The 144,179-nt window shown below is 39.7% G+C and overlaps 4 protein-coding genes across 8 annotated transcripts in view; 2 read left to right on the forward strand and 2 right to left on the reverse strand.

The window, feature by feature from the left end:
• Positions 1-9,418, reverse strand: part of znf644b (zinc finger protein 644b) — a 30,454-nt gene extending 21,036 nt beyond the window's left edge. For 2 of the 3 annotated variants that reach the window (XM_040129468.1, XM_040129466.1), the window contains exons 1-2: positions 9,326-9,418; positions 8,414-8,492 (exon numbers count right to left, since the gene is read on the reverse strand). The gene's annotated coding sequence lies outside the window, so the exon portion shown is untranslated. Of the gene's footprint in view, positions 1-8,413; positions 8,493-9,197; positions 9,232-9,325 lie in introns of those variants that run through there. The other variant, XM_040129467.1, reaches the window with a different exon arrangement.
• A 23,624-nt stretch (positions 9,419-33,042) lies between these two features.
• tgfbr3 (transforming growth factor, beta receptor III) lies at positions 33,043-104,848 on the reverse strand. Its single transcript, XM_040127969.1, has 17 exons — positions 104,642-104,848; positions 100,322-100,500; positions 83,692-83,876; positions 70,296-70,433; positions 62,597-62,780; positions 59,267-59,429; positions 58,668-58,812; positions 55,737-55,926; positions 55,171-55,457; positions 53,774-53,929; positions 52,185-52,325; positions 51,525-51,710; positions 47,715-47,987; positions 46,909-47,029; positions 42,486-42,536; positions 41,235-41,342; positions 33,043-37,696 (listed from the first exon to the last, which is right to left on the reverse strand). Exons 2-17 carry the CDS (start codon positions 100,380-100,382, stop codon positions 37,578-37,580), a joined length of 2,508 nt encoding a protein of 835 aa, XP_039983903.1. The 5' UTR covers positions 100,383-100,500; positions 104,642-104,848; the 3' UTR covers positions 33,043-37,577.
• A 9,375-nt stretch (positions 104,849-114,223) lies between these two features.
• Positions 114,224-129,356, forward strand: brdt (bromodomain, testis-specific). Of its 3 annotated transcripts, none has more exons than XM_040129116.1 (20): positions 114,224-114,680; positions 119,103-119,372; positions 119,584-119,721; positions 120,027-120,165; positions 120,412-120,533; positions 121,125-121,475; positions 121,572-121,700; positions 122,236-122,433; positions 122,525-122,706; positions 122,820-123,106; positions 123,256-123,369; positions 123,471-123,608; positions 125,151-125,206; positions 125,305-125,485; positions 126,252-126,322; positions 127,578-127,641; positions 127,739-127,845; positions 128,414-128,607; positions 128,860-129,085; positions 129,183-129,356. In XM_040129116.1, exons 2-20 carry the CDS (start codon positions 119,181-119,183, stop codon positions 129,246-129,248), a joined length of 2,955 nt encoding a protein of 984 aa, XP_039985050.1. In that variant the 5' UTR covers positions 114,224-114,680; positions 119,103-119,180; the 3' UTR covers positions 129,249-129,356. The 3 variants fall into 3 exon arrangements, with proteins under 3 accessions (XP_039985050.1, XP_039985051.1, XP_039985052.1); XM_040129117.1 differs by having other exon boundaries at positions 126,288-126,322; XM_040129118.1 differs by lacking the exons at positions 119,103-119,372; positions 119,584-119,721.
• Positions 129,357-132,624: 3,268 nt separating this feature from the next.
• Positions 132,625-143,425, forward strand: ephx4 (epoxide hydrolase 4). Its single transcript, XM_040127775.1, has 7 exons — positions 132,625-133,393; positions 135,567-135,652; positions 137,264-137,421; positions 139,381-139,509; positions 139,913-140,016; positions 141,230-141,378; positions 142,808-143,425. Exons 1-7 carry the CDS (start codon positions 133,151-133,153, stop codon positions 143,046-143,048), a joined length of 1,110 nt encoding a protein of 369 aa, XP_039983709.1. The 5' UTR covers positions 132,625-133,150; the 3' UTR covers positions 143,049-143,425.
• The last annotated feature ends 754 nt before the right edge of the window (positions 143,426-144,179 follow it).

The following is a 144,179-nucleotide window of genomic DNA, read 5'->3' on the forward strand; positions in this document are numbered from 1 at the left end:
CAATGTAATGTGATTACACAGGCCACATTAACTGAAGCTGCTTTTCAATGCATTATGCCTTAGAGTTAAGACTTTGAGTATCAGTGATCATATTCTGCCCCTTAGTGGAGGAAATGGTCCATAACCTGAGTGAAACAGGATAACGTAAAGCTTGATCTGCAGGGGGGGGAGAAGCAGGCTGGATTATGGACATCTGCAGCTTCATCCAATGCTTCTTCCAGCCTTTGATGGTCCAAAGATTTAAGTAAATCAAAGCCTGTTTCTGCTTTGAAACAATTTCCTTCCAGGAATTAATGGGGTTGCCATTTATTTCACATGTAATCTCTTAAACACGGGAAATTTATGTCTATGAACATGAATGATATTCAAAACTACACACTAAAAAGAGTGGAAGTCCAAGTTTTCATGTTGGCATGATGTATACTGTATTATAAAACTGCTAGTTTGAAGCTTTTTATATGATCAGGCTGCATCATGTGTCAGAAAATCCAAAAATGAACCTTGATCCCTAGAAATTCATCCAAAATATGTTTCTGTAAATCCAATAGAGCTTCCGTCACAAATTAAGAAAAAAAAAGCTTTCTCAGACTTCATACCATTTGCTAAAGGAGAAGCAGTGAATGTTCTTATATGAAGTGACATGTAACCAGGAAAAAAAAACAAAAAAATATGAGAGCTGAAATTACTGCATGAGGGTTGAAAATAAGGATGTACATACATACTAAATGTATTACATCTAAGGTCAAAAAAATGATGTCCGTAGAATCTGTTCCTATAAATTATACCGGTGGCTGCCATTAATCATATTACAATTTAAAAACCTGATCCTCCCTCATACAAAATATGGTTTAAAAAGTATGGAGCAAATAAGATAAGGCTCCAAAGGCCCCAATGTATAAAGCTCTGGAGTCCTGTAAATGCCCTGTTAATTCAAGAGTTTATGAGTTAATTAACCAATTCCATGCAGTCTTAAATTACGTACCATACATTTTATATTAAATATAATTTCATACATGGCATTGACATGTTAAAAACTGACACTGTATTGGAGTTTGGCACTGTATAAAAGGCTGAAATCAAAATGAAGCGGTCAGGCAATTAACAACTATTTTAATCATTAATTAACGTAGTGTCACAAAACAGTGAAGAGCCCAAGGTGATATCTTCAAATTGCTTGTTTCCAAACCAACAGTCCAAAACCTGAAGATACGGTCACATTAGACAAAAAAAAAAAAAAAAAAAAAAGCATCAAATCTTCACAACTGAGCAGATGGAACTGGGAAATGTTTGGCATTTTTGCTTGAAAAATGGCTCAAATAATTAACTGGTTATCAAAAATGGTGATGATTAATGTTCCGTCATAAAGGTAATGTTTGTAGGGCAGTGTTGAGCCTGTCCTCAATGACTGAGATGGAATCTTTAAAAAAGATCCTCATTTACAAGGGCAAACATCATAGAATACCACTTAAAAACAAGTATTTAAAAGGTGGAAATTAACTTCTAGAGAAACACAGCTTCTTGTGTATGCAAAGTCTGTGTTCTGGTAGGTTGTTCTGAGAGAAGGACCAGCATGGGACTGTCACTGAACTTGGAGACATAACGCAGAATAACTATTTAGTAGGTATTTCGCTATAAAAATACAGAAAAAATTCTTGAATCAAAAAATACTGAAGAAAGACCTCCGAGCAATTCCTGAACTACTCATTTAATAATCATACCATGGTGGTACAATTTTAATGTGGTGACAATTTAAACATTAAAATTCACAACAGTGGCTTAGATTTTAAGAAAATTAAACAAAGACAGCTGTACTATAAACACTAGTTGCGTGTCAGTGATTCTTTTTCACACTGGAAAATAATCAACAGCCAGCTTGTCACTCCCTACAACCTGCCAAGTGTAGGACTGGAGGAACTGACACATGTAACTGACATCTCAGATTTAATTTGACTGGTAATCACACCCAGCTATAGTTTCAGAGCATTTCACACATCTGAGCTACAGTTTCAGGTGTTAAGCCGGTAAGGAGACATACAACTGTGCCTCTGAATGATAACACCTCTTCAGCGACAGTCACATTTTAGGTTCATTCTGTTCCATTATGATTATAATAATGATCATACTAACAAGAATATTAGACTCCACATAACATACATTTTCTTACGTTTCAATTAAAAACACAAACAACACTCATTTTGAGCTCAACTTCATCTGTTCAGATAGTTTCATTACAGTTCACTGGCTATTTGAAACAAATTAGAAACATACGTCACTTCACCGCATGTCACCTTGTTGGGATCATAAATCATAAACTATGAGCCGATAGTATCACTTCTAATAAGAGATAATATTTTCTACTAATACCTCCTCCATTTTTCAAATTTTAGAAAGTGTTTTTGAATAATTATGCAGTATGTTTATCAAGATAGAACAAGAAAAAGAATTACCACCTCGCAGTTGTATGACTCTGCCAACCAGTCATGTTACAGTTTACATGCATGTCTGTCCGGACTCATATTATATATTTAGTGAAGACTTTAAAGGAATTTAATAAAAGATAATAAATTGATTTTTGAAATACAGATATATAAATGAAATTGAACAAGAACAACAAAGCTTAACAAACCTTTGTTGTTCTTGTTCTGCCATATGTCTATATTTAAGTTCATTGAGAGAAAAAAAAAAAACAGAGTCAAATTCCTGTGTTCACAACCTTGGCAACTAAAGTTGATTCTGATAGAACACAAAGTTGTAGCCAACACAGTAGACAATGTGTCAAATATAGATGTCGCTGCAAAGAAGCTACAAATTCTAAAACGTGGATGCTTCACACACATCTTCAACCCGACAGCACAGAAGATCCATACAATAGCACTGTCAAAATTGGCTAAAAATGACGTTCAATTATTCCTTCTAAAAAAAGAACATCTAATTTGCACATTACGTCCATTAGAGGGTAGACCAATACGAGACATAACTACTTGTAAAGGTATGTTTATTTCAACATAAACATGTCTTTTAAAAGAGATACATGCCTACATTTTACAAAATAGAAAAATAAAATAATTAGGTTGCAGTATAAATACAGCTAACTGTAGCTTACATAGCTTGCATACAACTTTATCTCGAGGTTCCAAAATTTTGCCATCTACTGACCAAAATCCAAAGTTATCTAAACAGGGGTTTTCAGATTGCTCGGAGTGAAAATCACTCTCTCTGCAGCCGAGCTGGGTTGTTGTCTGGTTGTTGTTGAAATATTCCTTAGTTTCAGCTTGACCCACATTTAATTTTCAAATCGATGAAAGTGACGTTGCACGACTCCTGTCATGAAGCGCAGTCAGTGCAGCGAGCCAAGCCCACGCGAGAACTCGCAAGGCAGACAGCCGCAGTAGAGCTGCTTTTTTTTTTTCCTCAATCAAATATAAATTTGCACAAACAACATCTTTTTTTTTTTTACAATTCAATTATTAAATCTAATTTAGAATATTAGTTGACAGCCCTACTATACAATCACATCACTTAAAAGGTGGGCACCCAAGATTAGTGTCACCATTTCAGTATCCGACAAAATGTGAAATATTCTCACAATCTCCCCTTCTGTTCTTGTGGAGTTTTGGAGTTGAATAATGGTCAGAGAAGTGTTTTTGCAGAACGTTATGATATCAAAGTGACGTTGACCTTTGACCTTTTGGATTTAAATGTCATTACTTCATCATTTCATCCTGTTAGACACTTGTGTGAAATTTGGCATAATTAGTGTACGAATTCCTGAGTTATGGCCAAAACTGTATTTTGTGATATTACAGTGACCTTTCCCTTTGACCACCAAAATCTAATCAGTTCATCCTTGAATCCATGAACATTTGTGTCAAATTTGAAGAAATTCCCTCACGGTGTTCCTGAGATATTGCGTTGACAAGAATGGGAATGACGGACACCCGAAAACATAATGTCTCCAGCCACGGCTATCGCCAGCACAGTGGCATAAGAAGAACCAGTCAGTGTGTACTTACCAGTCTGTGCTGAAGCACTGATTCCACTACATGGCTCTTAAAAACACGCCTTTAACAGAGACATATAGTAAGTAAATGTTGTTAATGAAGCTCAGAAGCAGCCCACATGGCCGCAGGGAATCTGTTCATCCAAATTCAGCTTTTGTTTTGCGATTATTTTGCAAACTCAAAGTGTTTGACATTATTTCCTGAACAATACATTCACACAGGTACACCTGGAAATACAGTTTTAGCAGGGTTGGATTGAGTGCTGGAATGATTGACAGGAACGAACCCCGTGTGTTTTGTTGGTATTGGCTTTACTACCTAATTGCTTCCAGTCCCACAGACACCCCTGCTGCATCTGTACAAATAATAATAATAATAATAATAATAATAATAATGATAACTTCAAAAACAACATTTTTTCTTGAAATCTTAGTTAAAACCCAGTAGAAAAAAGTATTATAGTGGTAACCCTTCCCTTTTCACCAAACTGGCCATACACATTTAATGAAAGTGACAAAATATAGAAATGACCATAAAGCACTGTCATTACAACAGATGCTTTATATCTTATATATGCTATGCGTTAACACATTGCAACTTTTTTCCAAAAAGTCCTTGACATCAAACAAAATTCACAGTTTGTTATCCTACATGGTGAAGTTACTTATGTTTGGGGTCAGTTCAGCTCTAGAGATATCAAACTCCGTTAGCCCTCTTATGAGCAAGCACCTTTGCAAAACACATTAGGGTCACAGCAATTTATTTTTACTGCCAATTTGTAAAGTTAAACTCCTTAAATGTTAAAAATGTAAGGAGCTGAAACAATTAGTCAATCAACAGAAAATGTATTTGATTATCGATTCATCGTTTAAGTCACATTTTAAGCAAGTTGTCTCTGGTTCAAGCTTCTCAAATGTGAGGATTTGCTGCTTTACTCCATCTTAGGTAAAAGTAACCTGGCTTTTGGACTGTTGGTTGGACAAAACAAGCATTTACTGACATCATCTTGGCCTCTGGGAGGCCAAGAATGAAAATAATCTCTGGTTGCAGCCCCACTGGCATACGTTTTCCTGTTATATGATGGAAAACAGAAAACTGAACAACTTCATATGTTAATCACCAAAAGAAATAACTGAGATAGTTTTTTATTGTATGCAGATGATTTAATTGCAATATCACAGTGATTCTATGAATCATGCCACCCTTATTTCCTCATCTCTGACATATCTCTGCAGACCTATATGTTCTTGGTAGATTCACCTGATTACGAAAATATCTCATCTCTGCAGCTGTTCCTCAGCTGAGGTACTAATTCAGGCCAGTGTACTTCCATTTAAGTAGTCCCAGGTGTCTTCATTTATAGCTTTGTAAGCAGCCAGCGAGGCCGACAGAGAACACATAACTGTTTGCTATGCTGAGCAATCGGGGACTTCAGGCATCTTGGTTAAAATATTTGACCTTGTCAAGTGACATATAATCAATTTGTGTATAACATGCCTCAAACATATGATTTATTTAGTTGAGCAGTTGACTCCTTTTACTCTCGGCGGTATACTAACGCAGTAAAACCTACACTAGGCTGTTAAGCTTTCACTTACTTCTTGCTATAGCAATGTAAGCTCGTCCTTACACACCTGCAGGGAGTGATGGACTCACTTTTGTAGGTCTACACTTCAATTTTACCAAACCTCAATTCCTGAGCTGATAACAGGTACATCATGCACACCCGCAGTAGACACAGTACAGCGTCCTAATTTTGCCACATATTCTTGTTATCTCTGCTGTCAATTCTTTTGTTGAATGACTGATAGTGGTCTCATGAAATCACATATTTCAAAAAATATAGAAGGGATGTGTCTTATTTTTCACTTACTGTTGATATAATTATTCTGAGGGGTCACATGGGATGAGTGGTCACCAGGGATGGATGGATAGATATATGTACGGATGAAGCACCATTTATCTGTTTGAAAACTGTTTACCACCAGTTTACTATTATTTATGACCAGTTATGATGTAAAATGCTCCTTCTTGACCAGTTCATGGAGAGTAGTGCTGGCGTGGCAAACCCACAGTTACCTTCAACTACGTTGGAGCCCTTACTTTCATTTTAATTTGGGCTAATTTTCTGACAGAATTTCTTGCTAAATAGATCTCCCTATACATAAAAAATATATTTCCAAACACAAAAAATAAATATAACCTAAAATGTTTACCACAATCAAACTACAATGTAAATAAACTCCCCTACTGTGGATTTAATGTCATGGAAGTTCTATAATCACAAAACTACTGAGCTGGCACTAAAATATTGTGTGCAATCTAGCAATCCCAAGGATTAATGCAAGTTCAATTGGTCCCTACACTATGTGCTTTCAGTTTTGTTCTATGCCCATAATATTTCCACAGAAAAATATTCAAATGTGAGGAATTCTATTGCAAATTTTACCGAGTACCACCCTTTGCTGCATATTACTCTGCAGTTCAGAACCACTACTATGAGTCCAGGTCAAATACAATCAACCAGCCTCCTAAATCTTATCTACTCTTCAACCAAGGGATTGGTCGCAGGGAAAAGTGTGCACGTTATCTCTAAAATTAACTACATTGTCCAGTGCACTCTACCCGGTAGCCTTATTAGCCTAAATGAAATATAATTAAACTTGTTTAATTATTCTTCTAGTACATGCTGAATATAAAATCACTTCAACCTAAATTATTTCATACCGGAATGATAACACACTCAGAGCTGACCAGCGTGCACCTGCCCATATTCATATCATTTCCAAAAATAGAACTACATCAACTGGAGATCCCAGCACAAGAACTACTGAGGAATATGTACTCAAAGCCTCAAGCGTTAAACAAGAAAGTTGACAGAGCATCCTAACGCGGACAAGTTAGCCTACCGTTTTTAGGTGATGTGCCGTGTTGCTTGGTGAGCTGTTGTGGCATTTGTTCCACGTAGTCTGTCCCTCCCACCACAATATATAATGGATTAATTCTGGAAGACTATTGATGTTGCACTTTTCTCCTTATGAAAGTACCACCAGAGATTGTCCGACCAATGAGAATTTAGTTGGACAAGAGCATATCGACCAACCAGACGACTGGGAGTCTAAAGCCCTAGACTTTCTGTCAATCACCAAATGCTTCGTCAGCAATGTTTATTCCGAAGATGGGTTTTGCCCCCATGAGCTCAGCCATTAAAATCTTAACATTTCTACGATTATACTAAGACTCAACTTTTCCTCAACATGCTCTTCTGCGCTTGTCGTAGTTATTATAAACACCAGCTGCACTAAGCCCTGAAGACAATTTGAATTTTAATTCCTACTGGAAGTAAAAATAGAATTATCAGCAAGTTATTAAAACAGGTCCACTGCTGTAGTGCATTTAAACTAAAAAATGCATGACATTCTTTTTTCAGTAAAGCTGCTGCACATTAAGTAATTTTATACTGTAATAATAGATATAAAAACCAACAAAAAAATTCAATTAAAGGCCCTGCACATCCTCACAAGTGTTTTTGATTATTCTGAGTCATTAGACCTCTAGGCCTCTAGAGTATTGCTGTATTCACACAATGTCGGTAGAATGGGAAGAACAGAAAAAACACCCCTTATTCTGACGAGGGAGTGTTCATGCATTATTTCAAGGTGGTTAGCCCTAGAGCTAACCTTGTAGTCACACCGAATAAACAGCCTAAATTAGCTACTTTCTTTGTGTTATGTAGTTGTAGCAGTTCATTGCTGACTGAAAGCCAGATACAAACAAACAGTGTATATCTCCCATAAGATTAGCTAAATTGACTGTATTAGTGTTAATAATGGATTTTATTTTGATGTAACTGCCAACAGTGGTGCATCGGCAGCCCTTCTGCCAACCGTATGTTGACATGTCTGTAGGATATATCATCAGTGTCAGGATAATAGACACTCAACAGTTTACTTTATAGTGAACTATAAAGTAAGAATTCAGACACTTGCTAATCAACGTGACTATGCGCCGTTACTGACCGCCGTAGTATCGCATATATTGCATTGTATGATTGTTAGTGCAAAATTAGAAAGGCAGAAAGTTGAAAGTTGTGTACGTATTATGGACACAGCTTTTGTAATTCCAATGTGAGAATTTTTGAGGGCATTAAATTCCTCACTCAGAATGCATAGCCTCAAATAAAATGGGGGAGGGTCAATATAGTGCACCACCTAACAACAGGGAGTGATTTCAGACACAGCCTTCGTCAGGTAGAAGTTGGGTGAAGCTACGGTGGGAGTTATGTGATGTCACCAAATTCTACGTGCTAATAAGAATGACAACAAGTTTTTCACCATTGCAGGAGCAAAAAAAAAAAAAAAAAACTGGCCAGGGTGTGAGCGGGATATCGATCAACAGCAGTTTATACTCACCCAAGCAGTTCTGGGAAGCAGATCTCTTCAGGCAACTTCGGCAAAAACACCTGTGTCGGTGGAGCACAGGTGTGCAGTGCTATAAAAAAAAAAAAAAACATATATCTTAGTCTTATCAGGGGTGCTATAGGCCACAGCTCATTCAAAATCCAAATTTTGATCTTATCAAAAATGTGTTTAGATGCTTGTCGTGTTTTGCTGTCCTTGCTCTGGGCTTAGCACTCTGTTCCTTCACTGCTGTCTAATTTTGACTCGCAGGTTGACCGGGGTTCAGTTTTGCTTTAGCCACTGGCAATGCACTTGGCTTTAAACAGCTTCCATACAATGTGGGTCTACTGCCATCCCCAAGAACCTCACATCGCGTTCACCTCGCTCCCACGATCGCTGCCTTTCTAATAGGACATTTAAAGTCCGAGGGGGGGAAGGGGAAGAAACCAAGTTTACTATGCAACCGCCCAGCTCTGCATCAGACGGTTACATTTCCCACAAAGATGACCGACGTGACAACAAATGCTATCGCGCCTTCCGACTTCAAACAGCTCTTTTCTGAGTTGCCACGAATGGACTGTCTCCCAGATTTGGAAAAAAAATTAAAAAAAAAAAAAATCTGAAACATTTTAGCTAGATAGCAGAGAGCTACCCCCGCCGGCTGTTACTTTATTTAGACAGGCTATGCAACAGTCAGCTAGTCGCAGGGAAGACTGTATCAGCAATGTCTTGGAAAAAAGACTCAATGATGCAGTACTGAACCAACTGAAGTTAAGGCAAGACCGCGTCGCTGCACCTTTCACCGTCATTGCAGTGTTTCCGTAGCTTCACGGCGACCTCCGAGCGCGACACGTCGCTGACTTAATGACCGCGCCTGGCCGCAGCGTATCCCTACGCCCCTCACACCTCACAGCGGGCACCTACCTCAGGACGACCTCGACTCGCGTCCGCAAGTCTGTCACCGCGCTTGACATCGTCACTCGCCCTCGCCCGCAGTTAGACTGTCGCCATTTTGCTTTGAAATCGCGCAGGTTAGCGCACTCCGCTCCAGGGGGAGAGGGATGTTCACGGCGGAGGTGGAGGAAAGAGCGTCATCCCAACTGCACCGACCCCTTCTGTCCGTTTCAGTCCCCCGCCGGTCCGAAGGAACAACGCATTTGGACCCCGGCACATCTAACTAACCAAATTACAATATTAAAGTGAGACGGATGTCCCCAAATTTGAAACTGGAGGACAACACAGCAGTGTTTGAAGTTTGTGATTGAGGCGCGTGACCTTGAACTGGTTGCTACGTTACATTACTTAGGTTTAAATGGAGGCACACAGACTTAGCCCAGTAAGTAGGCTGCCATTGTCATATAGTGGGCAAACCAAGAGGAATACTAATCCTGTAATATATCTCAAATGTATTTAGGTCTATGTTACTGTAAACAGGGAGGAGTAGCAACTGCTGGTGTACTGTCGGTTGCTCTGGCGCTCTCTTTTGGGTCTAGCAAACCACAACAGTGTCATTCACACCGTAGAAGGAACTTGGACGCCCTCTATCCAGAGGGGGTTCACTTCGTCTTACGCGACCATGAAGTGAATTTCAACACGGTTCCAGTGAAAGATTCACTGGCAAAAAAAATATGCTACTGTTGTATATTTAATGTTCAATTGCTCTTGTACAAGTAAAGCAGTGAGCTTTAACCCTCATTTAAATTTTAGAATAATGATGCAGAATGCATGTTGAAAATGCATTATTAATACTGTTGCATGGTTTTTCTTGCCCAAGTGTAATTTCCGTGTTTTCCACATGAAAACCTCACCAGTCGGAGGAAAAATCATGTCCCCAACAGTATCTTCTGGAAAAGGTGTTATTTGTGAGAATGATGATGATGTTTCTTTAAATGTTGTTGGTATTTTCTTTGCCTTACTTAACTACCCATGAACACGCGCTTTAAGCATGGTTAACTTTATTTCTGATTACTCAAAATGACAAATTAATACAATAGTTTAAAATACCTTCTGTTCCCTATTGAAGGACATGCAAAATGTCCGGATCGTGTCTAGATGAATTTCTATCTAAAGTTAAACTGACTGCAAACTGGAATCCTAGTTAACTGAATTACAGTGGCTTCACAAAGTATTCAGACCTCTTCACTTTAAGCGCACTTTATTATGTTGCATTATGTTACATTTCCTTTTAAGCGGAAAAAACTGCCATTTTTGCCCAACAGTCTACACTAAATAACCCATACTGACAAAGTGAAAACTCACCACCCCAATTCAGTACTTTGCAGTCGTCCTTCGTCCTTTTGGCAGGTGCTCCCATCTCTGCAGGGGACTCCAGAAGCTCTGTTAGACTGACTGTTGGGTTCTTGGTCACCTCCCTGACCAAGGCCCTTCTTGTTCAGTTACTTAGTTTGGCTGGATAGCCGACTTTAGGAAGAGTCCTGGCGGTTCCAAACCCCTTCCATTTCACAATTATTGAGGGCACTGTGAGGTTGACATAATTTCACTTTAAATCCACCTAAATTCTACTATAGACCGTGTTATTATTATTTTATACAAAAGTGAGGTAAAAGCAGATATTCCAAACCATAATATAGCTTTATTGTGTGTAATATTGGTACGTCTTTGACCAGTGCATTTAGGAAAACATAGTCTGTGTGTGGTGAATGCAGTGGGTGATTGGAATGGTAATTCTCATATTCCTAAACATGTGAAATATTGATTGGATTAGCCGCAACTAACAAATCTTTGAATGTACATTGCTATTATCCAAAAAAAGAAATAGTCTGCAGACAACAAAAATGTATCCAAATCTGTTTAATATTTATAGAGTGGGCAAAATATGACTTATTTATTTTTGCTAAATTATTAAATGTGTGGAATGCAAATCATTAATCATTAATATTGATATATTGAGAAACTGTAAGACATAAATATTTGTGCATAAATATTTATCTACTCCATGCCAGTGTGTATTAACTCTTGGTTTAGCTCCTTATTCAACAAAGATATGTTCCTTTAAAGCTATTTCCAAGTCACTTACTGTATTTGTGCTTGCCTCACTGCGATCTGAGCTTATCATTGTACACACCTAGATGGCAGAAAACATAGAGCAATTCCAAGGAGTGCATTGTCTTTTTGTGTGCGATATAGGGATTGACACAAGCCCTCTGTTTTCTGAGCATGAAATAATTCTTTTAATGGCCTGCCAACTGTGCACTCCAAAGTTTGATTTTGCTCTGCAAAATGAGAGCAAAAATCTCGAACAATTTATTATGCTGTTTGTGCCTCGCTTCACTAGTTATCGTCTGCAATTTATTTCCTACCTTGGGGTACTGCAAGCCATTTTTCTCCATTTTCAGTGGCTCACTTTTTTTTTTTTTTCTTGATCCTGCACGCTGCTGACTAAACTCCTGCCTCCAGCCATGGTGTTGGAACATCACAGAAAACTACATCATTATACTGAAGCTAGTTAACAAAGAGAGGCAGGGAACCAGTTTAAATCACAGGGCACAAGACAGTATGAGAATTACTGAGTTCACTTACTCAGATGCAGCATTTCATAGCCGGTCTCTCTCCAGTTGTACAGGTGAACTGCCTCACTAATAACGGTTGCTTCAAACCTCACTCGGCATTCAAGGTCGGCACCTGACCAACATTCACTATTTTAAATTCATCTTTTCTATTCTAAATTAGGCTTTAGTCCAACGTGAGTCCCATGTCTGCATCAGCTGAAAACCAGTGATGCCATTCAGACATTAATGCTTTATTTACACCTTTAAATTTCCTACTGTGACTTGTCATAATGTCTTTCCTGAAAATTGTCTGATACTTTCTGTAAAAACATGATTTATCTGTGATTTAAAAGATGACAGAAATTTTAATTTCAAAGCAGATAAATCCAAAGTATATGAAGTCCCCCGTGGTTATAGACTTTAGAGTCAGCAGGGGAGCTTTGCCCGATGCTGCACTATAGCACACAACATGCAGCTACTGCAGATGACAGACCTAGTTTAAACTAAATCTGAAAAACAAGCAGCAAACAACTAGTGCACTGTAGAAAACAACTAGTGCAAAAATATAAACAGTATCCATTATTCAATGTATTTAAGGAATTGCATCAGTGGAAGAATTATTTAGATCTGTTGCTGAAGTAAAAGCAGCTATTACTCAATGTAAAGTACAAGGGCTGCATTAAAATTGTAAAGTAAGTAAAAGTACACAGCAAAATATAAATAAACTATCAAAAGTTAAAGTATTCATTAGGCAGCAGAAAGGCCAATGTCAGTGTTGTGTTCATGTATCTTATATTATTTAATAATTACTTTTTATGCAGTAACGTAAGCAGTATTTTAATGCTGTAGCTGGTTAACAGGGAGCTAATTTTAGCATATGTATTTTCATTTGCCTAGTTGTATCTTAAAATGAGTCATATTTTATAAACTGCTTATAGGTTTTGTATGTAAATTCTTAATTTGCAAAGTAACCATACCTGTCAAATAAATATAGTGGAGTAAAAAGTACAATATTTCCCTTTCTGATGCAGCAAAGTTAAGTATAAAGTAGTATGATATGGAAGAGTCAAGTGCAAGCACCTCAGAATGGTAGATAAGTACAGTACTTAGTAACATTTAACCACTGATAAATTGGCAACACAATATTAGTAACATATTAGCATATGGCTCAATGCCATATGCTAATATGTTGCCAGTAATCCCATGATAATGACCACATGGTAATTCTCACTGATCAATTCAAAATAACTAACATTTACATTTGTAAATTCAAATGGTACAGATTCTTGAAGTGGTATTCCAGCTGAGGATTGTACAAAGAGTAAGAGAACTCAGAGGAGACAGATTTTTTTTTTAAAAAAACAAAAACAAAAAAACCTGTCAAAATTAAAGCAGCAGAGCTCTAAATATCCTGATATTTGGATCTTAGTATGTGTCTCTCTGCCTGGTAAATGCTCACAGTTTTCATACTCCACACCCAGTTTGTAGCTTTCTTTCAGAAGTCTGTGGTCTCCAAGCCCAAACTGAAATAACCATGACGAAATCATCATAGTGTTTTTTGGGGTTTTTTTGTTTTTTCAGACTTGACAAAGCTCCTCTGGAGACACAGAAAACGATATACAGGTGAAGCAGTATTTCTCACGATGCTCGTGTTGTGAAATCTGTGGCTTGCCCCTTTCGAAAAACAAACTGTAACATGCACCACGTCAAATATGTACTAAGATAGTAATAATGGCATAATGTTTTGAGCACCCCTTCTCCCCTTTACCCCTGCAGTAGGATCAAATGACCACAGGGTGGCAGAGGGAAGCCTGCTGTGCCCATTCCTAGTATGTCTTTTAAAATATGTCTTATTAACTACCATTAAATCACTGGTCACAAATTATATTTTGATATGCAAAACGGTTTTTAAATGCATATTATATGCTGTTTTAATCCTTAATATCAGTAAATATGGCATATTAGAGCTTTTAATATTCTTAAAAGATTATCAGGCACTCGTTGCCTGTGTGCTTACGCAGGCTTTCAGCATTATCAAATATTAATTCTTCTAAACTTGCTCTTTTAACAGGACTTCTTTGATGTTGATGTAATTTTTCATCGGCTAAGCAGATCTCTCACAGTGGTATCTTTTGGAAAGCAGTGGGCCATAATTCATTGATGAGCCATGCGGAGCCCAGATATTCATATCCTAATGCTTATGCATGATCTTAAACAGTTCTCAGTTGTGGAATGGATATAACAGAGGGATACGGTGCTGGTCTGCTGGCCTCAGTGGTGCCTCAGACTGATTTAGAGGGCTAAGTAGAGGGCCAAGAAAAGGAATCTGTGTGAACTTTGCACTCATTTAATATGCTTAAAAATCAGCCAACAAAGTCATTTAAAAACTATGTAGACATTAGGATAGATTAGATGATAACAGGGCTTCATTGACAGAGGCTTCGCAAGCCTCTTTTTCAAATCTGTGAACAACTGAAGGTCAAAGTCATTAAAAAAAAGAAAACATTTTTTGTCACCGCTATGAAATAAACAAGCATCGCTGCTTTGATTCTAGTCATGTCTATTTGGCACAGAAAAAAAATCAGGAAGAGTATTACAGAGGCAATTATGGAAAAACAGAGAGTTTAAGGTTATCATTATTAAATTATTCATTTTTGACAATGTTGGCCCTTGGAGTTTGGGAATTGATCTCTCTGTAAACACGCTAAAGCAAGTGAGATTGACATAAATTGCAAAGACGAAGCCATCTTTTGAGCGCTCTGCTTTCTCTTTCATGTTGTCTCACTTTGGGGGCTGAACGTTGCTAATAAAAAATGGGAAGACCTTGGGCAAGTAACACAGGCTGATTAGTTTTGTACACTGGAGATGAGAAGTGCTTTGGAGTCTGTGATGATATTTGTTTTCTTTTCACAACATATCTGAGGAAGAGAAATAAAGAGAAAGCTTAAAGTTTCACCGATGTGTTTGTTCTCTTCAAAGCAGAGAGAAATCTTGTGAGTCAGTGTCAGATGTTGTATGTGCATGCTCATTATTTCAATAAGCCCATTTTGCCTCCCTTGATTGCTCTATAAAGAGAATAGTGGATGACCCTGGCTCTGTTGTTAAGTTAATGCTTTTGCACAAAAGAATACCAGATGCTGGTTTGGGTATCAGTGAGGTTACGGTGGGACCCCCCGTCTGCCTTGTTATCAGGGCCATTGCCTCAAATGGACTAGATGAGCAAGCCTCAGAATGTGGCCCTTTGGAACACGCTAGCCTGCTGGAGTTAGTAATCACACAAGACAAACAAGGCCTGTTTGGGCTATTCTGTAAAGTTTTTCACTAATGGGATAATTGATTGACAGTCTCTGAGCTTTCATGCAGTTGTATTATTTACTGTTGCACTTGCATGCTGCAACACTTTCAATTTAATTGCGAAACAGTTGGGTATAAGGGCCACACTGCCATAGGGGAAATCAAGCGATGGGACTGTTTTAATGATTCCCCCGCCAGAAAAGTTAGATCCAGAGTGAACCGAGTCTCTCTGCACTCTGATCTCACAATGACAGAATGCTGAGTGATTTTATTGTTCATAGTCATCATCTGATCTGTGAAATCCCATCCCAGTTGGATATATAGGGTGGCAGCCAGCTGGCCGCTCTGTGTCAATTTCAATATCACAGATTAATTCTTTTGTTTTCCAGACAGTAGCGGTGCAGGAGTTTCACTTGTTTTTAGTGGGAGTGTGGCAGCATATGATGTACTTTTCTCACTCAGCAGCCGCAGCCAGTTCTTCCCAACACTTTGGCATGATGAACACTCTCAACCAGCCAAGCAGCTTCCTGTACATCCAGCTGCTGTTATAAATGTACTGTACTGCTGCGGAATGCAGACTTTGGCGCGGGATCGCAGTCTGCACTCCTCTACACACTCACCCCCCTCACCGCAGAAGTGTCTGTCGGTAATGGAGAGGTTCAATCCAGTTCAGATGCATCTCAAAGTAAACTGCACCACTTATTTTTTTTAGTTTTTATTTTTTATTTTTTAATTATTTATTATTTTTAGCATTTCAGTCAGGAAGAGCTTAGAGCTCTTTGTGCATGAATTCAAAGAATACAAACACTATGAAGAAAGATCAGCCTTATTCGCTGTTCTTCTGTCCAGACTTTTGACTATAAACTGTTGTTGTCCAGCCATCTGTGTTTAAGTTTTAGGTTTAAATTATTTTTGGTATAAACTGGTATAATGACAGTAAATTTCTCTGTAGCTTTGTCAGTGCAGTTCTGAGTGGATGATATTGCAGAAATGTCTGGCAAGATTAGAGAAAGTTTTATGGTCGCATGGTTAAATGGCACAAAACGAGTAGAAATGCTAAGATGAGCAACAGACTTATTAAAGCTTGGTCACTTTGGTCCACCACTGGCCCCTGAGGGTCACACATTTCCTGGAAATCCCCGAAGCCAAAGATGCTGCCTTCAGCCTGCAGTATTAGGATGTCACCATATGATATCAACTGGACAGGTCTACATGGAAACAAACAGGTCTACAAACTTTCAAATGTGAACCAGGTTTAGTGAGAGTTTCAATTGGGTTATTGTTTTTGATGAATTGAACTGGATGGTTCTGCACGCATTAATGCCTGCACATTTATGAAGTGTAGTTGTGGAATGAACAGCAATGGCGCAATGGCACTTTCTCATGATATCTAACTGCCTTTATTGAATGTGCGTTTTTGTATATGCATTTCTGTTGTTCTTTATAGTCTTTGTTTTGTACATTCCTTATTTTTTGTACTTAATCGTTCTTTTCCATTTTTTAATACATAGCTGTAGATGCACACAGGAAATGTGGGGAGAGGATGAAGATCATGTCGAGCAACATACACCCCCAGCCGGAATCAAACCGTGGACATTGTACTATGTGTTACGTTTTTTTACCTGTCGCTACAGCTTTAAGTGTAAGCCTGTACATGAACTTGAACTCTTGAGAAACTGACAAACTGCAGGAGACCAGATCAGTAAGGGACATGGACTTATTACTGCCATTACTGCCCTCAGACAAATTATTTTTCAAGCTGTTGCAACACAAATTTATAATGAACTATTATTGGCTATCAATACTGTCATTTCCTCCTGCTCATTTTGACCATCCATGGTATAGATGTATATGCAGACAGTACACTCACTCATACACCACTTGAAATATACACACACCCAACATTTCCTACTTCTCCTTTTATCAGTGAATGTAACCCTCAGTGTTATGGTGATATGGCTGACTGTCCTCTTGTCCTTTTAAATCTGATAGGTATGATGATTTTGATGATGCTCTTTCTCAATGTGCATTGTCTACCGCTGAATTGAGCAGCTGAGGAATTTTCCTTGCTTTATCCTGCACTGTCCTGCTCTAGGCGCTATTAGCATTTTATTTCCACTAGAGGGTGGTGCAGATGAGCAAATTCATCTAGTGACTTCACTCTACTGCCTCCCCTTTAATGGCTGGTTACCTGAGCAATGCCGCAGTTAAATACAGAAACAAATTGTACCAAATTGTTATTTCTGTCTTTACTGGTGCTGCATTAACTGTGTATAATACTAATAGCATATATTATATCAGCCAGGGAAGAATATGCAATGACGGCATCTCTGAATTATCTGCGTGTGTGTGTGTGCCTGTGCAAACTTGAATCGGGCGTATTGTGTGCAAGTGTGTTGGTTCAATGTATGTAATATATGCTTGCGCACTGTATCTGCATCTGGCAAGCATGTGTGTATGCAACTACAAAGAACTGGGTTCCTGCTAGTGTTTGTGCAAGCACCTAAATTTTGTGGTCATGAAGCAGTTTCAAAGTGTAACTGCACTGACCTCAACATGTCATCCTGATAGAGTAATATTGTGTATGTGTTATCTCATCTCACAGTTTGACCTGAAAGTGCTGAAGATGAGCTCATTGTTACAGTTTCACATCCTGACAATCGTTTTCTCTTGTACTCACTAACTCATGTACACACACACAAGAAGCCCTGGTTCCAGCTTTTTCTGACAACGTCGCTATGACAAAGTCTGACTTACACTCCACTCATCACCTTTTATTAGAGGAGGATTTGGACCATTTGCCCTCTGGGACAGCTTGACTCCCTTTTGCTTCCATTCCTCGCTGAGCTTCAGTCTGATGGTTTGTCTTTTGCCTCTGTCCCTCCCAGATATTACGCAGAGTGAGCTCAGCTTAATGTTGCGCAACCCTCTCTGCTGGTTCTTATCCAACACAAACATTTTCTGCTTCTACAGTGTGTTACCACGGGCCCTCTGCAGTGCCAATGAACACATCTCGGGCAGCACCAGAAACTACACTTTGTCCCTTCTGTAATCTCAGGTAGGTTTCTCTGAGCAAGCAAGAACAAGCAACGTCTTCACCGCCCCTTTAAAGTGAACAGATTTAAACGATCAATACACCGGACTTCCAATTGTTTCTTTTGGAACCTGAGCCAAGCTCCTTCTTGACTGTTCATTCTGCTGTTGAATAGTGATTGCCAGCTGTACTCTTACTAAGAATTATTAGATCATTTGAGGTGTTGAATCATGCCATTCCTCTTTTTGGAGGTGTGCCAAGCACAACTGACTGAGATTGAGACCTTGGTGTTGAGCCAGGATTTCAGGGGAAGGACTACATTGCCCAGCTGGCCTCAGGAAGAGCTGGAGGAAGCTGCAGGAGAGAGACTGTGGACGTCTGAGCTGCTCTTCTTGCCACTGCAACCCTGACCTGGATACACATGGGTGACAAATTAAAGTGTTGCTTAAGTGTTGCTTCATCGCAAGCCTCTGCAACAGTTTTACTGCTCCTGAATGATGTTGGAGAGTGCTTTTTAACATTGTGCTCCAAAATCTGTTCAATTGACAGGTTTGCTAAGCCCCCCGTCCCCTTAGTTTTGCTACACTATCAACTTCTGTTCTTGCACAGCACTATGCAGTTAATAGGAACGGTGGAAGATTTACCACTTTGACGATACTTAGTCATTTTTTAGACAAGTTGTCATCGATTTGACACAGTGGTAGACAAAAGCAGACTTCTTCTTTCTAGCCGGCGACCGTTGATTTTGCCTGGTGTAACGACTGGTAGATTTAAGGATGAATCAAGCGACTGTTAGCTCCATGAGTTAGTTGAAAAGGCTGTATTCAGCGGACTCTTTGTCGTTTTCAGCTGACTGGTTACAAACAACACATATCTTGTAAAAGAGGTCTTAAATATGCACTTGATTGCTACATATTTGATATTGTGCTAAAAGACATCACCAAATGGTAAATGCCTACAGCCCCATGTACCATGTAGCACTTTGACGTGGAGAAATGCAAAGGTCGACAGGCTTCGTTGTCGCCAGGTGTAACATAATTATTGTACATTTGCAATAATTTAGCCCTTTATACAAAGTACAATCAAAATTCTGACAACCCCCTAAATGCATGATGGTTTCATAGTGTTTTTCCATAAGAGTGAAATGGTATAAAGCTGATCTGCAACCAGCCTTATTATTGATTGTACGCTGACCATGTCGATAAAGCATTACACAAAACTGACTTTGCATCGGCCAGTAATGATCCAAGCACATCTCTGCTGACATCGCATGAGAAAGCCCCTGTCTCCATTCAGTCTCTTACAAACTCTTCGTCTGTGTATTTCACAAGTTATTTGTGTTTAAGGTCTCCTTAAGTTTTCTTTGGTATGATTTATGATACAAAAAACATTTGCCTGCGGCCTCCATAAGAAACACTGGTCCTTAGTCGGAGCCCATCACAGTCAACTTGTTAACCAATGCATGTACTATGAATCACAGCAAAGACCTTCAAGCACCCCTCACTGTGATTCACATATGTTGAAAACGTATTAAAGTTTTTTGGCACTCCACAGTCTGGATTTTGAATGTGCAGTAGTTTCCCTTGAAATACAATAAATCTGGAGTCTTTGTATGATTATTTGGTTTTTGGCACCCGGTAACGCTGCCAGGCTTGGTGTGCATAGTTGTAGTTGATAAGCTATGACTGGGCAGTAGTATTGGATTCACATCATATTCATACTCATCAGGCCATTCAGTGAACCCTTGTATGTTTCTGCTCTCGTATATTTAGGTTTATCCTTTAATTTGTCCCCCAACGTCTTTGATAAGGTGGCAGTGGATGGATGGAGGGGACAGTCATCTCAGGCTGATCACCAGACATCCACAGCGACCTTTTGGCCCAAACACAATGCAGGCACAGTCTGCATCATTCATGCGAGGATGAATTATTCCTCTCCATCCCATCTAGAGGAGACGTCACTCCTCTGCCAGGAGTATCCCCTTGGGAGTTGCTTCCTCCACACATCTGGATCATTGGGTATTTTTTTTCTCCCGTCCTTGCGTAGGTTATCAACATTAATCTGCAATGCAGCATCTGTGAGTGTCTCTTTATTTCACCATATTTTTTTTCCCTCCTCTCTATGATTTGGTGTCTGCTCACTGGGCTTACACCAGGCAGCCAAGTCTCTCCTGGTCACAGATGTTTTTGCTGCTCGGTGGGGAAGAATAGGTGGCTGAAGGACAGCAGGTAGGCTGCAGCCTCCAGAAAAGAAGCCGTCTGGGAAAATGCCATGTACTGCTTCAAAGCCATGAAAGATCTCAACAGGTAACAGACACCGCATCCACAAATATGTAATCTTATTCCCAGAAATGCTTTTACAGCGGTTTTCTTTGGAAAATGTATTTTTTCAAACAATTAATCTTTCCCAGTTAGCTGTGGATTAACAAAAGAACCTTTGTTTAGTTTTCTGCAGCTCATGGAGTTCATTTAAATGATTTGTTGCCCTCTGAAACTATTTCCTGTTTACTGGACTGAATGTGAGGATACATGTGACAGTAGTCTGTCCGACAGCTGATGTAATTTCCTTTACTTAACACCCTTTAAGACACATTTACTAAAACAGCCTCATGATGGAAACATCTGGCTGAGATGAGATGGACAACATGGTATGCACATTCAAATCAAAGCACACAAAGAAAACTTAACAACAACTGCACAATTTACTGTGTGAAAGGATTAATTCCCTACATAGAGTTACACTGAATCAACACTTTCAACAGCTAATAAAACTTAAAATGTTTGATAAGGAAGCTCCTTTCTCGCTCCATGCAAAGATTAATATTCTAAACCAGGCTCAGGAAAATATGTCTGGAGCCAGCCAAAAACTTAATTGTCTGCTGTGGCTAGTCTAATGGTCTAAATATGCTTTATAAGAGCAGGGGGAACATTTTGTGTGTACACCGCAGTTTTGATCACAACAGAGCCTGAATTTTAATGATTGCCCACGTGATTTCGTTCACCCCCTGGGAACGGAGATTAAGTGCGGCCTAGCTACCACATGAGCTATGCTGGCGTCATTAACCGCGCAGTTTTATAGCAGAGTAGGTCCCTATCTGCTTTGAGCCCACCATAAGCACGCAGCCTGCACTTTTCAACGACGTACTACATTTCCTTGGCACCACGGCGTATCAGATGCTGTAATCAGGCTCCAGTAATGTAATGCAGACCTGGACTAAATTGGCCTAATGTGAGGCCTTTACAGTAAATCCTGTTAATAGTCACAGATATTTGATTATTTGATGAATATCAAAGTTCCATTTAAATATATCAACTAAAAGGCTATTTATTTCAGAATGCGACTGCCCCATACAGATAGCATCTTTTCTTTTCTTAGCTCAGTACCCCGCAGGCATGCAAATAACATAGAGCTGTTACAAATAGGATTGTTGCCCCTCCCCATCCCCAAGAAAAAAAAAAAAATCACTGTTCTTTTCAGAAGATTTTTTTTTTTAAAGTCATAAGTCCTTGGGGTGAGTTATTACGGGCAGCCACTCTACAGTGCAGAAACGACTGTAATTATGCACAGTATTCACATCAAAAACTTTCCTTCTGTAATTGGATTGCATAAAGAAATTTAAAGGGCACACTTACTTTTAATGACTGACAGACAACCGTGTGAGACCATTCACAAAAAAAGTTCCTAGTTCATATGGTTTAGAGGGAATATGGGGAATAGTTGCTGATGTTTGATACTGTTCATAAAAGAGACTTTGTATCTGTGAGTAACTGACCACTGAAGTCTCTGAATCAACAGCAAGGCACAAGATGAAGAGCAGGAGTGGTACATGTAGCTCCTGCAGGGCACCGATGAAGCTCTGATGAAGGACCACAGACACCCCAATGGGAGACCAGTGAACCTGTCAAATCAAAGACGACCGTGCATGTCCCCGCTGACATGGACTACAGGGCCCACTGCTGCACTAGCTACAGTCCCCTTTATTGCAGTGTGCGTTGCCTCAAAGGGCTGCTTTGAATTCCCAGCTACACATCATACGTGCGTCAGTCTTGAGGCCCACACTGTCAGGAAAGGTCGCAATGTGGGCCAAATTGGCAATTTTAATTCATCTGCTGCGAAATGATCAACTTTTTTTTAACCTTTTATTTCATCCATTATACTGGTAGTTGTTTGATTATCAGATATTAGTTTTAGTCTCATCATTTTGGCCATGGAATCATCTCCACTTTTTCTATTTCCTACACCTTTTCTGTACTATACTGTATACTATTCTATATTTATTCTTGCTTTCATAAAAACAGTGTAAAACGGCAGTTATTCCAGTATACCAGCGCATTGGAGAGTTTACAAAATTCTCCCGATTCAACACATAGTAGCTTTAATGTCAGCCGTAACATCAGAGTTTTCCTGCTAAACAGCAGCATGTGGAGACAGATGTCAGAGCAGGATACAGAGTTTTTTTTTTCTCCAACAGTGGTAATAGAGGTAATCATTAAATAAATAACCACATTAAACATAATCTGCTCCAGTTGAATTTAGTACAAATAACACTAAAGGTTTTCATGTGCAGATTTGCGAGAGAGGTCAAGTCCAAGGTCACGCTACATGTATAAATTAAGAATCCAGGTGGCAGTAGCTATAGAAGACTGTGTCATCCTTGCTCTTGCATTTAAGCCCTGAGCAGCACCAACAGAGGAACATTTGAAAAACCATAATTGGTGCTGCTGCAGTTTGCTTTCAGTGTTATGTGTTGTAAAGGAGAAATAATGAATCATCTTGAAAGCAAAGAAAATAGGTATTGGCCAACAGGATGTAGGAGTTAGAATCATTCCTGTCAGTGTTAATGGTAACTATACAAAATAACAGCTGGAGACGATGCTGACAGAGTCAAGAGAGTTAAACTTGATGAGTACAGTGCCCACAATAGCAGCGAGGCAAAAATGGAATTAAAGAGACCCAGTCAGTCAGAGGCTTACAGCTAGAAATATGGCAGCCTTCATACAGCAAGGCTCCTCTGTCAAGGTTGTAGAGTAAATACATTGTTTGGAGGAAGGAGCAAGGTGTGTCAAGGCTGTGTCTTTGACAAGACAGGGCCACTGGATGAAAATGTAGAAGGAAAGAAAGAAAGCTGGCTTTCTGGGAGAAAGCTGGGAGTCGCAGGTTATGGAAGCAAACGGAATGTGATTCATACTGGACGCAACCAGTGATGGTCTGCTGTCATCCCAAAATCTCCAACCAGATAAACACTCTGCTGGTTTCAAGTGCTCCAGGCAGCAAGGACGGGTCGCACATTTTCTGCTACTAAAGGAGGGAGCTGCAGTACATTAGGTTTACGCCGTGAGGGAGAAAGAATTAGGGATTCAATATTTTGGTGAAGGTTTAAGCAGGCAATGTGGCTGATGTCAGGAGAAAAGATATCAGCCCCGGGCCCAAAATATGGAAATCTTTCTCATGACCAGAGTAGCCGGTTATAGTAAAGCTGTGGAAGCTCGGGTGCATGGGCAGACATCAGCTTTTAGCAGTTATTCCTTATGACTAACTTCTCAAACGGCTTAGCCGACAATTTGAAGCCTAAAGGGTTTAGGCTTCAAATGTTACCGTCAAAGGTAAGTGTCAGTCAGCAGCGCTACTGCTTGGACTTGATATCGAGGAAGTGGCTTGTGGAACATGAAAAAAAACATCACTGCCCAGTGAATGAAATTTGGATAATTAATGACATAACTAAGATTATTAGCTCAGTGCTGAAATATTAGATCACGTGGCTGACAAATAGTGACTTATCACACAAAGCCTGATTTTACATACAGTAGTTATTAGTGGGTAATTATGTTTATGTTTCTGTGTTCTGGCAGATATTATTCTGGGTATCGCAGGGGTTAATCCTCATTAATGAATACTTGTGAGAGAGATTCCCAGTCCATATATCAATCACTGCTCTCTTTGGGGTCCGCTCTGAGACAGCTGTATATAACTGTATATGTTACTGCTTATTGCCTTGTTGGGTCTATATCCACTTTGTCCTGAATTTATATCACTCAGTACTTGTTGGAAAATGATAATAAATGATAAGTGGTGGATATACATTTGTTCAGTTCATTCTCAAAACCACTATATGTACAATTTGAGATTTTCTCACCTCGGCCCCATCTGGTGATAGTATCAAGCATGACACTGTGGCAGAAAGCAACGCATGCCACTACACCAAAGAGTCTTCCAACACCAAGGATCCAACCGGGAACACAGAATGAATGGGCTGAAACCAAGAGGTCTAAAACATTCTATGCAGAGTAACTTTAATGTATTCAAAACACACGGATATGTAAAGGCACTCTTGGTTTGTCGCAAAGAATTGGCTATTTACTTCACGCTCCCGAATCTTATCAAAAACATCCATTATTAGTATATTACAACTCAGCTGAAAATAATGAAAGCATTCACAATTTTCAAGTAGATCAACGATCCAAGGGCGTTCGTCCAAGACCTCCATAATAAGAGAGAGGTGGAGAGCAAGATGGATAACGCATTAGCAGATTAACCCAAACACTGCCTGTGTGTGTAGTAGCTCTCCCCTCTGCCGGGCAAGGCGATAATGCTCTGCCCTGCATCGTAGCCACGTCTGATTTACACCAGCGCTGAGGTGTCAGCACACCAGCAAATTCCCATTATTATTGGAAAATGGTGACCAAAGGAAACACATGTGCATGCGGAGCAAACCAAACAGCTGATGCAAACTGATTGGGATTAAGATCTGCGGGCCTGAGGAGGCCTCGCGGGCGGCGCATAACACGTGGCATTTTCACGGACGTCAGCTTTAATCCTCCGTATGTGACACATTGAGCATAAGGGATTCACGGCATGGAGGTGTGCCGTTTAATCGGAGCCCTTAAATGCGCGCTTGCTGCAGAGGCCAGTGTATCACTTTCCTGTGTTTTGAGGGGGAAATTTTGTGCAGCTGGGCTCCAGCAGAAGACAGGATCCTCCACAAAAATGTGAAACGTCAAGATGGTGACACTTCCATAAACAGAGGTCCCTGTGAATAATTTGTTCTGGGTTCTAGCCCTGAGTGTTTTTACTATGCTGACCATATAGGGTGCAGACTCTGCAGGGCCGTGGAGCATGGCTGCATCTGCAGAGCGGGGAAAGCACTGTTTACAACAGAGCAATCAGGCCAGCAGGACTTTTATAAGAGTCGGGGGGCTTCTTTTAATGAATTAGCATGCCTGCTGCCCCCGTGCTCCTGACAGCCTCCAGAGTAAGAGAAGCAGTCATCTTGGTGTGAAAGGTGCTTCGTCTCCGGGGCCAACAGAGTCACGTTGCTGTGTATGGGGCCGTCATCATGAGAGCTGTTTATGTAATACTGCCATTCCTGTCTGCAGGACATTTCTGGGCTTCACGGGAACTCAAGAGCAAGTCAAGCCCAACTGTCAGACTGTATAAACTAGAAGATTCGTAATGAGGAGCTTCTCGAACCGTACGACTCCCTTCAAAACACCAGGATTCTCTGTACCAATGTGTGAGGACAAATTGCAACAGGCTGGATTAAAAAAAATGAATTGTACATGTGCAGATGGAGGAGGAGACAAGAAAAGGCAAACCATAGCCAGGTCTGACTTAACTATGGCTGGGCTGGATGGACCGGTCTGGTATTAATATTGAGAGCAAAGATAAAAACTCTTCAGGGAGCCTTTATGGTAACGCAGACCTTAGTTCAGTCCAGCCATCACAGAGGGCCCCTTTCAGGGATACCTTCGACGACTGTACTCTGATATTTTTATTTGCCAGAAACGTGACCAGTATTAGAAAAAACATTCCACATTTGTCCTTGAGATAACCCAAAAACAGACGTCAGCTTTCCCCTTTGAGGCTGATTGGTACCACTTGCTGCAAGTTTACCAGACTCCAGCTGCTTTATTGACAAATACAAATCAATATCAGAGAGTTTTTTCTTTTTGGTGAGTTAACTGAACAGAGCAAGCAATTCTCTCTCAGCAATCACCTCGCTCGTTTATCTCCGCGCTCCAGGGGTGGGACAAAATAATTGCCTAGCAAGTCACGAGTAAGTCTCAAGTCTCGGCCTTGAGGTCCCAAGTCAAGTCCAAAGTCAAGACCAACAAGACCCCGGTCAAGTTTAAGACCAAAGCTTTGTGTTTAATCAGTCACTACGCCCCGTTTACCCAATTCAATGCCTTTTTAAATTTTTAAATAGAGGAACAATAAACAACGATTACAATCATTTGTAATTTTTGAGCCAAATGTTTGCAATTAGTTTGCTGCGCCCTTTTTTGTAGCTGTTATTTTATAATTATGGTTTTTAATCTGTTATTATTTTTATTTGTTCAGGTTTTGAGTTATCCATCTCAAAGATTTCAGTCTCCATCCCTATAGCGTGGAGGTGAATAGAATTTTGTTTGTGGCGTGCTAGGAAATGTAATGGCATTGTGTCTTTCCACAGACAATGTCTGATAATCCACAGACGCCACTATCTTTCTGTCATGCATCAGGTTTATTCATATGTCGTACTCCACTCCCACTTTGTATAAAATGATTTGTTTTTTTTTTTAGAAAGTGCCCAGAAAACAATGGACTTCATGTGAGAACAGTTCACTCAGCCTCAGGGCTGCCTCAGGCTTTCTGGGTGGGAATTTTTGATTCGTAAAGCATTTTAAAATTGACAAGGAAAACTTACCTGATACAGAATGATATTACACTGGGTTATGCACGAGTTCAAGCAGCTGTCCAACTTAAAAACACTAAAACTTCTAGTGCTCTTCCCTCTGTGTCAACATCAGCTGCAGCGTTTCGCAGAGCAACTTGCTGCAGCTTTCCTCTCCACACTATACGTTACTATTTTCTTTAACTACACCTCTGCTCCATTCACCTTTCAGTGCTGCCTCGGGCTGCGATCATAATTCCTAGGCACGGTCTGCACATCTGTTTTCTGGATGACAGCTTTCACTGATCAGCTGGGGCTTCTACTGGACCAGTTGTAGGAAAGGTGTGTATTTTCACTGATTATTAGTGGAGGGCAGACATCTGGTTGTATTTAGGAGCGGGTACTTGGACCTGGCTTATTTGGTTTGGTTGCAGTGCAGATTTGAACTCTGGAGGCCTGGCGAGGCAGTTCTCTGCACAGGATCCTGGATGGAAAAACAAATCCTAATGAAGTCTGGCCTTCCCGCTTGCAGCTTGACTCGTGTGTCGCTCTCCGATCCTGGTAGCAAGGAGAGCTGTGTTTTCATCAGGAAGGTCAAAGGAAAATTTACCAGAAATCAGATTGTCGGTGGTGAGATTAAAAAGATACTCGGTTGTCCCCTGAGTCTATGGTTATTTTTGAGGTTTTGCATTTATATTCATCTCTAAGTTGAACTGAACTTTTTCCAGTTTTGATCTTGCAACCTAGTGCAGAGGAGTATGGATTCGGCTTCATTTTAGAGACAGTGAAATCAGATGGATTGCAATTGAACACCATGAGTTGAATGCCTTTCCACTGAACGTTGTACTATTCCTGGGTGACAAGGAGAAATGTTGTTCTATTACTAAGAACCCAATAATATTCTACACCCTCACTTTATGGCAAGATGCCTATTCACTCCTTGGACTACAGATTTAGAAGCACACCACATCCCAAGCCCTACTAGAGCCCAAACACCTAAAGACTAAAGACTGGACTGAAAAAGGTACTGTGATGATTTAAAATCTATAAATCAACCATATATTTGGCAGTTTTCAATAACTGTTGCCCAAAAATGCAATCTTACAATAAATTCAAATAAGCTGCAACCAGAGTGCAGTTTATTCATTTTCAAACAATGGAAAAAAGTCCAGAAATAGGGAGGCATTCAGAATTAAATAGTCTGTCTTGCTTTCCTTTTCCAGCCTTTCTGACACACAGTTTAAAAACTTCTCGGCAAAATTAAACAACCCTTCCAATCTTCAAAAAATCTAAACACCAGTATTATTTCAGGGTTTTGTCAAGTCTTTTCATGGAAAATTAGCTCTCTTAAATCATCTTAATTCGTGCAGTACAAACTAATATGGGACTCACTTTCCATTTCACTCAAATGTCACAGCTCAAAAAACCTGTTTTCCTACTGAGTATTTTTGAATGTGCCAGACTCGGTGGCCAGAGGAAGAGTTTTCAGCTTTGCAACTAAAGATCTATGGCCTCTAGATGAGCAACATATAACATAGGATTCCGGGCCAAATATTTGTTTGATATGCACATATGTCCTTAATTTTGGCTTTGACAAGATAGTTTCATCTTAATTTAATTTCCAGAAAGCACAGACTAAGTCGGTGCATTCAATTGCATAGAACATGCTATGCCCCTATGTACGAATCTATGCAAACCTAAGGCTACATAGGTTCAACAACATTTCGCCGGTGTCCCAAAAATGTGAAATAACCGGCACAGCTCTGTAATTTGGCAATGCCCAGTGAAAGCAAAAATCTGCAAGGATATTACTAATTTAACATCTGATTTATAGAGTAATAGATATAGAAACTAACAATTATAGTTCTTATAGATCTTATAGCTATTCCACTTAGTGAACTAGAATTTCAGATTCTGTCCATAGAAAACACAGTGCATCTATAAACTTACTTCCTACTGTTTTCCAGATACAAATCTTTATTTTGTAAGAAAAACACCTGCAGCTTTCAAGACGATTCGGGCGTCTTTTACTGATGCCCTGTCTATAATTAAATGTGATGACTGACATTTGACCTCAGTATTTTTTGTCTTTTTCTTTTTTGATTGTTTTTTGTAACCACTGCCCTTTATTTTTATTAATATTATGTTCCTTCCTACAGTAAGTATACAAGGATTCTGTGATTATTAGCTAGTGATTTTTCTAGTCATCCCCTAGTCATCATAGTCACATTGACTTGGAGCTTTGGACTGTATTGTGTGAGGAGCCTGAACACCACACAGCAGTGGGCAGGAGTTGGGAGGGATCAGAATTGGGTTTTTTTTCTTATTTTTCTGTTTGTTTCAGTTGTTTCATCTTTGTTATTTCACTTTAGCATTCATTACTTTTTTTTTTCTCTTTTATATTACTGTAAAATATAGGAATTACATGTGCAATTTCTTTTTTGGAACCTCATGCTGACTACATAGGATATGTAATTTCTCCTCGAAAATGTAAATATTTACATAAAGAAATGATTTTATCTGGTACACTCAATGCCGTAGGCTTAAAGTGCATTTCCCCCAGATCTATGCAAATCTAAGGCTGGCTTGGCTGAGATAACTACAACTTTGACAACTACTTAGGCAAAGAGGATATTTTCTTTTAAGATTAAATATGCATTTAAGCCCTATTCAACCATTTATACTCTGTATAATCCCAATGCTGACTGAAAAACCAAGAGGCATAAAAATGGGATTTTAAACATCGAACCAGCAAACACACAGGGAGGCACCGTGTGCTTCATGACTGTCATCTGCAGCACAGAGGATATGCTTGCGTTGGCACTAGTCCAAATGAGCACAGCAAAAGCTCCCTCTACTGAAAATAAATGGTGGTCGTTCCTCTCTCTATGAGTTTTAGAGTAATAACAGTCACTCACAACGGTATAAACCTTGCTGAAGTTAAAATTCTGCCGTTTACACAGTCACCTCTTGGATCTGTCAGAGAGATAAAAAGCCAAGAATGAATGCAACCAACACACATTATGGTTCAGGATTCTGAGCTGTTTATCTGCTATATGTATTAAAAAAAAAAAAAAAAAAAAAGCCTCCCAAAGGTGTTTGAGGCCACAAGTTGGTCAAGTGTAAATGAATGTAAATGAATGATGTGTCGGCACGAGCCACATGTGCCGCTATGCTCCTCCCAAAGAGTTACGACTTGAGCCACACCGGCGGAAACATAAACTCCCAACCACCTCATAAGAAAAAGAGCTATTTTCACAGGCAACTGCTTAGTCAATGCAATCAGATTTCTGCTATGTGATGGAAGAGGTCGCCAGGTGTACATATGATTTGGATACCGTGGATCTGGAAGAAATGAGAAGTAAATGAGGCTTGTGTGACAGCTCTAATAGCAGTCGTTGCAAGTTGTCAGCCTTCGTTTTTATTTTTGGTGCCTGAAGTCCTCCATTTGAAAAGGAGATATTTCCTCAGATAAGACTGTTTGTCCAAACAGTACAGACATATGAACTGGGAGAGTGGGCGCTGGTTCATTTTCTCCAGTTTGTTTGTGTTTTAAGTTTGGATTTGTGGCTTGGGCAGCAAATCACTAAGTATAATTATGCATAGAGGAAGGAGCCTGTTTGGTGTGTTTGTGTGTGTGTGTTTGGACATACGTATTGCACATGTGCATGCAAAGGTCCAAGTGCTAGGAAATGTAGAAAAAAGGGTGCAGAGAAAAAAAGCCGTTTACTGCAGTTGATCAGGAGATGTTTATGGTATAAAGCTCGTTATGATTGAGCTTTTTCATTATGAGCAGTGTAATTTTTGGCTACAGAGGATTTTTTTTTCTTTTCTTCCAACTGGAAACGTTAGTCTAGTTTTTTTCCAGTAATAAATCCGGTGGTTTGAAATCTCTTAAAAAAAACAAAAAAAACCAAAAAAGCAATACACACATGCAGTACCCATGTGCCACAATAAAAACTGAGTTTGCGATTCAGCAAAAAACAAAACAAAAAAACAGTTTCATGTATTCTGGCAACAATATGAAACGCAGGATAGTTATATTGTTGTTCGGCATAGGAACCAGCTGTGATGTGAGGCTGAAGTTAGCATACCTCAGTCAAGGGCTGGACTACTATACCCATGAGCCTCTGCTGCTGTTGCTATTTAAAAAAGCCAGCCAGAGATGCTAAAGAGAGCTGCGGCAATGTTGATTTGTTGATGCACTTGAGAGCAAAACCTCAAACTTGTTGAATTCCTCCAAAATGGACCTTGAGCCAGAAATGGAATTCAAGCAGCACATTGTGTTATCAGTTTTTTCAGCAGTGTAATCGTAGCTTACGCTCACAGTTAGCAGCACGTGCACCAGAAAGAAATTTTAACCTCGGCTATTGGATGCTTCTTCCCCAAATGCCTCTTGGGAATCACTGTTACATTCTCACCCCTCATTTGTTTACGGACGCAAGCTTGAGCCTTTGACGGTTTTTCTAAGAACCAGATTTTTTTTTTTTTGGTGTAGTTGTTCATATCATGTTCTGATGTTTCACCAAGATTTGAACGACCAAAATAGCCGTGGAAGTGCTTCGGCTGTGAGTCAGCGAACATTGCGCATTGAGAAAATGGATGGGCCTTGTACTTCAGGGGGGCCCCGAATAACTCACCTTACTTCGCAACTCAATAAAGTGATATGTCAGATGTTGTGCTTTTCAGCTGGTGTACGGATTCAATTTATGCAGTTTTTAAACGAAAGTACCGAATTTCATTACAGTACAAACTCTATTTTTGCACTTCTTCAAGCTAACGGAATATTATTGTGACCATTTGCTCTTCTACATATGAACAAACAATAAATGGGAAACTTGAGCCCCCCCCGCACAGGCTGAGAAGCTGCAGCACATTAGTATTGTTGTTCCTATTGCCTTTCATTTCTAATCCCAATGGAAGATACATAAAATACTGTATGATAGGTGTGACCATGCAGCAGAGCCGAAGCAGCTGCTACATTACAGTTGTAAGGTGTCCCTGCAACGTGATATGTAGGATTTGCTTTCTTATGATTCTGCGTGAGGTTTTTGAAATACATTTTTGTGCGTGCAAACGGCGGGACAGAACGTGAAGCAAAGTCGACGTCCAGTCACACTATATTTATTTGCCATGGGACAGGAAGAAGTGCTGTGAGGGCGGGCATACACACGGCCTGTTAATCTGGCGTTATCCCCCTCAAGCCAAAAACTTCCAGAGCATCTCGCTCAACTTAATTCAAGTAATCATGTTTAGGACCAAAGGTCTGGTCTAAATTACTCCAGCTCTCGTCAGCGTCATTGTTTGGAGTCCTCTCAGCTAAAAAAGAACAGAAAGCCTCTCTCAATTTGAGGCTGTATTTGACATGCAATATTGTCTAGGCCTCATATGATCCGTGACTAAATAGATTGGCTGCGGAACAACAAATTTGTGTTCCACATACCCGAAGGGGGAAGCTTTAAAAAAATCGAAACATTTACATCTATATCAATCTACAGTCTGATGAGGGGAAGGGCATTTGTTTAAGAATTCAATAAATTAATCATCAGCTGGACAAGAGCCTCGCTGTCAGAGGATGGGCAGTCTGGGAAAAAAAGATACAGATGTGACATCACAAAGGCCACAACGGGGTCAGAAGGATTTAGGACATGTGGGCCACCCAAACATGAGCTGGCATAATGAGAGGCTGCATTACCATTTGCCCCTGGGCTCCTTCTCTCGTACTATAATCACAGAGCTCTCCAATCTACTCTACACGCTGCTTGCAGCCGTCTCCAGGGAGCTCTAATCAAAAACAAAGATGCCGGGCGGGGGGAAGTTGTGCGTTACACTCATCTCAGTGGCCTCCCCCCAAAAAACCTCCAGCCAGAGGTCCACATGGTCTGGATCATTTATGAGCTCACTAGAGACAAGTCATGACTTCACCGCAACAGAGCCAAGCCTAACACATAATTATTCCAGCTCATTGTTCTGAAGCAAATCCATACAGGGGGTGTCCACACTCCACACTCACACACGCACACACACGCACACACACGCACACACACACACACACACACACACACACACGTGTGGCTCGCTTGGTGCAAAAATTCCCAAAATGGCAGAGAAGTCTTCAGACAACAATCTCGTGAATTTATATGAACATTTATTGAACATAATGGGTATACAAACTTCATGCATATTTACAGCCTATAAGAAATTTCAAAATTCAAAAGGAAACAATAACTGCTAACCAAAGTTTTACTCATTTACAACGCCCGAAAAAGATCCACTTGCATCATGGGAAAAAACTAGCTCTTCATTGTTTGCTTTGGGAGTGAAAAATTAAATGTGAACTGCAATAAAACCATGTAAAGGCCCCAAAATCATTAAACTGCAGCATAATCTATAGGCTTTTAAGCTTTTCTTGAGGTCAAACAGAGGCGCAGAACACACTCACACACATACGAACACACAAGTTACACATTCATAGAAAAACATGAGGTAGTCAAATGGTTAAAAAAAAAAAAAAAATACAATCAATAACTAGTTATGTGGATTTGTGCTCCAATTATAGTTGTTTTCAGATCAGCATTAATCATGAGTCATACAGCGGAACGCCGTCACTCCTTCAGCACTCCTATTGTAAAAATAATCCTCGGTGGGATACAGCATCATTATTTCATATTGATAGCATATACCTGCTTGTTCTTATTCACAGCCAATAGGGTGAAAGTGGCTGGAGGTTTTCCCAGCATGTGCTGGGGCAGTGGCGGAGGACGAATGTTGATCTTTGAGCATCAACTCTGAACTGTATCATCAGGTTGAGTGAAAGAATATCTCCAAATTATCTCAAATGAGAGGATTAGATCCACAACATAACTTGAGGCTCAGCCGCTTAGCAGCATGGAGGGGACGACTGCATACGGGGGGGGGGGTTGCCACAGTCGATAAGAGAAACCCTAAAACTACAGGAATGCTGGGAAGCCTTAATCCCACAATGACCACTCATTATCTCCACTCTGTAAAACACGGATCGTTCACCAAGTAAATTCTCTGTGCAGTGGGATACAGCGTTGTCGTTCACAACAATGCTGCTTGATAACAGCACCAGTGCGCAACATGTCATTGCTGTATATTTTCTGTATAAGTGAGTTAACAGACACTCCTGGCATGAGGCCCGACGAAACAAACAGAGATCTACTGTTGCTCCAGAACCAGGTGGTTCTACTATTGTTTCGTAAACATTATTTCTCAAGTGTTAGTGAAAACAGTTGAGTTTCCAGAAACAAAATAAGAGACTTTCCTCCATTCTAGCTGAATGTATGCACATGTATTATGTATTCTTATTTCAAATGTGGTTAAACTGCTGCCACCAATGGTTTAGCATGGATGTATTTTTTTTCCCATTATTTTAAGGTGTTAAATGTCATTGTTTATGATGATAGGAGGAATAAAACAGGTTGGGGATCAGGGTTTTCTTACGTGGTGACAACAGAACCCTACTAATATTATGATAAAAAATAAAGTTTAATAGTCATTGCCACAGCTTATCTTCAAAGATTTGAAATGGATATTTAAGATACTGATTCAAATATATAAATTTAATATCTGATTTATTTATTTCATATGAAAATATTTTAGGAAACACACGATTTATACAAAATAGTAATCAATATGAAACAGCTTCAGTAATGAGTTCTTATTGCCAAGTGGGAAAATAAAAATTCCATCCAAATATTAGATGACAAACTATAATATTTAAACAAACACAGGAGTTTTGGAAGTATTTCTTCCGTGTACAGAAGAAATAATCTGCTGGTAATGCTTTGTTTGAAAAGTGTTTATATGTCGTATTCATTAAAAACTCATAACATGTTTTATGACAATTCTTTTATAAATATTGACATATAAATATTTCAAAGCTAAAGCTTTTAAGATCAACTAGATATTTTTTGTTTAGTCTTGCATATTTTGAAAATTTATTAGTTTTAAAAAAAAAAACCTCAAAGTGTGATTATTTAAAAAAATCGAGCTCAACAAAAGCTCGATAAAATTAAATGGGCTCAATAATTTTGTATTACAAATTTTCAGTGGTCAAAGTGTCATAAAACATGCCACGAGGCTTTTTAGCATAATCTTAATAAATCCTCGACAAACGTGTTATGTCTGGGCACATCCACAATTCACAGTACTTACACACATAGAAGGCAATAAATTTCTCTTGGTAAATATATTCCAAAATATAATTTTATACACAAATATATATATTTATACTCTGTTCCCTCTTTAGAAAGCTTTATACATGTTTACATATGAAAAGAAAAAGAAAATCAAAAGCTTTCAGATAACATACATTCAGATTTTCTTGTTAATCTTTAGCAGAGACACAGTTAAATCATTACAGGGAAACCTCCTCTCTTGAATTCCCAAAGTTAGTCCCACACACAGTCTGATAAAAAACACATACGGGTTAGTAAGGGAAGGCACTACAGCAAACATTCATATTATTCTGAGACGGCGGGGTAGTCGTGGTGTTGCAGATCGAGGAACCCTTGAAAATGTATCTAACAAGGAACTTAAGCTACAGCTTATTCAACACACTGTAAGTGCCAAGATCTATACAAAAAGAACTGCGATAAGGAACTCCATACGCTGTACATCTGGCCTTCTAAAATAACAAAACTGGTCTTCCTTGGGCTCTGTCTGATAAGACTACAATCAGCTGAATAATCAATTTGTCAAATGATAGAAAATTGATCATCACTTCAGTTATTTATTAAGAGCAAATGCCAAATATTCATTTTTTTATAGCTTCTGAAATGTGAGGATTTGGGGCTTTTGGTCTGATGAGCGTTTTTCACTACTAACTGACATTATATAACTGACAGGATTATTTGATTAGTTATCAACAGATTGTCAATAATGAATGTACTATACAGTGGCAGCCCTAGTGTAAAGGGACAGACAGTAGGACCCAAACTATGTCAGCTACGCTAAGCCATGATTGTCCTCAAACTACACCCTACTGATTTTGTCATTCAACAGCGTGTTGCATATTTTATAACTTTTAAAATATGATATGGTAATAACTAGGACCTCACACTGTCTAATCGAAAGCTACAAAAACGTTATTTTCACAATCTGCCTCATGTTATTTTGGAGTATTTACAATATTTACAAAAATATACACATCTTAAAAGAATAATTTTGGGAAATATGCTTATTCGCTTTCTTTCCAAGAGCGAGATAACGAGATCGAAACCACTCATGTCTGTGTGTTTAGTGACTGGGAGGTGATTAGCCTAGCTTAAACATACCACACGTACATGTTCACTTTTCTGTTGGTGTACGGACGAGATATCACGTGTGAGTGAATGCGTCTCCGTGGTGCTGGCAGGTGTATTTTCAGGTTTTATAAGGCTCCCTTAGCATAAAAAAAAAAAAACCAGCATCGGGAACCTGGCTAGCCTGGCTGTGCAAAATAAAATACACTTACCAGTATCTCCAAAGCTCAGTAATTGACACGTTTCTTTCACCCTGCAAAGACAGTCATTTAAAATGACAATTTGGGGTTTTAGGGGGAGTTTTGTTTCTGTGACCTTTTCTTAAAAATGTTGAACTCTCTCTACGCTCACCGTTTCCCTTTGCTTACAATATTCATGCTAAACTAGGCTAATCCCCCTCCTGTATTGGGCTCCGTATTTAGCGTGCAGATGCGATCTTGACATCTAACTTTTGGATTAAAAAACATCGTATTTCCCAAAATATTCCATTAACTATTCCATTAACAATAACTAATAAAAGGGAACCCATAATGTCCCTGTGAAGTTGTGTCATCAACATCTATGAAATTGAGACTCAGACCCCCATCTACTGAATCCATTACTATAACTACTTTATAGAAAGCACTGGTAAAATATGTTTTACCAACCTGTGTGTATAAATCTATTATGAGGGAATAAATGAGTGAATAGAGTACATTATAAAATGTGGCATTTTGTCAGCATGACTTTCACATTTTTTCTTTCACATTTTTTGGCATTTACTCTTCTGTATACATTCAATACCTACACTGTCTTGCATCTTTTAAAAGCCATTATCTGTCTTTGGGTACAGATGATGACGTCTGTTCACACTGCACTGTTGTTAATAGTGGTTGCTTTGCTCCTTTGCCACCACGGGGGCTGTTTGTCATAAAGTAGCGTGTTACAGTCCAACCACCAGCATCTCACTTACTAATACTGACATCACTGCTATTCCTCGCTGTTGGAGTGCACCTTCTGGTTACAAACAGCCCAAATCAAACCATTTAAGGTCAAAACTAAAGGGTCCGTTGTGGTCAGAAAAAGAGCAGCTTTTGGAGTAGAAAGAATTGCCTGGTATAAACTCACATTTGTTTCTTGTGGGTTTTTGTACTAGATATGGGGTGAGGGTGCCAAGCTGGGTCTCAGAACTGTTACACAACAATAACACCAGGACAGTACATTTGTCTGCATACACTTGTTGCATAAAGGGACATACACAAGGATGGAGGGTGTTATTGTGAGTTATCTTCTTTTTCAAAATCATATTTTTTTTTCCTTCCTATCGATTCTCCAAAATAATTCCTTTCATGGAAGGAAATCAACAGACCGGTCCCTGTGAAGAGTCAGGCCCTTCCTGTGCCATGGCAGCGCTGTGCGTCCCGCTAGGGTGCGTCCTGGGCTACGCTGTGCTGCTACTGGAGCAAGGCGTGCTTTGTGTGCTGCCGATACTGTGGGCCACGCTGCTGTTCTCGGAGGCAGGTTGAGACTTCTGGACCTGCTGTGTGCCAGCTGTCTCTCCTAAACGTAGGTGAGACGGGAGAGGGAGTGGAGAGGAAGCGGGAGGGGATTGGACCAAAGGGAGACAGAAAAATGTATATGTATTAGAAAAAGCCAGAGGTAGGCAGAACAAGGACAAATCCATTTGGTTGAAGCTACAAATTTCACTCTAAGACTCTGGAGCCTCCATTGGTCATCTGTTGAAGAAAAAAATACTGTTAATCCTCTACTGTTTACTACGACTGTCACCACTCGACATAAACCTTGTACTGTAGTTAAAATAGAATTCTTTATTCTTTACCTCAGCCTTATCTATGCAAATTCATTCTTACTCAAGTAAAAGCACATGGAAAATGTGCGAAAGTATACAACAAGAACTCTGGACTGCATCTGCCCTATCGTTGAACATCTCAAAGCATCAACTGCTGCAGATGCACAGTGTTTTCAACTGTTAGGACCCTAAAGATGTTACTTCAGAAAGCCCCAAACCATCAGGGCTTAAATGAAGGGCCAAATATAAGTTCTTACATTTGTTTACAATACGTCTGTGATAGACAATGGACAGCTTTTGAAATAAGGCCCAGCCTGTGTTTCATTTGAGTTTTTGGCACAATTATTACTGCAGTCTGTCTCTTGGTTGCTTCATCGCTTCTTTCCTCCTAGAAAAGTGGAGAGCACACACTACTATTAAACTATCTTAGACAAAGCTATTTCTACCCATAGTTTAGTGTGTGCTGAAACTAGTGTGTGTATGTACAAGTGCTTGCATATACAGTATGATATGTGTCCACAGGCGATCCTGCATCCCGCTCCCTCTTTGGGGCCCCTCAGTTCTGATAATGTTTACCAGAGCAGAGCTGCCAGCAGCCTATCCCTCACAGGATCAAGCTCTCTACAAAACAAAGCGACTTGGATTCTCCTCATCTGTCAGAGGAAATATAAATTCCCAAGTCCAATATTATCTTTCTAGATAGTAGAGATAAAGGCTGCTTTTATGTCACAGGAACATATTGTACATACTCTGTGTCCAGTTCTGGTAACAGATGTTTGACTTGGAGACAATTTGCCTTGACTTTTGGAGAGGGAATCACAAATGCATAAGCACAATGTCAGTGTCTCTTGAACAACAACACAGTCAACCCTCCAAACTCACTAATATAGAAACAGAGACATCTATTGTCTCTCACTTGTCTCAGTCTCAGCCATTAGACTTGCCAATTGTACTTTTCAGTCTCAGCTGACTCCAGGAATTTTTAATCTAATATAAGAGAAGAGCAGAATTGCGGAGTTTTCTGTGGACCACTAAGCTCCTACAAAAATGATGGATTGCTGCAGGAACAGAGACACTTGGGGAAGCTCGGGTACTAATCTGTTTTACAAGAAAAATCATATGCTAACATGCTGATATTTAGCAGGTACTGTATCATGTTTGCCATGATCATTATCTTAGTTTAACCTTTTAGCATGATAGCATTTGCTAGTTAGCACTGATTACAAAGTACAGCTGAGGGGAATGAGAGTATCATTTTTGCAGGTATTGGTCATAAAACCAAAGAACTGGACACATTTGTTAAGCAAATTTCATGACAATCCAGAAACAAAACAAAACAGCTGTCAAAGAATTTCACTCAAAACTGCAAACGTCAACCTCATGTTGGCACTAGAGCAAAAGTCAAGGGATAACCAAAGTCATTAGGATTCATCATCTGAGTACCATGAATGTCTGTACAGAATTACAAGTCAAACCATCCAGCAGTTGCCGGTCTGAAGTGGTGGACCAACCAACCGACACTGCCATCCCCGGAGCCTTGCAGCTATCATGGGTAAAAAAGGAAGCTGGTGTTTTCTCTGTCAAGATAGCTTATCTTACTATTGTGTAGTGTGTGATCCCCATTATTTTCTAATTTTGGAGCATATGTTTGGATCTTATGTGTGAAATTTCTCCGTATGCAAGGGATTCAACCTGTTTTCACAATTGGTTTGAATTTTTCATTCGTATGTTATTTCACCAAAAGGAGCAGAGCAGATCTCTTGGCAGAGGTAACTACAGCTCTGGCAGAATGCAGACCTATTGTATGTGCCAAGATAATGAGCAAAATGTCAAATAATATGTTGCAAGATTCTTTTTAGAGCATTTATATTTCAAATTGCCTTATATGGAATTAATCTGTAATGGATACAATAACTCCAAATATAATTCCAATGAGTATGTGTAACTTAAAAAAGGGAAAACTGTTTCTTGAGAGGCCAGGAACATTGTCGTCAGACCCTGTGGGGATTGACCCACATTGTTTCATCACTCTGTATACTGATTTAAAATATACTCTGACCTGATATTTTTGGTGTTTTTTGGGGGGATCTACATTCTTGGGGTTTAGGTGGAACCGCCATATATATGTTGCCATATAAGGTAATTTCAGCCAAGATAAGCTAAACAGGCTCATCCAAAGTTACCCTACACTAAGGCTTATTTAAATAACATCAACAGGAGCATGCATCTGTATTCCAGAGTCTTGTCATTGTATTGTTTGTTTGTTTCTTTTTTTTATAACTCCTATCCTTACACCTGTTCCCTATACATGTTAACTTTTGCAATTTAATGTATTTAGAAAATTGACCAGCTTTTCATTGCTGGTAACTACAGGAGACCCATAAAGTTTAAATCAAGTCACTTTCTAAAGAGGAGCCAATACCAATATTGAAAAGATAAGGGGACAATAATCTGACAGGTGATCTTTCCTGCTAAGTGAAATCCTGTTCAGTAAACACTTGTCATTGTGACTGAGCATGAATGAAATTCTAAACAGTTTGTATTACTGTAACCGTTTTGACAAGTGTCTGTATCACCACTAAATTCACAGCTATTATGGGAATGATTTACCACTCCAACCATCCAACACTGTCAAACTGTGAACTCCTTCCAAACTGTAAACTTAGTGTAAACTTAAACACTCACATTGTTGTATTTTCTGAAAGACTCAACTTTTAAACTCAAACATCCTGACCGCGTTTATGAAAGACGTCCATGGAGAACACACCAGCCACGGGGCAACAGGTCAGTGGAATTGCGGATCACCAGTCAACACTAAGGCCAACGAGAACAGGGCAGCTCTATGCAACGGTGAACACACTGGGCTGCTGGGAGCGCGCTTCCTCTCAGGGGTCGGGTGGGGTCAGCAGGCTGGGGGTGATGGGGAAAGTCTTGGCATCTAATGGACAGATTGTATGTCTTTTCCTCTGAGCGACTGCTACACCCAACAAGGGGAATTTCCAACTCGTCTCCAGCCATTGTACTGAGAATATTTGCTGACCACCCCGCAGTCCCCAAAACATTCAAAGGCAGGAAAGAGAAGAGCTCTTGCTGCTGACCAACAGGATATATTTACAGTAGAGGAGGCAATATGTTATTGTGAACTGGCCTCTGTCCGCAGCAGGATGTTTGGCAATCCCAGCAGCACATTTTTGGAACTGAGACACTCCAACATTCCTTTGGATTTTATCTTTTCATTAATGTAGAAAGGTGAGCCGGGGCTGTGGAGCAGCAGGTAAAAGGACCTACCTGTGTGTGAGTAGATAAACCACAGGGCTCCGGTCAACAGAGCCCCAATCACGAAGGCTGCAAAGGCAATTCCCACTACTGTTGGAGTGTCCAGCACATACAGTGTGTCTGGGATAAAAAAACAAACAAAGAAAAAAAAACAGCACACACTTCATATATTCTGACATGACAACTTGGACATATTTAACATCTTTCAAACACAAATTCTGTGGAGACCAAAAGTTTTCATTATTAAATAAATAAATAAGACATACTTAAATAAATAATCACATGAATAAATTGTGTATAATATATAAATTAAAAATAATTTAGGAAATCATTAAAACTGAACTCATTATTATGAAATATCCTTTTATCACTCTTACAATACCAGTCACCAGTTACCGCATTTTCACCTCTCAGCAAATAACACGGCCTCTGCCTCTCTTAAGCTCGCCAGCCCAACAACTGCTCCCAAATTTACTCAGTTACCTCCTGTTAGCCAGGGCAACAACTGCTGCTATAAATAAGCACAGTTCATAGACATAGTAACTAACCTCTCCTTTCATTTAGCTTAACATAGCTGCACGTGCTACCTAGCTAGCTGGCTAACTAGCTGGCAGGTTTGTGAGCTTGGTTTTTCAATCAGCATCAAAGTAAAGAACCGGTGTTAACGATAACAGCTGGCTGGTTCATTTAGAGCTGTCTCCATAGTACAATGTAAAGTCAGAGAGACGAAAATGTTTGTCACAGGGAAGGAAACTGTGAAGACAGAAATTCTTTCGCTGCAGTTGTTCTACCCAACAGGAGCCAGCTGGCTGGCAGTTAGTTAGCCCGCTGGGTGGCCGAGTGCTTGTGAGTGCTTGAAAGGTGAGACGGCGAGGATTGGTGACAACTCCGCTATATTGTAAAATTAGACATTATTAAAACAAAAGGTGGCATTATAAAATAAAATAGGAAATAATAACAGACTTTGAAAAAGAGCATTTTGAAATGAAAATTTCTAATGAAATGAAATGAAAATAAGAATGAGGTTAAGTTTTAACGATATCCTAAATTGGTTCCCTATTTAATCGTTCATTTATATATTTTACACAATTTATTCACATGATTAATTATTTCATTATATCTTATTTATTTGTTGAATATTGAGCACTATACAGCTCCATAATTTTCACATACATAGACAGACGTGAAAATACAGTGTAAAGAAGAAGAGTAAAATACTAATAATGAGAACAAAATAGTATGAACTTCTGTAAGAGAACTTACTATATTTATGAGGATCCACTGTGCTTTGGGAACCTTCGATTATAGGAGTACCTGCAAAATAAAAATATTTTTAATGTATGTATCCACAGTTTACAGTCAAAATGAAACAAAAAACTAAAACAATACCTGCTCTGAGTTAGCCTGTCAACCACAGGCCAGAGGATCGATAGATTGCTGATACTGACCTGTGTTGGTAAGCAATTTTCTGTGGAATGTGATGCAGGAACCTGAGCCAGGAATACATTTAAAGAGCTGCTATTCTGTAAGCTGTCGGTGTCCTAAAGGATGGACTGACTGACACCGAAATAGTTTGCTTACCCATTTTTTTTTCAAGCCATCTGGAATACTTTCAAAAAGCAAAATTAGCTGTATTGATTCCTCAACAAACAATACAAAGGCGCTTGAGTACGGGCAAACTCAAGAGGCAAGCCTGGTACATGTCCAAGACTCTGGCACAATGGGGACTATTCTTGGAAAGAACACCTCTGAGTTTTCATCTTGCATAATGGATGATGACAGGTCATCAGAGAAGACTTTAATTTCAGAGGGGAAGATAGCCAGAGGACGTCCCCTCTGCCACCCTCCACCCTCATTCCTCCGCTCGAGTGATATCTGTCTAGTGTGACTTGTTATGCTAAGAATAGAGTGGCCAGTAAAGCCTTGAGCCCCATAAGCAGAAGAGAGAGGAACAGCACACTAAACTAATAAACTTAACTTGAAAAAATGTGTATGACTCTCATCTAAGAACGTACATGGTTATCAAGCTAAAAACTCAAAGTACCTTTTTAAACAATGCTTTGATGTGTTTGGGGAACAATGCTCTGCTGGGCGTCTGTCAGGTCTGGACTTATGGTCCTTACTTTAACAGAAACAGACAGTGCTCTAAAAGTTAAACTCATGACTTGTGTTTGCAACTCTAAGCTGTTGCTAGAGTGGGAACAGCACCGATATCTGTATGAATGTCATTTGTTTATGTAAGGTTGCTTACTATGGAATGAAAGAGCACTCCTAGCTAATGACTTGGTTTTGTTCAACTCTATCCTCTCATCATGGAGTACAGAAACCACAAATTCTTCATCCGCAAAACACTGGGGTTTCATACAAATAAAACTAACTACAGTTGAACTCAATAGTTCAACGCTTGTTACTGCAGTCAGCTCAGGTCCATAAGGCCAATAGCACCATATACTGTACAACACATAATATTCAGTACTTTTACAGGATTCCTATAAAAGATCGACTCACACATCTTTCTCTTCAGTATATACTTGATGAAAAGAAATTATGTGTGAAAGAATATGTATGTTTGTGTGTGTGTGTGTGTGTGTGTGTGTGTGTGTGTGTGTGTGAGTGTGTGTGTGTGTGTGTGTGTGTGTGTGTGTGTGTGTGACTGGGCAGACTGGAAGTGAAATTGTTGTCGTCAGTCTGACAATAACCGCAGAAAACAACCTACCGGTTGCATAATCAGATTGCAAGGTAAACCTGTGTGGAAAACATTATTCCCAAATCCATGAAGGTTTGGCAAAATGTCAGCAACCACCCTATGTCGAAGTTAGATTTATTCAAGATAACGTTAGCTCAACGTGAGGGTGAGGGTTGAAACTCTGTTTTTTTGGAGTATGAATTTCTTACACACTGCCCCCTTAAGGTGATGCATCATCACAGATATTTATCACACATTCAATTACAGGGCATATTTTATACGCTGCAGTTTCAGCCTGTCCTATATTTTTAATACAGTTACCCCGATATTAAAGATTTTCTTCTTCCTTTACTGTCTGCAGACTTAAACTAAAGTAATACCACTTATACTGGTGTAACCTCTCAAATAAATGATACTGTTCAAATTTTCCTGAACATTGCCAGATCCATAAAAAAGGGATAAAATGTATTGATGTTGTGAAGCAGTGAATCTATTTTTGAAGGCAGGGCTTTGAGGCTGTGTGTTTTTCCATGCACCAAGTTGGCCACAAGTGGCCCTGTTTGATTTGTAGATCGAGTTCAGCTCTTTGGGATGCTGGCCAGGGCAGAACTGTGGCACTTGAAAAGGCTGCTTGTTTTGTTTGCCATCCTACCAGCAGTGATGCCTTTGTGTTAGAAAGCACTTTGAAATTGATTTTTTTTCACTATGGTTATTTCATATCTGTGTTTACTTAATCTCCTCCATGTAAAAATAAACCCTGGCAGAAGCACTGGCATAGAGATATGGCAGTGCATCTTGCTGCCTACTTTGGACTAGCTTAGCTAACTCATTCACTCACTACTACAAATTTTAGGGTCTCTGTTCACAAATGTCTTTACCAATAACTTCTCCAACATCAACACTGGCACATCTGTCATAAAAAGGGACCACATCCATAAGGTATCTCTGCCCAACAGTGAAACTCAATGTCCAATTAAAGTGTAATACATACACCCACTTCTGTTTAACCCTTTCCTGTTCAACTCTGACTACTCACACCAGAGCTCAACTGATATTGGATTTTTTAGGCTGTTACCAATATCAATATTTGAGAGTTGAAAGAATCTGAAAATTCTCTGTTTCTGAGTTAAAACACAACACATATATACATTTTGATAGAAATCCTTCGAATTTGGCTAAAAAGATGTGAGCAACATAAGGTACTGAGCATAGGGCTGCAACTAACAATTATTTTGATTATTGATTAGTCTACCTATTATTTTTTCCTGATGATAGGTTGTCAAAAATGGTGAAAACGCTCACTATGATTCCCAAGTCCAAGTCAACACATTAGAATTGCTTGTTTTTTTTAGTTCAGCAATCTAAATCTCAAAGATATTCATCATTCATTATTCATAAACAGAACACTAATGGAACTTAAAGACATTCACATTTGAGAGGCTGGAACCAGTAAATTTGGGTGTTTTTGAAAATCATTTAAACAATTTATCAGTTATCAAGATTGTTTCCAGTTATGTTCTGGTGAACTGACTAATTGTTTCAGCTCTAACTGAGTGGGATATTTTACAGCCAAAAAATTAACTTGTCATCCCTAGAATTCAGTTGGCTACCTAGATGCCACCGCAAAATTTCTGCCACATCATTGGCTTCTGCCGCCTTGCAGGGTAAGCGTTAAGCCCCCAAGTTGTTCTTATATCATCTTTGTATGGATACAGTAAAGTTGGTAGAAAAATCAAGATACCTTTGGCCACCCCCTTTCTAAAATCCTGGAGCCCCCGCTGCTTTTCAGTGCTTTGAAATGACTGAAAACACTTTCTCATTTCTCTACAGCAGCTTCATATTACTTATCAGCTGCCATATACACCGATATAATAAATCTACAATAAGCCTGTATCGGCAATGCTGATATATCGGGCTCTAGCTCACACTGATTAAAATGACGTGAATTATATCAAACTCATGAGTCAAAAAGTGGGTAAACTGACCACAGGCCTCTTGTTGGTGTCAATGCTCAGAGGGGATGCTGATTTGAGTTCTGGCAGTCCACCAGAGATTGGACACTCATGATATCACCCCATCTTAGTTTAGGTCATAATTAGTAAAATGTGATGGTGGTGACCTCAGGCCCTCCCTGCAGGCTGCTCCATTCCCCCGATGACAATCACAGCCCCTGAGATACGGCAAGGGAATGAATGAGTAACTAACCAAGTGATGATTGAGGGGCCTTTATACTCTGGTCGGATTACCAAAGCCAATGAGAGGACCTCCACACACACACACACACACACACACACACACACACACACACACACACACACACACACACACACACACACACACACACACACACACACACACACACACACCCCTCCATTCTCCTTCTTTTTTAGTGGAAAGGGGAGGCCACAGTGAAGGTCCTAAGTGAAAACAACTGGAGCTTGATCCTGTATGACTCCTTTTTTTCCACCTTTTCCTCAGCATGGACTGGACCAGAGCAACCGCACTGGGCCTCAGCGTTAACACACTCCCTTTTACTGCCGTCAACCACATGCTAGTATGTACACACACCCTAAGACACTCATACTCACGCACGCATACATGCACGCATGCACGCATGCACGTGCACACACACACACACACACACACACGTGCACGCGCACACGCACACTTGTTTAACTTACAAAGACATATATATGCACGCACCAAATGTGTATACACACGCACCTGCGTACACAATCAGACAACACGCGCACACAGCACACTTAATGGTGACCAGATGTGGGGAAGTGATGTGCACTGTTTTGTGGTTTGGTGTAATCTCCAAGTACCAGACTGAGCTTTCTCTGGCTCCTTCGCCCTCAGACCCGCTTTTGTCTTTACTGCAGGTTTCTTATCACACTCTATGGTCACAGTCATGGAAATCAGATCTCAAAATATAACTAAGCTCATGGCATAAGGTCTAAGTGGATGTAAAATGCGTTTTCTTTTCCTCTCGCTAACCTGTTATATGAGTAGATCCATCCACCACAACCATCGTCTTGGTTAATGTCTTGCTGTTCATCATCATCTTGAGGACATTTTCCGCAGTAGGAGAATCACAGGTCTCACTAGGTTGTAAGCACTGTGTGTACAAAATTTGAGAAAATAAGAGAATTAAAAAATGTACAGTGAGGAAATCCAAAAGAGAACAAACAGTTTACTCTGTAAAAGGCATTTATTCTTTGCAGTCTTCTACAAAAACAGGTTTTGTAAAAGCAAAAGCAAGCATTTACATTTCTCAACCTAAAGTAAATGCCTTCTGTCATACCTGACCAAACGTATGAACTTGGAAATTAAACAAATGATTAACTCATTAGCCTTAACCTGACTCTGATCATTATCAGAGCATAACAATTAGCTTCACAATCACAATTCACCCCCAGGCCAAAACTCCATTACTGCATTTTCCGAGTGAAAATAGGTCAAAAAAGGAGAGGAAAGAGCTTGCAAGAGGTTGTATGAGTTGGACAGATAACCCAATAAGTGAAAAATGAAAATGATGGCTAAGATGGATGCTTATTTTGCTCTGCAGCTGGATACTTGGCAAACTTTACATTGAACCACGTTTCCTGCTTAGCCTTGGGTGCAGACCTGACACTGCTCAGCCAGAGTAAAAGGTGCTGCACTACAACACTGAATTCTTCTCATACAAACTCTGCTAATACTATATGGCTCTGGAGAGCATACAACAACTTCGATGGCTTGTATAGTAAAATCATTAAACATGCAAAAGAGTTAAAGTAATTTGGAGAAGATATACTGCATACCGGCGGTAGTCTTTGGTTGCTCTGAGATCTCTTTGAGCACAGAGACATCTCACAGTGCAGGAAAAGCAGGGACACGTTAAACTTTGAGTTCAAGGTGAAGCTGAAACTTTTCTTATCCATCTGTGTGTGAGGATAGATATTGACAGAGTCATCTGTTGGGCAGACTGTCATGATGAGAGTGTAGTCTGAGGGCACGCTGGGGTTGGAGTTGGGAGAAATGGAGCACGATATAATGATGAGCCCCAGATCCGGATCCGATGCGGTTGATGTGACCTGAAGCACATGAGAGAGAAGAAAAACATTTATTCTTCAAATACATTAATTATTTGTGTTTTGTTAAGACAAGCCCCTTCACATAAGTAAGACTGAAATCATGACTGAATCATTTTTTTTTCTTTTCACACCACAATCATTTACACTGCTCTTATACTTCAGTTTACACACATGCCATTTTTCAGCCTCTTTATGATCATCTATTCATCTATTGTTTTTTGCTAAGTCAAGATAGAAATGATCGTAGTAATGTATATAGTAATGATAAAGTCTTTAAAAAGAATAAACTAACATTTTGGAATAATTTGCTTTCTTACCAAAAGTTAGATGAGAAGATTGACACTGCTCACGGATCTGTCTGTAGAAATGAAACTACAGCCAGGAGATAGTAAGTTTAGCTCGTTATAATGATTTGAAGCAAGGGGGAACCAGCTAGTGAACAAGACTCCAGGAAGTCACTGCTCCTGGCCAAGAAGCAGCCTGGCAAAAATAAACCACGTAAAACTGCAACTTGTTGTTTTTACAGTTCAGTTTTTGTACAGATTAAAGTCCAACTGATATCATATTCAGTAATCCTTTTTGTAGTAAAAAAATATGTCAACGTGTTTTTTAATGTAATATTAATAGTTTTTTATTATCAAAAAGGAAGAAAAAATGTATTTGTGCTCCTTGATTGACAGTAGTGGGCAGGCTGCCAGAGTATCGTTATCATTATCACTGTAAGGAATGAGAGACTGGTGCTGTAGCTTATATGTCATGAACTGACAGTGTGCTGGTTAACGGAACGGTGTTCCGCCAAATTCATGCAAACTATGAGGCAGCATCATGAAACCAGAGAATATAAAATATAAATTTTATATTTCTTTCCTTTGGACAGAGCCAGGCTAGCTGTTTCTCCCTGCCTGCTTCAAGGCTTTATGCTAAGATAAGCTAACCATCTCCTGGGTGTAGTTTCACAACATGAGTGGTATCTATCCCCTCTTGTAACTCTCAGCATGAAAGAGAATAAGCAAATTTCCCAAAAAAGTTCTACGAGGTCTAGCCATATACTAGGTTTGGACATCAAATGACTAATGTAAAAGGGGTTGCTCATAGTGACAAACACAGTTCCCCTCAGCCCTACAAAGCTTTTAAGTATCATTCAGCTTATGGTTTTGGTTTTATGGCCCCAATTTTAATATTAAGGTCACTTTCATCGCTGTCAGTAACCCTGTTTACAAGAGCAGGAAACTGTTTTCAGCCAAAAACAAAACAAAAGAACAAAACAAAAAAAAACCCCAAAAAACCTGTATACTACCTGTCCAACAAACAACAGACAGACAAAGTTGTCGACACAGTGGGGCTTTTCCCAGCTAAAGAGCCCAATATTTAGAGGGAGAGTTAATATTGGACAGCACAGAACTCCATATGAACGCTAATGTTGCTCTATATCTGCTGAATGAGTAAATAGGCAGCTGTTTAACCATATCAACTGCACTTAAGTTGCCAAAAGAAATCATTTTGAATGGGCAGTTTTTTTTCTGTACTACAAATTTGGGTGGGGCTGGAAAAAATTAAGTCAGGAATAAAGCCAAAAAGTAAAATGATAACTACTTAATTTAGTCTTCAACTTAAGAAAATATATGCATCGTTTTCATCCCTGCCCACTGAACCATTTGTCAAAATCTAGCTGCCACTATGAGTGTTTGGAAACCACAGGAAGGACCACTGCCTTGATACTGACACAAGACAGAAACTCAAACAAATTCAAATAGTATTTCAGTCCCAGTTAGGATGGTAGTTATAACTTTCCATCCATAACCACAAGACAGTCCCTTGAGTTATTCATCCTCTTTCCTCCTTCGAATTGCCAGTAATGGTATCCTCATTAGAAAGGTCTGGCCAGAGCGAAAAACAGACAGACACAAAAATAATTTTTAAATAACACAGATTATGCTTATAATGTATAACAGAAACTTAAGTTTGATTATACATATATTTACAACAATAAAGCACATTCAGAAAGCATTCACACCCCTTCACTTTTATTTTGTTATGTTGCAGCCTTGCTAAAATTGTTTAAATTAATTTTTCTGCCCTAATCAATCTACACTAAATACACATAATGACAAAGTGAAAACATTTATCACATTGACATAACTATTCAGACCCTTTGCTATGATGCTTGAAATTTAGCTAAGGGTGCCTCCCATTGCTTTCGATCATCTTTGAGATGTTTGGGCTTTATGGCAGAGTCGTCAATACTATCCCAGCGGTGAAGCATGGAGGTGGCAGCATCATGCTTTGGGGGTGATTTTCAGTAGCAGGGACAGGGAGACTGGTCAGGGTTGAGAGGAAGCTGAATAGGGCAAAGAACAGAGATATCCTTCATGAAAACCTGGTCCAGAGTGCTCAGGACCTCAGACTGGGCCAAAGGTTGACCTTCCAACAGGACAAAAACCCTACGAACAAAGCCAAGACAACGCAGGAGTGGCTTAAGGGCCAACTCTGTGAATGTCCTTGAGTCGCCCATCCAGAGCCCTGACTTGAACTCGATCGAACATCTCTGGAGGGACTGGAAAATGGCTGTCCACCGACAGTCCCCATGCAACCTGACAGAGCTTGAGAGGATCTGCAGAGAAAAGTGGCAGAAAATCCCCAAATCCAGGTGTGCAAGGCTTGTTGCGTCATACCCAAGAAGACTCGAGGCTGTAATCGTTGCCAAAAGTGCTTCAACTAAGTACTGACTAAAGGGTCTGAATACTTATGTCAATGTGATATTTCAGTCTTTCCTTTTCAATAAATTTGCAAAAATTTCTAAAATTCTGTTTTTACTTTCGTCATTATGGGGTATTGAGTGTAGATTGAGGTGAAAAATGTATGTAAATGATTTTAGCATAAGGCTGCAACATAACAAAATGTGAAAGTCAAGGGGTCTGAATAACTTCTGGATGCACTGTATGTGCACAACTAGCGAGAGGTATGTTTTGAACGAACAAAAAGCCACTCTTTGAGCATCAAAGCACACTTGTGCACCTTTTGGCCATGGCCTCAGGTCAGGTCTCAGCACAGTGTGAGTTCTGAAGAGAGACTTACGCCATAACCTCACACACAGAAAACTCTTTGTAACCTGCTGGCTCTGCGTCCACACTGTCATCGAAGCATCTCCTGCTGATATCATCATAAATCTCTTCAAAGGACCTTGGAGTACGAGTCTTTGCCATCTCTTACATGACCTCCATAATTACTGTTGCGAAACAAGGATATTGAGCCAGACACAGAAGGGAGATACAATGAATGTGAGGGGTGAAAGTGAGTGTTAGCTTTTTAGCCCCAACCAGACAAAATACAAATTGACCTTCTGGATGCCACACTAAGAGATCAAAGCAGGAAGAGCTGAAATCCCAGACAGAGTACACACAGCATAGTTTTCTCTGTTCTCATGAAAGTTTCAATTTAGAGACAAAAACACAAGTTACATAAGGCAATACTGCATTAATCTGCAAACCACACATGACACTGAAATAAAAATGAATATATTAGAAATCCAGAGCATACCTCCACAAAGACTTGCTGATTTTGTGAAACAGTGAAGAAGGCTTGGCGTGAGGGGTTGTTGGACGACAATTTGTTGTACAACTCCATTCTGAACGTCATGTTGTTGACCGGTTGCCTGGCTGGTCCCGGTACAATCCTGGGAAGTGTTTCTGAGGTTTCTTGGTTATTTCTGTATGTGCAATTGAACTAGGAGGGGAATAAAACAAAGCCAACACAAATATCAGCAGGGATCTGACATCAGATTCCATTGCTAAGCACCCTCACCCTACATGACTGTGTCTTAATGTTTGACCACATCAAGATGTCTCAGAAAACAGGGAAAGAACCTAAGAGATACTATATTAACAAGATCAATAAGTGGGAGACTAGGAATAAATGAGACAAAGGAAAATAAAACAGAGAGAAGAAGATGGAGAAAGTCCAAAATGGAAAATGTCAGGTAAAGTTCATAAAACAGACATCATGGAAAGACAGAGATATCAGGAGCAAGATGAGTCTTTACTAGCACCAAGGGACTCTTGGAAACAGAGTTTCTTCTAACTGTACATGATTTACATAGAGATGTAGATGATCAGTGGTCAGTGGTCAGTGGTGAACTTTCACCCTGTGATAAAGTACAGCTCTCACAGAGAAGGAACGACAGTAAGTCCATTGTCTTACCACTATGACGGACTGGTGTTCTGTGGGCTCTGTAAATTTCCTCTCCAACTCCACTGGGGACAGTACGTCTCCAGATTCCAGATCCTCATAATCCAGCGGCCCACCACTCCCATCCTTCGTCTCAGCATGACTTATCAAGACCTGCGATCCACAGAAGAGTCTGTTACTCACAAAATCTGTGAAAGGAAATTTTTCCCAAAAATCATTTCCAGACTTTTTTTTTTAACAGATCCAGTTGCAAGTAGCGTTGCTAAATCGAGGCAAAAATTTGAATCTTTGAGAGGGGTCGCCAAAACATTCTCTAACCGATAGTTGGATGAAGAATGTGGGAATGTCCTGTGGCTGCAGTGAGACTTGCACTGGACAAAAACAGAAAACATACTTTTTAATTACTCTCTCTCAGAGCAGAGGCGTGTCAGATTCTGAGATGAGTATACGCAGCTTTAAGAAAATTTTGATATAATGAGGTAAGAGGAACAGTTCAATGACACCAACGGTCTTTGTTTTTTTTAAACGTCTGCACCAAATGTTTGCTGACCTGCTGTTGGTGCCACTGCTGAATTAAATTAACAGGACAAACAGAAGCCAAAACAGATCTTTGATGTGTGGGGACCTAGACAATGAAAATTAATCTCTTTTGACCAGAGATCAGAGGTTATCCCTGCATCCAAGTTCTAACACAAAGGATGACCTTGGATATGTGCCCTGGTTTTCAATCTGCAATGGAGAGAATATGTGTTGTTCCAAATTTCCCCAACAAAAGATTTCACAAAGTCAGTTAGGAAGTGATTCATTATGATTAGAACAGACACACTGAATGAATGCATTCCATAATAATGAAAATAACTGGGGATGTCAGATATGAATGTTGAATCCCATAAAAACCGGCATGTGTTGAGCGTTACATGAAAAAGTACCTTTAAGTCGAACAGAAAGTTGATTTCTCAATTTTCATTTTTCCCCCTCACTGCTTCTTTACACTTTTCGTGAAGGAACATAAAAAAGGTGACACGGCAGCAATAGAGCATATTTTTCTATTTTCCATTAATATAAAAAAGGATAAAACAGTTTTTGGACATGTCTGTGGAAACAGGGTCTTGATGTCAAGCCTCTGAGTCGGCATTTCCAGTTGCATCAGCTGACTGACAATTGAAGACTGCTGTTGCCAAGAAGACACACTGTGTAACTGCTATGGTGACATACTGACAGGAGAATGTCATAACCCTGTACAGCCTACAAACATCGATATAGGAAGTTTCTTTTCCCCCTTTTTCAACAAGGTCACATAGCGTTGGTCATGTGCCGCTCCACTCAGAAATTGGAAGCGAGGCTAACTAGCTACGATTTTCTGGGTGAAGGTGTTTCCAGTTGGAAAGTAGAAGCTAGTTAGCCTAGTTAGCCTAGCTTGCTATCATTAACAGTGTTTCCCACCAGCTGTTACTTTTCCTTCATTTTATTTTAATACCTACTGAGTCATTACTAGATCTGGCCAACTCAAGTGTTGTGTCGGGTGTCATCCATAAACAAGGAGGAATCTACTGGCATGACTTGTTTTAAAACTGCAATGTAATAACAGGTGTTATACTCACAGAGTTGATGTAGAGGGCCATAGGGCTACCCTGCATGGGATATATGGTGGTCAGACAGCCAGTCAGAGGAGTTTCCAGTGTGTAGTGGGTGGCATTGACTTTTGCTTTGCATTCTGGGTCTTGGAGTGTGAGGTTGGCATGGATAAATCCATTTGCCTGAGGAAACATCAAAAAAGCACTGGATAAAGTTTAAAAAAAAAAAAAAATCTTTTATAAACTCATTTTCAGGATAGGAAAAAAAAAAAAAAAAAAAAAGTCAAAGCAGTTGTGTGAGACTTCAAGTTCCCAGGAATAAACAAATCCCACAAGGTGGTTTAGCTCCAGCCCCAGCTTCTCTTAATTACAGTCTATGCCAGTTTCCATTCTGTGATGTGGGTTGACTGAGTGGTCCCCGTGTACAGGCCCCAAAACTTGGGACCAGGCCTACTTGCTTCAATGTCAGCCTCTGTATACTAGGAACACTGGCAAGAAAAGCACCATGGAAGCATTTCTTATTCTATTTGTTAAAATTAACCAACAAGTGACTATTGAATCTGTGGATTTAGAAAGTTTCTTCTCATTACACTGACCATCAAAGTAATATTGCAGAAGCCTGCCCACACTGGATACTTTTTGCAACAACAACATTGCAACATGGAGGTTTATATTGGCATTTTCTAATCACAGTGCGGATGACAATTATTCAGCCTCTTAATTGGTGTGGACACTAGTATTCTCTTTGGTTGTCCTCCATCTTTCTGGTTTTCTGTTTTTCTTGCCACAGTTTGTCACATCAAGTCTGTGTCACATGAGAGGACTTGAAAGAACAAAAAACCCCAAAACATGACTGATCAGACTGAGAAAAACTTTCTGCAGTGCGACTTCCATTGCATTTCAAATCATTGATGACACTGCATTAAGTCTGGTTTGGAAATAAATGATTGAATTTGTTTTCTCTGTTGCTATTAAAACTAAGTATTAGGAGTATTATCAAGCATCAAATCTGAGAAAAAACTGTGTTTGTATCATCTGTCTGTCTTTTTAACAGGAGGGTGCATTCCTGAACTGTCTGATTCTGTGCTGTAAGAAGTTGTTGCCTAATCAATTAACTAATCGCCAGAACATTAATTTAATTTTATTATGACTTATTTTTTTTATAAAACACCTATAAATTACTGTCTGGTTCTTTACATATGCACAGATCTGCTTGCACTTCTCAGTTTCACTTCATTAAAAAATGTATTCTTTGGGAATTGCCTGGCTTCTGGTAGTAAATAATTTTGAGTTATAATAAAACTGATATAATTAATCTGATGCAATTTGATGCAATATTGTGCAATGTATAATTGTGTCCAGCTTCCAGCCTGAAGTGCTTCTAGGCAGGATCTATGATAGATAACATCATACTGTCCACTCACTTGCAGGCTCTCTTTGTCAATGCTGACCACCATCCTCGTGTCCTCACACTGCACACTGAGGCCAGCGCTTAGAATGCCCGGATGCTCCTCGGGCTCTTCATTCTCCCAGGTAAGGTCATCGAACGAGGAGGGTAGCCGCGGGTAGGGCAGGCCGTCAGACACAGGTGGGGGGAAGTGGAAGGGCAGACCTGAATGTCGAGAAGCAGTTCCTGCTCCTGGATGAGGACTGGAGTCACGCAGGATGGAGAGCTCTGGAGGCAACATGCTCTCCAGAGGATCCACAACATCTGGAAGTCACACACGGTTAGTGCCTTGTGAGGCTGATTCTACATGCAGGGAAATTACACAGGTGTGCAGCTATAAAACCATCTCTCCATTTCACGCTAGTTTCTCTACAAGTACAGTGAAATATAAGTCACAAACGAAATAGAAGAAGCTGGTAACATGTATGTCTAACACACTGTATTCCGATTAGAATTTTAACCCTTATTAAACTAAACACAGTAATACAGTTTCTGTATAATCTAAAGTGAGCAGAGAATTCAAGGAATGTTTCTTCCATTTACCTGGCTCTCTGAGTTGGATATTGAAGTGGTTAGCCACAGGGGTGCAGGTGTAAGACGTGACTGGACTGTAGCTATTCTCTTCTGCCCACTTGATCAAGGCTTGTGATCCTGATGGCAAGTCTTGCTTGGGGGATTTTGACACTTGCATCAGGCTCTCTGTATGTAAGCTAAAACTCACGGTATCAGAGGCCTGCGGACAAGAAAGCAGAGGTATAATTTAATATTTATATATAAATATATGTTTTTTTCTTTTTTAATAAAAAATAAAGTGTAGCTTCTAGAAGACCATACATTTAAGTCAAGTCCTTTTAGATCTTCAGACACAAAAGACATGATTTACTGTTCAGGAATTATCACAGATATTCAACTGCAAGTCCAGTCCTGCACTTATTCAAGTGTCAAGTGTGAATCATGCGTATGAGTGTGAAGTAATGGGCCTGTCACAGCTCGATCAATGCTGAGAAACCAACATGTTAGTTTGCTGCAAAAATTTGTGCCGTGCACTGCTGCATACCCTCCCTGTGTGAGGGAGGACTGATGATTTCTCACAGCCATTTCCCACACTTTCAAGTCTCTTGAGCAAAGCTGAGCAAAACCCAGTTTCTGACAGAAGTGAGGCCTCACTTTTATGAGGCTGTCATATTACATACATAGTTGACAGTCTCCAAAACACTGTATGCACAAGCACAGCATCCTGTGTACCACTGTTGTCAAGTAAAATTTATCATGTCAGCTATTTTGGAACTACTACTAAATGGCCTTGTGTTTAGGCTGACCCTCCTTCAGTGGTTTAATATAGATGATAATGCCGAGCAGTATTTTCCAGTAGTTGTGGCTGTAGTAGGTTCTGGTTTGGTGTGACCACGAACAAACTGAAAGTGTAGTTATTAGGAAAAAATAGTGTTAAAACTCAAAGGTGACCATTTAAACACACATTCACCTTTTATTTCAGTATCTTGCGAACATTAACATGTTTAATATGTTGGAAAATTTTGGAACTAAAAATATAGTACATATTACAGAACAACACGAATGCAGTTGTAGATGGGTGGTTAAGTTTGTAGCATTAAAACTACTTGCTCTATTACTATATATCTAGTAAGTAGTTAGTAGTAAGTAGACAATATTAAAATGCTGATGTTTAGCAGGTGTAATCTTTATGTGTTCATCAATTAAGTTTAGCGTGTTATCATGCTAACATTTGCTAATTAGCACTAAACACAAAGTACAGCTGAGGCTGATGGGAATGTGATGAGTTTTGCAGGGAGTTGATCATAGACTAAAGTATTGGGCAAATAGAAATGTTGTCCTGCTGGGTCAGAGGATCAAAGATTTATTACAGTTCATCCTGGGAAGGTCATGAATGCCTGTACAAAATTCCACAGCGATCCATTCAATAGTTGTTGAGACATTTGACTATGGACCAACAGACTGACTTCTAGCAGGCTAAAAATGCCAAACATTTGATGGTTCCAGTTTCTCAAATGTTAGAATTAGCTGCTTTCCCCTGTTTAATATCACTGTAAATCCAATATATTTGGATTTTGGACTGTTGCTCTGACAAAAAAAATTACACTTTCATTGTCGATTACTAGTTGCAGGCTTAATGTGCAAATTAGTGACAGTTTTGAATCTGTTGTGCTGTATGCAACCCAATAAAATAAACAATTTATGTAGGAAAAATTATCTAAATTCTTAACCAAACTGCTATATTGTTGTACGAGGTCCAAGTGTTTAGTGGGGATAAGAAAATATGTAGTTGCGGTTGTGCAGCTCCATCAGAATCTTTGCCAGCCATTTGTGCTGCTCTATAAGTTTCACAGGCTTCGAGCCTACGTTACACTCAAACAACCTGACTGACTTACTGTACCACAGTGACCGGGCAGCTGTAAAAACCCGCTGCGCCTGGCAAAAGTGCTGTATCATGGCTACAGCTGCCCTGCAGGAGTATCAGCATTACACAGTGAGGAAACACAGAACCTTCTGCACAACTCCACTGAAATCAGTACAAGGCTAACAGAGCAGAGGGGTACACACAAGACAACGGAAAATGGATAGGAAGCATGGGTCAGCCACAGAGTAAATACCAAATGTCACAGGACTCAGCACAAATGAAATGTTTTGGAAATGCAGAATATTGGTTTTTTTCATTTTACTGCACTGAATTTTTTGTTTCAGAAACAGGGTTTCTGGAACCCAAAACCCAAAATTCCATCCCTGGAGCAATTCTGGTGGACTTCCAATTCAGGTATCAACACGATCTACAGTTAAACTATTCTTTCAAAGTGTACATAGGTGTCATATTCTTATAGTTCCTAAGGGTCCTGAGAGACGTGAGTGCAGCTAATGAAGATTTAATATCAAAACTGTATGCTCATGCTCAGCGTTGATATGTATGAAACCATTTTTCTAAGTAAAGGACTCTCTGATATATTGTAGTAATTAGCCTGGGTCTTTTGTGTGTGGCGAGGAGGTCCTAACAGCTTGCAGCTTAACAGAGTGCCTGAGGCAAGCTCTGCTCATAATTCATATTATGGCTGATGGGAAGCAACTTAGATATAATGTGCAGCCAAAGTACTGCAGTAGGCTTGGCTCTGAAAATATGAGATGCCCCTAACGCTCCTGCTCCTGTCCCTATGAATGCGACGACAATCCCCGGAGCTGCTGCGCTGAAATTTCACAGTTCCCCCTAACCTGTTATCCCCACCCTCTCATGCAGCAGGGACCATGCGCCAATTCAACACACATTCTGGTGTAACAAATGCTTCGGGTCAGTGGTGGAAAATGATGACGTTTCTTTCTATGACGTGACTTGTAAGCCACTGTGATGTATGATAAGACTATATCGAATCTCAGTGGTGAAGTCTGTAAAGGCAAAAAACGACATCTCTGGATGGAAAGCTTTTATGTGATGTGATGCCACTAGCTTACCACTACAGCCAGCTTGCCTATCACACGGTGGGCCTTGATGACCCAGTTGACAGACTTAGCGCACTTGAGCAGCAAGACAACGTCACGTTGCAGGGGGGCATCCTCCAGAGGCCTTATATCCACTATGACATCCACCTGGAAAGCACTGCAGAAAAGGAGGGAGAGAGAAAGAATCTTGGATGGTGTCGTTGACATAGTGTTATCGTGTCTTCTGTTTCTTGCCAACTAATTAAAAAAACTGGATGCATTCCCAGAAAAAAAAAGGCAGACATATGCACAACAGACCAGATAGCACTAGAGTGAGATACAGCACATCTATCAACACATTCCCAGATATGTGGTCTTTTGGGTGTACAGAATAATCACTCCGCTGGGGGAGTGAGGAGATTATCTGGCAACCTGGACTTTGAGACCCAGTTAGTTAGTTTTGAAATATCTTTCTCAAAAGAACATGACTAAGTGAAAAATACCCCCCCCCCCCCGCATTCATGTTAGTTCCCATCCAAAACAAACTCTGCTGAGATTAGTTAGAGCAGTTTGACCTCAAAAATAAACTATGACAACATGTGTTGTTGGTTTTGGCTGCTTTTGCTGTTCACCTGCTGGAGTTGGGAGCTTGGAGCTCAATGATGTGGACCTCTTGGTCTTTGTCGGGTCCAGACAGGACACAACCCTTTGATGTCTGTGGCTCCACATAGTGTCCCAGGTAGTTCAGAGACAGGAACTTTGTATCAATTTCGCAGGTGTCAGAAAACACTGGATCTGAAAGTGGAGAGATGTTTGTGTTATTCGTCGGGGGTTTTGCGAGGCTATTTTGATCTCCCAAAGGAGAAATATGGCTTTGTGTTACCCCTCCACTACAGAGGGGTCAGAGTCAGAGGTCAGCTACAGAAGAGCACCCAATTGCTGATTGGAGGATTTCAGTGTCCTGCTCACAGAGACTTCATAAGGGTGGATGTTTACTTTGACCCAGCCGTTCCAGCTGAAGAACAGTTTCCCTGCAAACCTGCAGCTGGTATTCCCATTGTCTCTCATCCAAAATGCACTACTAACAAGGACAAGCCTTTTCTTCCTTTCTCGGACGAGGTGCTCTGGTTGGCATGACCTGTCTTCCTATCAACCTATCAACAGGGAAATTTCTCTTTTCATTTTACGTGGGAAAACTAATCCAGATATTTTACCAGAATACCTCCACAATAACAGGACAATAATATTCATAAACACATTTTATCAAATCTTCTAGTGTTTTTTCCTCCACTTTCACAACTGTTAGAAACTTAGTTAACTGCTAAGAAAGTACCTTCAGAACATTAAAAGTTAAGCTCCTTCTCAGCACTCGAAGAAAACACAAGACAGATGCTTCCTTATTTGGCAAACAGAGCCTTGGACAAAGTGTAAACTGAAGGTTGGCACCTTCCTCTCCGGAACTCTTGTGGCACTTTTAAAGAGCTGAGGAGAGACCTGGAGTGCAGCCCTGGGTAGGAAGCAAAGTGAGAATCTGTCCATCTTCATGAAACACTGCTGAAGATGTGAAGGAATGGAAATTTACATCTCTTTGCTTGAAGTAAACATCATGGCACTCTGGTCTTTTGCCAGACCACAAGCCAAACGCTTGAAGGCTGAGTAACCACTGTGCTCTCCACAGCAACCGACAACATCGAGAGAGAACTTACCACCAGGCGCAGTGGAGCCAATATGTCTCTCCAGACATGAGGTTTGCTCTATTTCCATGTAGTGAAAGATGCTCATTAAAAACATGTCCTGTCTGAGAGCTGATGTATTGTGACGTTGGACATGCTGTCTGTTCACTGTGTGGACCGGCCAGTAGAGAATAAAGAATCAAAAGTCCATGGCTCAAACATGTTTAAAAAAATCAATCATAGCCTCCCCCTTAGAATCCCCCCGTGTTTCTTTACTTCAGACTCCTTATCCTTGTTCCTATTTCATTGTTATTAATTACAAAAGCACTGCCTTATCATCTTAGATTAAACTAAATAAATTACACCACTTTGCAGAGTAGACAAATGACAGATGTTTCTCAGGATTTCAATCCAATAGTAAGATATTGTTGGTGACTAAATTTCCTCTTTCCAGTCTTTAAGTTTTACCTTATGATTTTCATGAAATTATACCCTGTTTTTGCCACCATTTATAGTCGGATTTTTTTCCATAAAGGCCATCCAATGTATTCACTTTCTGTTATTCCCTATCTTCATGGTAGTTTACATTCATAGTGGCGGAGTATGCCAATCCCATGCTGGGTTCAAATTGCCTTCACAAACACAACGGGTTTACAGGAAACAATGTAGCATGTAATCCAGTGATACTGTATTGATAACAGCCTCTCTGTTTACTATTTACTCTCCTACAGCTGCACAAGATCTGTATTAGGTTATGGGTAATGCAACCTAACATTTCCTACTGCTGCTAGTCCACATTGAAAATGTTCAAGTGATGAAACACAGGGTGGCTTTTATTGCGAAGCAGCCGAAGGAAAGGCAATTTATTTGTCCCCAAGTTTAGTGCAGACAGCAGTCGTTAAAAAAAAAAAAAAAAGCATCTATAAATCAGACAGTCTTCAAATCGCAGTTGCGCATGACATCATGGAAGAAGGCCAATTATTGACTTCTTTTTTGAAACAATATGTGTTTGTTTGGCTGCACTGTAAAGACACCGACAAGTTGCTGTTCTGTTGTGTTCCTGACAAAGGAACTAATTGTGTGTCGACAAATTAATCAGGACTGAAATTTTAAAGGTTATAACTTTAAATACCAAGCTTCCCATTTTACATTTTTTGTTAAATGGCTATTCTGGCTTCATAATTTAGTTTATCCAAATTCTGACATCTCCATTTCTTTCTCATTAACGCATTATCACACATTGGTGCACACATACAAACACAAGAACTAAGATCTATTGTGTCAAGACTCAGAGTACCTCAAACTAAGGCCAAATTTAGTGTAATGTTCAACTCTCTAGCCTTCTATTATCTTGCCAGCAATGTCAATTACAGATATCCATCCTAATTATGTCATTAATTCTGTTACTTTATGCATCAGTTTACTTTTTTATGATACTTCAAATAATCATAAATTTTATGAATAACAACGCAATCTGCATTAGTATGCCAATGTATGCGGCAAGATGCTCCAACATCTAACCATAACATCTCTACAGAAACCTGGGGTTTAACAATGAGGTGTCTAAGATGTTCTATTCATTCTTCTGAGTTCACAAGAATGTGTCTACACACAGACATAGTAGTAGGGCTGCAACTATTATTTTCATTATTGATTAATCTGCCAATTATTTTGTCAACTAATCAAATAGTGGTTTTGTCTCTATAATATCAGAGAATGATGAAAAGTTTTTCCGTCTTTAAATTGCTTGCTTTGTCTGGCTAACAGTCAAAAACTAATTTATTGTCACATTAGATAATTAGGTAAAAGCTGCAAATCTGCACATTAAAGAAGCTGGAACAAAGTAATTTTGGCACTAATTATCTGTCAGTCCACTAATCAATGAATTGTTTCAGCTCTAATAAACAGATCATAAGGAGTACCAAAGGCAGGGAGTATTTGTTTATACATTAAAAATGTTTAATCACTGTATACTGTGCGAAATGATCTTAAATTTGTTGTAATTCACTCAAAATACTCAAATACATGGTCCCTGCACTCTTTATTCTTCTAGGGTCTTAAGGCTATAAGCAGCCAGAACTCAGAATTACCACAGATAGCCTGTTAAATAGTGTGAAAGGGTAAATGCCTGTTGAGGGAAGGAAATTCTTCTAACAGAGTAGTGCATGTAAACCTACAGCCAGGGCTCAAGCACAGAAGCTAAGTAAAGCTGTGGGAGCTGAAGGGGAAAGGGGAGGTTTGCCTCAGGGCCTAGAGCTATGTTTGGGAATTTTGGAATCTAGCACACACCTTCTCCGACTTTGATGTAGATATCCTGAGTCATCCTGAGCTCAGAGAAAGATGTGACTGCCCTGTACTTCTTCTGGGCCCAGTTAAGGAGGTGCTCATTGCCATGGGGAAGGGTCTGCTTCTGGATATGGCAGGAGAGGGAGAAGTTCCCCGGTTGAAAGTGGACCTCTGAGCCCGGTGGTACCTTGAGGAGGAGAAAAGGCAGGAGTGTTAGAGGACAAAAAGGAGCGGCTGTGATAAGCTGGTATCTCAGTTCCGTGCAATGTGATAGTAAATGCTGCAATACAGGAGAGATAACTGTATGTTTTTCTTCTGTCTATTCAGCTTTAGTGATCCCCAGCATCCATTTCAGTTATCTACTAAAGTAAAAATATTAGAGAGGAAGCAATAGTAGTTTGCCTTCACAGAAACAAAATCGGATATTTTAAGTCAACTTTTAAAGATTTCCACCAAGAGTGAATGTTTCTTTTTAGACTGATATCCACAAAAAAGCCATCTCAACTACATTCATCCTTGTTTTACGCAAGAAATTAGAAACTATAAAATGAAGAACCTGCAGGTAGACTGAAAAAAAGAGCTCAGCCTTTCCAAAATTAAACCAGCTCTCTAAACACTGGTAAAAACCTATCCTTCATTCTCCATCCCAACCATTATTTCAAAGCTTCTACAAATATGCTCTGTGTATTTTTACACATGTTCCCTTACACAATAAGGTGTTTGGTTTCCAGTGTTTATACAGTGTAGGGCATTATAGTGTGTCATCACAAACGTGTATGTCTGCCTCAAAATGGCCACAAGGTCTAACAGAGAAGACACAAATACTTCACAAAGACAGAAAAACAAACTATCAGACAGCAAGACGGTAGGTGGTCACTCACACTCTTATTTTGAAGCCACATGCTAATACTCCTGGGGTTAAGCCACTTGTATATGAAGGGCAAAGAAGTGCTGATTTGTGTTTGACAGGGAAACTGTCTTATTCATATTTAGGCAGGACCATCCCTTTGGCACTTAATGGAGCTCAGCCCATTTCCTTCATTTCAGAGTGATAAACATTCATGTGCTGAAAACCTACCGAACAATCAAATGAGTCCAAGCACTCGGTCTAGACAGTCTACCTCATTTTATTTCCATGCTTGTTTTCTTTCTCCAAAGGTATCCAATCTGTATGCATGAGCTGAGACACTGCTGGCAGGCCCAATTAAAATACTAAATCCAAGAGGAATAAATGAGACCACTTCTTTGAGATGATTTTATGAAGTTTACCCCTAAATTGCAATCATGCTTTAATGATAACAGAATAACATCCCTTTGGGGTGTTTAGGTATTTCAGATACATTTATTCAAATCCCCTCATGCACAACATCTGTCTGACCTCTGGACGTGCCTCTCGATGCTCCTGGCATTGTCACCAGAGACAGTAAATACTGTGGCCGAGGCGACAGACTCTATCGAAGAATTCACGTTGAATTCATCTTCAGTGCGTTTACTATGATGAGAAGGAACACAGAGAAAGATGGCAAACACAGAGAAGTGGTGCCCTGAGCCGATGAGGAGGGGCTGGGGTTTCTTCCCTAACCTTGCCAAGCTCAGCAGAGTTTATCAGTTTAATTGCGGGAATACGACTGTAATTAGTCGCAAAGAATTAGATGGGAAAGCCTGAAAGCCAAATTAGCTCCAGGCCTTCCAGAGAACTGAAAACCTCAGGAATTTGAAACAGGGAACTGAGGGACCCACTCTTGGCTTTAACAAACTCTCTCTCCCTCTGAACCCCCCACCCCCCCCACCACACACACACACACACACACACACACACACACACACACACACACACACACACACACACACACACACACACACACACACACCCCACACCCCCCCTTTCATGCCCTGTTGACAGACCAAAAGACTTTATAGTGCTAGAAAGCAAAGAGCAATTTCTGCCATGGCATTAAAAAGAATATATAAATATAAATATACTATAGTGCATAATATTTACATAAGCTGTCACTCACTAGTAACTTTTGTTACTAATGCACTCACATAAAGCAAAAACGCCTTATTACATTTGAAGAAAACTTCTCCAATCATAAAAATCGGATTTATTTGAGAGCACAGTATGCTCCAGTGAATCTATTTTGTTTATTCTCATATCAGCAGTTTCTAGACAAACATCTAAAAAGTGTTGGAAATTATGTTGGTCTGGTGACCAATCAGTGCTTCCAGCACAGATCTCATGTCTATCTAGTGTTCTTCTGAGCGGCAAGCAGCAGCCTTCGGCCAAGTAAAGCACAGCCTCACTATATAAAAATAAAGCTTATCTCTTATTAAACACTCTGTTGCCATTAATGCCAAAAATCTCTCTTGATGGACCTTGTAATGTGTTCCGAAGTTGAAATACATGAAAACTGGACATTACCTTGACTTAAAAGGAATTTCTCAGACTTGGCAGATGAGATCAAACATAGAATGTAGAGAAGTTAGCTGCATACCATGGGGAATGAAACTCATGCTTTCATGTGCGTAATGGTAGAAACTCATGTAATCATGTTTGTAATGGTATTTGCAGGCAGGCATGTTGCTTCAGCAACTCAAATGTTAACTGTTGACTTGAAGAATATAAAAGTTGTTTTAGTTAAGTATCATACATGTTTAAAGTACTATTGTAATGTACTTTTAAATTGTAAGATAACATTTCTAAAGTCATCTGTTGTGATAAAAGGACATCTGCAAGTACTGAGTATCCTGCATGGTCCAAAACATTTAACAGTATATTCCCTGCTCTTTCTGTCTATAAGCATTAACATGGTATGGCCATATGTGAAGCAAAAAGGCGAAGGTATGCCAAATGTTTGAAATCAATTACCATGAAGCTGTAATCCTGCACTGCATTCTCACTGAGCAACACCTAGAGCCTGGGAAATCGCAAATGGCTCTTTGGAAATCAAGAGGTGTTGCAAACAGAGGAGGGTGATAGAAAGTGCAGAAAGGGTTGACAGAAAATATGAGCATTCAGTAACTCTCTGGTGGTATTAATGTGATAAATGCTTGCGTGGCTGATTTGATCTTCTCTCTCTTGATGAGATACAGGGAGCTAATCACGCTGCTCTCTGCAGATATGCATGTGTTTCTGTGAATTGGCAGGCTCTGTTGTGGAGAAAACAATACCATATGCCTCAGCGCCACTCTGGAGCGATCTTCTGCCGTTCCTGTCTCCAAATAAAAACCAATAGTGGCTACCCAGGGTTTCCATTAACCATTACGCTGAAGGGAGTGCTCATGTGTGTTAGAGCGAAAGAAGTCATACTACCAGCCTCCAACTAATGAAAGAAATACAGGAGTAAAGAAGGCAACACTTGGCAAACAAACAACAGGCAAATCAAGCCAACAGCAAGATTTACAGTGTTGTTCCATCAGGAGTCATAAAACAGTTGCTCTAGATCAAGCCTTTCAAACAAAGATGCAACACAACCCTCCTCCCCAATCCCCGCAAAAGAAATATATACTTTTGGTCACAAAGTCAACACAGCGCACTCTGCACATATGTCTCACTTCGAATCCTTGCGTCCCTTCGTAAAAATAAAATTTGGCCTGATTTCAATGTTCATATTCTATGCCATTTTAGACCCACGATGATTCCTGCCTGCTGCTGATTGACAAGGAGTACTGCAGAGAACATGTTTTACAACCAAAGTCTGGATTCTGGCATTTTAGAAGCCGACAGGGTCCAGTGGCCAAAAGCAACAGTGTGCTCAACGTCTCTGAAGCTCTTCCAGGCAGCCCATCTGCGACTGCCGAGCCCAGAGCACTGAGACCAGGAAACAAGGACTGGCAGGCCTGATTCAGAGTCCAATTAGCCCCAGGAAACAGCCTCTCCAATGAAAAGGCAGATTGAGGGAGGTCTGGCGATGGGTTTCTGTTCTGAAGCGTGAAGCCCGAAACCAGTGACTCTGTTAATCTACGCTCTCACCACAGCAACTTCTCATCTCCACTTGAGAGGTACCAATCAAAAACTGCGGGAATTAGCAAGGTCCCTAATACCCCGACACTATGCATCTGTGGTGATGATACATGCATACTTCTGTGGCCGGTGCAAGTTTTTAAATTTAATTGACTGTTTGCTAAACCCCTCCTTAAAACGATTATCCAATCATAGCATAGGAATCATAACTAGGTACTGCAGGCCTGCCAAGCTTCAGATTTCACCACATGTTGGAGCGGTGCACATGGGACTGTAGTAACAACGATACTCAGCACTTAAAGGGGTTTGGAGGTCCTTTTTCTAGCCTTTGGAAAACCGAAAAAAACAAAAAAAACAAAAAACAAATACAAGAGCATACAAGGAACGCACTAAACGGTGTGATTATTGGCATAAGCTTTAATTGTTAACTTGTCCAGCTAGGCCAAAGACCACATCATCAACTAACTACATTACTTTGTGGGGTTACAGGGTAGATAAGAAAAACACTCAGGAATATCACATCCACTGATGTTTTTACTACCCCCACATGATGAGTTGTTTTGAAAATGACTAAGATTTTCAAGCATTAAGTGAGCGGGGCGGTGCTTAGCAAACATTCATTCACAATTTATTCAAGTTTTATGAAAAGAGGGAATGTTAACAGTTAACAAAAAAGGGCTGGCGATTGTTTTTCCAGCAGGATGTTGTGTGGTGTTTGAGTTTTGTGGCATGTTAAGTGCTATGTCACTGTGGAGAGAACCTGAGAAGAGGAGCAGCGTCTGGGACTCCTCTGGGTTACGGCTATGTGCAGTCAGGCTGGTGGATAAGATACCAAGAGCTTGCACTGCCAGCGGGCTCAGTGCTGTCACTCAAATACAAAAATACTTAACACCTAATTCAGCAGGGGCCCATGCAGTCAGTCACAGTCATTAGCTCAGCTTTGTATGACTGCATGGGGCCTCCTTCTTCACTGTTAAGATTCCCTTTACCTCTCCTCGCCCCGCTTGAAAAACTGAAGGAAGAAGAGGGAAAGCTAATACCTTATTTTTGTCTCAGAAAAGATTACATATCTTTTTTACATTCAATCAGATGAATAACTGAGCATTTGTAGCTACTGTAAATTAATCTGAAGATACACATTCCTCTAATACAGACATGTATCTTCTCATCTCAAAAGTAAATTCAGAGCAACCTTTTTTCATTTGAGGTTAAGAATGTCCTAAGAATAAAATGTCCTTACTCGACAAAAGCACTGACAACATCATTAGACACACAGCAACAGCTTTTCCTAGACTGTAGGTTTTAATGATGGTTCTCAGCTGTTTTCTGTCTGCCACCACTGACAAGGGGAGATATTTACTGTGATGCTGACCCGCTGGTCTCTACAGAAAGACCCATCTCACTGGCCACACATCATCACAGTTTAGGAAAATACAAGCAGGCCAGATGCACATCCATCTCCATGAAATGCACCACAATTTCTTTTGACATAAGAACATTTCCATTACTACAGGAAATAATAACTAAAAGGAGTTTTTGGCACTCAGGCCTCATATGTTCTGTATTAATCTGAAAGCTATGAGCCTACTCACGCAGAAGAAAATTCTAAAAAGATTTTTGGTCGGTTCAAGTTTAACTCACAGTTTGGTTATTCAATTTTGCAGGGACCTCAAAAATGTCTTTAAAGGCAAAAGGTTTTGTTTAGAACAACAGATTTTCTACATTTCTTTAGGGATCCTCTTAAAAGAAAGACCAATTTGGATGCTAAATGACTAAAAATACCCTATCCTCTAACTATGCATTTTACAACATATCTAGTGTACAGTAATCACTCTCGATCCAGAGGTCACAAGTCAGATAAGACTAAAAAAGTTTCATAAGGTCTAGAAGAGACGTATTAATACTCTGTCTGTTCTAAATGTCAAAGGGGCTGGAAGACAGAGAATCTGTAAGTGGTAAACATAGCCCTTTATATAATGTGAGTGTATGTTTACCACTTACAGATTCTCGTTTCCCACACGAGAAGTAAGCAAGAAAACACCCTACCACATATGGAAATAATATGTGTACCTGATACTGCTTTCTTGCAGATTGCTTTGGTGTCATCATACCAATGCAAACGATTCCTTCTTCTTCAGAGCATAAAAAGGCAAATACATAAGTTTTCATTGCAATATAGTATAGTTAAGCCACAGCTGAGGCTTCTGGGTTTCTGCTATGATTTTCTCGTGTGATGCACAGGGTTTGAAAAAGGGCACTGAAGCAGTCCATTTTTACATTTTTTATTAAGTTTCCCAGCGAGGCCCCCTGGTACCTTTACTAAATATGGCTGGCTCTCCAGGGGACCTGGCTCCAACTACACTGAGATACCCTAACCAAAACTTCTTCTCTTCCTCCCCCTCATGTACCCTGGTACTAATACAAACCTCTATGAGGCTGTTTTGATATTGCTGAAAAGTTTAAAGCAAGATTATCTAACAGTAACTTTTGAAAAAGAAAAAAAGGAAAAAAACAAAACAAAACACCATTTTCCTTTTACAAATGAAAAGTTGAAGTCGTGGACAATAAAACACACCATATATCAATTTAATAAACTTAGAAGTTTTGCTGCTACAGCCTTAGTTGGGCAGGCTTTACAGTGGTAATGTTGGTAGTAATGTTCAGAACTGTTAGCAAACTTTAAATAGATGCAGTGTAACTAACCTTACCATTTCAAGTTGCTGACTTGATAACTGTTCTCTACTTCTGATCCTTTTACAATACATTTTACCATATCACACAAGTAATCTCATCAAAAGAATCTTAGGAAATGAAAGCAAATTCAATGAGCCATTGTCCTGTAATTACCACTTGTGGCCATAGTGGCCACTATTCAGAGAAAAGTTACGAAGGCTCACTTAAGTGTCCTGCTGAAATTTAGATCACTTTTTCCCTGTGCAGATCGGACACCAGCTGTCAAGACCCAAAGTATTTACAAACCAGTTGTCAATCTACAGTACTTCAGGATTCCAGCAAATTATCAGTAGGTGATAGGATAGATCAACTCCTTCCTCAGCAGAGCTTTAGTGGTTTAGTGTTTGCTACCACACATTCCCAGTTGTTAGGGTTTTCGTAGCATACGGATACGCTCTGACTGATTTGAACTGCTGCCAAGCTATCAACAGGACTGTTTAGAGGAGGGAGGGAGGCAGTGGGGATATGGCTCTGTGGTTGCAGCGCTTGAATAAAGCTGACAAAGCACATTTCACCTTTTAGATAAATACATTCTACACCCTTTTGTGAGGGAGTGATGCTGTTTTGGCAAAATAATAATCGTAAAAAAACAATGAAACCTAAATTACGCAATTACATACTGAATCATTTGCTATAAATCAAAGCTATTCATATGAATCAAACTTGTACTACTCTAAAGTGTACATCTAATCTCATCTACCTCCCCACTTATCATACAAAAGAGAATTTTAAAAATTCATCTGTACAGAAGAGTACACAGTTTAGCCTATGAAACATTATGTATGAACATACAGAGACTAATGCCTCGCCACAACTGTGCACGTATGCCGTCCAGATCAATCTTTTATCATACCTGGAATGCCGTCCTTTACAAATTTACATCACTTGAAATATTTTACTCAGAGAAGAGGGCTACTGAAATGGGAACACAGTTTAGCCTCTGAGGAAATGAATACACAGTTTTAGGAAGTAGGATTTAAAAGCTTTTACTGATACTGGACTCACATGAAAGGTATGTTTGATGCCCAGGGCCAGGTTCTCTGTCTTGATCTTCCAGATCAGTGGTTGGGGGGAGTTAAGCACGAAGACCAGGGGCTTCTGGTGGCGCAGCAGAGACTGGATGGGCTTCAGATGCAACTCAACCTGGTAAGGCAAAAAAGTCACATTAAAGACAGCACTGGTATAACAGTATCACTATATTGAAGAAGCAATAAGGACAGAAAAAGACTGTACAAGTGTCAAAGGTTTGATTTTCCCTTGTTCACTTAAATATAACTAAAAATATCAGGCGATACACTGTTACCATCCTGGTGTAATTTCAGCACTATCATGTTGTAGATTGTTGTTCTTTTATCAGGCTGTGTGGTTGTTTATGTACTCACTTTGCTGATAAACTCACAAAGACGGCATGCTGTGTTCTCCCTAAAAGGCACTTGCTTAGCTCTGATATGTAGCCTCAGCGGGATCTGAACTTTCACACAGTGGAGTCTTTGTTAACAGAGAAAAAACATAGTAAGTGGTGGGTCCCTGTTACCATCTCTACAGCATGCAACTATGCCTTTGGTTCTCAAGACTGCCATTAAAATAGATTTCCACAGTCTGCTGGTGAGATGGGGAAAACAAACTTGATGTTTTGGGACCTACACTATTGTTTTTTTGTTTTCAGTGTTAGACTTGTCTGGATCATTTGGACCAAATCTAGTCAGGTGGTTCAGAGCCTGAGCATTCACTGAACCCAAACAAACCTCAGGAAGGGATTTGGCTTTCCATCATCTTCTTTTAACTTCTAAATAGTTCCCTATAGTTGGTAAACATTATCATTACCAGTTCTTACTTGAGAGTTGTTAAAAATCCTTAATTTTTCTCTCAAGCACTGTTAAGAACTGACACTCTAGAGGGTATAGTGATCCGTCTGATACTCTTCTTTAAACTTCCTTGCTCCGTATTCCAAGACTAATCATATTAGCCCCATCGTGTGTGTCGGCAGTAAAAGCCAGTAAATCACTAATTTGACACACGATGATTCACATAATATGATATGATAACCCCTACAGTAACCTAAACAGCCACGGCTCACATAAAAGAATTGGCCTTTGCTTTGGCCTTTGCTAATAGTCTAACAAACTATCTATAATTACAATGATGGAGATTGTAAAAACTAGTTGACAGTTTCATATTAGGAGTGTCTCAATGAGTTAATAAAACATGAAGAACTGTAGAGAATATTCATACCAATAATTTGTTTAGATGTGATTGTGGTGTCTTTATTTTCAAGATGGAGATTCACACCCTAAATGGACACCATTTCAATTTTGGTGGTACAGTGCATTTCTGCTACAATTATATGCTCTTTATTTTAGTCACTACAAATAATATTTACTAACAGTTCTGTTTTCTTACCAGCTGCTTTGTATAAGGACAAAATAAACCACATCTATAACAGTCTGCAATGAACCAGAACCAGACTAAATACTGAACTGAGTAAAAAAAAAAAAAAAAAAAAAAATCTACTTTCATACCACCAGGGTTTTCCATTTTTCTCCCTGCTGTTATTTTCATGTGCTGTATGTAGGACTGAAATTTGGAGCAGTGCTATTTTCAAATCGACTCACTCACAGATCACTGATAGTATCCTAACAAGCGGTTAAGAGGTGAAACAATTATTCGGCAGCTGTTGATTTTGATGGCTACTGTCACCGGCATGCAAATGTAGTTGGGTGTGACTTATACCAGCAGTTTGTCATAATAATATTGTCAGTATTAGGTGGCCACTTTTGAATATCATGATTATAATGGAAAATTATAGATTGTTGTCTTATAACCGGAGCTGCTAATTATCATCATTTGTCAATTTTTCTACAGTAAAACTAGCCATACCCGCAATGCCAATGTATTTATTTCAACTAATAAAGAGCAACACTTTGTCAAACTACCTTCTTAAAGACCTTCTTCTTTCATGCTTCTTGGTTATGTAGACTTAGGTTAATCTAAGGGAGGTCTGAGATCAAACACATTAATTGGTCACTGCAATGCAGACCAAAAATACAGGCCTTCAGTTTAATTTACAGACAGTAATCACAATTTTGATTGCAATTACAATGAAACAGAAAAATTAAAATTAGATATTTTCTGAAAATCGTTAACTTTCAGTAGGCAAGATACACTCATTCGCTGTACCTCACCAAGCCAACTGCATGCTAGATTCCTGTCTCCCTTAGCAGAGGCTTATTCCACCCAGGAAAGTGTGATTTCTATATTCTGTATATTCTGACAGGTAACTGACGTTCAAAGACTTGTCACTGTGATTCTGCATGGAGCCATTTAGCAAGAGACACCGACAGAATAAACAGCGTGAACATGAAACATCAAAGCCTAATCATCAGACCTCCACAGATGTAAGCCCTGGAGGAGAGCAAGACAAAAGAGAGTGTTCAGTGATGTGGTCCATGAAAGTGCTGCAAAAATCATTAAAAAGTCCCTCAGAAACGTAAAAATGGAAGAAATTACTGAACATTTATCTATGAGTCAAACTGGATGGGGATCCAAACAAATACATCAGAGACTCAGAGACTAACTGAGCCTTTTTTTTTTTTTTTTTAAACTTTCCCCTTAGCCCAGACTCTGGAAAAAGCGTGTGCATTGCTCTTCTGAGAATGACAACAACCAAGATATAATCATACCTGGCTTGGCTTTGAGGCCCTGGCTTTTAGAGATGGAAGAGAGAGGCAGAAAAAGAATGAGAGTGAGGGAGAGAGTTGTAAAAGATGAGGAATTTTAAACCCAGACAGAAATATTTCCAGAAGACGTGAGTCACCTGCAAACACACGTATAAACAGAAAGGAAGAGGAGGGAGAGGAAGTGCCAAGAGGCACTGAGGATGAAAAAGGGAAATCTGAGGTAATTATTACTAGTGTTTTTTCAAGGTTCACATGTTAACAGTGATAATATCTAAATCAGTTCTGGGTTGCACAATGTAAGCAATGATCAGGACTCAACAGCAGCTGATGTGTATCTCTGCCAATGAAGCTGCCATCATGAGGCTTGGTGAGACTGGTGCGCATAGCAACAGACCTTGTCACACAGCCAGGGTGTGGAGGGAAGAGGTGCGGAAACAGCAGGCATCTAAGTACCTAGAGATTCTGCGGGGGACAGGAGGCCACGCCTGATTGATTATCAGGAGGCTGGCACAGGGATTTGGGGGTCCAGTGTACATTACAGTTGAGGGGCACATTTGCCAGCAGCCAGGGATGGAGGCTTGTCTAGACCTATCACATTACTGAAATTAAACTCCACACAAGGGACGACAGCTGTTGCAGGAAAAGCAAGACCCGTCACAGAGCATACCATTAGTGGTGGTAGCATGTGTAAACAATGGAAATGTTTATTAAAACAAAAAAAAACAAAAAAACCCCAAAACAATAGAGTTTCAACTTCAACCTCTAAATCAGCTCCAACAACAAACTTAGTGCCAACTGGAATGAAAACCCTACAGATAAATCAAGCCTTTATTGTATAACAAAACCACATGGTTAGATTTAGTTCCAACTGATGCCTCTGACACTGTAATTGCAATGGGTGATTTGTTTATCTGTCTTGAGCATGTGGTTGCAATTTCATGACCTTTTAAGCCACCTAAATCACACTACAGTTCAAGTGTGTTTCATAAACACTGTGCATCAACACTGTAATGTGATATCTTCATAGACAAATATTGTGGCCAGTAATGTAACCAGCAGTCACCCTGCAGTCAGAGCTCAGTATCAGCACGGCTCAGTGTCCTTGCAGGAAAAGGGAGTTTCCTTTATTGACAGAGCTAATTAAGAGCCTGATGCTCCCTGGTGATTCAGAGAAAATCCAAAACATCCTTTAATTAGCCAGAAAGTAAGACTAATCTGGGAACACACTCTCCCTCCCAGGAAATAATAATCAACTTAAGCAAGAAAGACAGCAAAATGAACTCCATGACATGAAACAGAAACATACTAAGCAGCCACAACTGGCTTGCATGTTTTAAATAGGAATATGTATGAGTTAAGATGGATCAACATACAAGATTATGATAAAATGCAACATCACATACCAAACTGGGTAGACAAACTGCTGCATGGTGAACCCTGGGAAACAGCAAGTTGCAAACAAAGAAGGCTGGCTAAGAACTGTCATGGCTGCAAGAGGAGAAAGGCGCACTGCCTGGGACCAATCAAACTGTGTTATCTGATGTGAGTGTATGTGCTTATGTCTTGTCTGTCTGGATCTTGGTTCTTTCTGGATCACTGAGAGTGTACAGAGGGAAGGGGAGTCGGGGCATAGGAGGCCGAGCAAAACCTGTTGAACACTCTTATCAGTGCCACCCACATATTTGAGCATGATGGGGATGCTACCTGAACAGTGATGGTAATCGGTCTGCACTCAGCTCAATGCCATACTGCAGGACAACAGCCTGCAAAAACGTCAAAGTGAGACGGGACCTCTGGATAGACATCTTTGAGTGATATGGCAGAATGGAAGGACATGCTGGAGAAAATAACATGGCATTGAGGCAGAAATCAGGAAGACAGACCGAGATTACACTGGTTAGATTTAAGACAAGCTGAAATTAAAATCAGTTTTTGTGAAGAAATCAGTATATAGCTCCTTGGTGTTTATTTTGACTTGTAATAACAAAAGAAGAATAAAAGAAGAAATTTAAATTCTATCTATTTCTCTGCAGTGACAGCATCCCCTCCATCAGTGTTTTCATAGGGTTTACACCTTTGGCTCCGACTGAGGGGGTCGTTGTTGCTAGCGGTTGCTAACTCGCAAGTCCCATCCGTGATCTCAGTGCTCCATGTGTTACTTGTGATTCAGGACATTACTCTGTCTTGTTATACACTATGCCAGCTTCCTGCAAAAGTGGGAAAAAAAATGACTGTGTCAATGTACATAAGCTATACAGGGCTATGAAGTGCTGCAGTTTCCTACCAATGTGGGCTCTCAGATTTCAGTCAGCGGCTGCCAAAGGAAACCTCCACCCAGAGGACTGAAGCACAGATGCTGTTTCCACAATTATGTCTAAAAGTAGTCTTACCCCCTTTTGAAAATTTGAAAAGTAATGACACTTCCTACAGTATCTTTATAGTTTATATTTCCTTTCAAAAGTGAGGAGAATTCAAATTTAAGTTCAGCTTTAAGTGGCCTTACATCCCTCTACCTTTATTATAAAATGCATTCACATCCGGAGAACTAGGAGAAAATTTAGTCCTAGTGAGCAGTTTGTCTGTGCAGTTTGTCTTGAGCGTGAGCTCAACTCATACCTGACACTATGCTCTTGCCAGCTGTTTGTGCCTGGTGAGCTCCTCCAGTTTGTCACTCACACAGCCAAAGATATCTGCGAATTCCAGCTGATAAAACTATCCTCTGCTCTGCCTCACCCTGATTCAGAGCCAGTGGCTGTGTTTGATGTTTGCCTTTGGTAAAATGATTAGAGAAAGATGGCCGATTCGAGATATCACCAGCCCTTTCTGTTTATTTTCCTCCCTATCGTCCGACGGTATGCCCAGACAGGCCTCCTTTTTTGAGTTGCTTATTTTTGCTCTACAATTTGCAGCAATTTGGGAACAAGGTGTCTGCCATAAAGCCGAGCTCTGCTTCAACGCAAATGTGGTGGTGGGTTCTTAGAAGGGTGCAAAAGGCCACATTGGAATGTGAGAGGTGGAACATATGGAAAAATGTTCAAACTTGATACCTGCACTGTCGAACCAGAGCAAGGGGAACAGAAAAGAACACACCGGGATGAGGTCGTTGTTTTGGTACAGCATAAGTGGCAAAACACCAATACCTTCAGGTCAGTAGTCAACCTATGAAAAGATATTTTGCCTCAAAATCCCAGGGGGGTCTAAAGTTTAGATGAAACATGAGCACCAGGTCTAGTCTGCAGCACAGCGCACTCTGACTGTAACTCTCATTTGTTCTCTTACTCTAAAAGATTAGATATTTATACAGCGTAATTTAATTTTTAAAACTGTCAAAATTATTCTGCCATTATTTGAGGAAATTACTACCTTCTGAAACACCCAGCTTCACCCTGGCACTAAAGGCTTTACTATGACTTGACAGCTCAGCCAACAGTCACTTAACTAGACCTATCCAAGGTTACTGCCTTTCCAATCTAGCCTGGCTCTTTTTAGAGACCCACATGGGTATAAAGAGAGAAAAAAAGAGACCTCTGTTACTTTGATCAGGACTACTGAATCTGAAGAAATCATCACTCCTTATTTCAGACAGATGTGAATAACACTTTAAAAGTAAAAATTTATTGTCCAGGCAAGCCAGTCCATACTGGTGATTTATGGAAAATGAGAGTTAGGAGTTATATAAGAAGTGTTGAGTAAAAAGCCAGAGTATGATAAAAACACACAAAAAAAAAAAAAAAAACACAGCTGTTAGTTTGAAATCAAAAACTACCCATGTAAAGCCAGCTAATAAATTTCATCTGTGTTGTCTGGCTATGCTCAGTGGCCATTGTCTGAGGCAGTTGTAATTTCAGGATAATCATAAAATGACTGACACATGCAATCATTTGCTGCAATATCAATAACTTCTTCTTCACCAAAATGGAGCAATGCAGCACTGGCTTTTGTAAGCCATTGCATCTCATTTAATATAATAATATAGAATAAAAACATCTCTTCTCTGGAAACATCAAATTTCTCCTGAACCACCTACTGAAATCAGTTTTTAACAATTCTTAGGTTCTATAGCCCCGTTAGAGGCACTTTAAGCTAAACCCTAACATCAGCATAATAACATGCTCACACTGACATGCTAACATGTTGATATTAAGCAAGTATAATGTTTGCCATGTTCATAATCTTAGTTTAGCACGTGAGCATGCTAACATTTTTTAACTGGCACAATATACACAGCGGAGGGAGATGGTTATGTCATTAGTCTTGGAGGCATTTGGTAATAAAACCAAAGTATTGGACAAACAAGAATTTTACCCTAATGGTGGCGCTACACATAACGTAAAGGGATCACCAAAGTTGGGGGAATATGAATGTCTGTGCCAAATTTCACTGCATCCATCCAATAGTTGTTCAGACATTTTTGGACCAAAGTGGTGAACCCAACGACCTTACTTGTAGAGTCTTCTTCAAAACTCAGCTCTAAAACCAAATGGAGAGCAATAGGGAGTAAATTTTAGTTAGATGATGGCGTATGCAAGTTGAGCAGTTTAATGTTAGACACTGGTAAAATTTAAATGAAATATGATGAAATATACTGTATGTGGTGTTGAAAACACGGGCATTTAATTCCTCAAAATTAAGTGTTCACAGAGCAGAGGAACAGCGAGTATAATGTGAAAGCAGCACTAAAGTGAGACTGAGCAAATCATGACAGTTACAAATGATATGAATTTCTGATTTTATCATTTTTCAGTACTACGACACGAAAAACGTAATCAGTTACTCACTGATGGAAATTATGGACATTAAGGAAGTGAGTAAATACTTTACTTGATTTTAATCATTTGATTTCTGGGAAGGAACGCTTGCAAAACAAGGCTGAACCATTTGCACATTCATTCTTTCTTGCTGATACAAGAGCCTAACAGCTGTTGTTAATTTAAATCAGTGGCACCTGCATTAAACACAAATGATTCTAAAAATCATACTTTTATTATGGATGCATCAAGAAAAAAAAAAAAAAATTGACTTATTCATTTATTTGCTCTTTTTTAGCTTCAATCTTACAGCATTAAAAAAAATTTTTAATTAAGCACAGACATATCTGATCAGCTGAAGATGCTGTACCCTCATCTGAGCAGATCACTGGAATACTAAAATATCATTGTGGGTAGTTCTAGCTTCTTGAATGAATGATTATCATACTTTTTCCTTCTGGTCTGTTATTCTATGGTGACTGCAAGCCCTGTAAATGTGAGTACATCCCAGACAAAGTACTATGCACAGTCACTACTGAGGTGTTCTGTTGCACTTAATAACTCAGCTTTGGTGTGGAGATTGGCCCGGAGCCAAAGTGTATATCCTGAGTCAGGCCCAGCTGTGCATTTGTTTCTGTGGATAACAGTTCATACCCTTTGGTTAATACCCATACAGAATGGGCTCACTGGTGCAGGCCGGAAACAATTCATTGCTCTCACGTCTTTACCGAAAATATGGACAAATTGCAAGCTGCGGCTTTCACATATGGATGTGAAGGAAGATGTGAAGCAGGCCTCACACATTGCAGCTGCAGGATCTGTGTGTGCCTGTGTCTGTATAAATGTGGCTGAAATTGACCGTGTGATCCCCCTTATCCGTATTAGTCCATGCACACCATGTGCAACAGCAGATTTATTCCGCTACCAGGTCAAGGATTTTCTTTGCAGGCACTTAGTAAGAAGTCACTCGGGCACATCGAGTTCTCCAGCAGCCTCACAACGCAGTCAACCAAAGCTCAGCCACAGGCACCTCTTTTACTACAGGCCATCTTTCAAAACATCCAACTACAGTCTGTTCTGTGGCCCAGACACCATTTCCTCCCCATCAGCAGAGGTGAAGAGGAGAAGTCAGAGAAAATCTATATAATCACAGACTGGCCGGGCACCTCTCTGCTGACTTAGAAAATAAGCAAAGGATACATGTGCCAAAAGGAAACAGGGGAAAACCCATTACTGACAGTGAAATCAATTTGCATGCTTCATTTCAAAGGACTACAATGGACTAAAAAAATAAAATTAAGAAGGTGCCCTCAATGCCAACTGAAAATGAAAAATTCAAATTTTAATATATTACTATTATTATTATTATTTACAGTCCTCAGTCCCATTTCCCTCAAGCATCTTAATTTAAGATGATCTGTAACCCACAGACCTATAGACTTTCAATGGCACTGAGATCATCTTTTCATTGATAGGATATCTCAAAAACTGCACTGGCAACAAAGAAACCTGTGTATTTAGAGCTACATTTTTAAAAAAATATATATTTGTCACATGCTGAGCATACAGATGGACAGAGGAGAAATGGATAATGCTGTAAGAATGAACGGGGGAAGTTTATGTAGGTGTTTTGATACTTAATTTCACCATGAAGCTGGGTTGCTATCGGATCCCAGCATAACTTCTGTGAATCAGACTGACTACCTGACTAAACAACTAGCTATTTTACTGTGCAAAGGAGCACATAACAAACCTTTCAGAGCCACCTTGTGGAATATTCCTTTAAGAGAAGAGGTTGTTAAGTATCATGGTTGGGAAAGGACAGTTTGTTTTAACGAAGTAAGTTCAAGACACCTTACAAACTTCCTTGCTTCCGACTTTACTTGCTTTCAATGCGCTTCATAAATAAAGAACAGGTTTCATGCTGTAGATTCCCATTCATTAAAGATAAAGCATTAAGAGCAATGTGGTCCTTTTTCACAGCCTTTTAGGTGAGAATATCCTTGACCAAATCTAGCGAGGATTTAAATGTTTTAAGAACCTCTTCATTTAAAGCTAAAATTCCTTTTTCTACTGGAAAAATCACCTTCTCCTGTCACGAAAGATAAGGGGCAGATTGTGTCAATGAGGTCACAGTCTGACGCATCGTGTGCCCTCCAACAGAGCCTTGGTGAAGCCTAAGCACTTAGGAAGAAGCTGCGTGGGTCCGAACAGGCCAATCTGTGCCCACGTCTCAGGTGGAAAAGTCATCAGCGACTGAAGCATGAGTGTGGAGTGTCCTTTAGGGGAACTTATCTAATCACAAGCAGAGTCCTTCACTCACAGAACAAGCTTCTGCAGGGCCTCCTAATCTCAACCAGAGCTGGAGTGACCTTCTGCAGCCAAGGCTGTAGGAAAGGGAACAGACAGATGGATTTCTGCCTTCCCCTCGTAAGTCCTCAGTTGACCATGGAGGTGATGGTTTACCAAAAAGTAGATAAATTTATGTGAATAGATGGATTTACAGACTCTCAAACTAAAGGTCTTACTGGGCTATCTATAAAAGTAATGCTGTGAGTGGTCATTTAAAGATATACAGAGCAAATTAATCTAAACATGATTTAACTAAAAATTCCAGAGAAAGCTACTCATTTTCTTTGTTTTTTGTGTAAACAAAAAAAATTTGTGTTTGTAGATTGAAAAAGCATGAAGTCTTACGCTCCTAAAACTGTGCCTAAGTCAACAGAAAGTCAAATTTTTTTTCCCCCATTGTTGCACTTACTGGTCTGTAAACAGAGTAAATTCTGTAGAGGACTGGAAAATATTAACTTTTGACAACCATCATTTGGTTCATCATCACTAGCAGAAGGGTGTCTTGAGAGCATGTAAAATCAAGACTTAGCCAGCCGGTCTCATGGGTTGGGACAGATTTAATACCAGCTGAAATATGGTTATGATTGTTTGATTTTCTGCAGTGTCCTTGTTTAAAAGTGTCCAAGTTTAAAAAACAGGAAAGATCTTTGTTGTTTATGTCAAAAATCCTTGCTGCATTTGACTTTGACAAGCACTCAACGATCTGTCCCATAAAAGGCCCCTCAGACAGTTGGTCTGAAAAATACCTGAAGGTTTGGAATGCATGAGAACAACAATCTTATCTGACAACAGGTGTAGACAAAACCCAATTTAGTTTGTTTTGTTTCTGAATATCTATCTGCGTTTAATCATAATCCATGCTGACGCAAGTCATCTGTAGCCATATGAAACACAGCAAAACCCTCTCACTTGGGACACTCCAGTAGTCTGCTAGAGTATATTGCGCTCAGAGAAGCATACTGTTTTGATTTAACTGGTAATAGTTGTACCACCTCAAATATTTGCATTAAAAGCCTTGCTTGGATGTGTCAGAATCCTCTACATTTAGGGGTAAATTATACAAATGACGTCAGATTATTGCGTGGAATAATAGATTTACATCAGGAGGACACCAGCTTTTGAAGCTACTTAGCATTAAGCCAACTGTAAACCCACTAGCCAATCAAGAACAAGCTGTGTTGGCATTCCTACTATTAGGGCTGAACAACACAACAACATTTTTTTATTTCTGGGGCTCAAACTGAAGAGAAAGAGTTCCTGTTTTTGTTACAAATCATCTTTGGTAAAACTAGTATATTTTTAAGGAGCAGATGTAGAATTGGTTTCACGGACAATTCTTAGTCTTGGCAATTTCTTTTGTCTTATTTCTTTTAGAGTCTGATGCATTAGTGTATTTCACAAGATGCGTTTTTACTTTTTCCTTGTATTTAAAAAAAAATTAAAAATTTAAAAAATTAAAAATTAATAAAAAAAAAAAAAAAAAAAAAAAAATCAGTCCATCCACAAGGATTCTGATTGGCTATTCACAGTGCATGCAGGGTATGCATGCAAAACCAGAGGTTGCACTATAATTAAAGAAAAATTGATTGGGGTCATTTATCAACTGGATTGCACTGTCTTTAAGAGTACTCATAAAAGTAAACTTTGCTAGTTACTATCAAGCAAGGAAAAGTATGTCTCTTGTAAATGCATCCATTGCAATTTCAATACTGACACAACCTACTGCTCAGCAAAACATAATATCAAATATTGTAAGCAAAAAAAAAAAAAAATTCTGACAACTCTCAAATGTATAAGTCATATAACTGCCTTAACTCCTCTACATTACACTGCATGGAGTAAACATGATAGATTACAACAAAGACGAAACCATCTCATTGTTATGTTCACAAAAATAATAATTTAAGTTCATGTAGTAAAACAGAACAAGCACAGCCACTAACACCAGGGAGTAATTCCTCTATTTACCTGCTGATGCAGCACACTTACACACACTGTGTTTCTGTATATGTTGCTTTGGCAATGTTCAAACCTACATCGGCAGCAAAATTGCAATGGCAAGTCTATACATGCTGCCTTTCACACTGCTGTGACTGAGGGGGATGGGAACTTGGGACAGTTTCAAATACAGACACAGCATTTTCAAAGGCCATGGGCCAATAATTCACTTTCAAACTATGGCGCACTTCGAGGAGTCATGCCATGAGAAATGCTGTATAACACCTGAAGACAGGGAGTGGTTTCAAAACCACAACGAGCTTTTGGAACACTATCAGGAAATGTGCTGACAGTTTGAATGAGTGCCCTAAACACATCTGCTCAAAACAAGTAAGAGATTGGAAAATACAAGCCATTTAAATTGCTTATCTTTCTTTTTTCTCAGAGTCTAGAAAGTTCTGTAATTAGGTGGGGTAAGCTCAAGTGATCATCGGGTTTGCTAAAGGAACTAATTCTACTGTGCCTTGGGGAGTCTCTGACAACACTGACATCTAACAATGCTATCCATCAGATATTTATTACGTGTTAAGGCCAGGTCACACCAGCATTTTACAATGAAAGCATTTTGCAGGAAAATCAATTCATTTCAGTGAAATTGCCACAATCATTGGATTCACCCACGGGGCAGAGTAAGTCAGTGCGAATTTTTCATGTCCAGTTCATCTTTGGTGAACTTTCACACACAAATTTGTGCCTTTTGTCCAATAGCACGCTGTACTGACGGTGAGGCTGAGGGAAGGCAGAGCCCTAGAGTCCAAAACCGAGGCAGCCATTGTAGATTCATAGCTGTGTAGCACTAGCCACTTATAATTAACCTCCTTTGTCTGAGTATAAACTGCTCTACACAAGAGGAATAGTTTGCAGACAGTTATGAGACAGGAGTCAGTGGTACGAATATATCTTTTGATTAAATACAGTGAACTTGCTGCCCAATTAATGAGTTTGCTGACTAACAATCAACAAGCTCGCTAGATCACAGAGCTTTTTCTCCTTTTAATAACTCTTTGTTGACTGAAATGATATACAGTCTGGAATAGAAAAGTACCATAGGGGAGTAGAAAATAGAAAGAAACTCGGAGAGCTATTGTGACTGACTAAGCGCTAACCTTAGCATGTTCCCGGCTTGCTTGTATGTTAGCAAGTAGCTCATGTGGATGCATTGATGAACTTTACTGCGTCACGTTTATGTGACCACGCCTCTACTGCCTTGCTGTAGCAAAGATGCTTCCTCTAAGCAAAACGGAAAAGGCCTGACAGCCATTCTCAGGTTCACTGAATAAAATAGAGTAAACAATGGCAGTGAAAATATCGAGTGCAGCAGATCTTGCACTCTATAGGCTGAACAATGAAGTCACCAGAAGATGAGATAGCAAGGAAGGCAGAGCATCTCTCCCTGGACCATTTTGATAATGTTGAAAAAAAATAGTACACAACACTGTCTGTACAATGTTATTAATATTTCAATACAATATAATAAGAGTAAATATGGGTTTAGAGCATTGTTGAATGCTTCTCTCCTGTTTTATTTTGGATCAAAGTCGAATGTTAACTGGTTTTGGTCAAGAGTTAATTATGGTCGTAGAAAATATAACTTAAGTTTAGATTCTTTTACTAGAAATGACTCACTTCCTCCGGGTTTTCTGGTCCCTCTGGAGCATGTCCTCTCAGGTTGATGATGTGAACTTCCTGAGGGAGGCTGGCGGTGCCCCTGCTTGCACAGCCTGACTGGGCGGTGAAGCTCTTCAGCATGGCCTGCACTGGGTGTCCCATCCCCACTGGCAGCAGCTCACACGGGCGGCGAAACAAGGGCCCTGAAGTGATGAAAAAGAGAATAATGTACAGTAAATACTGAAAGGCAAAAGTATGTGCAGGATTCAAATGTCCCGTCTAATATGATGCTGATTTGTTTATGAAAAGCTTGTATGAGCACTCTCTTCTAGTGTACACAGTGATGTCTCCATGGCCATAATGATATATTCCAGAAAAGAAGTCACTGTTAAAGCAGAAAAGGAAATGCAGTTGTCTTCTTTTCAACACATAGAATTTAAAAGTATTTATATTTAACATTTTTTATCTTTGACCATTTATACTGTCATTCTTGCATGGTGCATGGCGTTAATGATGGTGGGCTCACTTGAATATTTTCAAAACTGATATTGACTTCGATGATGTGTATGCTTTAAGTACAGTAAATCCTAACTCTGAAAAGCAACTAGTATCAACAAATTGCACATACACAGAATAACTGAGTCAATGCACTTTTTCTAAATTCCCTATAGTGTAGGTTTTTCCTTTGAACAATACATGGGCACTCAGTCTGACTCTCTATAGGCTGAGTAAGGTATGAGACATACAGTATAATGAACACAGTGTTCCGATTATAATTTCTTTAAGGCAACTTCAACCGTTTTATTTTCCTTGATGGTCAAATTTGACCTTCTGTAATCAGGAGGAGAAGCAGACTTTACAATTTAACTGCAAGTCTTGTAAAGCCCGTAAGGTGCTTTGGACGTGTGACAAGCTCCGGGACAATTTGAGGTGAAAAATCTCAAACAGTAACGATCCAATTAACACTCTCTAACTCGTAAGCTCTAACTCTCATAACGTAAGGGGCAACTCACCGAACAATAAAAACAGCTGTAGCAGACATATTTGATTGGTATCACCAATCTAAGTGTGTTTCCAGGTGTTGGGGAGTACTACTCCATGGGAAAAAGTTGTATAAAGTGTTTTCTGGCTTCAGAGGGAGCTGCGTGAAGTCTGATAAATTGCCTCAAGTGATGTCACTTGAGTCAGCATCAGTTGGGACTGAAGAAACTACAAGTTTGAAAAAGAAAAAAAAATGTTGGCAGTGGAGTTGCACTGTGGGTAATGTAGGTCCCAGATTTTTACAAGGAAAAAGAATGGTTGGAATAAAGAAGACACTATCTCTGGTTCAGCTGCATCAAATTTGATGCTTTTTTTTTTAAACATTCTGACAGGGTTATAGAAGGGCAATCCTAAATCAGTGCATTGCCCTTTTAAGAGAAGAAAAGATAACGAACAATGTCTGTTAAAAATGGCTGATAACTACAACTTGTTTTAGTTAACTGATAATGATAATTGGAAATAAACTGGTCGAACTAAAAAGTTTTATAATCCGCTTTTATTGGCTCCTTCACATTTTTTGCAATTGTATGAGTAATTCCATAAGTTACTGTATCTGTATCAGTCATAACAAACTGAATTATCAGTTATCTTTATCAGCCATGAAATTCCATAATGGTGCATTACTTGTAATTGCACCAATCCTTTACTCTCTAGTACATGCTTTCACTTTAGTAACAGACATCACAGCAGCCATGACTACAAAAACAAAACAAAAAAAAACAAAAAAAAAAAAACCAAACAGTGACTAAGCTTGGTCAATCAAGCAGAGCAGCACTCAGCACGATGTAAGGACACTGAAGCCCAGTCTGTTGGGTCTCTATCTGTGTTGTGTCTACTGTACAGTCGGCTGTAATGAACAGGTCAGTGATTTGTAAATATCTGGACTACTTGACTTAAACACAGTTTCACTAATATTTACAGGATTGCACTGAACATCCACATGAGCCCATGCATGATATAGAACTTCCTTTCCTTCAGCCGCAAGCTTTCAGGTGGTTATCAAGCTTCACCACAGCCTGAGATCTTCCTATTTGTAAACGTCTTTTACATTTTTCGCCTGTACGACATGGCTTTGAGGTTTGAGTGAGGTACCAAACAGCTCTTTTCCATTAGAAAGTCATGTATACTATGAGAATGTCTGTGGCCAGTTTTTTTTCTCTGGGTCAGACCTTATATTTTACCCCACAACCTTGTGCCAGCCAAGGCCTGCTCACATTTCAAACACATCACGCTGCAGACGCAAAGGTTGCCAATAGCAATCAGATGGAACATTTGGAAATAATTAAAGTCTAACTGAAAGACAGCTAGATAACAATGTTGAAATCTCCCCAGCTGACTCCAAAAACACGGTGCCTCAGCAGTGGGGTACAGCTAGGGGGAAAACCTTTTTTTTTTTCTTTTTTGGTCAGAACACATAGCAATTGTTTTCACTTTCCATACTGTCCAATATGCCTGTTTTAGATCATGATAAAGTCAGCGATCATGGCATAGTTCCCCTCACGTTGTGAGAAAAACACAGATGCTTTATGATACCATATTTGTCTCTTGGGTGAAATCCTGAGCCCTTTAGAAATGTCTCAACCTGGAATTTGTGCTGCCTGTTGTTGCTTATGAATTCACTCCAAGCCTATAGAGATTAATTTTGAACCTCTTATTGGGAGCAAACATATATTAAAACATGGCAAGGTCTTGCTGTAGTGATAAAAGCACAGGGCTTAATGGTAAAAACCTGTGGTGCATGAGTATTTCAGCCCCCGCCTAACCCCCCTTCCCTTTTCCTCCCAAAGGACCGAAGCCTATTCCCCCACTAACCATGTCATCACGCCTCACTCCCACAAACAGGTCTGAGGGCACTCCAACTCACTTTTTCCCCTCACATATGGAGAATAACAAACAACTGCCAGACAAACAAAGAAAAACTTAGTTCTTTCTGGGAGACTGCCAAAAGATTACAATACTTGTTAGGCAATGATCTGAAAAGGGAGGTATACAGGAGAAAAAAGGCACTACATGGATAGAAAAGTAGGCCATTCAAAGTTCCATGGTCTTATTTTTTCCAAGCCTACGAAAGGCAACATTTGTCTGTTTAATACTTTGTTCCACAGCAAGAACTATCACCAAATACTATCCAGATTTTTATGGAATTTGGAAAAACTATTCATGTTCCCCTAACCATTTTTGTGACCTTGTGACCTTTAGTCTAGCCCCACCATCCGACCAAGAGATCCCCATGATACGGTCCATGGCAAGATATCTACACAACTAATCTAATCAACGAATGCATACATACATTTCATACACACAGCCCCCAGAGGATCCCCTTACCCTTTCTCCAGTGCCACCATCAGGCTGCAATTTCCGCTTACGCCCAGATATAATCTAATAGGTAGATTGTTGGAATCCACTGATCATATTCATGCTCCTTAGAGGGTGAACTCTTCCATTTTTAGCAGCTCACTCAAAAATGAATGTAATTTAAGCACAAAATGGGTCCTAATTTTTTAGGCAGATGGCAAATCTGCACTAACTGATTTTTTGGACACTTGGGAGAAGCAGAAATAAGCTGTAAACACAGGCCTGTTATATTATCAGTTCATTGAGCAAACTTGAGAGTAAACAGTCAATTATTTACATATCCAGCACACACAGAGCAGCCTCAGCATTACTTTTGAGTCATGTTATTGGCCACCTGATGAATGTCAGTCTAATATTGACTCTCCTTTTAGCTCCAGTTTAGTCTCCACCAAATCTTGCTGGAAATATCTGGCACTTTAGCTATGAAATGCTCCATTATGTTCTTCAGCTAGTTGCTAGCTTTGTCTGGGTGGTGTTTGGTACTGCACTGCAGCCTTGTGGTTGGACGACTCATACTCCAGCTCTTAGTCTTTTATTTTTGTCAAATAATCATTTAGAATAAAGTTCTATTGATTAATACGTTCAAATAAACCATTTATTTTTACTTCATTAGATCCAGTTGATAAAAGCTTCACACAAATCTTTTATTATAAATGACTAAATAATGAGCTATAAGGACATAGTTTTACCACGACAATCTATTGTGTGTCTAAAATATCCAAAATGATACATAAAAACAGACAAAGGCTTTCACCATTCATTCAGTTCTTCTATCAAGTTGAAACCAGCTGAGTTCTAATCCCATCACATATGCCATTGCCATTAGCGTACAACTTCCAAGGACAGAAAAAAAATGTTATAGAGGAAATAAAGCTTGCATCTGTTGGCCCTGCCACAGCTTTGTGTCTTCTGTCACCTTGTCTGTCTGCCTGCCTGCCTGCCTGCCTGCCTGCCTGCCTGCCTCTCTCCCCCGCTTCTGTCTCCCCTCCTCTCTAGCCACCTTTTCTGTTTCCTTGGTCATCGATGGAGAACAGAGTGTGTCCTGTCCAGCTGCTACCAGTGCCTGTTAGCTGGCCAGGCCAAACGCCCACAGCAGAGGAATGAGTGAAACTGTTGTTCACTCTGCCAGAGTGAGTATCAGACATTCTGTGGACTATACCACAAATACCCCCTTAACCTCACATATACAGCAAAATCTGATGGTAAAATTTTTTAAAATATGTAAAAAAAAAAAAAAAAATTTAATTTGTTAAACGTCTTTAAAGAGAAGCAGCTGCATTAAAAGGATGGCAGCAGAGAGTTTAACAATAACTATATCCTACAACAAAATATGCACAAACAAAAAACAAAAAAAAACAAAACAGTTGTATCCTTCTAGACCCTTATTAGACCCTTAGTAGCATGTAGATTACCACAGTATTTTGAACCCACAGTACCAAATTACTGGTAAACTTACTGTACAACTGTACTGTGGAAAGCTACAGACTAATATCTCCAAACCACAGTAAATTACATGAAAATTATCTATTAGCAAATGCTTTGGGGCTTAGCATCATTTTTAAAATACTGGATTAAAGTGGTTAGATGCTTCATTTCCCCAGCATCTGGCAAAATCTGACCCATGATATCTGAGATACTGTATGCTGTACAAAGATGAATGCTCTTATACCTTCATGATACTATATATCAATCCCAATCCAGCCAACCATGGTGAACTGACCCTGCACCTGAACTTCAATAAAAAGCAGAGGAGCTCTATCTATCCATTTCCTAACTTTAAATCCTGACAGTTCCTTTTGTTAACATTCATGGAAGCCTAGTCTTCATAGGCCTGTCTTTGCCAGGTTAAATCAGCAACAGACGAGGCATTAGGTCCAAAAGCTAACATGGACAAGACAGCCAGCTCCTAATCAGGCTGAAATGACTCAACATCAACATCTCATCATCGCTCCAGTCCTCCCCTCCTGCCCAGCTGTGAAGTCAAGTCACAATCACAATTCATATAACTGAAATGATTTGAATGGTGAAGTATGATTTTAACTACTATATATAAAAAGTTTAAAATCGGATTTCAAAAGTAATATCACAGGGTCTATAAATATATAAAATGACATGAACAATTTAAAATTTTTGACAATTTAGAGTCTCAGAAAATGGCTCATGGAGGTTGAACACACTCCTTTCACACCTTCAAACGTGCTCTTTTGGCTTTGCATACTAGGATTTGTTACACTGTTTAAACAGAGAAAAAAAATAACAGAGCAATCTTAACTAGAACGGGTACCACCCACTGACCCTGCAATGGCCTGTTGTGCTCTGTGGTTCACACGCACACGAAACATTGTGCGTTAAGAGATGTTCCTGTGTTGTAACAGAGCTCACAGGGGGCATTTTGAAGAGCTGGCACACATGTAACAAACAAACAAAGGATCAGAAATAGTTCTGAATTTATTTAGCCAGTAGGACCCATCAACAAATACTTGTTATCAGCCACTATCCAGAATCCTGCACTTCTCTACATGGCCACCATCAAACTAAAGGGTGCCTTAAACACCAAATTTGCTCTTGTAAAGACAAAGAGAGGACTTACTTCAGTGGAGTCACAAGACAGGTGGCATTTCACTGACTGTTAAAAGTTAGGCATCAGAGCTGACAACTATGACAAACGTTGCAGATGTGAAAAACCATATGTAACGTAGTAAAAACATGTTGTGGTTTTAGTTGTGAAAGTGAGAAGAAGAAACTCACTAGATGGAAAAAACAACAGACTTATTCAGATCATAAATTTTCATTCCTACTTCTGACCTCTGACTATAGGTGGGCACAAGAAGTTAAAATGACTTAAACTGGATTTTTGCCCAAGCCAATTTTGCTTGACACTGTTCAGCTTACTGGTTACCATGATAGAGGTATATATAGCTGAAAAATATTGATATTAAAACAAGTAACATCTTTTTGCAAACAAAATAGTCAATACATGTATGAATCCTGTCACTGCAACAGACACACTGTAACAAAAGACCCTGTAATAATACCGAATTTAATCAGGCTTGTTGTGCCAAACAGATGGATGTCAAGTGCTAGAATTAAGCGCCACATAGCAGCTTGGTGCAGGTATCTTACCAGGAATACTGTAAACTAGAAAAGGCTAAATTTTCTGATAAAAATTATGTTTGTCTGCTACTGAAAATGTCCAGTCAAAACATTTGAAATATTAAAAAAGTTGAATGGGAATGGCAGTAAAAATACACTTACAGAATTGAAGTGTTAAAAGAGTGAGTTTTCAGTTTCAGTTTAGCTGGAGGCACTGAATAAAGTATCAGTTTGAATTCTCAGTTGAAGTTCAAGCACTAACTCCAAGTTAAAGTTCTCTTAGGTTTACTTTATTGTCTACACAGTGGCTCTTTATTTCAGTATCAGCATCCCTTACATTTTTTTAACGGTGGTCCATACCTGCACAGTTCATGACCAGGGTTCCCCATAATGTGAGTAAAGGATATGGCCATGAAAGATTAACCCCAGTGACTGACGTGCACCTAAACCTATTTCTTTTCTCCTAACCAGCCCCAGTTAAATGTTTAAATCTTCAGTTCTGCCTTTTTTTTGGGGACACAAACACTGTATATTGCAATACAAGCCCACATGCAAGACAAATATATTTTCTGTAACAAGATATTAATTATTTTCTTTTATTATTGTACACTGCCTAAAATGCATTTAGGCTTGACTGTGATAGTGTCAGAAGTAAGTCAAAAAGTAAACCTAGTAAATCCAAAAATGAAAGAGTGAGAAAGTGTATAAATTGTTTTCACAGTCTTTGGCAGGCTACTTATGGACTGTAACCTCCTTTGTGATTTAAGCACTAATATCTCTTTCAGATATGCTGTTAAGGCCAACAGATTGTCATTCCAGACTATTATAACGTGTAATAAAATGAAGTGATCAAAAGTCCTGCCTTCATTTTCTTTCTTTTCAGACTACAAAATGCAGCCACATCGTATATTAAGGGAACAAAACCAATCTCTATGTAAAATGACATTGTGCAGACTACTGGTTGTCTTGCAGTTCTTGAAAACAATCTGTCTGAAGCAGTTATTTTCAAGTATTAAAACCAGCCAAATACTTACAAATAATTGATAAAACATCAGGGACATTGGAGAAGAATTACAACAATTTTGGGACTTCAGAAGTACTTTAAAAAAAAACTATATGGTCTACATTCATAACAGAAACAATGCTGTAATCAGTCTGTAATGCTCTGAAGTAGCCTTTGTTTGTACTTTCACTGAATATAACCATATGTGCAATGACATTTTGAAATTAATACTTTACTATCATGCAGGTTGATGTAATATTATCACACGTTTTATATTAGGTATCTGTGATTACTCCACCAACATAACAGATGGAACTGATATTATTTCTCTTGGAACACACTGTAGTTAAAACAAGACTAGGTCAAAACCTAGTATATGGCTGGACCACCCTTTATCTGTGCTTCTCTCCTACTGTCTGTGTTCACATGTACAGTAATTTAATACAGACGAATTCCCAATAAAGCTGTTTTCATTTACATGTTTTTCTGTTTCTGTTGTCAGACAATGGAACAAGTATGAAATATTGACTGAAAAGCAGCCCATTAAGACTATTTGTTAACCAGCAGTCATTTCCAAGCTGCCGCTCTGCACTACTAAAATCCTGATTTTATAACTGCAAAGTCGTTTGACATAATCACGACACAAAGAAGTTAAAGAAAACTGCTGAAAAGTTGCTAAAGGGGCGTGAAAAGTTGGTAAATCTAGCCACAGAGGCAATAAGTCAGCAACACTGCCTGTAAACACCCCCTGATGACGTAATATAACCTTTTTACATCAATTCATTTTGAAAGAGTAACGGCCAATGGGAAACTTCCAACACTCGGCCGGCAGACAAATGGTAGAACTTCAGCACTCAGTCACATGGCATTCGGCTGACCAATGGTATAGCTTTATCACTCAGTCACTCACTGACCCACTCACTCACAGACATTCACGTTTGTAGGGCTGGCCCCGCTGTTGAGGTGCAGCCAAAAAAATTAACTGAAGAATGCACATACATGTTTGTTTGGCCTATGTCCTGATTTCAAGACATAAAACTGGAAAATGGACTGTATGTTTATCTTTAAATTTCAATTTGAAAGGGGGAAAAGGAGGAACCCTCGCTGCTGGGTGCATTTATCAATACAGTCCTCCAATATCTTGCTAGAGATAAATGCCTCTGTTTCCAGAGGATGCACTTTGTTTCTTTCCACTCCGTGGCAATGAGCCAAGATTTGGGTTCAGGAAGTGATGTCAGTCTGTGTGCCAGTTAGGGACAAATTTGATATTCCCACAAAGCCATTTCCGAAGATAAACAAACAAAACTTTCCCCCTGTGTGTGTATACACATCCTCACATGTCTAGTTCCCAGTTTCCTCCATCAAGCAGGGCTGACTGTGTTTCTTCAGATGCATAAGAAACTCAAAGCAGTGAAGATAAAATATGCCTCATAAAACCAACACCATAACTCCTTATATGAAAAAACAATGGAGAAGAGGAAGACAATAATGAAACTTAATGCATTTTCAATACACTTCTCTGATAATGCAAAGATATAATGGAGCCAATTTAAATAAAATAAACACAAAGTAGCACAGAAGGACCTCTTTGTCTCTGATATCTGCTCTCTATCTAAGATATCCCAGTTCCCATATGAACCACAGGATTAAATGAATCCTGTGCTGTCTTTCTTACTCTAGGGCATGATTCCCATGAACCATGAACCACGCAAACCAGTTTAGGGAACGTAATATTCTGCCCGCTTTTGTTTTCCTAAGGGGCTTTGGACTAAAGAATCACTAGCTCTGCAGTGTTGACTTTAGCGCAGCCCACTCACCCCTCAACCTTGAGCCACTACTACAGGAAGTGAGCAAAGCCTTTCATAAGGGTAGTGTAAGTTCACTTCATTGGCCTGCCTATGAAAAGGATTTAGTTCTGGACTATAAAATTGGATGCACAAGAGGAGGAAGATGGAAGGGGATGAAGGGAGGAGGGCCGGGGTGAGCCCTAACTCCATTAGGGAAGTCGTAAACTTCCCCTTCAAAGTGTGAAATCTGAAGTCAAATATCCCACAAGCCTTTCTGTAACTCAATATCACCCAAACACTCTTTATTGGTAGATTCATCTACCATAATCTTGTCAGCTGGGATACAATTGAAAAAACAGTTAAAAGACAACGGATTTCATTTTATTTATGCGGGAGATGTGGTACAAATACAAGTATGGATATGCACGCAAGGCCTAAGTATGTTAACAGGTGTTCAGAGAATAAATCACATTCCTGGTGATGTAAAAAACTTCAGCAACAGTGAAGGTTCAGAATACAAAGGCATAGGTTTGGGAGGGGACACATTCAAGGAAAAAAGGGAATGACACTTCCTGCATTTATATACATGTAAATCAATCTAGTAAATAATTATGAATACTTTCCAGTAAGATGACAGTATAACAAAAGCAAGACTAAGAATCTACAGCCATACTAGTAGCTTAAGGTAAAGTCAGGGTTTTCATTATATTGCCTTCCCTACAGATAAGCCACCAGCTTGGCTAAAAATCGGAAACGCTAATCCACTAAATGTATAATCACATTTCTGATACTTTATGATGAAAAAAAATGCCGCACTGCCCTTTACTGTCTTCTCTTTGATTTATGTAAAAGATGCAACATGTTTTAAATAAAGATCTTTTTAGAGATATTTTTACCTGAAATGAAAAAAGATTTTTTTTTAATCTCTTTTTACCAACGAACATGGTGAGGATATCTTTATCAAGGATAAAGGAGGATATCTTTGATATCTTTAACAAACATAGCTGTTTAATATTGCTGTTTAATATTTAATACTGTTTAATAAAGTAGTGCATGTATTCTGTGCAATGAACGGTGACAACACTTTTCAGTTACTGACAGTGAGCCTGACAGATGGAGCGGCCACCTGTTGGTAAAACCATCAGCATTAGTTGAACAAAAAAACATGACCAATTACAAGCAGCAAATGAACCCACAGGCAAGCAGAGAGTATGGCATTGGTTACATTCATCTCTACCTCTAAATGCAGACATACAGTAAATCAGAGGGCTTTGAAGAGATGGATGACAAGGCTCATTCCCAGAGGAACACAGGAGCCTCTGTGTAAAGTGAGACAGCTGGGAGAGAACGAGAATGTACGTATATGATTAAAGACTTCAATGGCTGTGCTACCAATGTATGTCTTTACTGATGGGTGCTGACATGTGCTGTCTGGACCTATATTATCAAAGAACAAAAACATTGTCATGAAACAAGAACTGGCTGTTTGTGTACCTAAGTACTAAAGTAGTTCAGTGTCAATTAACTAAACCAATTTAGTTACAGTGTAGACTTTACACTTAAGATGTAGTCAACAAGTTAAGAATGTAAAACATGAATTATTCTTTATGAGGGAGCAATCAGGTACAAGTTAATTATTGTCAAATCCTGACCGGGAACCGAACAAGTGAAGGCTTCATTGGTAATGATAGCAAGAGTATAAAATGCTGCAGTGGCGCTAATAGTGTAGTGGCATTATTATACATTGGTTGTATGGGAAGGTTTCCACCAGAGATGAATGACATTTATGAGATATCATGAAATAGAGTGCATCAGCCATCCGCTCATCCAGCACATTGCAGTACTTAGCTGTACTTCTAGTACCCAAGCAGAACTGCCTTTCCTGAGTAAACAGGGAAATGGAAACAAATGTCTTTCCTGCTACTTCAAGGGCATATCACTTATCAATCATGGATGCCTGCAAAAGCCATGGTTATTAACAGCAGCTTGGTGGGGGTTCGGGATCAGTCACCTCATCTACATTTACAAAGATACAAACTCAGTAGGGGAAGCAGGGAGGTGCGCCCTGGGGCCACTTGTCTTGTCCCACTTGATATCAGTCTCATGTCATTTGTGCTACAACAGTAATGAAAAGTCACTCTGGTGGAGAGGGTGGATAATAAGTTCAGTTGAAAGCTAGAAGAACACTTAAATTACTGTCTCCGAGTCAGGAAATTCTGAAAAGAGGTTAGAAAACATTTTGTAGATCCTACACAAAACTAAATTAAAGCTAGACAATTCATTTTTTATATCAAAATTACAATATGAAAGAATGCAGTGTTCAAATTGCAAGAGTTGTGATTGTTATTATAACTTACAAGATTAAGTTTCTTATGTTGTAGCAAGTGGAAGTTTAAGCTGATGACTTTCATAAAAAACTGCTTTTATATGGTTAATTATGCTCTCTGTACACTGTCTGCCAGACCAAAGATGGTTTTGTGAAAGATGAAGTGCCACTATGTATCATTTTTTGATGTTTAAAAAAAAAAAAAAGGATAACTAGGTAGCTAGCAGGTAGCACTGGAGTTGTCGAGTTCAATGCTAAATGAACCTCAAACCTTTAAGCACATCATATATTCATGTCAGCATGAGAAAAGGACTTTGATAAATCAGTAATACCAAGCACATTCTTTCTTTCACATCAATCAAACAGCAGGCCAAAATAATCTTTGTCCCTGTGATATTTTACAAAAACATCACCACTCGTATGTGATAACAGGGGCGTTTGAGAAGCAGCAGGTTGACATCAATGGAAAGAAAAGAACGAAACAATGCTGGGCCTTTGTGCCAGTGTGTGAGCCCAGTGTGAAGGAATCAGAAAGGTGAAAAAGGGCAAGGCAGAGAGCATTTTCACACAATCTGGAAGGGCTACATTCTACTGGGCCTTTTCATCTTCAGGAAAGGGCAAAGAGAGTGCAAAGAAGTAGAATGACTTGTCCAATGCCATGCTGCCTTGCGTATTAATATGCACGAGGATACTGGGAGAGCCTGTTATTGGACAGTTAACAAATGTTAACTGTGATGAATAAAAGGTAAGTGGAATAGTTACCGGACCAAAAACACTATAAATACATTGCTTCTGTAAAAAGTACAAAGACAGCAGATAGTTTTTATTGTTTTTTTGTCGCGCGGCTGCTCAAATAACGACAGGCCTTTGGTTGTATTCCAACTCCCATAAAAGCCTCGTAGTGGTATACCCTTTAAAAAGCACTGGCCTTTTTAAAAGGTATACCATTGCATCTAATAGATATTTTATTCCTACAGCCACCTAGATCACAACTACTGTGTCAAATCATAAAACAGAATTTTGAAAAACAAGTGGAAAAGGAGAGCATTTCCAACTGTGTGTGTTTGTAATCTAAGGCAAATACCAAGCTCAGAGAAGGGCCCGCTGTCATTTTTTTGGACAGACACTCCTGTTTTCCAAAGGACCATTCCAAAATTGGGACATGGTCTTTCGGCAGGACTCATCTGGTGGAAATGGAGTGGGGAAGGTGAGGCCCCAGGAGGGGCTGGTCTGATGAAAGACACCACCTGGAAGCCTTCTCCCAGATTCCCATATTAGGACTCTTTTGCAGATAAAGAGTCATGCACTCAAAACTTGGCACCTTTGCAAAGTGATTAGGCAACTAAAGTTCTAATAAACTCACACTTGTTATGGTTGAGAAATATAAACCTCAATCAATCAATACAACATCTTAGCACAACATATTTTGTTTCTTGCTGCTTGCAAAGGTTAACTGAACAGAGGAAGTCCAGCTTTACATCATTACTCTCTATCTCTTCAATTAAGTCAAAGTCGGCAAAACTCTCTTACCCTAACTCTCCCCAGCTCCAGTGGCTTTTTTTTTTTTTTTTTTTTTTTAAACAGGGCTGTGAAACACAATGGAAAACGCACGATCATCCCAGCTGTCTCTCATTACTGGCTCTGAACGAAATTATTTATACGCCTGCTTACTGGAACTATGGAGAGATAGAGAGGAAAGGGGGCTGGATTCGGTATACTCCTGCAGATTTGCGTAAGCATCCTCTTAATGGGAGACTGAAAAGAAATTTTGAACCTGGACAAAGATACGAGATTCGAGAACTGTCTGCTGCAGTTCATTCAAGTGCTCCTGCTTGAGCAAGTGTGTGAGAGAGAGACACAAACAAAGCAAGTGAGTAGGATTAAGTACATCTGTATCTAAAATACTCCACAATTCAATTTATATACTGCTTTTAATTAAAGTGGGGAACACTAGGGGGACCTTCATTTAATAAGCAAGAGATATAAACAGACATGGCCAGAATGGCTGACACCGCCTTGACAGCACTGTTAAGATAAAGGCTTCACCATGGGGGAGAGCAGACCTGTAATTAGACACACTTGGGACTCCCGTTGCTACGTAAACATCCCAACCTCTGCCTAGCAGCACACTGCCTCTGTGCTGCGCAGCTCCAGCTCCCCTCATGAATCACAGGGCAACATCTGGTTTAGCATGCTGGAAGGGACTTTGTTGGTTTGGCACGTTTTACGTGTGTGGAGTGTGTCGATTTGGACCAGACGACCCACGCCTGCCACTGCCTCTCTCCTCCCCCTGGCTATCCCACCTCTCAGATTACAGTGGTTGCACAATGCATTTTGGCAGTCCCCCCTCTTGCTGGCCCTAAGAAAGTATTGTGGATATAGAGACGAACCTTTTGCTCAACTGTGGAGGGAAAAAAAACAACCGCTTTTGGCAGAATAGTGACTCTTGTCTGCCAAGAGTATACAAAAATGCAGACAGAAAGAAAGTTGTTCACTTTACTGTGAAGATATACATTTAAAAATCCTTAAGTGAAACATATGGACTATGAATACAAGCAAAGTTCAAGTCCTTTTTCCAGTTATTGTTTTGTTTGAAAATCCCAATGTAAGATTTTGTAGTTCTACAATGAATACCCGAAGACAGAGTCGCTCTAATTGCTTCATCATTCATCAAGCTGCCCCATAAGTAAAAGCAGGAAAGGCTATAAGAGGAGGCGAACGTACTTCTGCAATCAATAATGCTTGTGTGTTTTTCAGTGAGCAACCAGCCCGGCGTTGTGCCTCCAGAATAACCAGCATCCTGCCGGAGCTGTTTCTGGCAAGTGCCCCAAATTAATATCTGGCATGGCTCCTGCAAGACTCTATTTCAATGCGAAACCCAAAGTCAGCCCAAAGGTCCATGATATGTTCTTCATAAAATAACTATTTTGGCAAGTTGAGGAGAGACAACCACAAAATGATAGTAAGGATATGGGGGGAAAAAAAGTTATAAAACACCAAAAAATAAAGTGAAACAGTGGTGCAGAGAATTGAAATATGGATGTCAAGATGCTTTCAGTCTGACATTTAAGAGCTATTGGGAGGCCTAGATTCTGGGTTGTATATCGCTGAGAAGGCTTATTGCAGACTAATCTGAACATTACGTAAGAGCTCTCCTGACAAGTTTAGAGGGCAGATGTGACTGTTTACACAGATGCTGTGAAATGATAGAAATAGACAGTAAAAGAAAGAGAGAGGTGGAAGATAGGCCGAAGAGGTGGTGTATAAAAAAAGATGAAGAAAAAAATGAACAGCTTACCACTGACAGATAGAAAATAAGTTAAGTTGGCCAAAAGTAGATGAGAGAATTTCTTCTAACCTTGAAACTTTGGTCAGAATGTGATAATTGGCCTGCATTTCACCTATTCATAAATTAACTGATTCCATAACTCGAGAGCATCTGAAGATTTGTCCATAAATCACTGAGTACACTGGCTGCCAGTGCACTTTGGAGGAAAGGGCATTTGGTTGTCTAACTGTAAATATCTGTCCCTTGTGACACAGTGCAACAATGCCTCTTGCCGTATGAGGAAGAATTTAGAGGAAAACTTCATACGTGACTTCATTGTGTTGGAGATCCTGGCATTGTGGCAGAAATTATGTTTGCTCTACCCACAGCACATACTGACTACACTGCTATTGTTTGAGTAAAAGTCAACCCTCTGGAGTGTGGTTCAAACCTCCAGAGAATAGAGAAGAACTTCTGAAATAATAACCTATGGTACACAATCAGACTGAAAGCATGAAAAACAAACCGCATTTTTTTTTGCTGCGCTAGTTATGTATCATACCTCCAACTGGGTAATTATGCCTGTGCCACCGCAGAAAAACAATGGGATGCTGCAGATTACAGCTGGAATGATTTCAGATCCAAAGTCTTACATTTTAAAAACCATTCTCTGTAAACAAGACATATTACAATCTGAAAAATAGAAGAGGAGTTCACAATAGATCCTCAGTGCGGTTAGTGCCAGATTCTAGCCAACTTGAAAGATTTTTCATCAAACTATGTGGCTGAGTGTCAGACTTTGGTCAGCAAATTTAATATTTTTTTTCAAGTTACGAAGCAACAAAAACCGCCACTGAATTTTGAAGCCAATGCGGATGTTACAGCAGTGACAGTTTCTGTGATTACATCTCATGGCCAACTCCACAACGGCAGATTCACTTCTAGTCAGTACACATATGACCACAACCCAACTTTTCACCGGAAATCCAGCTGAAATCTTACAGTTCCAAGAACCATGATAATGACAAAGATAAATAAAAAAAAAGCCCAAATACAGTGACTGGTGAGGTGTCAAATATAATCTCATCACTCTAGGAAACTTAAAGAACAAGAATTACTGGACTACAAAAGGTCTTAAGCAACATGCATATATCTCAAAGTGAGAGGTGCACCACAGCACAGCACTGCAGTTCTTATAAGTTTTGATAAGGCTCATAGGGTGGGTTGAGGCAGTAAGTGATATCATTCAGAGCATTAAATTAATTGATATGACACACTGATAGCACACAGGCATTTCCTGTATTCACCTTCGTAGCTCTTTAGTTGGTTATCCCCTCTCCCTCGCTTTCTCTCTCTGTCTCTCTCTCTTCAGTTTGCCACTTTAACGGCTGTAAATTACTGGTATTTGGCCGTATCTGAGTTCCATTCCAATCAATCCGACAGATACGTGTAGGCCTAGTGAGTGTTCGTGTTCTGAGATTTAACTTGTCAGCACTTTCTTAAATGTAAATCCCCCTTACTCATGACTCTTACAAGCACATTTTGGAAAGGCATGCTGGGAAAATGAGTGGAAAATCCCAGAGTATGGGCACAGTTGTGATTGACAAAACAGACCTGGAAGTCTTGGTGCACAGTCAGTGCCATTTGATTGGGTATGACTTTCAAACCACTAAGAATTTAATTTTTTACGCTAATAAACAAACAACATTCACATATATCCTATAACCACATTATTTTTAGATAAAGATAAGCAGCGAGAAAAAAAAAAAACTTACCTGCAGATGCCAGGCAACATATTACAAGAAGTAACATGGGAATGAGGGATCTTCTAGCCATTTTGTTATTATCATGCAGCTTCCAGTAAGGAAGGTAGGTGAACAGGCCTTTCTTCTGCTTTCCACAAAGATTTCCCCCTCTATCAAGTGGCCTACAGGAAGTCAGCTTCAAGCTCCAGCTGCAAAGTGAACAAAAGTAGAGAAAGTCAACCAGAAGAAGCAGGTTATATTTGAGCATTGACAGACAGCAGGGTAACTGGGCTCTGCTTATTATACCCTGTGGGCATGATGAAATGAGACAAGAGAAGCAGCGGTTTGGAGACCAGGGGATTAATCCGGGAAGGTTAATTGGGGGTCACATATGCTTCAAAGGACGGTGGTGCACACACTTTCCCGTGCCCACGACTGGTCAGAGTGTGTGAGGAGTGTGGGGAGGGTGACTGGCTTGCTGGGTGCAAAACACTTTGGAACATGCCACAGGTTATTAACGCACTTTGACTGAGAGCGTCAGGAAACGCTGGATGCTCCAGTGGGGTCTTGAGTAAGCAGCTTAGTACCACCAAGCTAATCAGCATGACCTTGCCTGAAGCTTTCACTCAAGTAATCTGACCCCAAACACTGACTGCTATGGCAGGGGGGGAAAAAAAAAAAAAAAAAAAATCATCATTATACACTAAGGGTGTCCAACATTTTTTTCTTGCATACAGAGTTTATCCTTACAAGAAAAATAAGTTGAACTTGTGAAAAATAAAGTGGCAAGTGACTTTATTAATTAAGAGTCAAACAGAAAAATGAAATGCATTTTTTTGCTTAGAATCAGTATATACTGTATATCCTCTGTGTTTGTTTTGACTTGTGTTCTTAATTGATCAAAATTGGGATTACCGAAAAGAAGAAACTGAAGTTTTATTTATTTTTCTGTAGTGGTAGCACCCCCTTCATTAGTGGTCTTCAGGGGATGTGAATTTTTGCAACAACTGACAATGTTAATACTGTACTTTGACTGGCGCAATATCTGTGTGGGGGCAGCCACTAAAAATTGTTTGTTTTATCAATTCAATTCCAACGGCCACACCGGCAACTTAACCAGCTGAGAGGACTGATGTTGTCAGCCATCGCTTAGTCCCCTTTGTGATTCGAGGATACAGGCCTGTTGCTGTTAGATTTGTAAGTCTGGTACTTTACCATCACCACATCTGTGCCAAATAAGGTAGGATACTTGACTAGCCAATAGTCATTATTGTACATAACCACATAACATCAACAAACATTACTGATAAGGATCACTGAAATTTGCTGTTTAAATAATAGTTACACAATACGCACCGAGTGAGATATTTGCAGTTGAAAAATAAACTTGTAAGTGCTCCCTGATGTAAAATGGGACACTGTTTCTAAATTACCTCAAACAAATCATTGCCATTTCTGTACTGACATTTTTCTTAAGTTATTGGTCAACATATACACCAATACAATATATCTGCAATAAGATAATATCAGTTTATATATTCGCTAAGCCCATGTATCATTCTAGCTCTAGTAGATAACATGTCGATGTTTGCTATTTATGTACTATTCTATAAGGAGGTAATAATCTTTAATGTATGGGTTGAATTTGCAGTTCATCAGTTTTTGATTTGACCATTAGAAATGTATCCTGAATCTTTAAAAAGAAGACATGCCAGTAGGTAAATTGATTGAAGCAGCTATTAACCTCAAATAAGCAATATATTCATTTCAGTTTCTTGGTTACCACAATGCAAAAAGCTTTGCAACAAAGAGTAAAAGACATCAGATAGAAGAAATCATTGCCATTGCATCAAAGCAGTGAGTTGTGAGGATCAGACAAGAGAATTGGTGGATTTTTCACAACTTTAGAGCAGCAAAGCAGATTATGAACATATTCTGACATTCTGACATGCATTAAAACAAACTGTAAATTAAAGGTGTGTAAATTCAAAAATAATGCAAGAGGATCTCGATTCCAATCATCAAGGCCTGTGTTTTTCAAAAGGGTGAATCAAGCTTTTAAAGTGGATTACTGAAAGATTAAATTGGCACCAATTTAATCAGGAGAATCGTTTTAAACAGTGTGTTTTTGGCTCTAATTCTAGATTGTTATCTGGCATGTTTTGCAGCCACAACCGAATTTTTTACAGAACGATGCAGTCCACAGACAAAGCTACGCAAACTACTTCTGAGTAATATCTGATATCTTTGACAACAAAACCGTAAGTGTTAGTCACATATAATGTCAGACCCATGTGTTCACGGTGCTGGGACAGGAATTGCATATGTTCACAGTTTAAAGCCTACCAGTGTGACTGGTAAAGTACCACGTGAGAGAAGCAGATGTGCACTTATCTGACTCACTCAGAGGGTGTATGGGAAGTGATGCACACAGCACTAAGGTGCATTGCTCTGCAGTGAAAGCAGCTTGCACAGGACAAAAGGGGCCTTTCATCAAGTGGCAGCTGCAGGGGCTGGGAAGTCATTTTGGAAGATCATGACAAATATTACACTTTCAGCTACTGAAGGAGAGCCAGTGCCCACGGTTTGATTTATGCCCCTCCTTGACATTCATCTCCTCACTGATTAATTGAAGTTCAACTGTGCTGCAATACCTGGACAAAAGCAAAGGAAGGTGACTTTCGAGACTGAATAAAAGCAACATCTTGTTCTTCTGATGCATCACAGGCTGGAACAAGGTTGAAACTGAGCTAGAAGATCAAAGGAGGTGATGGAAAGAAATTCTTCTTATACTGAAAGATTCACCCAGAGACCTTTCAAACTTGTTTGGGGTTGAGTGTAATGGCTTTACACCAAAAGCTCCATGCCATGGTCCTTGTGTTGTTGCAGCAACAACTCAAATCACCTCATGTGACTTCTCTTCAACCCTGACCGTCTAAGCCCGAGCAACTGTGCCACTCAAAGAAGATCAGGAAAGTACATCAGGGCATGCAGACTGAACCTACTGCACATTACTGAAGGGCATATGCTGTGTTTGCAAAATCACAAAGCCTTTCGTGAAGAGAGCAGCAACACAAAAGGCTGAGGGAGTGTCTGTGTTACATACTGCATCGTGTGGCACATAAGGAAGATGTAAAGACTGACTAGTCTGACAACAGTTTGCTTCATCCAGTAAAATCATGTAGATGTTCATGTAGTCAGATGACCTAGAAAAATAATCTTAAATGAGATTTTCTCCCCTCTCAGTATGAATGTGCACCAGCTCACGCGACCCAACCCATCCAACCTCCTGACTTCTCGTCCCTTGCATCACAAAAACACAGCACTGCATGACTGATAACAAGCCGCTCTCGCAGCCTCCTTTCTCACGGTGCTGGCGAGCCTGACCATACAAACTTCAGCACACAGAAAGCACCTTCAGCTATGACACGCTGCAAACATCCTGGTCTAAGTTTAGACCCTGATACCTGTGCATGGTGTGCACACTTGACAGCTGTGGTTGCCATGCAGACAGATCCATGCACATTTGAGAAATTGTGCATGGAGCTTTTTGACATCTCATGGACTAAACAATCAGTTGGTCAATCGAGAGATAATTGGCAGATTAATCGATAATAAAACTGATGTTTAGTTGCAGCCCTTGGTTGCAGATCAATAATCTGTCTAAGGTTAGGGCCAGTTCCTCGGTGCAACCCGTCAATTAATCACATTCATCTACATTCTGCTCTTCCTCCTGAATCCAAAACCATTACCAATACTCACGCAGCCACAGCATCACTGACCGACATCGGTGGCTCGGAACCCACCGCAATGCACACGTTGATTACAGGCGGTTCCGACTGCCACGCGCAAAACACGCGGATTCCAAAACACGGCGCGCACGTTTCCACGGTCGGTCCCCTTCCTCACCCCGCGCGGGAGCGCCCGTGCTGCCAAGCGACTGACGCGGGGGTGGCGTACCCACGGTATCGCCACTGCCCCCCCCCCCCCCCCCCCCCCCCATCTCAGGGGTTTCCCTCGGCGAGCCGGACACGGTCCCCGTCCCAGTCGAACGCCGCCTCAGCGCTGGCAAAAGTGGACGTCAAAAGTGAGCAGCTATTAGCTTGCAGCTTGTAGCTTGACGGAGGGGGGAGGATAGCTGCATGTCAAACGGCGTCGGGAGACAGATGTTCAGCTGGGGTTTATGGGCGGTTGAGTAAACGCTAGCTATCTGGGAAAAGGTTGCTTTCGCTCTACTCGCGGGCCTGTCGAGGAGAGTGACAGTCCTTCGGAGAAAAAAGCACGCTCATCTAGAAACCAGCTAACTGCAAACTAGTCGCGGCGCTAGCGCTCGAAAACGAGCGGACGTACCATGCAGAGTATCCCCAAAATGCAAGCAAAGTCGGTCGAAGTTTTGAAGTCGCTCTGGCGGACGCGGATGTCAGAGTTGTTGTTCTTCTTCTCCCGGCGGGACTTTCACCTTCGTCCGGCGTCGGACGCAGTCGACGTGACAGTTTACCAAAGTGTGGACAAACAGCCCCTCTCGCTCAAAGTTTTTAACAGCATACTACTATCTGTCTCCCTTTTCACTTAGAGCTTCTTCTGGGGGCGGGGCTTTTTTTGGGGGGGGGGGGGCTGAGCCGTGCGGGAAACGGGCCGCTGCAGAGCTAACCCAAGTCGGGGTGCACGGTCTCCTCGGGAGCCCCCGCCCGAGGGTTAAATGTCCTTCAGACACTTGGTCTCACCCGCGTAAGTGAGAATCTCAGAGTGCGTGACTGTGGGTTCAAATGTGTCAGCGCTCGCCGCCCGTTGGCAGCGCAGGCAGGTGTGCAAATCTTATTAACATTGTATAGGGTTGCCACGGGCCAGGCTTATCACACGGAGTGATCTGTACCTATATGGGGGTCCTTGATGCCAGATTATGGAAATGTCTGGCGAAGCAAGAGTCTGGTTACACTTAAATGCCTCCCTAAGCACTGACAATGCGATGCAGACCTACTGCTGCAGCAAGAGGACTCACAAATCTCCCTTACTGAAGACAATGGGAATGTCGTGAAATAAACCTTAATGGAAACATCATTTTACACCTCTGTCATCAACCGGGGGAGGGGAATATGAGCTGTTTTTATTTGACTTGAGAGTTACCATTTTATGCTCCTTAATGCTTATTGGACTCTTTACTCTTACTCGGCAGCCGTTGTTACAAGATACTCCAGATCTCCACAAAACCAGTGACTTTATAAAAACATGATGCATCGTTACACTTTAAAGTACAGCATTTAAACAGTATGCACAGTACATAAAGTTGTTCAAATTTGCATTGGCCAGGTACAACGATAATTAGCCTTGCACATTAATGCATCAGAAATAATACTGCTATAAGTTTGCAGTATGTATAATCATATGACACTCTTAAAGGGGATATACTGCATAAAGAGTACTACTATTTTTGCTTAAATTTGGAATGCAGGACTTTTAAACAATATACAGAGTAAATGTGATCCTAGTATTATTTATTATATTTAAGTGAATTATCTGAACTCTTTTTTTTTAATCACTTAACTGACGCTCTGACCCAGCGTGATATGTTGTGAACAGGTAGAAATCAGTGTCCTCAAGGACAATTCATGAAAAAAACCTGAACGTTTTTTGGTTGGAGGACTTGAAGTTGGAGCCGGATGCCGCCATCAAAATCTTACTCTGTCAATACAAATCATCTTTGGCGTCACCACAACAGTCACCTGTGCTTTAACCCATCGTGAAAATAAGTTTTTGGCCCGTCCACAGTCATTTTAGGTATTTTATTCTGTTGTGAGTTGTACATTTTAGACAACATATGCATGATGACATCCATGTTTGGCATCATGCACTGCGGTTACACACAGATACACTCCAGAACTGTACTTTACCATTTACTAGCAATAGAGTGAGAGCAGTGCAGACTGGTTTGCATTGCATCATTTCAGCCATGTCAAACCTTTGGGTTTCCCAGCAACATGTGTACGTAGACCAATGATGCTGTGATTAAATACTATTGGGACATAAGTATGTTAAACCAGAAAGTTATCATGTTATCTTACTAATATAATCTTTAACAACAACATAAAACTGATCTCAACAAATGCTGTAACAAAAATTCCATGAAAATTACAGTGAAAACGTGTTAATCTATTTTCAGACTTGAGCTTTTTTTTTTGTGGAGAACGCATTACCAGATAATATCCACAATATTACCTAAAAACTTAACTAGCTACCTTTTCATCTATTTAGCGACAAGTACAATAGCATTTCTACCAGTAACATTTTTGAAGAAGTTAAAAGAAGTATCAGTATCAGTTGTTTTCACTGTTAATTACAATTACAGTGTAGATTCCATCAAATGATAATGAAAATACAGCATATTTCCCTAAGACTAAGTGAAAACTAGTAGTTTTGCCATTTTCATTTAATTATTTGAGACAATTTTTAAAAGTGTTTATTATTTCAACAGAAAATACAATAAAATACATTTAAAATTGTAATATAATGCATTTGTATAAAAGATGCCATGACCCCCCCCCCCCCCACAGAATTGATCTTGTGACCCCCCTGATTCCCCTGCGTCACAGGGAAAGTTTTATCAAACATTTGTATTTGTATGTTCGTGCGATAAGTCAGTTTTCCTTCTCTGGTTATTCTTTGTTGTGGCAATAGGATAACTTATCTCAATAAGCAATGGTCAAAGGCAGAGATAACGTCACCAAACTATCACAGGAGCTAAAACAGAGGCAGCCAAGTTAGGAGACAGTTCTAGTTCTTCTAATCTACCTGATATGAATGCCTCTGGAATATGCGCGGAAGCATATACTGTGCGAATGTGACACGATTGAGCCATCCATGTTATGATTTCTAATGATACACTATGGGCCCACATACAGTATTTTACTACCGCCAGGCTCTAAGGAACAACAAGACACAAAAGAAAATAATTTACCATCATCGAAGAAATATTTAGTTTTCATGTGAGGCAGAGAGAACTCTTGAAGAACTGCACATACTACTGCTGGACAGACATTCATTAAGAATTGTGAATTTGAAATGCTTAAATGGCCAATGAATAAAACACAACCAATATGCAGGAAAGCCATGTTTTCTAATCGTGTTGGTATGGATTGGGTAATTTGGTTATTTTAATGTGTAGGTAATGTTTGGCTTCAGAGAGAAGAAAGCCTTTGCCTAGGTTGCATTCAATTCATTAGATCCTTTTGTCCAAATGAATGTTTTGTCACCATGAATTCATTCAAACATCCATAATAAGTACACTCAACTCATTTTGATTTTAGGCAGAGAGGAGTTGCTTTTAATTGTGCTCATTTTAGCACAAGGATAGATGTTAGGTATCTAATCACTAGGAACAGCAATTGCATATTTGGCTTCACAGCCATTCCCTCATTTAAATTTTAGTTGGCCTCTAATATTAGGATGTAAAATATTTTTAACAGCTCTCACAAGACATTTTTGTCACATCCTTTCATTTCACCACCCCACAACCCCCAATCACAAGCACTAAACTGTATGCAGAATGATTTCTGTTTGTGACAACTCTCGTACCCTCCAGAACAAACACTGCATTGCTTTGCTGTGATATCAGACTTCCCCCGAAAAGGAGATGCTGTGTGACTGGGTACAACATAAATGTCAGCATAGTGATTTACCACTAATGAGATGGCACCTGTGAAACGAGGGGAAGGAAACTTTTGTTGTGGAAAACACACAAAAACACACTGATGTGCTGCTTTTGAGAGTTGACAAGGAAACGCTCAAAGGGATCAAATTATTTTACATCTCATACATATGCATGTCTCCATTAAAGTGTTCCACTTTGTTTATTTACACTGTGTTAGGGTTGTGAATACAGCTGAGATGAAGGGGAATAGAAAGCTTAACAGTGCATCAAAAATACGTGCAATCTGAAGCATCTTCACATTGCATTAATGTAACTTGAGTCCTTGGGTTTGTATTGACCCAGTTGATCGCACTAGTTGTCAAGTCCAACTATGCTCTGTCAGAAATATCATGCTACTCTCAGTGCAAGCACTACCAAGTGTTACGGTATAAAATCACAAATGATCTCAGCACTGGGTTATATTGTTTCAGAGTCGATAAGATGCTGCATTTTTAGACACTTTAGGCTAACACAAGTATCATTGTTTTAAAAAGTGTGTTCATCTTTGTTGTTTTATGTTTGGTTACGTGTCATTGCTATTACTTAGAGGTCATTCATTAAGTAAGTATATATTCCTTATTTCTTTGTGTGTACTTTTTTGTATTTTTGTTAAAATAATATTTACAGATATGTGAATCAGCGTATCAACCATATGCGAGGCATTAAAATATTAACTTTTCATACTGAATGCATGATGGAAAATCAAACATATAAAATGCAATGTGACCATAGCTATTTAAAGGTAGATATGCTGAAGTTCCATGTGACAAAACTCTTGCTAAGTCAAAATAGAGAAGAAGCATGGTCAATTCCATAAAAAAATGCAGCATGTCAATGTAATTTTATTTGAATAGCACATGTCAATGGTAGGGAGAAGTCCAAGTGCTTTACATAAGGCATAGAAATGTATTAAACCCATTGAAAGAGAGGTAAATATCTACCTAGAATAAAATGTGTTCAAGTTTAGAGAACAATCTCATACAAAGGCCATTCCAAGTGCTTTCCAGAGTTATGCAAAAGTAGAAAATGATACAAGGATACAAGCAGAATAAAATAGACCCAAAAAAAGTCAAGGAATACAAGTTAGAGTAACAGATACAGTGCAGTAAAATTAATTTTATAAAGGATATAAAAGTGTAGTGGGGAAAAAAAGATCATGTTGCACAGGAAAAGTTTTTCATTAAAAAACACCGATCAGGTAATGTCTATGTTCAGTAAAAAAAATAAAAAATAAATGCAGACATATAGCCTTCAAAGGATAAATCAGCCGAGCCTACTTCTTCTGGTAACCAGTAATTCTTTGTTACACTGGCTAGCATAGTTAATACCAGTACAAACATGTTGTCACTAGATTCGATTGTGCCGTGCTGCTCCACAGACTTGTTATCATTCACGGCTTAGATAGTTGAACTAATGAGTTATACAGTGTATTTCATGTGAATATGCTGTATGTTGACTTTGTAGAAGTTTTACAGTTGAACTGTTTTAACCATCCATGATATTTCCCTGTGAAAAGAATATTATATATACAATCACACCAAAATTGGGATTAAAAATAACAGGAGCGTATCTGTACTAGCAAAGCTGTGAATGTACAGTATCACTTCGTGAAGTTTCTTCGTACCCAAAGGAACTGGCACGACTCCAAATTAAGGAAGGCTGAAGTTATTCATTGGTTCTCTGAGAAACGTAAATTAGAGTGAGTTTAAATAGACCCTTTAATTGTTACTAGTAAACACGACCAGTCATTGTACAGCCCATGGAATGAATGAGGTAATTAAACGTTAAAAGAACCAGAACTCTTGATGCCTGCTATACATGTTGTAACAAAGTACTTTACTTTTAATGTCTAATGTTTACTTTGCTTTGAGTCAGTGATCTTTTTCTAATAAATAGAAGAATTTCTCATCACAGTGAGTTTCCCCCTTTGCTTTGTCCCTCTACCAGCAATGTCTTTTGGACCCTCTAAATATTTGATTTGGGCAGGGATTGTTATTGGACTGCTGCTGACTTGAGTTGCAGGGAGTCATCAGATGAAAAGAACGAAGAGGTGCCTCATACTTTCTCGATCACATGAAGGCAACAAATAAGACAACCCAAGTGTTAAAACGTTATTCCAGATAGCTCTTGGTATCACACTGTGACTTCGAATGGAGGAGGACAGTTTCTCACATGTTCTCACTTTGATTTTAAAATACTTACCAGTAGCAGGAAAGACGGGATGATTTTCATTTTTGTACAGCATTCATTTTTTTTGTAATACTGGGTTTTATGCCCTAAATCATTGCAGAAACACATCTGATTTCTATTTAAATGTGGACTTGCCTTTTACTTCATTTAAAAACCAAACCATATGCCACTGGACCACTCGAAACATCTTCAGTTATCAGATTCCTCGTCTTTCAACAACAACATATGAGGCACATTAAGTATAAACTTAGCAGATGAAAAGCCAGTGAATAACAGATTCTTTCAAGTATCAGGCATGCTGCCCCTGTTGATTGCAGTATTCGCTAAAAATTATCAGTTTTGAAATTCAGTTTTTTAACAGCCAGACCCCTTTCTGTCAGCGCCTCTCCCACCTGCTTTCACTGTATGTACACACCAAAATGAGTGGAATGTTCTCACAAATTTAGACTTTCGAGTGCCTTCATGTGAACTGTACATTGAGAATAGCTTCTAATTCATAATTCAGCATGTTATGCTTCTAATAAACTGAACAGTAAAATTGGAAGATATCCATCCCAGACAACCCACACCCAGTGCAATGTAATCATTTGGTAAACACAAATATGTGGTTTCTGTTGCCCTCTTATGGATGATTTAGATCAAGCTTAACCGCAGACAGTTAAAACCTATTTCACACATTTCTCATTACATATTTTTTATTAAAGAATTCAGAAAATTACAAATGTACATATTAATATTAATATTAGTATATCATATTAGTAGTAGTAGCAGCAACAGTAGTGGAAGAATTGTTCAGATCCTTCACATAGGCTAAAGTGGCAATATCACAATGTAAATATACTCCATTACAACTAAATGACATGCATTCAAAAGTAGAGGTGAGGACGTATTAGCAGAAAAATGTACCTTGTAGTATGGATGGAATTGGTCCCAGTAATTTTTATATTTTCATATATTTAATTAACAGATGAATTATTACTAATTCATTACCTATTTTAAAGTTGTAGCTGTTTGAGTTTTGAGTTTTCCACCACTAAGTAGTAGAAGTAGTATAAGTCAACTTTGTCAACTTTGCTAGTTCTCCCACTTGTTTTGAGGAGTTTATATGTACTCATTCAAAAACAAATACCCCTCGTTACTCCTCACATTTGAAACATCAGGGGTTACAGCCTTTTCCTCTATGACCTCCTCCTTTCTGAACGAGCTTCCTGCCATTGTCAGGGGAACAGACACTGTGTCAGTATTTATGGTCTGATTCAAAACTCATTTGGGACTTCTGACAATCTGACTAACCACCCATTCCTTTCCCTTTCTAAACTTCCCTGGACTTTGTCTTTTGTATACTGCTTGTATTGTAGACTGCCAGGTTGTACATGCACCTCAGCTCTTCGAATTTATCTTTACTGCTCTCCACCTCCAAATTCGCATAAATAATTTACTGCTTTGTTACAGTATGATGCTAAATATAGTTGGCAGTGAACTGCGGGATTTTCAGAGGTGCTTGCTGATTTTTGAAACAGAACAAAAACTTACAACAAAAATACACTAGTTGTGTCAGAAATGAATGCAAAAATACCTTACTTGTTTTTAACTCGATGAACATAAATTATATACACTTTTTCCTGACCAATCTTCAGGCTGCCATTGAATCTTCACTTCCTTTAAACATTCAAAGATGTACAGCTGCTCCTTGCATTAAACAACCTACACCATTCCTTACAGAGTCTACAAAACTTTTCGTGTTTACTTTCAGGAGTTAAGTAACATTATGTCACATCACAATGATATTTTTTCTTATCTATAACAAATTGCAGATAGCTCAGCTGATCCCCTTTGGTTATCAAAAACACAAACCACAACTTCCCTCAAACTTCTGCCATCAGATCTGCCTCTTTTAGTAGGACAGTTTAAACCCTACATTTTTGCCCATGGCTCCATCTTGAGGGCAAACGTGTAAATTATTAAGAAGGTATTCGTTTAAAGTCCTTTCATTTTTGGCAGGGGTTTTCAACTGAGTGTGACCCAGGGACCACCAAGAAGCAATTTGAGGACCACTGTTGTGGGGTGTGAGGAAAGGGATGAGATTAGATTTTTTTTTTCTTACCTGTTCAGTCGTTCTATTCTTGGCTATATAGTGGTGAACAGTGTCATCTCCAAGCTCTATCCACCTTTTCATTTTTTACCAAATGCTTCCCATTTTTTATACAGTTGTATGAGGTTTGCAAGGAGCTGTTCAATTTATTACGCGCTGCAAAAACATCAGTCAGATAGGCCAGTTTAGATAACCAGTGTCTGTCGCTGAAGTTAGAAGCCAGTTCACACATAGCATCGCTATCCTCGTATCGCACAAATGCCAACAGTTGGGAATCAGTTTGAATTGAGAATCCTTGAACTGATTGAATTTTAATCTATCAGCTGCTCTGTCACATCACTGGTCGTTTCCACAATTGGTCAGTTTCAGTGCATTCTCACTCACTTTTGCAGTCTTTCAGATGAGCATTTACTGTCCTTTGGTATCCCACAATATCTCTTGCATATACTCAATGGGATCTGTCTTCAAGAAACTGCGATGTGTCTCTGTATGGCTCAATAGTTTTGATGGCCTCATTGCTTCATTAGAAAGCTGCCTTGAGCATATGAAACAGTGGTACCTTGTCTCCTGCTTTGCCAATAGTAAATTTAAATCCATATTTAATGTAATCCTGGCCGTACTGTATTTTCTTCTTGGTCTTTCCCTCTTACATTTCCTTATCAGAACTTTTAATCACTATTTTAATCCTGAGACTCACCTTGGCTTTTGTCAGTTTTATATATATGCATGAACCTGATTATTCACAGATGATAATTAATACATGGAAATGTGTCAAAATAAATAAAATAGGGATTCCCATTGTGAAACTACATTGCTGAATGCATGGTCAGGGACCACCAGCAAGACATCCAGGGACCAGTGGTTGAAACACCCTGATTTATGAGCGAAAACATTGGGTGTTTTAAAAGTGAAATGTTTTCCAAGCAGCTTTGATTTACCAATGTTTTGATTGTGATTACAGAAAAATGTGTGACACAATCATTTCCTACAGCTGTAAATAATTTTTGCAACATTCCCTGATATTCAAAGTTCAAGATGGTTATTTTGATTTTAGAATACAAAAGTAAGTTGAAGAGTAAAGGAGCAGAATTTGGCATTTTAGGGGGCACTGCATTGATGTTAAGACCCCAACCACCAGCCTAAATATGTTTAAATTATATCTTCACTTTTAACTTATGTCAAGACTACAAGGTCCAAGAAACTAAATATTAAATTGTGATTAAAACGTCTCTTCTTGCAGAGTGCATTAATTGAGGATTTGGATATGAGCTCATCAACGCTGTCTTTTTCATTAGGCGTATAGCTGTTTCACCTCTCCTTGCATACAGTGCATTGATAGCGTGTGACGAGCACATCGCAGTTGGTAAATTCAGCCCACTGTCTACAACATCCTGGGTGAACATGTTTGATATTTATGTTTGTAATGCGAGTGAAACATTGATAAGGCTTAATTATGTTTCTTTTTTCGAGAATTAATAATTGCCAGTTGACAGGAAGTAAAGTTATGTCTAGTTCGAGTGCCCGTGGTAAAGTCCAAAATCGCCCCCTCGTTTTAATACTATGAACTCTGTCTTTTGTATACTAAGAGAAACTGTTGTTCCAACTTTTGATATCCTCCCGTTTGGTAAATTTTGTCAGTTATTCATTTTGTCCTTTTGAACATCCAGTTCCTGAATAAAACGTCTACCATGCAAAACAGTGAATCTGAAGACACGGGGAATGTCGCACTAGTCTTGTTATTGCTTACGACGTGTCGTTTTCTGCAGTCTGTAAAACAGACACATAATCATGCTATACTGTACCGTACAAGTAATATAGTATTCATCCCTGGTAGAGAAGGGTTGGTAGCTTCTACACTATGTGGTCAATGAAACCATGTTTTCCGCTTCTGGGTTAGCACCTGAAATCACCGCTCCGCCCAGATTCCAGTTCTCCGTTTCTCCCGCCTCGCAGACACACTACCCCTCCGCTAGCAGCCACAGAGCCGCTGCTTGTTAGCCGCCACAGCCTGATTTACAGGCGGGTAGTCAGGCGAGTGACTTTATTATCAGGAGGACTGGTAACGTTGCACCTGCCAGTCAGTATTGGCATCGGTTGATCATTCTTCAGGATCCTACCGTGACATCGAGTTGCCATTTTGTTTGGAACAACTTAACAAAAAAATCTTCACCCAACTCTTTAAAGCCGCAGTTAGCTACAAATGTGCAAGAGACACAGTGGGGTTGTTGTTTTTTTTTTTTTTTGCTTGAAAGAAATTGTTTCGAGGGCATTTTAATGCAGAAAAGCGATCTGTAACACGTGTAAGTAGAGTTTTGACCAATCACTTCTAGATCCTCGAGTTGAGGGGTATAAATTTGAGGCGGTTGCCGTAGAGACGTCTGCCACCGAAGAGTTGAACGCAAGAGCCCGTGATATCTTGGAAGGTAATGCTAGCACGGTAATGCTTGCCAAATGCCATGTTGCCTAACTTCAACGTCCATTAAGATAGCTGGGTTATCTAATAGCTACTGATTTAAACATTTGCGACAGCTAACTTAAGTTCGGATCCTATAACGTTAACGTGAAACGTAACCACATGTCAACAGCCAGCCGGAATGTCGCTTTAGCGTTAGCTATGCTAACATTAGATGCTTGCGTGAAGTGTTTGGAAAATGCACCTGACAGGACATGTCGGCCTTGTTTCGATAGATAAAAAGAAAACTACACAAATGGCGGTTAAGGTGAATTATAACTACCTGAATACCGACTGCCAGGCAGCTAGCAAGCAGGCTAAGGTTCCGGCGGCCGAAGTCGCCTTGCAATGTTAGCATTTTTCAAAATTGATACCCACAGTAGCAAATGTTAGCTACTTACTGCGTAGGCTAAGTTACCCCTGCACCAATTACATACTTCGTCGAAGCTATAGAAATTTGAAAGCAAAGTTCTGAAAACCAGCCTCATTTCACCCTCATTCTTCTCATTTTTCATAACACAGTCATGCTCTCAGCAAGGTGGAAGTTAGTTGGCTAACGCTGTATGCTTAACTAACCAGTGGGCGTGACGTTGGCTTCACGTGTTGGTCCCAGGACTGTCAACAGTGCAGCATGCAGATATGCTTGCGGTTCAAAACCATATGAAACATTTTAAAAGTTAATGGATACATCCCTAAATTGGGTGGTCTCTCAATAACAGCCTAACTTGTAATGCCATATGCGTCTCAGTGTTTCATAAACCTTTAGACTGTTGTAATCATAAGCTAGCTATATGTTTAAAATAATGGGATCACAGAACTAACGTTTTTTGGTTTGTTTTTTTTTTTTTTTTGTTTTTTAAATGAGCAGTACAGCATTAAAACACAAGTTAGGTAAAGTGATAGAACGCTTTGATATGGCATTTAATGTTACTAGAGACAAGGTGACTTCAATCTGTTCAGGCCTAAATGCAGCCAGTCACACAATGGCAGGCAGCAGATTGCTTGCAGTAATAGCTGTTATTGTGAGTGTTTAACAGTTGATGGGAAACTGGGTACGTTTTTAAAAACTGCCTCATATAGTTGATTTTGTTCTGACAATTCTTCCTCATCTTGGTTTGTAATTTAAATGTTATTCCAGATTACAAATAGACAAACAGGGCCAGGTTTTGAAAGATGTTTTTCTTTTGATAATGCAACAGTTTATACTTAGTTCTTATTTAGTTTAAACTACATTGTTTCAGAACGTCCATAATTCAATGTTTACTGTGTATGGTTTTCTGTTGGTTGGCTTCAAGGCAGCTGCCACAGAAGTTTTCATAATTTTGGCATGAATGTCATATACAATGGCAGATATGCTGATCTTTCCACCTTTCCTTGCCTTGTGGACTGCCCAAAGTGCTCGTTTTCATGTCTCCAATATCTGTTATAAAGTCACTGATCTGAGTTTGCTGAAGCTTTGAACATTACAACAGCATCCCTGATTAAATTTTTCATAACAAAACATTTTGTCTACCAAGGGGTATTTTATATTGTCTAGAGTCTGCCAAAGCCACAAATATTTTGTAGCCGCCATCTTAATGTGTGCCAAAACAGATGGCCTTAATCCATCAGGCTGCTTTTCTTGAGGCTGCCTGAATAGTACATTTTTGCTGTTACACTGTATTCGTATGGTCGAAACATGTTGGCTCTTTGACTGGAAGTGGAGTTGAACACTGTTTGTACTTACTACCATGATACTTTTGATTATTGGACATTAAGAGTTTTACATTGATCTAAGAATAATTTGTTTGATCTGGATCTCTCTCTGAATAGTTGTTGGTCAGAAAGAAAACAACCTATAATCCCCTTCACATGTCATGCTTTTACATTAGGATTGACACATTTTAACTTTTTAACTTTAAAAGTCTCCTTCAAGTTATCATTGTCATTATACATTTGCTATTGATTAGGTTTTCAATTAACTGATTTATCATTTAGTCTGTGCCCTTCACAGTTGTTGTTAGTGCCCTAAATAATAATAAACTGCTTGCTAGACCAGCATCTGGCAAGCAATTTACTCGGGAAGCTCAGATGTTGCCCTAACCATGACATGAAATGCATCAATGCAGAAAATGCTTCTATGTTTATATAAATAGTTGGAAACAGTAAATGCAGGGCAGTATTACCTGATAAACAGCTCAGTTATTAGAACAGTAATAGTCATTGTGCACCAGTACTTTTTTGTCAGTTAAATGACTAATTGTTTAATTTCTTGTATGTCCAAAAAGATGACTATTCTTTTTTTAGATCACTGCTTTCTGTATGAAAAAAATTGAACATCAAATACCATATAACCCCCAATTTTGCACTTGAATGACAAACTCATCACTGTCATTGTGACAGCAAGACATAGTAGATGAGCTCATCATTTAGTCACTGAAGTGTGGATCATATGCTACTTAAAATTCACTGGACTTTTGCACCTACATGCACCCAGCAAAAAGACCAAAGTGAGATGCGCTGGACTTTACTGGATTTATTCATGAAAATGAAGTGTGAAAGTGTTGTGTTCATTTGTCGTATTTATAAACATAAAATAAAATGCAACTAAGATAAAGAGAACTTGCAATGTAAATTATTTTGGTTGGGTTACAAATGAAAATAATTGGTATGTGTGACAGGAAAACATTTTAAATGTGCAGATCGAAGCGGGTTGTATAGCACCATTTTTTTTTTAACCTGCTTGGCTCTTTGGATTATTAACCCTATATGTAGTTTAGTTGCTTTTTGAAAGCGCTTATAAGAATAAACTTTTGGTCTATTTTAATCAGTTTTAAAATTCTTTGTTGAACATCAAAATTGAATTTGTAAAAGACAGGAGTACGCTTTTATAAATTTATTTCCAAATGTCGTATGTCTTTTCTTTCAACTTTACAACAAATTATAGTATATACAAATAATCCTTGAAGTTGTTTACGACCCCAATTTATACTGATATACAGTAAGTAAAACCTGTTCCTCGGCCTACCTGAACCAGTTTTTACGTAATTATATGGGTATTAGGCTCCTAAAGTCAGTGTTTGTGGGATATACTGTAGCTTAGTATGATTTATTCACATTTACTGTTGTAGAACTTTACCCTTTCACATAATGAAAGTGTTTTTTAGAGACATGGAGCTGTTTTGGTACAATTTTGCTGAACTAAAATGCAGACTGGTACAGTTTCTGTGAGGTGCTATAGGTGGCAGTAGTACCTATGTTTTGGAAAGATGCCTCTTGTGCGTCCCCTGTGCTCCTCAGAATGGTGTTCTGTATAGGTCATTGTAAGCAATATTGACCATTGTAATCAACAATCTATTCATTATGTCAAGTCAGAGAGGTAGAGATGAGTACTGACAATTTACATCTTGGGAAATTTTCCCCTTTTCATTTGATTTGTTCCAAGTAGATTTAAAACTGTCTAGGCATTTGGGGCATAGTAACACAGGATTTGTATGTCAGTAATCACATCCCACCTGCAGGTCATCAATCTTGTTTTAATGTTTAACTGAATTAGGATCAGACTGTATGTCAGGGATGGCTCTTGAAGTTGTACCTAACTGAAATCAAATTACTTCAGTTCAATCAATCTAATTTAATATTTAACGAAACAGAATATTTAAGGATAGCAGCTTTACTTCTTCATTTTAAACTTGAAACAAAATTGAAGCAGTGACTGTAAATCTCAAAATGACAACTTTTGAGGCCTTCATATAAGTATGTACTAAAGAATAAAGCAGGTGTTATTCATTATTTCGATTTGTTACTCTTGTTAACAAATCCATTGAACAGGCCAAAACCCACATTTATTTCTGACCTCCCTACTCTGTCTGTGGTCTTCACCCCTAATCCACTAGGCTCCTACTTAAAATCTGTGAAATAAATGAGTAACAAATACATTGTTTTATTTTCAAACAGTTAATTTCTTTAAATAGGTTTGCACTATGGTTTTTAGCTAACTTTACTCAAAGGGATAAATAGTACATTTGTTGGTGACTACTTTCAGCCATGGATTAATACATATTTGAAGTTACACAGACATTACTTGTTAGTAGGATCAATTATTTGTTCATTTTGATCTTTATATAGGATTTGTTGACAATAAGATGTATAGAGTATCTCCAGACCTATCCTTTAAAGCTTCACATTCCCAGTACGTGTGTTGAATTTTGTGCCAGGAATATGAATATTCTTACCAAAGCAGTCACACTAAGCATAAATGCTTCTTCATATTCTTAAGAATGTCAGGGGCCTAAAGGCAGTATAAGTTTCAGCATTGATGTAGTATTAAGAAGAGACTGACTGTTTTTTTCAAAATGCCATTAATTTACATTTTTACTGAAGCACTGGAAACTACTCTTCACTCCTTGTTTAGGAAAGAGTGTGATGAGCACTAAGTTGCAGCAAAGCATACTTCAGACAGTTTCCCCATTCTTGGCCTCTGGACAACACAATGTCTGATGTGAAAGCCTGTGCCACTGTGAGTGAAAATCCTCCTCCGCCAGAGGTCGAAAATTCCAAGAAGCTTGGACGTGTAACCAATCAGCTGCAGTATCTGGATAAGGTGGTGATCAAAGCTTTATGGAGGCATCAATTTTCGTGGCCCTTCCGCCAGCCTGTTGATGCAGTAGCACTACATCTCCCAGTAAGTTGTGAAAATCTCATCGACGGATCAGTTGGAGCATCACAGCCTGACCGTAAATGTTTTGCTGAGGTTTTTAGTCATGAGTTTTCTTTCAGGCTTTCAGTTAAACTACAGTAACATACTTTGTCTTGGTGGATAAGTTCCATTAGACTGCAATATGGGAAGGAAAGACTTTGGGTGTATTTATGCCATTGTCATTGTTGCCTTCCAGGATTATTATACAATTATTACAAATCCTATGGATCTGGGCACTATTAAGAGGCGTCTTCAGAACAAATATTACTGCCAAGCACTTGAGTGTATACAAGACTTCAACACCATGTTTACCAACTGCTATGTGTACAATCGGGTAAGAATACCATTTGTTGTGCTGTATAACATGCCAACATGCATTTGCAACTGCAAATTACATTTAAAAAAGCTTTTGTTATGCAAAAGGTCTTTAAACTCACATTTTGTACACTAATCCCAATAGTTATTCCATCATATCACAATGCAAATGAAGTAGTTCACATCCAACCACCCAGAATGGCAGATTTTTTTTTTTTTAAAGATTTTTAAAGTATTTCTGCAGTTCAGACAGGATTGTCATAAGGGTACATGTTACATTGAATGCTCTTACACAATTATAATATATACATTTACTTTCCACAGCCTGGGGATGACATTGTTTTTATGGCACAGAATCTGGAGAAGCTTTTTTTGCAGAAAGTGTCCCAAATGCCTAAGGAAGAGTGTGAAGTTACAGCAGTCACTACAAAGGAACCAGTGAAAGTGAGAAAGACGAATGCAGGTATATTGCACAATAACAGTCCCTTGAGGTGTAGTCCAATATCACATATTTATTTTTTGGAATTGTTACATTAGATTGTTGGTCTATAAAACTGGATTTTTACAGACAATTTTGTGCTGCCTTATTTTTGCAAATGAGAAATGGATACCGCAAACATCCACAAACACTCCTAAGTAAGAACAAAAATCTTTGAAGTAACGTTTTTCTGGACAGTACTTCTCATGCGCTTTACCTCCTGTCATGCAGGTGCATTAAAGCAGAGATCCCTTGTGTCAGAAGTTGTTCTCCAACAGACAGTGACAGTCGTTCCTCCTGATGTGCCTCAATTCATCCCACCCATGCAGCTCTCTTCACAAATTGATGCAACAGTAAGTATTTCAATGGTTTGCAAGCAGCTCGCACATCATACATACTGAATTTAACTCAAGAAATCAACTGTCTTTAAGAGTGAAAACATACAAAAAAGAGGTTTGTCGTTTTGGTTGGACTGTTGCTATGACAGGGTATCATAGAGTTTACGACTCAGTTCTGATGTGTGGCTTGATATTTCAGGAAGAAAAGAAATCAGAATGTTGACCGGAAAATCTCATTTTATTTTGTTTTGTCATAAAGGACATTTTTCCATTTTTATTAAAAGGTAGAATAAATGTTTTTACATTTGAATCGCATTAGTAATAGCTGTGGTGGTTGGACCAAAAACATCACACTGCATCCATACCACACTACAATAAATGCTTCATCATGTTAGACAGACTTTTTCCATTGGGTGAAATCAGTGAAAGTGGCAGCGTCTCAGAAAACTCATGGCATTATGGCCAAATACTAATGTTAAATCACACTGCAAATTCATTAGATGTAAGATGTAAAAGAAATAGTAAATTCTTTGTCCCAATGCTTTGTCTAACTGAAGGCCGTGTAGTGTTTTACTGTTTATGTTCAACCTTTTTCTAAATATTCAGATTAAAAAAGGTTTTAAGAGGAAAGCAAACCCCACAGCCTCCACCACCTCAGTCATCCCCAGCAGTGAGACATCCCCTGCTGAGGAGCATTCAGCACCTTGTACATTATTCCTCAGGAGAGGCAGTGGCAGGCCCATCAAACCTCCTAAGAAAGACTTGCCTGCCTTTGAGGGAAAGAAGGTCAGACTGTCTGAGCAGCTCAGGTACTGCAGTGATATCCTGAAGGAGATGCTCTCAAAGAGGCACTATGCATATGCATGGCCCTTTTATACCCCTGTTGATGCGGTTGCTTTGGGCTTGCACGACTACCATGACATCATCAAGCAGCCTATGGACCTGAGCACCATCAGGGTAAAACGATCATGATGATGATTATTTGGCGTATATAACATTATTTTCCAGTACAAGTCAGATCAGTTTTCCTGACACAAAGCTTTATTTCCTCAGAAAAAAATGGATCAACGAGAGTATACAAATGCAAAGGAATTTGCTGCTGATGTGCGACTGATGTTCTCCAACTGTTACAAATACAATCCACCTTCACATGAGGTGGTCTACATGGCAAGAAAACTTCAGGTATAGATGAATTAATTTATTCATTTATTCATTGTTCTACCAAATCAGTAAGCCAATACTTAAAGGTGCCATATGGACGTTTGTTTGTAGACAAAGTTGTGTTTATACTCAAGGTTTCTCACCAGTGCATATCCATAAGGCCTATTGAACATGTTGAATGCAATTTCTTCCTCGTAAAAAATTTACAGAAACGATTTTTGTATGAATTTGATTTGGATGTCATTAAGTGAATGTGGTCATTGCTATTTATTTTTTTGATGTTTGTAATTTGCCGTTCAGTACGGATCTGTTCCACTGTTTTAACAGAGTGCTGTGGGGCATATTATAGCTGGCATACCAGAACACAAAGGGTTATAATAAAGAACGGATCAGGAATTGATTGGACTTTATTAACAAATACTAGTAAATTAGAAAATGCATTGACATGCCCTGTACTGTGTATATTGATCTAGGTCATCCCTTAAGTTAAAGTATTAGTATTAATATTATAAGTTCTATTAATGCTATAAAAAAGCATTTGTGTTTGTATCAACAGGAAATTTTTGAGGCTCGCTATCTGAAGGTTCCTCAAGAACCAGAGGGTTGTTCCATACCTCGTCACCGAGTTATCAAGGGAAAAGGAGATAGAGTTGGCAGTCTGTCAACCTCAGCAAGTTCTGTAAGTGAAAGTTCCTCAGAGGCAGAAAGTTCATCAGAAGAGGTGGCCATGCAGCTGGCGAACCTAGAGGAGCGGGTAGGTATCGATCATGCCAGTAATGGTGCAAATGGCTTTTGAGAAGTTAGTGCATTTCCCCTAATTGTCTCATTAATGGCTGACTTTTCAGTTGAAAGCTGTCAGCGATCAGCTGAAGAGACTTACACAAGACCCGCCGATGAAACCAAAGAAAAAAGACAAGTTGAAAAAGGAAAAAAGATCTAAAGAAAAGGATATTGCTCGACTACAGCACAAATCCTCAAAATACAAATCTATTGTAGAAAAAATCGCCAACAGCAAGAGCTCTTCTTTGTCAGTGATCATTTAATATGGTTTATATTTTATACATAGTATAAGTAATGGTGAAATGAATATGCTACAGTATTCGCTATGGATAATATTAGATGTTTTGTATGTATGTCTAGGCATGACAACAGACACAATACTCACAGAGTACCCATAAAATGTGAGGATGAGGTCCCATCAATAGCAATGCCTTACCTGGAGAAGAAGCAGTTGAAATTGGACATCGACAAGCTGCCTGGTGACAAACTGGGCATGTTGGTGAACATCATTCATGCCAGGGAATCTTGTCTGCCATATTCCACTCTAGAGGAGATTGAGGTTGACTTTGAAATGCTCAAGCCTTCCACACTGAGAGCCCTGCAGAGGTTTGTTGCAACATGTCTGGGGAAAAACAAGGGCACTAGCAGTAAGTACAACTCAGTCCTGCTTTGCTAAAACTTTCTCTGTTGCCGAATACATCTTCTTTTACCTTTTAGATTTAGTTGGTAAAATGAAGGCTTTTGGAATATACTTTTGCTATGAAAATGGAAGCTTATTATATCTTCTGTCCTGCAGAAAAAAAGCTGATGAAGCCCACAGGAGGAATGCAGACTGGGAAACAAAAGGATGCCGGGAGACCTGCAGTTGTCACTAAAGAACAGCACTTGATTAAGAAAAAAAAGCCAGTAGGTAAGACCTGAATTTCATTAACATTATAATCATCACAATTACGCTTCCAAGGGTGAGGCACTGAGTGTAAAAATTACAATTTGTCTTTTTTTTGTTAACAGCTAAATGCGTGGCGCCTCCTGACCTCAGTTGTCTGTCACGCCTCAGTGATAGCAGCAGCAGCTCGTCATCCAGCTCTGACAGCAGCAGCAATAGTAGTAGTCATTCTAGCACTTCTGATAGCAGTGACTCTGAATCAGGTTAGCTGCTCTCTTCAGCATTCTGCCCTCATTTACCTTTGTTTTACCCTTCACTCTTCTGCTTTTTAAAATAGCAGATGAGCTATGGGCACGATTCAACTGGGTGCCTTACTACTATGCTTCAAACCCTATTTCTGCTGGTTGCACACCAAATATTAAATCATTTTTATATTTTTGCACATTCATCAGCTGTTTGCTCTTTGTGTTTATTTCCCACACACTTTTTATAATATGTCTACATGGAAGAGGTGCACATCTCACCAAAGAAATTATTGTAGTGAAATATTTAACCAAGCGATTGTTCTGTTGCAATGGACATTCATTAATGCCTGATATACATCATCAGTGACAGTAAAATGTTGACATCGAATAGGTCATAGCAAACATTAAAGAGTATTTAAGTATCAGGCTGAAGAGCAGTGTTTTACTGCCCCCTCTGGTCGAAAATTTCCAGTTTGTTGCACCTCTGGACTGAGTCAGCATCGCTGATGGATGTGATTGGGTGTGATCAGACGTTTGCTCTGTTGCACCTGTAACCACCTCCAATAGCAGTATTACAGTGTAATGACACATTATGGAGAACACTTCTACACTACAGCAAGGGAGGGAAGGAAAAACAAGCTACTGTTGAGTTGCACTTCAGCATTTTCTTTTGAGCTTTCTCTGGCGTCGGCTCCCTTTGGATAACACCATTGTGCCTTGTGGCATTTCTTACAGGTTACCAAAGCCGGTGTTTACATCACAACACCGTGCTCATTGTTAACCTGTTTCACTGAGGTTTGTTCTGTTCTTAAGAGGCTTTGCACAGAAAGTTCATTTAATGCTGCCCTTTCCTCCAACATGGCTAATCACTTTTTTCTCTATTCTATAGTGTTTCCATGCCAGTAAAACATTAAAAAGTATATTAATGGTGACCTATTGATAAAATCCAGTATGAGACACCAATTTATTACTTTTCTTTTTATATTTTCTATATAAACTCATTGCTCTGCACATAGAAACTGTTGACCAACATGGAGGAAAGCAATGTATTTTAAACATTTTGTGTAATGCCTCTGATGTATATTGACATAATTATATAAAACAGAGATCATCATAATTTTGGTTGAGTTGGGGTGGGGCTGTGTGGAGCAGGTGAGTGGTGCTGTACTGAAAACTAAATGATTAACAGATCAGAAGGTTCATAAAAAATCTTAAATCCTTATTGAATTGAGAATTCTGTGAATTTTTAATGTCGCATTTTAGAATACAAATTGTGTAAACCATATATTTAGTAGTTTCCATATTTATGTTCTTTGGTGTTTGGAAATAGTTGATTTTTGGAAACTGGTGTGAAACACTAATGATTACAAATTACTTGGTCATTGTGTCAAGAAGTGTTGCAATATACAAGATTTAATTTTCATGTTATATTCACATATTCTACATCCCTAAAGATAAATGTGATTTTTTTTTTTTTTTTTTTTTTTTTTTTGGATATACAGTTTTGGGGAAAAAAGGTATGATGCTTGACTCTGATTGATTAATGTGCATGTTTTTTAGTGCCAAAAACAAAGAAGCAGAAAAGTAAAGAATCTTGCCAAAAGGTTAAGACAAAGGTAAATACTTTCACTATTTGCTCGGAGTAATTAAAAGATTCATTGTAAGATAGCCTTGCTGGTTACAGTGAAAACTAAGAATGCAATTTCTTCTTTAGTCAAAGGTCACACGTGCTGCCTGTAGTAAGCAGATAACGGAGACAAAGGATTTGACAAAAGCCTCAGTCAACACCTGTCAGCCTCCTCCTGCTGTGCAGTCCTCGGTAGCAGAAACTGAAGGTCACCCAACACACCGTAATGCAGACCAGACCTGTGATGAGCTGACTATATCACCTCCAGGTAATGCCTATGTCTGTCCCTTTAGTCCCTCAGATAAGAAGGAATTAAGATTTGTCAGAAAAATGTATGTCAATTTCGTCTTAATTTCACTGTTAAAATTGCAATTTTCTTTAAGAAAATGTAAGTCAGTAAGCCTTGAGCATGGAAAAATTGGGTCACCCTATTCTTCAACTTAATATTAGTTTGAATTAATATGCACTTATTTTTCATGACGTTAAAGTGAAAACTTTTGAGACAGTTTAATGATATAATGCTGATATAAATGTACTCTTTTCAGCATCAATAACTTACCAAAACCCTGTACTCACAGATCAGCATTGTCAGCTTCTTTAAATACCATCTCTCACTGAGATTCCTAATTCCTCTCTCACTGCCAGTGGCACCACATCATAAATAGTACAATAACATCCAGTGAACCTTCCTCTGCCGCTGCCTGTTCACCTCAGGCTGCTTTTTCCCGTTAAATCGTCCCATATGCTTAGTGTCCTTCAGAAACAAGTTCAGGAAGGGGGAACTGGCTCACCTACTCTCAGTTCTAACAGGGCTCAAAAGTGACAAGTCAATTTCGCCTCAATTTTTCCTGGTTTTGAGTATGACACTCATTGTTTTTCATTCAAACTCCATCTCATGCTGCTTCTTCCTAACTTCTGTTGCCTTTAGTGTACACTAGCTTTTGCTGTATGTTTGTATAAACATACAGTAGCTCCTTGCCCCTCACACAGCTGTGATGTTTTGAAGGTCTGTCCTGTCATTTACTGTTCAACAGATTTGTCTGCCCTTTTATCCCCCATGGCATCTCCAGGAGTTTTGCTGGACTGGGCTGCTGCCAGATTTGAGGTACTTGTGGTGAAAAAGCAAAACTCCACACACACTGTTGGCTTTGATTATTAAAAGACAGCTTTTTTTTCACTTGTGGTGACTTCTTACGATGAATCTTGTTATAAACTGTTGGCTCTGAACTCTGTAAAGGCTGTACTGACCTGTTGTATTATTATGCACAGCAATTAACCTAAAACAAAAACATTATGGAAGATGAGTACATGTTATATCATGCCTTAGGTCAAGTTGCATTTAGAGGAGAGGGGACTTAGATATGACTCTGAGTACAGCAAGGGAAGGCCTTCCAAGAGCAACAAAAACAGCATCAGCCCATTGTTTTGCTGTTTGAAAGTAGATCAGAAGAAATCTCCAGATTGAATGCAGTTACCTTGTGTTTTCCAGTTAGAGTATAATCCAGGAAAGCAGGAACCCTGCATATATTGTATAATATTTAAACGGTCTGATGTGCTGCCTTGTTGCTATTCTTATGGCTTTTGTATGCTACTCAGTACAGACAGTCAAATGAGTTGTGCCTAAAGGGACACTCCAGCGGTTTAGAATTGCATTCCCATAATGCTGGGGGATTTGCAAGAGACAGATGAATAAAAGACTGGGGAAAAGTGAAGCTGCAGAGGCAAAGTTATCCTGAGGTTTTTTTTGTTTGTTTGTTTTGTTTTTCTTTTTTTTTGGCATGCATCTTAGTATCTACTTTGTCAAATTTATTTCCAATGACTTAAAATTAAAAGTAATTTGTATTTTGATATGTGTTAATTAATGTAGACTCTTAATAATAAAAAGTTTTCAGGCTCTGTCAGAATCCCATGGATTGATAAAAGGTCCAAAAATAATGTTGCCTATAGTATTAGTTCGTTGTACCATGTTCTCACAATTTTATATCAAGGCATTTCTATTTATATTTTTTATTCAATAATAATGTTGTTGCTTGTTTGGATTTGAATCAATTGATAGCTGCATTGCTGTCAAGCATTAAAGATCATCTTAACACCCGGTTGAAAACAGTAGTTTGCTGCCATCTCTGTAAAATTTCAGGCCTGTTAGACCACACCCAGTATCACTGATGGATGTGGCTGGGTGTGCTGAGAAATATGCCCACACCCAAAAGTGATGAGACGGGGTCCTAGAGTACCCCTGTACATCCCCTAGGCGAGGTGAGAAGTTAAACTAATGGAGGTGGCCTACAAAAGCAAGATTTTCACGGGGTTTTAAGTTAAGTTAACGATTTTAAATGTGAAAACTAAATCTGACCTTTCAGCAAGGCCCAGTACTGTCCCCTCTGAGAGGGAGCCCACTACAGTCCAAAGATGAGTCAAGTTCCAGTAAGTCAAAACCTTACTTTGACATCACCTTTTTGGTTTTTTTTTTTAAATTACTAATACTTTAGCAGAACATGAATTTGTAAAGTGATTATCCCAGATTTCAGATACCCTGAGGATGTCCTTGACAGTCAGTTGACTAATGTGCCTTACGCTGACACAGCATGTAAATCTGCGGAAGAGGAAAAACACCAGATTCCCAAAAAGGTTAGCATTGTTTATCTGAGTTTGATATTACAAGTTACACATATTCTTCCTGACCTGTTGAGGAATGATTCTGCATATCAGTATGCAGAGGATTGGGTGCACCGACAAGGATTCAATTCAACTTTAGGGCTAAAGTAGAGATAATTTTATTTAAAAATCGGCTCTGTCAAATGTTTTTGTTTTTTTTAAATTTAAACTCTAGTATACTAAGAAAAACTGACTGATCATTAATTCAAAAAAAAAAATTCTGCAATTAGGACAATAAATAATTTTTAAAAAAGTATGTATTGGGCCAAAATTATTTATAATTATTCAAACTTAATTTATTATTTAATTTGAAAAAGTGCGTATATACTTTGTCTCAATTCAAACGTACATCATACAATTTATCTTTCCTCCACCAGAGAGCATCAAAGTGTTATCCATGACAACTTGTGCCAATTGATTTTATTCTGCTCATTAGTGGCCATACAAAAAAATTGCTACAGGTTTAAAGTTGATCCATGTTGGTGCCACCCACCACATTTGAAATTGATTGTAAATTAACATAGTAATTTATTTCATTTAGGACGTTGTTCTGAAAAATGCCGAGTCTTGGGCGAGACTGGTGAGACAGTCAGTCACTCCGGCTGCAATCAAGTCCTCGAAGGAGAGCTTTCAGCATTTCCGTAAGGCTGCCATAGAAAAGGAGGAACGTGAAAAAGCAATTAAGAAGAAACAGATGGAGGAAAACAAGGAGAAAGAGGCTCCCGAAAACAGCAGGTATTCCCACAGAAACAGCAACCGCAAGAAATGTTTTTCTTTATTAATTATTATTATTAATTTAATTTAATTTCTCAGGCTAAAGTTGCTGCCATTAGAATAAGTTTAAAAGATACCAATACTACCTTGCATTATTCGGAGTGTCTAGTTTCTTAAAGGAAGCTGATAGCCCAAACTAGTATTTCTCTCCAGAAGCTTGATAGCTGATTTCAAGAGAGCAACTTCCAAGTAACAAGGACATTCTCCATCTAGCCTACCAGGCCTATGTAAAGCAGAACAAAATCTACAACCTGTTAAAGAGGATCCTGATTCACCAGAGAGCCTTTGCACAGAGGTTACCTTAGATGCTCCTAAAGATGTTGAGCAGCAAAAGCCAAAGTCTCCCAAGGAAACACAACCTGTAACCACACAGTTCTCAGTAGATAAGGAAAGGGAGTTGGCCCGCAAGAAGGAACAAGAGCGTCGCAGGCGGGAGGCTGTGAGTACCTTTTTGTCCATGTTTTCGTGTGAAATTGTTGTTTGTGGTACTGGTAAACTGACATTTTGACAGTTGTTCTATATTTCTTTCTCTATAGATGTCTGGTATTGACATGACTATGCAACGGGAGATCATGACTACATTTGAGCTTAACCTGGACTAAAAATCGACTGGGATTTACTTGAAAAATCTGCCCTTTATGCAAGACGTCTGAGTGTCATTTCACAATAGTTAATAGTGGGGAAAAAACATTAAACAAAATAGAAATGTGTCCTGTCCTTAAATTGTATTTGAAATGGTTAGTAAATGTCTGCACTGATGCACTCTTGAATTTGGAATGAATGGGGTGGAGCATGTGAAGCATGCATGTTTTTCAGTTCTATTCACGTTTGGACGAGTCCTCTTACAGCCGACAGTTGTGTATGACAAGCTACGTAATGCATCCATACACTGCAGTTAAAATGCCACATTGTTGTCTTATTTGCTGAAATGTGCAGTGTTGTTTTGTTCTTGTGTCTAGGTTATCGCTGTCAGTGAACCCTAACCACCATGCGTCACATATTCTTGACTCGAAAATACGTTAAATGTAGACAAAACACTTGTTTATATGTAAAAGTTACATGCACAAGTCCCGCGACTTTTTTTCTTTATAAAACATTTTTGCACAAACGAAAAATATAATTTTTTGAACCGAGATTGAAAGCTAGTTCTCATCAATCTTTCCAATGTGGGACTGTTTTAATAATCTCAGTTCCTTATTTGCTTGACCACCTGAAAATGCCATACACTGCGTTAACTGGATTTGCACTGCACTTTGTTGTTCTGGCTGTTCCAAAGTTGTTTTTGGACATTATCAGCATATTCTGTATGTCACCGTTTGTATATGCTAGTATAAATAAGAATTTCTTTTTCTTTTTTTTACTCAAAATAATAAAGGTATTTTCACTATGCAATTTACATCACTTCATCACTGCATCCAGTTAGAATTGCAGTGTAGTCCAGACTACAACCCATCAGATACAGATTTTCCCCACAAAGAATCCACATAGCATTGTGGAACCCATTTCAGAAGTTACCTTAATTCCACTCAGTAGTGACAGTACCAGCTACTCATTTTTCCAGGCAGCCATCTCCTGTAAGACCCACACTGGAGCCAGAGCCTAAAGCTGCGGCTCTGCACTTCCAGTCTTTCACTTTCAGTTTTAAAGAACACAGTGATGGGCTGATGGGTTCAGCGTAAAGAACATTTAGGCTCATTTATTAGTTTATCCGCTACCCTCCCATGCAACTTTTACCTCACACTCCTTCAGCTAATTCCCAGTAGCTCGGGCGCAAGACGCTGGTATTCTAATCTCAGTTTTAACCTGCCTGCTTTAAACACTTGAAAACAAGATGTTCTAGATCTTTAAAAATATATAACAGTCTGTCATGTGGTTTCTTAACTGGAGCAAAAGCTTTCATATGGTGCTTACGCAATACAGTAAATTGGTTTCATCCTGCAGCTACAATATTGTGTTGTAGGCACTAGTGAAAAAGTGGGGATGCTTTAAAACATAACGACATGCATAGTTTTTTTTAACTTCATACAAAGTGCAATAAAGAGAGAACCTAAATCAAATCATTATTTGGTGTGACCACCCTTTGCCTTTAAAGCAGCAGCAATTCTCCTACCCCCGGCACACTTTCTCAAGGTACTTGGCAGGTTGGTTGTTACAAGCACCTTGGAGAACGCGCCACAGTTCTTCTGTGAATCTAGGCTGTGTCAGTGTCTTCTGTCTCCTCATGTAATTCCAGACTGACTCCACGATGTTGGAATCATGGCTCTGTGGAGGACAGACCATCTGCTCCTGGATTCCTTGTTCTTCAGGTTGCTGCAGATAGTCTCTTATGACTTTGGTTGTATGTTTGGGGTTGCTCTGATAATGCAGAATGAATTTCAGACTAACCTGATAGTATTGCATGATGAACAAGAGTCTAAACATATCAACCTTTCCACAGTTCTGTATATTCTTATACAGCATATAGAATAATAAGAGTTTCATGCTCATCTTGATATTTAGCCTTAAATCTTATCCTAGTTTGTTGCTTTTTCCTGTTATAAGAAAGCACAGATAACCAGTGCAGGACAGGAGCAGCAGCTGCTATGCAAAGATGATGTACTTTCTGAGATGGTAGAAAATGTTCTGTCTCCTATCTTAGATAAGTAGCTTTACACTACCATGTTTCATCCATTGGGGAGACTGACGTTTATGAGGGTCAAAGTGGTCATATTCTCAGTTTCATCTGTAAATTACAGTTTCTTTGCTTTTCATATATAATATTTTTCCAGTACTGTTAAAGCCAATACTTGCAGAATTAGAAAAATTCCTGACTTTAGTTCCCCCATGTGGTAGGATGAAAATAGACGACAGCAATTTACATCACTACCCCGTAGGCTTGTGTCCTGCTATACATTTCAATCAGGGTTCACTGAAAATGGCTGGAAAAAAAATACCTACCTAATACCTCAAAAAAGAAAACATAGATGCAAATTTTAAAAAATGAACAAAAATATATTCATATTGAACACACCTGTACAAAAAGTGCGAAAGTATGTCCCATCTCCCTCAGAACAAAAATATTGCATCCAAAATTCATAGCCAACTTCTGTTATCTGCTATCTCACAGATAGTGGTCTTATGCTACTGAATATGAAGTGGTTGCCAAGTATTGCCTCACGTCACTCTAGTAGTCATCATAAATGGTTTCATTTCTGTTCAAATTCAACATTATTTCTTCAGGGGCCATATGAGACTTTGCACTTTAACCATTCAGAAGGGGAAGTTGGATTATCATTCTTCTGTGTTACAGCAATTAATTTGTGTCCTGCCAATAAGTCCTATTATGAGGCAGGGCAGCCACCGTTTGGTTTTCAAATGCTGGGTCTGCCCCTGCTTTATTAATAAAACAGTGTGTTCGGGCACACGATTGGCATCCTAATACGACTGTAGGTCGGCCGACCTCCTGTTTTGCTGCCCTGGGGCTGCCCTGATACTGTGTGGAGCCCCAAAACTGACAAAAATCTGGTAAAAAAAAGAAAAAGAAAAAAAAGGCTGTTAGAAAAGTCAAAAAATATTCCTGAATACATGAATAAATAATACGGTTGGTTTAAATAACTCAGGGTATAAAAAGAATGCTCTCTACCAAAAAAAAAAAAAGTTTTCTTTTTTCCCAACTGATGAAAAGTTAAAGGAAAAGTGTCAAACTTGATTTTCTTTTGACTTTCCATTTCAGTTATTTAGCTAACAGCATTATTTCTTTCTGTCTTGTCTTGGGGACCTTTCAGGCCTACACGCCTCAGCTCTAAGGAGGGATCCGGCTAACCTGAGCTCGGTTAACGGTCTTACTATGTGTGTAACCTTGTTTCGACTCGTGCTCTCTTTGACATAACCCACCTGCTCGACTGCGCGTGCTCTCCGCAGTAACCGACGGTGCGCACCTGTAACCGCATTACAGCTGATTGAAATATCAATGCGCTGGGGGGGGGAGGGACGCCATTCACGCCTAGCCAATTAAATGGCGTTAGCGGCCACTCACATTAGGAACCGGTTGCTGAGCCCAGTTAAGATAACTATGGTTGCTCCGTCGATTCGCGGTGAAATAACAGTGAACGTGTGCACGTCGCTGCCTGTTTAGTACGTTGTTGCTGACAGAAGACCGGGAAAAAGAAAGAAAGCCCCGGTGCTTCGCAGTGATTTTTCGGGGTGTCGCTGCGTCTAACAGCGCCTCTCGGCTCTGCTGAAATTCGGCGTAAATCTCAGCATCCACTGGCTCCCCCCCCCACGCCAAACAACCGCCGCTGTCACACGCAAAAGCGTGAAATCTGACGTGATGCTCTTGCCGCCGTCCCGTTCAACCGCTCGTCGGGATCCTCCCTTCAGACAGTCGTGCGTGTGCGCTGGTGGCGGAACAACGGCTTTCGTCGGGGCTGCGCTTAGGCAGAAGCGACCGCTTGACAGAGAGAGAGAGAGAGAGAGAGACCAGCGGGGAACGTGATCTGGATCGATTCCCTGCGGCAATGTAAAGATGGCGAGAGTGCTCCACAACTTGCTCTTATTCCTAATCAGACTTGCGCAGAAAATCCGAGTCCTGGGGTACTGGTCGTTGGTGTACGGTTATTGTGCTCTCTGCACCGCCGTGGCCCTGCTGAAACTTTGGTGGAACATCGTCTTGAGGCCCACGACAACCTTCCAATGGGTGATTCGGGAAACTCCCCCGGCTTGTCTGAATGACACGTCCTTGGGAACCCACTGTTATGTTAGGATCAAGGTAAGAGGCAGCGCGCACTTGGACGTGCAAAGGTGTCTGCTCCCTGTGAAGGAGGAGAGCCCATTGTGTGTGTGTGTGTGTGTGTGTGTGTCTTCCATGCGGGGATGTTCAGTGTGCCTCGCCACAACACCTCCCTGCGGTGCCGCGTCGTGAGAAAGCCAAACGGGCCTGATCACGGAGCGGATCAAGAGGCGTCTGTTTGTTTTTTGGTTTTATTTATTTATTAACTCGTTTATTTTCGAGAGACGTCCTCGGTGCGATCGCCGGCGCTGCGCTCAGGTGGCGCCGAAGGAAACAGCTCCTCCCGCCTCCCGTCTCCGCACGCAAAGTGTCAGCCTCCAACTAACAACCTGTCCTCAAGATTATGCGATTGAACGCCGAGGCGTATCTGTCACAGATGCCTGCCTTAAAACCCAAGCCTGTGCTGTCAGTGGCAGGAAAAAAGCCACTTGACTTATTACTGAGTAAAGCAGCACTACGGTACAGTAGCGCTGCAGTGCTGCACATAGGATCCCACTAAAGCAAGTGCAAAAAGCAGCCACATGCACTTAAAGTATCCAAAGTAAAAGTACTCGTCGTGCAGCAGAGTGGTGCCTGTCATTGTGACATGGTCATATGTCACAGTGCTGGATTATGATCGCTGATGCATCCTCACGCCAGAAGCGTCCGAATGCTGCGGCTTGTCCAAGGCCAGAGACGAGGGATAACAGGTGAAAGTGAGAACACATATTTCCAACATGGTCCCGGGTTCTTCTCATACAGACATAAAACAAAAAAAAAACGTAACATCAAATTGAAAATTACATCTCAAAACCAAAACTACATCAGTGCAAACTAAGCCAGGAAATGAGTGTCCACCTAAGTACAGCAAAATATAACAAAAAGGGATTAATAGCTCAAATGCAATTTCATTAATAGCCTGCCACCTTCCTCCATGAATAAGCTCTGACCTGACCTCCGGAAGTCCCTCCTGTTTTTGTCCATTTCACATTTACTGTGTCACAATACAGCACCAGTGTGGGGGGGGGAAAAAGGTCGATTCTAGCCACATCATACACTGTACCTGGTGTTATGGCCATGTTGAGCGTGAACCATTGTCGCCTGTGAACACAGATATCCGGGAGGATGCCCGCTGATGATATTGTACGTCGGAGGCAGCCCCTGTCGTCGTACCCGGAGCTGTGCAGGCAGCCGTTCCACACTTCCAAACGGATTAGGACCAGTGTAGTGTACTCATTACTGCCGAGGATATTTTTGCGTCACCTGCAGTTTGTTTGTATGTTTCGCTGTCAAACTGCTATACCAAACAAAACGGGCGTTGTCAAAGTGACACTGTTTATAAATAGAAATGTCAAATTGTTCCAAAAAAAAAAAAAAGGAACTTGAAGCCCCCCTCCACTGAAAAATGTCTCCTGCTTATTCTTACTTCTCTTGGATGTTTGAGCTTCACTGTGCAGAATCGTGCATGAGTTTGTCACTCGAAGGCTGTTTCTTCTTTCGTTTTCCGAAGGAGGAAAGTGTCCCTGTGCTCACCCTACATCTCAGATCAAGACGTGCACCCACAAGTGTGAATTTTTTTTTTTTTTGTGACATCGCAACTACTTTGAAAGCTTTGTGCAATTTACGCAGGTTCGAAGTGGGAAATTGGAAACCCTCCGGCACACATACACTGAGAATGGCCCTTTCAGTGAAGAAGGAGACAGTGTGTCCAGCAGTTACATATTGTTATTGCCTGTGTATTTTTTTCAAGGAGGGAAAAGGAGCAGATGTAATGGGAAGAAATTTTTACTAATTCATTTCATTTTTGTGTAAAAATTGTGTCAGACACAAATTATTATTCAAAGCAGGGTATTTTTTTTTGATGTCTGCGAGATCAGGCTTTTGGACGTCTCGGAGAATATATAACAGCTTATAGAAGAGAGGTCCAATATGCTCGATATTGCACAGTTGTAACGTACAGATTCTCGTTTGTGTGTTGACTCAAAAGAAAAACAGCTACTTATGTCTTGTTTTCCTGATAATTACATTATTGTCCACTTATTTTTCCCGAGGCCTCTCTCAGTAATAGTCATCTTAAAATTCTGACTTGTTCTATTGTGTCCACTAAGTGGCTTTGGATGAGACTGCCAGCTTGACAGTTTCTTGTTAATGCCTGTGTCCTCTCTCCACTCAGGAGTCGGGCCTTAGGTTTCACTATGTTGCTGCTGGGGAGAGAGGAAAGCCACTCATGCTGTTTCTACACGGCTTCCCTGAGTTCTGGTAGGTCGAAGGGGAAACCGGGGCGGGGGGGGGGGGCGGTTACGGTAACAGTTGCAGACCCACTGCACGCAGCAGATAGCTAGACATTAAGATTGTATATTATTCAGCTGGTGCGTGTTGGTTACATCAGTCACCCCTCTAAAATTTCCCCTGACCATGAGGATTCCTCGGCTCTAATGTTTCAGCTGTACTGCCCGGCCCCTGGGCTGCATAAACAAATCCACACCAGCAAGGAGTCCTCATTCACAGACTTGATTTTTTTTTTTTTTTCCATCGGGGGCGGAGGAGTCCAAAGCGTTCAAGATCTCTTCCTCCTGATACGAAATGAAAAATGGTGTTGAGCGTTGCTCCTGGATTGGGGCCAAAGAGGTTGTCAAGAGCTGTAAGCCTGTCCATATCTCTAACATACTATCTAAGCTGCAGACAAGACAGGGATTAATTAATGGTGGAGGGGAGCTCTTTCTACTTCACTTGCTGTATTCTTCACAGGGATAATGAACTGTACTGAGAGTCAGATGGTTGGAAAGAACTATTAGCACTCCCTTAAAATGTGCTAATGCCCTTTTAGAAATGAGCCTGTGTGTCATAGAGAGGGCAGCGAGGTCCAAGGGGCTTTACTTTGCTTTAAAGCTCATCAATATTCTAAGATCTGAGGGTTCATTGCTGGGATCTTATCCTGACTCATCAGAATCGCAGTCGGAGCTCTGCATCTTGCTTCCCCTCGCTCGGCGGAGGAATTGGAAGGAGGAGGGAGGGGGAGGAGGGGAGTTTCAGGCCTGATGAGGAGCCTGTGCAGCAGACAGGCCCTTCAGTTAGGAAATCATCCCAGTCCACGTGATCAGTGGACGGATTAGATTTTAGAACGGCATCTATTACTCTGAAGTGACCTTCACTCAGCTGGAAGGAAAGCTGAGTGCTAGCTCTAAAAAATAAAATAAAAAATAAAAAGTTCCTTAAGTTAATTTGTGAACATCTCAAATTTGTACAGTGTAAAATTTTCAAGGGGCACTAAAGGGCATTTTTTAAAGGGGAACTCCAGCGATTTTTACATATCGAGTTCAGTTCATATTGTAATGGGGAATACTGCTCAGCCTGCGAGCAGTTATATAATGTGTTGTGCAGCTCTAAGGGAGTGTAAGGGTTTGGGCTTGGAGATTCCAAGTTTTGAATAGGAATGTCTGCATTACAAACCGCAGGCACAGGAGTTTAAAAGACATGGATTTACCCCGCAGAGAGGAACAAATGAAAGGCACTACCGAATAGCATCGTGGGGAATGTAGGATTCAGTGTTTTTTTTTCGGGGGCTTGACCCCATAGTAGTGCCCAAAAGTCAGGATATCTCCACTTCTGCTGCAGCAATTTTGATCATTCCTTTTTTAAAATCGGTCTCGAGCAGAACGATTTAAAAAAATAAATAAAAATAAAATAAAAATTACCCAAATTTATGGTAGTGCGATACTTAACCGCTGGAGTAGCCCTGTCAAAGGATAGTACTCTGTCAAGCTGCTGTAGATGAAACAGATTGAGGACTGTCTCTTTGTGAACATAATTAGAAGAAATTAAGAAAATGAGTCACCTTCGCATCTGCTTTTTTTTTTTTTCGTGCCTCAGGTTCTCCTGGCGCTACCAGCTGCGCGAGTTCAAGAGCGAATTCCGCGTGGTGGCCATCGACATGCGGGGCTACGGGGAGTCCGACTTGCCGCTCTCCCCTGAGAGCTACCGCTTCGAGTACCTGGTCACTGACGTCAAGGATATCGTGGAATACTTAGGTAAGAGAGCGCAGGAGAACTGTGTGCCTGTAATCCAAAAGAACGCCGAGGAGGCGACACTGTTTTGACAGCAATCGTTAGTCAAAAATAACTTGTTTATCAGTCTTAAGCTGTTGACAGCCCTCAGGCCTGCGGCATGGCATGGCAAACTTCCTGTGACTCATGCTCACTGAACATGGGACGCTGTGCAGATACAGCGCCCACGGCATGCTAACACTAGCAGGAAGCTAGCCTGAGGCTGTCATCCACTGATAATTATCTGGCCATGGGGACAGTTTTTTCTCTTTTCCTGGCCCGCATATCACGGTTTTTCGGTCATGCTGGCAGTGGTAACATACTATACAATAACCCGTCTTTGCACTGAAATCTGTGGGAGTGAAGATTCTCTAATGACTCCAAGTACAGTAGATAGTGTCCGGGAGCTCTATCTTTGTCCTCTCCTTCACACCTGTCACTTCATATTCATGTGTCGTAAAGTTATAATTTTAGTGCGGTCTTTGAGGGGTTGTTATACTTAGACATTGTCCTCAGATGTTCAGTATTAAAGGAAAATGATGGTTATTACAACACGTGTCTTAATTTCATAGTTTCGGCCATCTTTCTAGCCGGCAATAATAACATTTTACTGTAGGTGTAGATCTGGGAACACAGAGACATGGCTAAAAGGAAGTCAGATGGGGGAAGAAGCCCAAATGGTCAGACGATCACACTCCTCCAGGTTGGCCAAAGGTATTTGGAGGGGGGGAAAAAAAAAGGTGTGTGTGTGTGCAATCAGAAAATATTGGTGTGCTCAGATTTCAGGTTAACCTCTTAATAAGGTGACTTAGATTGTTGTTGTTGTTGGCTTGTTTACAACCCATATAATCAGACGTCAGCAACTAATTCGGTGAGTACGGTGTTATAATAACCCGTGGGAATGAAGGCCAGAACTACAAAACAAAGGGGACCCAAGTTATAAGAAACTGGAATTATCCATTAACTGCAACATTTTGCATAAGCAGTTTTAAAGCAGCGATTGAAAAAAATCGACCACTTGTGGGCAGTAGAACAAACCGCAAAGACATATTATCACTATATTGTTGTGGTGAACATGTTAGCAAGCGAGCATGGAGCGATATTAGCCTTAATTTGGAGTCACGTATAAGCCCACCTAGCAAAAGAAAGTCCAATACTAACCTCAATATTACTTCTGTCTTGGTCTCCGGAGGGTAATACCTGCTTCTTTAGCTGCTACATGCTCCAGCGTGCGTTCACCAGCTAGTTGCTAACTCGATCTATTGTGTGGTGCTGGGCAAGTAGTGCAAGTAGTGTCTTTTTATCAGAGCTTGTTCACCGAGAAGAGCTTCCTGCTGCGTCTAGGAACAGTGTTGAGGACCGAACAGTCAAGTTGCAGGCCGTCAAACCGAAACAATGAACTGAGAGACACGAAACGCTCCGTAGAGCCGATGGGAATTGTATCGGGTCATAATTCTTTGTGTGTGACACCTTTCATAATACACACAGTCATTTGGTCCATTGTCATTAAGAAAATATTGAATTGTGCAGCTTTACATAATTCTACAACTGGCACATGTTTCATGTTTTTAATCCACAGAAAGTGCTGCACAGTAGGCATCATATTGGTCTGGTCTGTAAATATTCTCAAGGGGTTTTTGAACACGTCACTTATGAACATTTACATTCTCTTACAAAGTGTCTTTTAGAGAAGTTGATGCTTTGCAGCTTCTTGCATTGTTCCAGCCCTCACTGTTAATTACGTTTTATCAGTCTTTCAGGAGCTAAGCGCTCGATAGCGGATATTGCTGTGCAAATGTTTCACTTGATGGTCATTTAAGTGGCAGCAGAGGCTGATCACATGCTAACTGCTGGGCTCTAATGTGTGATTGGAATACAAAGCCCTCTTCGCAGCAACTTTTAGAGCCTGCATTGTGGTTATTTGCATTTGGCTTTTCCTCCAAGGGTACAACAGATGCTGCCTAGTGGGCCATGACTGGGGTGGGACCATAGCGTGGCTGTTCGCCATTCACTACCCCGAGATGGTGACGAAACTCATCGTCCTGAACTGTCCCCACCCTTCTGTGTTCACAGGTATGATTTCACTGTGTGCAAATGGACAAACCCTCTGACATTATTCTTTGTATTATGAAAGAAAACCAATTTTCTTCATACTAATTAGAGAGTCTCTGGTTTGGCTCCTGGATTATTACAGCAATTATTATCTTTAATTAGGAAGTATTATTACTTCAGTGCCATGTTTGCATCCATCTGGCAAATTCTCTTCTGCCTAAAGGGGAAGATGATGAGAAGCTAATTACAGGAGGCTAATGTGAAGCGGGAACAGCTGGTTTAACTGGTGCAGACAGAGAGGCAAAGTCATTCAGAGTTATAATGTCCACAACCCCGCAGCGTGTGCAAACTTGGCCTTTAATTACTATCGAACAACTGAACTTTTCTCTCCTCTCCTCTCCCCTCCTCCTCTCCTCTCTCCCAGATTGGGCTCTGCGTCACCCGAGCCAGCTGCTGAAATCCAGTCATTTCTTTTTCTTCCAGCTGCCCCGCTTCCCGGAGCTCATGCTCTCCATCAATGATTTCAAGGTGGTCTGTTATGTGTGGGCTTAAGGGGTTTCAAGGTCAAGGTTGTGTTTTTTTGTGTCTGTGTGTGTGTGGTGTGTGCATGCATGCGTGTTTCTATGCATGTGAATTGTTGTATATTGCGTGTTATTACAGTGTCAGCCTATTTTTAGTGCTGGCATTGGTGCCAACTCTAAAAATAGACTGCTTTGAAAGAGGTTATTTGTTGTAAACAAGATGAGCAAGTAATCCTGTGGGAAATGTGAAATCATGGATTATCAAATCATATGTTGAGCTCTGGAAGGACATTTTTATTAAAGCTGTTTTTTTGTTTTTGTTAGTTTTTCAAACGGGAGGTAGTAATGTTGAACAGCTTTACTGTTGCTCATATTAAAATGTGCCTTTTTAAAATTAGTAATATCATTTATGACATTTAAGCTTTGTCATCCGTTTTTTTTTAACATGTCAGAAGTGCACAGTTCAGGTTTGCAAAAGCACAATTTTCTTCTATAAATACAGTTTAAGTTTAGTGGTGTTAGCAGATATTTAAATCAGGGGTACAAATGAAACTTTTTCTCTTTCAATTCACGTAGGCTAAATGAAGAATTGCATGAGAAGATCCATGTCACTCTCATGTAGTAAACACTCACATCTGTCTATTAAATATAAGGTTACAGCCAGGAGACAGTTAGCTTAGCACAAAGCCTGGAAACATTGGCTCTATCCAAAGACAGGTTAGTATGACGTGTTAACTAATGAGCTTTAGAGGTGCTAGTAGGTGGATTTTGTTTCGTCTGGACAGAACAGACCCTCTCGTCTAACTCTCAGCAAGAAACAGAGTAAGCATATAGTCCAAAATGTTGAACTGCTTCTTAAATTTTCTTGACTCTTCTTGTAATAATCAAGCTTCGCAAAGCATTTTTAAACTTTAGCTAATGTTGGAAGTGTTCACTCGTAGACCCTTGCTAAGTAAATGTAGGATTACAAATGTTCCCATATGCCTGTGCTGGACTTTTCAGAGGCAGAAGCACAGCACAGCACTTATTGTGGTTGAGCCGGCAGTAAGTCAGGGTGCCAGGGCTGTGACTGAAGGTCGTGAGAGCTGATATCACCACTGAAGTGCCTTTTTCTGACTTATATTACACTCTCGCGGGCGTCCTGCTGTAAATGTTTTTCTAGATCAGATTGTACCGGTCACATCAATTCACCCCGGTGTTTGCGCCTGTCCCTGCCGCAGGCTCTGAAGGCGTTGTTCACCAGCCGCAGCACAGGGATTGGGAGGAAAGGCCGGTGGCTTACTGCAGAGGACCTGGAGGCCTATCTGTATGCGCTCTCACAGCCGGGAGCTCTGACTGGAGCCCTCAACTATTACAGGAACGTCTTCAGGTGTGGAATAGTTCGCTCACCAAGACATAGATTGTGTCAAGGTTATGTCATGGAACATAAAATAGCACAAATAGACCTGGCAGTTATATGTGGTGTGTTTTGAGGATTACGTGCTTTTTGTTTTTTAGAAATGTTAAACAATATAGTAATAGTAATGATATGTAAAACATAAAAAATAAAGCACCTATTGGAGGAGATATGCTGTTGCCATAGGAGACCATTTCACTGTTACTAGGGTACTTTAGATGCTTTTTCGTCAGTATCAGTGTGTGGTCTTGGTTGGTTATTGCAGAGTGTGATGACAAAATCACTTTAGTGTATATGATGTATACTTTCCAGATACTTTATGTTATACTATATACTGACTATAGTGCATATTGAGAGATGTAATTCAATGCAAATTTAGTAGCGCCATCTACTGTCACAGCTCTGAGGGAGCAGAAACTTAAACATCCCTCTCGGTCAAGGCCACCATACTGTCACATAGGTACATTTACATACACCTCCATCCTTACAAGTCTAAGACTGACTAGCAGGCCAGGAGTGATCACCACAAATCAGATCAAAGAAAATCTCGGTGCATGCATTTCTGGCATGTCAACTGCACACGCATGGCTGAGCGCGCCATCTGCTCCCTTCTCAAGCAACGAGTTGTCTGAGAATAGCTTTTATATGCTTATGTAAAAGAAATATCACTGACCCATGCCCAATTAGCCTCTCCACAAGCGCACACTGCACCTAAGCACTAGGGACACACAAATGGATAAACACACAGCAACATCCATCCATCCATCCATCCATCCATGTTTTATATATATATTATATATGTCCACTTATCCTGCCCAGAGTGACGGAGGTCGGAGCCTTTCCCAGCACACTTTGCGCGAAACATAAAGCAACATGAAATTCATAGTGTAAAGCATCCATTCGGGGGGGACTCTGCAGATAGCGTTCACATGCTGTATGGGAACGCTATCTGATCGGATACTGATGATACAGTTTTTTACACGTCCATCCTCCTGTTTTGATGTACTTTTTATGTACGTTTTTGTGTTTTTAAAAAAAAAAGCTTAGTGGAAATGCCAGAAACTTGGAATAAAAAGGTGGAATTTCTCAAAGTTTTTACGCTTGGCTGAGATTGAAAAGTTGGCTTATCAAAAAAAGAGAAGATGCAGTAAATGGTGATGTCAACAGATTTTTTCAAATAGACTTTGCTGTTTCGATACCTGCTTCTACTGTGGACAAAACACTGATGTCATGCTGCTACTCAGTATTAGAAAGCTCAATGCATGAAGATGAGGTGTCGGGGGTTTTATCGAACCAGAAACGTCTATTTACATTCTATTTGATCAATTACATTTCCCTTTCAAATCTGTCTTACAACAAAATGTCTGATCAACTCAGGTTCTCGCCTCCTCTCTGTCCATAGCTCCCTCCCCCTGAGCCAGAACCACGTCAGGTCGCCGGTGCTGCTGCTGTGGGGTGAGCGGGACACGTTTTTGGAGCAGGAAATGGCTGAGGCCTGCCGCCTCTACATCAGGAACCATTTCCGCCTCAACATCATTTCTGGGGCCAGTCACTGGCTGCAGCAGGACCAGCCTGATATCGTGAACACCCTCATATGGACCTTCCTTAAGGAGGGAGAGGGACGTAAAAGCTACAGGAACTAAAATCCACAGTGCGGCCTCCTCCCACACTCTTTCCCCTTTCACTTGCCACACCCGGACGCCTGGAATATGCCTGTGATACCAAGCAAACATAGTGATAATGCAATCATTCTTTAAATCTTTCACATTTCAAATATTTTTTAAAGAAGTCAGCAGTAAAGGAAAGAATCAAAGCACACTTCATTAGAGAGGACACTGAGCAGTACGTGTGACACATATTCATGATGTTTTTTGCACATGACATCCGCCTTAAAGTTTGTCGGTTACAGCATTACAAATGTTTGGCAAAATCTCCTTGTGACTTGTATTGTGTGGTGCCTTTTAACTTTCGAGTTGTCGCGGTGTAAAGATGTCCTTAAAGACTGGGATGTGGCATTGTCTGCTATACTTGTATGTTTCACTGGGTCGCTCCACTCTATTTTGAGCACAGTCTATTGGGAGCCATAACTCTCCCACTCCCTTTATCAGGTAGTGTTGTCTAAAGGATTTTTTTTTTTTTTTTTTTTTGTATTTTTTCCTCAAAGATACTTGCTCAAATGTAGAGAATGTTGTTATCTTGATCTTCCTGTATAGAAATGTCAGTGACAGTTGACTATTGTACTATTTTGTATCTCTTCCTACACACTGCATTTTGAGATTCACTGAGCCAGGTCTACACCATTTGATTTTATAAATAAACTGAGTAAGTGTCAATCTGTTGGGCTACACTGCTCTTTACAAATCCCCAGCCTGTTTAAAGATAATAATAACAGTGGCGTGTTTGAAGCTATGCAGTGCGCCTCATGCCCCCATGTGTTTGGTGCTGTCTCGGAACAGTCGCTCCGAGCTTTTACGCAGAAGAGATGAAAAACACCAGAAATAGTATTGGATGTGCGGTTAAATATAGCACAGAGCTGAGTGACACAGCAGTTGAAGTTAGTTACTTTGGGTCTATCTGTAGAACAACCATTATCATAAATATATATATATATATATATATTTATATTTATTTATTTTTTGTAGGTTCATATTTATACCTTTACCACGTGGTTATTTGCCAACAGAAATGCTGATGTGGAATCACACCAAAGTTTTAGCACTGGGCCAGCTCACAGCCACACACACACATTTCACTGCTGCCCCATTTGGGGAAGA

Source organism: Xiphias gladius, chromosome 6, assembly GCF_016859285.1.
Source record: "Xiphias gladius isolate SHS-SW01 ecotype Sanya breed wild chromosome 6, ASM1685928v1, whole genome shotgun sequence".
Classification (NCBI taxonomy): domain Eukaryota; kingdom Metazoa; phylum Chordata; class Actinopteri; order Istiophoriformes; family Xiphiidae; genus Xiphias; species Xiphias gladius.

Excerpts from the sequence above, each read along its gene's own strand:
- tgfbr3 (XM_040127969.1), bottom strand. The coding sequence starts at position 100,382 with ATGGCTAGAAGATCCCTCATTCCCATGTTACTTCTTGTAATATGTTGC. Across the intron at positions 58,813-59,266 it reads CAAGCTCCCAACTCCAGCAG|TGCTTTCCAGGTGGATGTCA; the intron begins GTGAACAGCAAA and ends CCTTTTCTGCAG. Across the intron at positions 53,930-55,170 it reads TTGACAAAGAGAGCCTGCAA|GCAAATGGATTTATCCATGC; the intron begins GTGAGTGGACAG and ends ATGTTTCCTCAG.
- brdt (XM_040129116.1), top strand. The coding sequence starts at position 119,181 with ATGTCTGATGTGAAAGCCTGTGCCACTGTGAGTGAAAATCCTCCTCCG. Across the intron at positions 123,609-125,150 it reads TAGCAGTGACTCTGAATCAG|TGCCAAAAACAAAGAAGCAG; the intron begins GTTAGCTGCTCT and ends CATGTTTTTTAG. Across the intron at positions 125,207-125,304 it reads GCCAAAAGGTTAAGACAAAG|TCAAAGGTCACACGTGCTGC; the intron begins GTAAATACTTTC and ends TTTCTTCTTTAG.
- ephx4 (XM_040127775.1), top strand. The coding sequence starts at position 133,151 with ATGGCGAGAGTGCTCCACAACTTGCTCTTATTCCTAATCAGACTTGCG. Across the intron at positions 133,394-135,566 it reads ACTGTTATGTTAGGATCAAG|GAGTCGGGCCTTAGGTTTCA; the intron begins GTAAGAGGCAGC and ends CTCTCCACTCAG. Across the intron at positions 141,379-142,807 it reads TATTACAGGAACGTCTTCAG|CTCCCTCCCCCTGAGCCAGA; the intron begins GTGTGGAATAGT and ends CTCTGTCCATAG.